The sequence below is a fragment of the Bufo gargarizans genome, chromosome 6 (genome assembly GCF_014858855.1).
Source record: "Bufo gargarizans isolate SCDJY-AF-19 chromosome 6, ASM1485885v1, whole genome shotgun sequence".
NCBI lineage: Eukaryota > Metazoa > Chordata > Amphibia > Anura > Bufonidae > Bufo > Bufo gargarizans.
In genome coordinates this window covers 328247760-328384075 of record NC_058085.1, presented here as the reverse complement: position 1 = coordinate 328384075, position 136316 = coordinate 328247760, and the positions used below count along the sequence as shown (strand labels likewise).

The window sequence follows — 136316 nt, the reverse complement described above, 5'->3', positions numbered from 1 at the left end:
GAGAAGTTGGGGAATGTGTTTTGGGGTGTCATTTTACATATACCCATGCTGGGTGAGATAAATATCTTGGCAAAAGACAACATTTCCCAGTTTTTTATACAAAGTTGGCATTTGACCAAGATATTTATCTCACCCAGCATGGGTATATGTAAAATGACACCCCAAAACACATTCCCCAACTTCTCCTGAGTACGGCGATACCACATGTGTGACACTTTTTTGCAGCAAAGGTGGGCAAAGGGGCACACATTCCAAAGAGCATCTTTCGGATTTCACAGGCCATTTTTTACACATTTTGATTGCAAACTACTTCTCACGCATATGGGCCCCTAAAATGCCAGGGCAGTATAACTACCCCACAAGTGACCCCATTTTGGAAAGAAGACACCCCAAGGTATTTCATGATGGGCATAGTGAGTTCATGGAAGTTTTTATTTTTTGTCACAAGTTAGTGGAATATGAGACTTTGTAAGGAAAAAAAATAATCATTTTCCGCTAACTTGTGACAAAAAATAAAAAATTCTAGGAACTCGCCATGCCCCTCACGGAATACCTTGGGGTGTCTTCTTTCCAAAATGGGGTCACTTGTGTGGTAGTTATACTGCCCTGGCATTTTAGGGGCCTATATGCGTGAGAAGTAGTTTGCAATCAAAAATCTGAAAAAAATGGCCTATGAAATCTGAAAGGTGCTCTTTGGAATGTGTGCCCCATTGCCCACCTTGGCTGCAAAAAAGTGTCACACATGTGGTATCGCCGTACTCAGGAGAAGTTGGGGAATGTGTTTTGGCATGTCATTTTACATATACCCATGCTGGGTGAGAGAAATATCTTGGCAAAAGACAACATTTCCAATTTTTTTATACAAAGTTGGCATTTGACCAAGATATTTATCTCACCCAGCATGGGTATATGTAAAATGACACCCCAAAACACATTCCCCAACTTCTCCTGAGTACGGCGATACCACATGTGTGACACTTTTTTGCAGCCTAGGGGCGCAAAGGGGCCCAAATTCCTTTTAGGAGGGCATTTTTAGACATTTGGATCCCAGACTTTTTCTCACGCTTTAGGGCCCCTAAAAAGGGCAGTATAAATACCCCACATGTGACCCCATTTTGGAAAGAAGACACCCCAAGGTATTCAATGAGGGGCCTGGCGAGTTCATAGAATTTTTTTTTTTTTGGCATAAGTTAGCGGAAATTGATTTTTTATTTTTTTTTCTCACAAAGTCTCACTTTACGCTAACTTGGGACAAAAATTTAAATCTTTCATGGACTCAATATGCCCCTCAGCGAATACCTTGGGGTGTCTTCTTTCCAAAATGGGGTCATTTGTGGGGTGTTCGTACTGCCCTGGCATTTGAGGGTCTCCGCAATCATTACATGTATGGCCAGCATTTGGAGTTTCTGCTATTCTCCTTAGATTGAGCATACAGGTAATGAGATTTTTTTTTCCGTTCAGCCTCTGGGCTGAAAGAAAAAAATGAACGGCACAGATTTCTTCATTCGCATCGATCAATGTGGATGAAAAAAATCTCTGCCAAAAAAAAAAGAAGGGGAAAGGCGTCTGCCAGGACATAGGAGCTCCGCCCAACATCCATACCCACTTAGCTCGTATGCCTGGCAAACCCGATTTCTCCATTCACATCAATCGATGTGGATGAATAACTCATTGCCGGGATTTTTTATATTTTTTTTATATACAAAGTATTTGCCAAAGCATATGAACACCGCCACCTCCTCAGCTCATATGCCTCGGCAAACGTATCTTTTACTGCAGAGGAGAATTCTCGTCTTGCAGCGCCGCATACACCGACTTGTGTGTAATCTGACAGCAGCGCAATGCTTCTGTCAGAATGCACATCAGTGCTGCAGCTAGTCGATCGGTTGGTCCACCTGGAAGGTAAAAAAAAAAAAAAAAAAAAGAAAAAACCAGGCCGCAATGCAATAAATTTTATTAACTTTATAATAACTTTAGAACAGAACATATAAACTTTATTTAACTTTTGAAACTGAACGTTAACTTTTTTGCTTACTGGTGTTTTTTTTTTGTTTTTGTTTTTGTTTTTTTACCTTTATAGGACAAACCTCTCCTTCCCCATGGGACAATGTGCAAAGCGCAAATCGCTCAAAGATGTGGCGAAGTACATTATGCACTTTATCCCAGGTGAAAGGAGAGGTTTGCAGCAGCTGTGTGTGAATGGGCCCTAATAGCCCTGTGTGCCTGTCCTCTGAGATGCAATCCCTATGCTAGGTGTACCTGTGTGTGGTACTTCCGGAAACACTCTCCAAAGCATAGGGCAGGGTGGTCAGGGCAGTCAGGACAGAAATAGCGGGTGTCACGCCTTATTCCACTCCTGCTACAGACACGACATCTTTTTCGGGGTGATGGTTGGGTTGAGGTACCAGCAACGACATTGGGGAAATTTTGCTCGTGTAGACGGCTAACTACACTGGTGGATGGGGCCACGGAACCTCCTGGGTACAGGAGGTTCTCGATCTCCTTCTGAAATTTGAGAAAGGATCCTGTTCTCCCAGCCTTACTGTAGAGAACAAAACTATTATACAGAGCCAATTGAATTAAATATACAGACACCTTCTTATACCAGCGTCTGGTGCGTCGGGAAACTAAATACGGAGACAACATCTGGTCATTGAAGTCCACCCCTCCCATGTGAAGGTTATAGTCGTGGACTGAGAGGAGCTTTTCAATGACACGGGTTGCTCGCTCAATTTGTATTGTCGTGTCTGCGTGAATGGAGGAGAGCATGTAAATGTCACGCTTGTCTCTCCATTTCACCGCAAGCAGTTCTTCGTTACACAAGGCAGCCCTCTACCCCCTTGCAAGACGGGTGGTAACGAGCCGTTGGGGGAAGCCGCGCGACTAGTTCGCGCGGTGCCACAGCAGCCAATCTGTTTTAGAAACAAATGCCTGAAGAGGGCCACACTTGTGTAGAAATTGTCCACATAAAGATGGTACTCCTTGCCAAATAAGGGTGACACCAAGTCCCAGACTGTCTTCCCACTGCTCCCCAGGTAGTCAGGGCAACCGACCGGCTCCAGGTCTGATCTTTTCCCTCGTAGATCCGAAATTTGGGGGTATAGCCTGTGGCCCTTTCACAGAGCTTATACAATTTGACCCCATACCGCGGGGTGCGGGGCGCTTGCTTGGGATGTATTGTTTGAAGCCAAGGCGCCCGGTAAAATGTATTAGGGACTCGTCTACGCAGATGTTTTGCTCTGGGGTATACAAATCTGCAAATTTCTGGTTGAAGTGGTCTATGAGGGGCCGAATTTTGTGGAGCCGGTCAAAAGCTGGGTGGCCTCTGGGACGGGAGGTGGTGTTGTCGCTAAAGTGCAGGAAACGCAGGATGGCCTCAAATCGTGCCCTGGACATAGCAGCAGAGAACATGGGCATGTGATGAATTGGGTTCGTGGACCAATATGACCGCAATTCATGCTTTTTGGTTAGACCCATGTTGAGGAGAAGGCCCAGAAAATTTTTAATTTCGGAAACTTGGACTGGTTTCCACCGGAAAGGCTGGGCATAATAGCTTCCCGGGTTGGCGGATATAAATTGTGTGGCATACCGGTTTGTTTCTGCCACAACTAAGTCCAAGAGCTCCGCAGTCAAGAACAGCAAAAAAAATCTGCGGGCCGAACCGATCTGAGCTGTCTCAACCCGAACTCCAGACTGGGCAGTGAAAGGGAAAACTACAGGTGCGGCTGAAGTTGGGGACTGCCAATCAGGATTTGCCAGCACCTCAGGGATTCTAGGGGGTCTATGGGCCCGTCTGTGCGGTGGCTGTGACGGGGTAACTAATGCACGTGCCACCGTACCAGCTTCAACTGCCCTTCTGGTGCTCGCCACTTCACCATGTTGTACAGCAGTGCTGGTACTAGGTCCCGGGAGGGCTGCGCTGCTGGTGTATGCCTCACCACGTAATCCGACAGCGCCAGCCCCACTCTGCTGCCCTTGAAGCGGATCCTGCGCAACCTGTGGTCTAGCGACACGGGGCCGGGTACGCCTGGTGGTATCAGGGACCTCAACCTCCTCGTCCGAACTTTGGGTCAGACTGCCACTGCTTTCTACAGGTTCCCATTCCTCATCCGACTGGGTCAGAAGCCTGAAGGCCTCTTCAGAAGAATACCCCTGTTTGACATTTGGGCAACTAAATTTAGGGGTATTCCCTGAGACTACCCAAGAAAAAAAGCAAGCCTGTCTTACAAATGGGAGGCTAGCAAAGTACCAGAGGCCGCTGCGGTTGCTAAAAAATATCAAAACTGATTTTTTTATCGCCGCAGCGCGTGTAAAGTGATTGTGCAGTGATAAAAAAATATATATTTTTTGTCACTGCGGCGGGGCGGGCGTGGGCGAACGCACGTGTGGGCAACCGATCAGGCCTGATCGGGCAAACACTGCGTTTTGGGTGGAGGGCGAGCTAAGGTGACACTAATACTATTATAGATCTGACTGTGATCAGTTTTGATCACTTACAGATACTATAAAAGTACAAATGCTGATTAGCGATATGCTAATCAGCGAATCAGTGACTGCGGTGCGGTGGGCTGGGCGCTAACCGATCGCTAAACTACCTAACCAAGGGGCCTAAACTATCCCTAAAACCTAACAGTCAATATGAGTAGAAAAAAAAAGTGACAGTTTCTGAATCCGGCCTAATTCAGTGGTATTATACAGGTGACCATAAATGATAGGCCATAACCATTCGCTTCTCCTTACCAAAAACTTGCAGTCTCCTAATTCCACACAGTCAAGGGTGGTCTTACATTTTAAGAACGCCTCCGCTAATTCCATCTCTAATAAAGTCAAACGACTGTGCAGCAAGAACTTCACTAGGACACAGGACATTCAGCGGGGTCATAGCGAAAACAGTGACTTCTAGTGAAAGTAAGGTAAGAGCACAATTCACAGCCTGTTTTAATATGTTCAGATATGTTGCAGCACGCTTGAAATGTAAATGATTGTCCTCTTAATATCTTTGGCTGATTAAACGGGTTTAACACCATTTAAATCTCATGTAATGTAATTATGGTAATTAGGTCTTAAGAAGAGTTAATTAGATTGGCGCTAACGATTTGTCAGTTGCTTAAGCATAATTAGGGTCACGTGGCAGATTTATTGCAGAAATTGCTGTCAATTCATCTGAATGGGACTTGCACAAATGCATGCACGTGCCGCAGAAATAACCTCATTAAGGCCTCATGCATACGAACGTTAGGGCTCCGTGCCCATGCTGCAAATTGTGGTCCGTAATGCACAGACTGTCGGGCATTTGCATGCGGATCGCGGACCAATTCACTTGAATGGGGTCTGCGATCTGCAGCCGACGGTACTTTTTTGGGGTGCGGAGGCACGGCCAGAAACACCACGGAAGCACTCCATAGTGCTTCCGCGGGGTTCCAATCCGTGCCTCCGTTCCACATCTCCATGATTGCGGACCCATTCAAGTGAATGGGTCCGCGATCCGTGATGCGGAATGCACGCGGCCGGTGCTCGTGTATGTGGGTCGCAATACGGCCACGGGGGGTACACGGTTGTGTGCATGTAGCCTAAGGTGTATAGAATAGATTTTCAGTCCCAGAAATATCTGCAACAAGTCTGATATGTGAGCAAATCCTTATAGTCAATGTCCCAGACAGTATATGAGGAATATAGAATTGTATGGTTATTCTACTATTTTCCCATTGTAGAGTAGATTTCAGCTTCAAGAGGTTATCCCACAAAATTGAGTTATCGCCTATCCGGAGGATACGTGATAGAAGTGAATACAGTGGATCAGGGATCCCTAGTTCTTAGGATACAATATTTATCACCTGACCTGTGCATAGGCAATAAATAATTTAATTTGCCCAAATAAAGGGCATATGGAGAGCGGTTATCCTGGTGGGCAGCTGAAGCAGACATGATGCTTTCTCAAGCATTACAGCGATTTTTTTCTTGAGATAGTGTAGGTCCTAAGCTCATGGCTACTTTCTCCAGTGCTATCAGATAACTAAGGGTGCGCCTACCTTTATGGATAATATATTTTATGATGATTAATATAGTTGTTAAAGACCATTTGAGATACAGATGACCTTAGACTGTTCTGATTATTAAACATGTTTTATCCCATAAGAAACACACATGAAAAGATGAACACAACTGTGATCTCCGGAGAAGGCACCACTTTCCAAGTTCAAGACGTCACCACTAGAGATACCACTTGCTCCCCAGATTCTCTTTTTTCCAGTATCAGCATCAGCAGCTCAGAAAACGAGAGAGAGACATGGCACCACTCTGCCAACCCAAGAACTACCATTCTCCTCTCATTACTTTACCTGGCCCTCCTGACTTTCTTTGGCAGTGCAGTCCTCTTGGCAGAGATGCGTCATCACAACCCTCAAACACACAATGTCCAGGGATTTCTCACGGTGCTCATGTTGTCCTCCTCAGCTTGGATGCTATGGTTTGCATGGACATCTGCCAAAAATAAAAAAATAAAAATGTATCAGGATTACCAGGCTGGGGCTAGCTGGCTGAAAGGTAGGTATTGCATTATTCTTATTCGCTGTAATAATTTATGACACGATGACAAGATGTTAGGAGGTTATTATCTTAACGTAGCAATGAAAAGTTCACAATTGTTAATGACAGAAACATTAGTTCTAAGTTAAACAGTTGGGGTTCCTCTATTAAGGACCTTCATCTATTAGCCAGAGCAGCTCCAAGGAGTGTCTCTCACTATGGAGGACCTGGCATGTCCATGCATTACGGTGACAGCTCATTGATTCTGCAGGGAACTGTGTAATTCCTTGTTTCCCCCATGGTGGCGCGGCGGGGGAACTGAGCACTTGCTTCCAGGTTCCTCCACAGATTATAGCTGATCATCGGGGATACTCATTGGTGATCCGCTAATCATTCAATTTAGGGATTCATATTAATAATAGCATAGACCAGGAAACACAACAGAAAGTGGATTAACAATGGATGATAACAGATCCTATTCATTTCTATGGGACTGAAGCTGATGCCAAGGTACATCAGTCATCAGTCCTCTCATTATCAGTTTTACAGTATCCACCTTCATCTGCTTGAATTAAAAGGGGACCTGTCACCACTAAATGCAGTGCAATCTGCAGGCAGCATGTTATAGAGCAGATTGATGTATGGTTTTATGGGACAAGATTCAGTAAAACTTGTAATTTATACATACATGTAATCTATCCTCTTTCAATGCTTAGCAGTCATGTGGGTGGTTCTACTCAGTAATTGACAGCTAACTATTAGTGACTAAGCAGCCGCCCACATGACTCCTAAGTAATAAAGGAAAAGGATTTAATTGAATAATAAAAATATATATATATATATATATACTGTGACACAGTGAGGGGAATGGTCTGGGAAAACAGGTATTTTCCTCCCAGCGTCTGCTGCTGGGCTGATTTGCAGCCAGGTGGGGTCAAATACCGGACTGGATTTTAATTGCCGGTCCGGGTTTTTGGCAGCACCTGGCTGTCCTTAAATAGGCAGCTGGGCTAAGCAGCCGGATCTCTGTGGGGATCTGAGGCTTGGTGCCAGGTTGGAGGGTTGAGACCCATGGGCCGAGGAAACAGGCCCCCTAAAGCCTGCCGTGGATTGCTGGAGGCAGAACTGACATCAAGGTGACTTGTCTTATATGAACTTTCAAATTAGTGTGAAGTAAACACCAAGACTGCAAAGTAACGCATTGTTTTGTGCATTTGCCTCAAGTGTGAATAAACACTGAAGTTTTGCGTTAAGAACTTGTCTTTTGCCTCTGTACTGCGTCCGCTTACCCCATCTACCAGAGCGAAACCCCACAATACATATATATATTTAAAATCTGCTCAGCTCCTCCTGCTCGATAACATGCTGCCCGCAAATTGCATTGTATTTTCATGGTAACAGGTACCATTCAATAGGCAACATATTGAAAATGACCATGTACAGCAATGTACTCTGATTTGATTTCCCCGTCAATTTTCACCCTATATACATCAATCGCAATTATCTAAATCTCCTCTTAACAATGGAATTGACCATGGACTCTAATGTCTACTGGGGTTTCCTAACTCCTTCCCGAGGGCAGATATTGGGGGGGGGGGGGATGATCAAACATGTTGGATTTCAAAGGTGCAATGGCTTTTTACCTTCGCCTTATTGAAAACAGCAAAGTGTACATGTACATGGGAGAGTCAGGGGTCATAGCTGCTGATCTGAACATCTCATCCTTAATAGGAAATGCATAAAACCTTCCACAGGTATAATATAACTGACACTTATATGTCTCTGCAGGTGGATTGTGCCTTTTTGCTCTGGCGACACTTGTCCTTGACTGTTTAACACTCGGGTATTACTATGAACTGCATCAATGTACCCCAGTATTGGTGACTTCATTCCCTATTGTCCAGGCTGTCTTCACAGTGATACAGGTGAGAGATAACAGGGATTATATTTTGGGACATTTATGGAATATCGCTAGGATTCAGTTCCCATCTCTAGGACCCACTCCTATCTCTCCCCAAAATGAACATAGATGTAGCCACGCATGTGCAGCCAAATTTCCTTCACCACTATGGGAGTTTTGAGTGCTGGCAGTCCCATAGTGGCATGGCTTGCTCTCCATCCACTACTATAGGACTTCCAAAAACAGCCGACTGCCCTCACTCAACTATTTGGGGAAATTCTCATAGCAGTGAATGGAGAAGATACTGTGAATGTGGGGTGTGCTCTCCTTTCCTACGATAGATGAGGGTCCCACAGTTATCTGAAGTTTATGATACATCATAACGATATACCATAAATGTCCCAGATGGAAAGTCATTAAAAATGATGAAATAGTTTTGAAGATATTAACCAAAATAATAATTAATTTTGCACTGTATATACTGTACATTAATTTCACTTTACCAAAATAAAATAATAATAATACAATAGTAAAATAAGTGCAATAAGGAGCCACTGGAGGAAACTGGGTTTAATGGTGGGAGACTAGAGGTCTCACACACAGCCTTCGTTCAGCACTTTTCTTCCTTTTCCTTTCAAGGTCTCTCTTCTTTCATTTTACGCCAAAATCTGCATACAGGAGAAGCAACAGTTAAACAGGTAACATTGCCCGTGTCACCATGCGCCCGTGTGCATGCTCCAAGTTTTCCTAATTTTTGTGTGCCTCACTGCTCTAAATCATATGAATGGAATGCGTTCCCACAGGATACGTCTCCTAATCTAAACTGATTAGCTGAAGGTGATTTCGACTTACGTTCGTCTGAAATGTTTCCAAGTTTCATACAGTACAGATTGGACTGAAAATCTTTAGTCTCCATTTGCGGCCCTAATAGGTCCTACTGTAGTAGCAATAGGTTAGCAGATTTTAGTCTACTGTCTAACAAGCTGGTTGTGCAGTCAGAACACAATGCTTATTTTTGCAATGCATTTTTTTAAAGGCGTTATCTGAAAGTTTAAAGGGGTTGTCCCATGTGGGGCATTTATGACATATTGATAGGATAGCGTTCATGTAAGAGCTGTATTCTGTATTCTCTAAGTCAATGAGAGTCCCTCTTTGATGCTTCTTCTTCATTCTCTCCCTACACTGCTTCATCCCGAGTGAGAAGCTGCAGCTGCATCCCCCTCCTCTCCTACCTTATTACTTCATTACTATCGATAGTACATTTACTTTATTTGTTAAAACCTATTATGATAGTCACAGGCTAGAATATGGCACAGAGCATTACGATAGCCCTAAAATTGCTGTTAAGATGCATTCCTTCTCTTTCTCATAGGTTCGGCCTTATGCATGCACTAGCGACAAATATATTAATGTGGATGAGTGTTGTCCTAGACGAGTCTATGAAGCACCTACAAGAAATTTATGATATTCAAAAAAAGAAGATGAACATCTTGGAACGTAAGACTTTTAGAACTGCCTACTGCCGGGATGTCAAACTCATTACCCTCCAGCTGTTGCAAAACGACAACTTCCATCATGTCCTGATAGCTGTAGGCTGTCCTGGCATGATGGAAGTTGTAGTTTTTCAACAGCTAGAGGGCCACAAGTTTGACATGCCTGGCCTACTGGAACGTTGTCTATGATGTTATAGCAGGCTTTGTACTATTCTAGCTTTATCTACGTTCCAGCATTTGCTTTTTGTTTTGCTTATTAAATGACTATCGTGTCCACGTTTCAGCAGCTGGCGTTCACGTAAACAGCTGTGTCTGCACCACAGACCTGTGCCACATCTTCTCTGAAGGAGCAGACTACTTACACCCTTTCAATATAGAGTTTAGTCTCTTCTCGTCTACCATGCTCTACGTCATCTGGAAGAACACAGGGAAGACGGGCTGTACTGCAGCAGTCTCGGGGCACAGCAAAGGCACTCTTCATATTAATGGAGCATTCGTAGGTCTGATCCTGGGAGCATTTGCCATCTCAGCCACTTTTGGAGTCATGATTAGCTTTGGCGTCCTTGCTAAGTCACCTGGGACTGTTCCTGAGGCGTTGCGTATCTATTACCTTTTCAACTCAGTCCTCCTGTCTGCAATGTTCATTGCCTCTGTCATTGGCATCATAACATGTAGGCTGCAGAAAGGTTTTCGCTTTGATGACGTGTCTAAGAGCGTGGTGAGAAGCCTGGACATAACTCTTCTTATGGGAAGTTCTTGTGGTCCGTTATTGGTATCCGTTTTCTCCTTAGTGGCCATATTCTTCCTACACATTGAAGGGAACCTATACATTCTGGATCTCTGTTTTTCTCTCTGTAAAACCGTTCAAGTCCTTGGCCAGAATCTTTTTATAACAGAAGCCCTTTACTCTGGGCCGGCGCAGAATACAACCACTGCATCCAATGCCTGGGTCTACTCCATATCCCAGGTTCCAGCCAAGGAGAGCATAAAAGGTGAAATAAGCAACTTGCCCGCTGAGTATGACCATGTAAGCTTAAACTCAGAGCATGCAGCAAGCGTAAAGATCTCCAAAACTTTGATGGACTTTTGTACAGATGTGCCAAAGAATCGACAATCTAGAACCAGTGTGGCAGAGATTACCCACAACAGGCACATTGTTAAGGAAGAGGACAAAGTACCATTTATTAGAACTAGAAGAAAGATTTTGCAGAACATATCCATCCTATTAATCTGCTACAACATATCGGTAAGTGCAGGGTGAAGAATCATGAACATGGCTCTGCGAAAGTTAAAGGGCATCTAAAGGGCTATGACACTGGCTGACCTGTTGCATGTGCGATTGGCAGCTGAAGGCATCTGTATTGGCCCCATGTTCATATGTGCCCGCATATGAAAATGATGAGCAAAATGATGTTTTAATATATGCAAATGAGCCTCTAGGAGCAACAGGGGCGTTGCCGTTACACCTAGAGGCTCTGCTCTCTGAGCACTTTGATTGACAGGGTGAGGTGTGAAGACGGTTTCACTGCCTGGACTTGTCAATCAAAGGAGAGAATGCCAGGATGAAAGCTGCTGCAGCTCAAAGTAAAAGTAAAGATAATTGTGGCGAGTTTGGTACAGAAACGCCACTTGTGACAAAATATGTCACAAGCACCACAAAAGTGGCACAGGGACATAATAAATCTCCCCCTCTGTGTTATGCCTTTCCAGTGCCAAACTATGAAAGGGAAATTTAAAGGGCTTCTGTCACCCCACTAAACTCATTTTTTTTTTTGTGTACTTATAATCCCTATCCTGCGATATTGCCATACATTATGTTATTAATAATTTTCGTTTAGTAGATTTAGCAAAAAACATACTTTTAAGATATGCTAATTACCTGTCTACCAGCAAGTAGGGCATCTACTTGCTGGTAGCAGCCGCAGAAAACCACCCCCTCGTCCTGTTTATTGACAGGGCCAGCCGCGATCTCCTCCTCCGGCCGGCCCTGTCAGTATTTCAAAAACCGCGCGCCTGTGTTGATTCGGCGCAGGCGCTCTGAGATAAGGAGGCTCGCCTCCTCAGCACTCCCTCAGTGCGCCTGCGTCGATGACGTCTTCTCTTTCGGTGACGTCATTGACGCAGGCGCACTGAGGGAGTGCTGAGGAGGCGAGCCTCCTTATATCAGAGCGCCTGCGCCGAATCAACACAGGCGCACGATTTTTGAAATGCTGACAGAGCCGGCCGAAGGAGAAGAACACGGCTGGCCCTGTCAATCAACAGAAGGAGGGGGCGGTTTTCTGCGGCTGCTACCAGCAAGTAGACACCCTACTTGCTGGTAGACAGGTAATTAGCATATCTTAAAAGTATGTTTTTTGCTAAATCTACTGAACGAAAATTATTAATAACATAATGTATGGCAATATGGCAGGATAGGGATTATAAGTACACACAAAAAACCCAAAATGAGTTTAGTGGGGTGACAGAAGCCCTTTAAGTGGGAAAATGGTAAAAGTCCTCTTTAAGGTTGCTACTACTTCTACCGTGAAAGTGAATGTCCATATTTTAACACTATGTTGTTTTTAGACCTAAACTGTGTGCTAAGGCTACTTTCACACTAGCGGCACGGACCTCCGGCAGGCTGTTCCGTCAGGTGAATAGCCTGTTGGATCCGTCCTGCCGCTAGTAAACGTGTGCCCCCGGACTGCCGCTTCCTTCCCCATTGACTATGATGGGGGCGGGGCGGAGTTTCGGCGGAGGCACAGCGAGAGGCTGCCAGAATAAATGTCGGACATGTCGTAGTTTCATTCCAGAAGCCTCTCGCTGTGCCTCCGCCGGAACGCCGCCCCGCCCCATTATAGTCAATAGGGACGGAGCGGCTGACCGGGGGCACATGTTCACTAGCGGAGGTCCGTGCCGCTAGTGTGAAAGTAGCCTTATTCATTTCTTAATACATCTTCATATCCCTTTTCTGACACAGAGCTCCAACTCACCTGTATACAGCAGAAATAGCTCCAAACCTGCTAAACTCCCTCTAGTTGTGACTGCGGGCAGTAAGCAGTGGGTTTGGAGCTCTCACTTGAAGGAGGCTGATTTGCAGCACTAGACGCAGGACCCCATGGTCATAGACTGCAGATCTGGCCTCATCGATTATGTTTTAGGCTTGTACATTTTAAACAAATTCTCCCTGCTGGTATACAGTACATGTGCCACATCTAGTTCTCCCTGAAGCCATTTTATTTCAAAACAAAATGAGCTCGCTCCCAAGTCTTCCCAAGGAACACATATTTTTTAAAGGCCCCATTCACATGGCCTAATTTTGGTCTGCATCACATTCAAATTTTTTTGCGGATCGAACACGGACCCATTCATTTCTATGGGTCTGCGGAAAAATTGACAGCACACTGCTTGCTCTCCGCATCTCTATGTCCGTTCTACAGTCCCTCAAAAATGATAGAACATGTCCTATTCTTGTCTGTTTTGTGGACAACAAGAGACATTGTTACAATGGGTCCACAAAAAAAAACTGATGCAACACGGACGTCACCCATATTTTTTGCAGATCCCCAAAAATATGGGTGACAAAGTGGTCACCGTGACTTTGTAGTAAAAAGATCACAGAGAGGCACGGAGCATTATCAGTCATGTTACTGCTCCGTGCTTCTTCTGTCCGCAGCGGGTCTTGGCTGTCATTCACGCAGCGGATGTCACGCACGGCTTCCGCTCGTGTTAAACAGCCCTTAGGGTACGACCACACGGTCAGTTTTCCTGATGTAGCTTTGGAAACCAAAACCAGGAATGAATTCCAAACAGAGAAGTATCTGTCCTTTATACGGTACTTTCTCTCCTTTTATGATCCACTCCTAAATTTTAGCTTCCAAACGTCAGGAAGTCTGGCCATGTGGCCGTGCCCTGAGACACATTTTCATAACAACAGGTTTATCTATAAAACTCCAGATGTAAATGTTGAAGCATAAAAGTGCCATAAACCTGGGCTTGTTTTCCCGTCTTGCTCAGTTTACTTAAACTCTGTAATTTTCTATGTTTATGACATTGTGGTTATGTCAACAGCAATAAGATCTCAATGTCATTCAGTCAAGTGTGCAGTAACAACAATTGCTTTGTGTGATCCACAGGTCTGGATTTTATACGCTTATGGCACCCGGCCACACTTGGTGAGCCAAATAGAGCAGTCCTTCTACGGCTTCACGCTCTGGGTCATCATTGTAAAAATTTCTCTTCCGCTGGGCATCTTCTATCGTATGCACTCTGTGGCCAGCTTGTTTGAAGCCTATTGTAACATATGTGAAGCAACCGCCTGATAAGACCCTTACAACGTCATTGTCGTCCAGCCATTCCAACTTTGTCTTATTGCAATTCCTCTTCCTGAACGCTGTGCCATACAACGCATTTATGAGATGACTACAAAAACCTTGAGAGAAGTACATTTTGATGCTGGAATTTTATCCTTTCCTCTGGAGTATTAAATTCCCACAAGGTTGATGTGAACATCATGGATGGCACAGCCACATTCACACATAATAACAATCTTCTTCTCTGTTTCGACACGAGAACTTGGATAGCCACAATGAGATCATCTATGGAGCAATCAAATGTATGGTTACTACTAAAGATGAATCTCTTGAGAACAAGCTCTGATCTTCTTCACTCTACATCTGAGATTACACTTACCAGAACATTTTATTGCCCCATTCACAAGACTATCATAGAGGCTGAAAATGCTGCTTCTATAGGGCTCCAGGAGGGGGACGAAGCTCAGCTTGGCTGAATTCCTAACTTTAATGGGTTGTATGGGATCTCCTCTCCCAAAGCTCTACAACATGCAAAAAATTAGCTCAAGGAGGATGCAGCTCAGGGAGGCACTGGTTCTCCTTGACAAGATCCAGAGGGTACATGGAGACTTATTATCTGGCAATGCTCCATAAGTAAAGAGTATGCAAAACATCTCATGTCAGCCAAGACAGAGAGAATACTCATTTGTCTACTCATGGATGATGGAAATGAGATGGTCTGTCCCATTTGGTGGGGTCTATGGCAGCAATATTTTCTGTCATCACCACTTATCCAATCTAATTGACTCTAATATTAAAGAGAACCTGTTACTGCAAAATGCAATGCAGGCAGCATGTTATAAAGCGGGAAGAGCTGAGCAGATTGATATATAGCTCTATGGGAAAGGATTCAGTATAAGGCAGGCATGTCCAAACTGCGGCCCTCCAGCTGTTGCAAAACTACAACTCCCAGCATGCCCTAATAGCTGTAAGCTACCCAGGCATGCTGGGAGTTGTAGTTTTGCAACAGCTGAAGGGCCGCAGTTTGGACATGCCTGGTATAAGGCCTCACGCACACATCTGTGTCTGTACTGTGGTCCGCAAACCATGGATCAGCAAAATACAGACACCTTCCGTGTACAATCCCCATTTTTCTCACTCCTATTACTAGAAATGACTATTTATGTCCGCAATACAGACAAGAATAGGGCATATTCTATACTTTGTGGAACGGACACGTGGATGCAGACAGCACACAGATGCTGTCCACATTTCTTCTGGAAAGTGAAACAGAAACAGATGCAAAATACAGTCGTGTTCATGAGGCCTAACTAATTTATTCATTTAAATATTTGCTCATCATAAGAGATTTAAAGTGTCACAGAACTTAAAAAAAAAAAACTGATTTGTGTTAGTGACATATCAACAATCACCGGTCTCGCTGCAGGAGACAGAAGCAAGACAGGCCCAAAGACTTTCCATTAAGTCCATCTTGCTTCCTCTCCTGGTCCATGACCATATAATGGATATAAATGATCAGAGAAACAGAAACAAATTGGCAATTAAAAAAGTAAAAAGAAGCACTCGTATATCATGCTTTATCTCCTCGATGCATAAAACAGAAGCAAAATGGGCCCTTAGACTTTCTTTTCGGTCCGTCCATCTTTTTCTCCTGCAGTGAAGAGAGAGAGTGATATGAGCGTGCTCCTCTCCCCTCGTTCTAGCAATTGGTGCGGACCCCCACCAATCAAAACTTTTGATATGTTTCTAGGATATATCAAATGTTTTTAGAAAACTCAGTAAGGTTACAAGGTAAAAATAAGTGGCTGTGCTACTAGATCGCAATGCAGTTTTTGGAGAAAAAGCAGATCACAAACAGGTTACTGTACAGCCCTTATATCACTGCAACCAGACTGCATAAATGATAATGTCAGAAATGTAAAATATCATGTCCTAGACTTACAGGTGAAACTCAAAAAATTAGAATATCGTACAAAAGTCCATTTATTTCAGTAATGCAAATGAAAAGGAATTGCATTAATGCAGCTTAAAATGAGAATTTTGTGAAAAGGTTCAATATTCTAGGCTCAAAGTGTCACACTCTGGTCAGCTAATTAACCCATACCCCCTGAGCAAAGGGTACCTCAAAATTAAGACTTTGGGGTTTCATAAGCCGTTAAGCCATAATCATCCAAATTATAACAAATAAAGGATTGAAATATCTCGCTTTGCATGTAATGATCTCATATGTTAGTTTCACCTTTTAAGTTGTATTACTGAAATAAATGAACTTTGCACGATATTCAAATTTTTCGAGTTTCACCTGTATATAATAGCACATTAATTGCACTTAAAATGTTAGGATTTATAATGTGCCAAATAATGTAGTTCTTACTGCATGTATCACATGGGAATAAATGAAACTTGTAAATCAGCTTATTGGGAGAAAATGTCATCTACCTTACAACTTTCGTCCATTTATGTATTTTCAGTTTCCGCACGGTTGGAATTAAATTTTTGGGGGAGATTGTTAAATGTAACTATGTGATTACGGAAGGTATAGCAGCAATCTACCTGTGTGTATTAAAGAGAAATTGAACGTCTAGCCTCAGTAGTCAATTTACGTATTTTCAGTTTTCACACAGTCGCAATTTAATTTGTTTTAAGGTGGTGCTTTCAGTTTTATTAAGCAGCATATATGCGTGATTACTGCAGCAATACCCATCATGTGGCAGCAATCTACCTGCTTGTGTTAAATTGAAATTGAGAGGTGAGCAGGCAGCAATTGCAGCAGTGAGCAGTGTAATTACATGTATGGAGTATATACTACAGAGTCATCCCATGGAAGTGAATGGGGACGCCATACTTGTAATTTCACCTGCTTGCAATTGCAGTGGCGAGCAGGTAAACAGAGCAGAGAAGGCAGCACTCGTACGAGCACTGCCTTCTCTTCAAACAGCTAATCGGCGGGGGTGTCGGGTGTCAGACCCCGCCGATCTGATATTGATGACCTATCTTGAGCATAGGTCATCAGTAGTAAAAAGCTTGGAAACTTGGAAAATATTGCATACAGCGCTACAGAATATACAGGGTAATACAGTGCCACATACTGTACCTCTTAAATCCAGTGACGTCTCCTCTGATGTAGATGTTCTCTTTCCTCATCTTCCCTTTTCAGAGCAGACCGCCATGATGATTTCTTTTAGCCATCTCATCTCTACAAAGTTTAACAAAAAGACATCTTAATTTTCTACTTTTTTAAATCATTTTCCCACCTTCTGAACACCCCAACCTGCCCCCCCCCCCCCCAATACTGTGTCCACTGTGCTCCCTAATACTACAGAAACAGTCCATCTGAAAATACTGGCAACACATAGGTAGTGCCCCCTTCAACAATTATTGGCACACAGTGCCCTAAAAAATAAATGGATCCGGCAAATAGTGTCCAATAATAGTGTAACCATAATGTCCTACAAAAATAATTGTGCTAAGCTATGCCAGGTGCCCCCACAGTAATAGTGCTCCCCAACGTCCCACTAATATAAATAATCTGCCAGAGCGCATAGTTTTAAAAGTGCCCCCAATGGTATTAATGTGCCCATTGAGCCCATCATATTCACCATAGCTCCCCAGAACTAATACTTCTCCTTATATTGTGTGCCAGTAGAAAAATACCCTCTAATGTGTGCCAGTACAAAAATGACCCCCCTATAATGTGCGTCAGTGCAAATACCACCTTATATTGTGCACCAGTACAAAAATACCCCTTGTATTGTGCACCAGTACAAAAAATACCCCTTTTTCTTTCAAATCAGACCTCAGATCTGACCCCCATATCAAACCTCAGATGAGACCCCCCCATTTCAGACCTCAGATCAGACCCCCTTTAGACTTCTGTGTCAGACCCCATATGAGACCCCAGTTTCAGACCTCAGATCAGACCCCCATTAGACCTCAATATCAGAAACCCCAATATCAGATCTCAGACCCCCCGCATATGAGAACTCAAACCAGACCCCCATTAGACTATAGCTACATCAGTGGTTTTACCCATAGCTATGTATGTCAGTGTCACTCAAACATGGGTGGGCTGGGAACTTAAAGTGGCTCTGGAAAATGAAACTAAAGTGGCCCTAATGTTGTAGGTAAGTCCAAATTGACGGAAGGCGGGACAACAAAAGTAGATGAGGCTAATACAAGTTGTCAGGGTCAGCAATACCATAGTGCATCACAAAATACTATCCCACAGGACCAAATACCACAGTGCAGCACAAAATACCCCCCTAGAAGCTTGTCCCTCTGTGATGGCCATTAATAACTTTGAAGAGATAAACAACAGCACTCAGTAAAAGAACTTTTGTTCTGGTTATTTATTTTATGGCAACATCAATTAAATTATATGTCCATTTCACCTAACACCATCAGATACTACTGAAACCTTACATACATAATACTAATCAAATACAGTTACAGAAAATTTCTGAAAAAAATCTGAAAAAAAATTATGATACAAAAAGTTCATGTGCATAGCTCAAGCTCTATATATACTTTGTTGTCTTCAACTTATTATCAAAAAGAAAGAAAAAAAATACAGCAGTCAAGTAAAAGATTATCAAAATTAGGGTTATTCACTTTAGAAAAAAGACGACTGAGGGTAGATCTAATAACTATGTATAAATATATCAGGGGTCAGTACAGAGATCTCTCCCATCATCTATTTATCCCCAGGACTGTGACTGTGACGAGGGGACATCCTCTGCGTCTGGAGGAAAGAAGGTTTGTACACACACATAGAAGAGGATTCTTTACAGTAAGAGCAGTGAGACTATGGAACTCTCTGCCTGAGGAGGTGCTGATGGTGAGTACAATAAAGGAATTCAGGAGGGGCCTGGATGTATTTCTGGAGTGTAATAATATTACAAGCTATAGCTACTAGAGAGAGATCGTTGATCCAGGTATTTATTCTGATTGCCTGATTGGAGTCGGGAAGGAATTTTTATTCCCCTAAAGTGAGGAAAATTGGCTTCTACCTCACAGGGTTTTTTTGCCTTCCTCTGGATCAACTTGCAGGATAACAGGCCGAACTAGATGGACAAATGTCTTTTTTCGGCCTTATGTACTATGTTACTATGTTACTGCTCCGCACACTCAGGGGGTTATATGTATGTCTCTATGTGTACTGGGAATCACAGGGGTATAGGGGACATATCTATGTATAGTTACAACTAAATCACAATAAGGAACGCAACCGGAAGTGCGTTCCAGCCGCGACCGGAAGTAGCCGATGCGTTCCAGCTTGGAACGCATCAGATCCGATCCTCCTATTCAGACTGGCCATAGTGGATTTTATGTAGTGAATTGGCTAGCAATATGAATCTAGGGACAATATTGAACAGATTACTATAAGGAAGATTAGGTCTACAGACAATAGGGATCAAAGGAAGAAAAGAGACCAACACCCAAAAGGATACAGAAAAAAGACGGCAAGCATGGTGGGGGTACGGTTCTTAGTGCATCTGAAAAAAATAAATGAATATTAGTAGTTAGTAATAGTTTATACTGTTTGACACATATACCAATTACATCACAGTAATTCAAATGAAAGAGGACAATTCGTAGTTGCCTTAAAATAAATAACCAGAACAAAAGTTATTTTACTGAGTGCTGTTGTTTATCTCTTCAATGTATGATTCTGGCTGGGAAGCCAGCACAACAAGCACCACGGTCTAAAATAGACAAGAGTGCAACGTCTTGCCTATAAAAAGGCCATTAATAACTGCCACATTCTGTCCTCCTCCAATTAAGATATAGAGCAGGGGGCTTACGAAGTGAGATGTGGGCCACTTCCTCTAATAATGACCACTACAGTGCTCCCAGTAGTATGTACCTAGCCAGCGGCAGTGAGGAGGGCTCAGGTGGTCCTGTGAGGCATCGGCCCACCGGAAAAAAAAACTTGCAGAGTCTATGGCAAGTCCGCCCATGCACTCAGACATAATTTACTATTGCTGTCATTTCATTCCAAAGCTTGGGGAGGGAAAACAAATCATAAAAAATGAATGAAAAGAGATAACAAGTTTTCCTAAAAATTGTGAGTCTGAGGAGGCCAGAGGCTATATACCAACTTTTAAGGCAATTGGAGCAACTTCTGTTAGGCCTGAATCGATTTGGGTCTGAATCAAACTTTTTAAAAAATTAGGTGAACCGGACTCGAAACAGATCTCTACTGGTTCGCTCATCTCTACATGGAAACATATCAGTCTGCATGGGAGCTGTATAGGCAGAACTGTAGTAAATTATAAAGTTTTCAAAGACTATGGTTGTCTGATATTTTATTTTAGACACATTAGGAGGCTCACACAACAACCCAACGTTGTTTTAAGCTCTCTGCATAGAGCATGTCAGATGACAATCTAACCGGCTGTGTCCCATCCAATAATCTTGGTTGACATTCCTCATAGGCCTGATGCACTCACACAGCAAACAGCGGACATGGAAAAGAGAAAGCAATATACTGTTTCTTGGACTTTATATTAAACCAGTGACTTCCCGAAGATCATTGTTTTGTGGGTTTGTGTCTGAGAATGCAAGCCACTTGAGATGTTAGTGGGAGTCAGATGATTAATTCATAAGACCTGAGTCACTCATCCAAGACGCTGTAATCCAACTAATGGATAGGAAAAGTCAGCTACTTTGTGCTTGTATTACCTTCAGGCCAACGATATGTTGTATGAGGAAATCTTTTACTTTGAATTGGAGATTTCATGCATTAACTAAACACACATTTATTAACCCCTTCCCGACCAACACTGTACATTTACGGCACTGGCCAGGACTTTAAAGATGGTGCCTGCTCGCGAGCACAATAGCTGCCAGTTGCCTGCTGTTTCATACAGCAGACACCCACGGCTAATGGCTACGACCAGCGGTGATGCTGTTTGTGGACTTTTAACCCTTCGGATGCCATGGTCAGACGTGACCATGACATCTGTACATGCTAAAACCCGGAAGGGCACGCTTACAGCTTACCCCGTCGGGGATCGGGGGAGCCAGAGTGTGTGTGCAGCAGCCCCTGCCCTCCTGTGTGACAAGAGGCTGCTGCACATTAGTTCTTATAGAGAGCCTGTCTGTGGCAGGGGTCCATAGGAACACAGTATTGGAGCTAATGCATTGGAGTCTTTAAAAGAAGTAATCATTGGGCTGGTTTCACACAAGCGGGTGTCACGCTCCGAACTTGCAGCGCAGCTCCCGTCCTGTCCTCCCAGCACTGCCAGGGTTGCATAGCATTATATTTATTTATGATGCTATGTAACCTTTAGAGGTCTGGAATGTATTGGATAACACCAACATAATGCTGTCCGTGTTATCCAATACATTCCAGAACTTTAAGGCCTCTTTCACACGGGCGTCATGTTTTGGCTCAGGATGCATCCCGGCTGCATTGTGGCAAACCCGCGCGAGTAGATACGCAATTGAAGTCAGTTTTGACTGCGATTGCTTTCCGTTGTTCAGTTTTTATCGCGCCGGTGCAATGCGTTTTGCACGCGCGTGATAAAGAACTGACTGTGGTACCCAGACCCGAACTTCTTCACTGAAGTTCAGGTTTGGGTTCAAGGTTGTGTAGCTGTAATTATTTTCCCTTATAATATGGTTATAAGGGAAAATAATAGCATTCTGAATACAGAATGCTAAGTAAAATAGGGCTGGAGGGGTTAAAAAAATTAATAAAAATTATTTAACTCACCTTAATCCACTTGTTTGCGCAGCCCGGCTTCTCTTCTTTCTTCTTTCTTCAGGACCTGGGTAAAGGACCTTTGATGACATCACTGCGCTCATCACATGATCCATCACCATTGTGATGGATCATGTGACGGACCATGTGATGAGCGCAGTGACGTCACCACAGGTCCTTTTCCTCAAAGATGAAGACAGAAGAGATGCCGGGCTGCGCGAACAAGTAGATTAAGGTGAGTTAAAATTTATTTATTTTTTTAAACCCCTCCAGCCCTATTGCACTATGCATTTTGTATTAAGAATGCTATTATTTTCCCATATAACCATGTTATAAGGGGAAATATTAATGATCGGGTCCCCATCACGATGGTCTCCTAGCAACCGTGCGTGAAAATCCCACCGCATCTGCACTTACTTGCGGATGCTTGCGATTTTTATGCAGCACCATTCACTTCTATGGGGCCTGCGTTGCGTGAAAAAGGCACAAAATAGAGCATGCTGCGATTATCACGCAACACACAAGTAATGCGTGAAAATCCCCGCTCATGTGCACAGCCCCATAGAAATGAATGGGTCCGGATTCAGTGCGGGTGCAATGTGTTCACCTCACGCATTGCACCCGCGCGGAAATCTCGCCCATGTGAAAGGGTTACTTAGCACCATAAATCAATGCAACCCCAGCTAGGGAGGTCAGGACAGGAGCTTTCAGATACTCACGCTGCGAGTCCGGAGCGTGACACTCTCTCATGTGAATGCAGCCTGATAATTGCTTGTTATAGTTCCCTATGTAAAAATAAATAAATGTTTTTAAAAATAAAAAAAATTTGAATTAAAATAACCCCCCTTTACCCAAAATGAAAAAAACAAAATAATAATAATAAAATAAAACATATCATTTCACCGAGTGTAAAAACACCCGTGCTATTAAAAATATCCCATACGGAAAAAAGGCGAATCAGAAAAAAATGTCAAAATGGCTGATTCACAGTTTTTTGGTCGCTTCTCCTTCCACAAAAAATTCTATAAACAGTGATCAAAAAGTCATATACACCTCAAAATGTTATCAGTGAAAAGTACAAATTGCCCCTCAAAAAATGAGCCCTCACACAGCTCCATACACACAGCTACAAAAAATGTTATATGGTTTTTATTTTATTTTTCAGTAAGAAAAACTCTACATATGTGGTACCGTCGTAATCATACTCACCTGGAGAATGAAAGTAACTGGTCGGTTTTACCATATAGAGAACGCCGTAAAAACAAAACCCATAAAACTGTTGTGGAATTGCATTAATTTTTTGGCCAGTTTCAACCCATTCGGATTTTTTTTTTAGCTCCCCACTATATCGTATGCAATATTACGGTAAATGGTGGAATTAGAAAGTGCAACTTGTCCCGCAAAAATCAAAGCCTAACAGAAAAAAAAAAAAAGGCAGGGAGCGAAAAACATAAACACAAAAATGAAAAAACTCCGGGTTGACAGGGTTAAATCTGGTGTGCACAATATTTATCAGTTTTGAGAGCTGCACCTCCTGGCGCCACTTTCAGAAGTGAAGTGAAAAGTGGGTTGGGTTTTCAGAGTAAATCACTTTTACATTACATTTATAAAGTGCTAGTTTTAAAAAGTCACTTAATAAGTACTTTCACTGAAATAGACTCATCTACATTGCACATGCTCCAAATTTATTAATTCCATGCACCATATACATACATTTCGCACAGGTGCACATAGCAACTCCAATCTAAAAACTAACCTCAAATACACCTACAATAATAACTAACACACACACAAATTGTCTTAACCCAAACTGCAGACTGATCCTACTGATCAAATAAGAAAGATTATTCTTGATACGCCCATATGTATCAGCCATCTTTGTTTCTACTGATCCATAGACAAAACGGTACAGGACATAAAGATGGGTAGGGGTATTTGGGCTCATGATGGTCATACACTCCAGGATATACAGACAGGGTTGGACTGGCCCATCACAGTACCAGACGATCCTCTGGTGGGCCCAGGCTCTGATACAATAGTGGGCCCCAAAGGTCCAGGAGAAGAATCCCATTTGGAGCTCCCTTTGGCTATAATTATTTGCCACTAGGGTCTATTTCTTTGATTCAATACCTATTAGACATTAATAATGATATAGGGGTTGGGACTAGGGACGAGCAAACCCAATGTTTTCAGGTTCGGGTTCGGCATTTGAGTTCTAGTGGAATTCTGTTATCACGGAACATAACGGAATTCTATGATGGAATGCACCACGGAAGCCGTTAAGAGGCATTCCGTTTTGAATTCCGTCATAATAGAAGTCTTGAAGTCAGACCAGTGCGACCAGGTGGTCGGTTGGACTGCAGCAGATAATGCTTCCAGTCGGATAAGCACTACCTTGTCTTCTACAAAGTCCAGTCTCAGTAGCCAAGAGCCTGGTCAACAGAATCCTCACCCTGATCCTCCTTCCTCCCACCATAGAGAGTCTTGACAAACAAGTGATACCACACTCGGATATTCTGAGGAGCTTTTTTCAGCGGAATTCCTTGATTTGGCCCTCTCGCTAAGCCCGCTTGAAGAGGGACATGAGGAGATCTTGTGCACTGATTCCCAAATTCTTGAGCATCCACAGTCACAAGAAGATGACGGTGGGGAACGGCAATTAGTGTTTCACGAGGTGGATGATGATGATGAGACACAGTTGCCAATAAGTCGACCGCAATTAGTGTCTCAAAAGGTTGATGATGAGGAAGAGACACAGTTGTCAATAACTGAGGTTGTTGTTAGGTCAACAAGTCAGGAGGATAACCAGAGGGAGAAAGTGGAAGAGGAGGTGGTGGACGACGAAGTCACTGACCCAACCTGGGAAGGTGGCAAGCCGAGCGAGTACAGGAGTGCATAGGGGGAGGGATCCGCAGCACCGCAACAGGATGGAAGAGGCAGTGGGGTGGCAAAAGGGAGAAGGCGGGCCACACCAAACAGGCCCGCAACTGTTCCCTGGAGCACCCTCTTGCGGCAATATCCCTTGCCAAGTGGTAGGTGTTCCGCAGTCTGGCGCTTTTTTGAGGAAAGTGCGGACGATAAAAGAATTGTCATTTGCAACCCGTGCCGTACCAAAATGAGCAGGGGAGTGGACACTAGCAGCCTCACCACCACCAGCATGATCCGCAACATGGCATCAAAGCACCCTAATAGGTGGGCCGAATGCCTGGGTCCACAATCAGTGTCTGCGGGTCACAGCACTGCCTCCTCTTCCCTTGTGTTACGTGATGGCCAATCCCCTGTCCAAGACGCAGGCCCGGATGCCTCCCACCCTGCACCTGGACCTTCGCAAGCACCATCAGCTAGCACATCCACCTCTGTGTCCCAGCGCAGCGTACAGTTGTCTACACCCCAGACCTTTGAACGAAAGCGCAAATACCCAGCCACCCACCCACAGGCCACAGCACTAAATGAGCACCTTTCCAAATTGCTGGCTCTGGAGTTGCCATTTAGGCATGTGGACACTGAGGCTTTCCGCAGCCTGATGGTGGTAGCCGTCCCACGTTACTCTGTCCCCAGCCGCCAATATTTTTCACGATGTGCAGTCCCAGCCTTACACCAACATGTGTCCCGTAACATCACCTGTACCCTGACCAACGCAGTTATCGGGAAGGTCCACTTAACGACTGACACATGGACAAGTGCTTTTGGCCAGGGACGCTACATTTCCCTGATGGCACACCGGGTGAACGTTGTGGAGGTGGGAGCGAGTCATACCCTGGGATGGCACAGGTGCTACCGATGCCAAGGATTGTGGGCCCTACTTCCATCAGGGTTTCCGCCACCCCCTTCTCCTCCTCCGCCTCCTCCTCCACCACCTCTGAATTATCATCTTGCAGCACCAGACATCAGTCAGTAGCTGTAAGCAGTGTAGCACTGCAGTGGGCAAGCGGCATTAGGCAGTGCTTAAACTGATCTGCTTAGGGGACAAACAGCACACCGCCGCAGGGGATAAGGGACCAGACTGAGTTGTGGCTCTCGCCACTCAACCTACAACCAGGCTAGGTTGTGTCTGATAATGGCCGTAACTTGGTGGCGGCTTTGGAGCTTGGCAAGATCATACACATACCATGCCTAGCCCACGTGTTCAACCTAGTGGTTCAGCAGTTTCTCAAAACCTTCCCCAATTTGTCTGAGCTATTAGTGAAGGTGCGCTTCGTATGTGCCCATTTCCACAAGTCATCGACAGCTTCCGCCGGTCTGGCAACGCTGCAGAAGCTCTTGCAATTGCCAGCTCACCGACTGTTGTGTGACATGAGCACGCGCTGGAACTCCACGTTCAACATGTTGGCCAGGCTTTGTGAGCAGCAGAGGGCAGTGGTGGAATACCAGCTGCAACATGGTCATCACCTTTCCAGTCAGCTTCTGCTCTTCTCAAGCGATGAGTGGGCATTGATGTCTGATCTCTGTGAGGTTTTACGCAACTTTGAGCAATCAACACAGATGGTACAGAGGGTATTACCCATGGAAGTTTTATTCCATCTGTTCAGCATGGATGGAAGAGGAGGAAGAGGATGAGGAGATTGAGAGTCATCCTCCTTATGAGGACACCAAAGTCTTGTCTGTTGGGACTCTGGCACACATGGCTGACTTTATGTTAGGCTGCCTTTCCCGTATGCATTTTGGCCAACACCAAATACTGGTTGTTCGCCCTTCTCGACCCCCGCTACAAAGAGAACTTCTCATCTCTCATTCCTGTTGTGGAGAGGATGAGCAAAATGGTGCAATACCAGAAGGTGGAAAAATAGCTCCAAAAATTTCCAGCTGACAATGCTGGCTGCAGAGTACGTAGTTCCTTGGCCAACCGCGGAGAGGAGACGAGGGGAACACATAGCAGTTCCAATAGATGCAGGGCAACACTCTCCAAGGCCTGGGACAGTTTATGACACCCCGCCAGCACCCTCAACCTGATGCACGGCCTAGTATCACAAGGAGGGAAACATTTTGGAAAATGGTGAAGGAGTGATCCCTCTGTGCCTTACAACTATTGGGTGTCCAAGCTGGACACTTGGCGCGAACTGGCGCTCTACGCCTTGGAGGTACTGGCCTTCCCCGCCGCCAGCGTTTTGTCATAGCGTGTATTTAGTGCTGCTGGGAGCATAATAACTGATAAGCGCATCCGACTGTCAACTGAAAATGCTCACTGGTTGAATCTTAGAAAAATGAATAAGGCCCGGATTGCCCCTGACTTCTCTACACGACCAGAAGAAAGCGGCTGAACATAAAGGCACTCTAAATGTGGCTTTTATAGTGTATTGAATACACTGTATTTCCATGCACCCCTTCCACCACAAAAAAGGGTATATGGTTCAATCTCCCTTTTCTCGTCCTTATCCTCCATCATATCAACATGCTTTTTAGGCTGTCCTCACTCCTAATGTTTTAAAGGGTCAGCTCAGAAGCAGGCCCTCACCCATAATGTTTTAGAAAGTCACCAGTAGGCCCTCGCCCATAATGTTTTTGAGGGTCTACAGCAGGCCCTCAATCATAATGTTTTTGAGGGTCACCAGCAGGCCCTCACCCATAATGTTTTAGAGGGTCACCAACAGGCCCTCGCCCATAATGTTTTTGAAGGTCCCCAGCAGGCCTATCATTCAATTATTTATTATTTTATCAACAAGACAGACATCTCTGAACACAAAACAGCACTATAAGTGCAATGAGCAATTCAATAACATACATAGGGGCATTATGCAGTTATAAATAAAGCACAGTCAGTACAAGCAATCAAAATATGATGACATAATTAAGCAATTCTCCCATAAAATTAAGACGGACTAGCAGATCGGAGTAAAAGACGACCCAAAGTCCCCTTCAGTTGACCCACAAGGTACCATTCCGTAAGTGTGAACGGTCTCACAATTAACTGTATTTCCTCGTCAGACATACAATGAACAATAAACGGTTTCCATTTCTGAAACAACCCCTTAGCTTGTCGTTCTTTTACAGCAAGAGAGTTTAATCTCTCCAAATGAAATATATTCTTTAGTTGTTCTATTATGAACTGTAACCCCGGAGCATCAGCTTGAAGCCATTTTTGCAGAATACTGCGCTTCACTACCATACACACAGTATGAAACAAACGGGGTAGCCCTCCTTGACCTACCACTCCTTCCTCATAATGAAATAAGTACAGTTGGGGGGGACAATGGAAACTCCCTTCCCCAGATCCTCCAGACCAAATTCCCCACTTCCTCCCACAACCTCTTACTCTGTGGGCACGTCCAAATCCCATGAAATAAGTCAGAGAAACCCACTCCACACTTCAGGCAGCTGGTTATCCTATCTTGTTTTGCTGGATGAGGGGGGATATTAAAGCCATAGATAGCCCTATACATAAGTAGAACCTGCATGTCTATCCATGACTCATTGACAACATGCCTCCTGACCACTTCCCAACCTTTCACTATCTTTTGTTCAATATCCCCATCAACTAACTGCTCAGCCCATTTCCCAAAACTGTTGCTCCTATCTCTAATCCCATCCTCCTTCCTCATGTCAGTGTAGATTGTGGAAATCGAGACCTTCCCACCTCCTAAATCTAGGATCCTATCCAGAATATTCCTACGAATCTCTTTCTGCACCAACACCAGCTGATTTATCACAGCCACCTTCACCTGAGACCATTGAATAATTTGGAAGGACGACAGAGAGAACTTTGCAATCAATTCTTCTCCCGTCAGCCATCTAGGTTCAGTGTCATGTCGAACGCATCTGCTTCTTACCTACCCACAAACCCTCAAACAAATCCTCAGAGTCCAGCCATCTTGACAATGGCTCTATCGCCAGGTCAAACAAGAGAGGAGATAGAGGGCAACCCTGCCTGGTTCCCCTTTGCAACGAGAAAGAATCAGACAGACAACCTCCTGTACATACCCTTGCTCTCTGACCTAGATACAACCCATCTAGGAGCGTGCGAAACATCCCATTAATACCTACCGAATCCAGGGTAAGACCCAGCCATTTCCAATTAATACTATCGAAAGCCCTTTCTGCATCTAAAGTGAGAATGGCTGGATCTTGCCCCTGGTACTCCGCATTCCCTGCCACTGAAAGGGCTAACAGTACCTTCCTTAAATTAGTGACAGCCGCCCTACCTTTAATGAAACCTACTTGCGCAGGAGAAATCAAAGTGGGGAGAATAACTGTCAACCTATTAGCAAGCAACTTCGATAGAATTTTAAGATCATGATTTATTAGGGATATTGGCCTATAAGATGTCAGGCTTTCCGGATCTTTTCCAGCCTTATGAAGTAATGTTATGTGGGCTGTATTCATTCACTCGGGAAACACATTCCCCTCAACTATAGAAGAATAAAGCGACGTCAAATACGGCACCACCTGAGCATCCATAGCTTTGTAAAAGTCAGACGTATACCCATCCGGGCCTGGGGCTTTACCAGAGGGAAAGGATTTAATAATTGCCTGCACCTCCGCTGCCGTTAATGGGGCGTTCAGAGCACTCAATTGTTTTGCTGTCAGAGTTGGCAAGGAAATTCGCTCTAAGAAAGCCTTCCCCTCTTCCACCCTATGCCCAGCATTTTTATAAAATGCCGCCATATAGTGTCCAAATAACTTATTGATCTGTTGCGGTCTGTGCTCCCTGGTCCCGTCACTTTTCCTCACCACCTGGATATGATTTAATGGACGCCTACCCTTGGCCAATGAGGCCAACAAATTCCCAGATTTGTTGCCAAATCTATGCAAACGAGCATCTAGCTGAGACCTTTTTGAAATCTCAAGTTTCTCCGCCCACGCATCGAAGTCTCTCTTAGCCGAGACCCAGCGTTCTTTGGCAATCTGGGTCTGGGCCAAGAGAAAGTTGCTGTAAGCATCCCTTAAGCATGCACTCGCTTTTTCATACTGCGTCCTAGCAACCTTCTTGATAGAAGAGACATAAGCCAACAGCCTACCTCTCAGAACAGCTTTAGCCGGTTCCCAAAACAATACCGGATCATTCGCATGCTCCCTGTTGTCATCAAGAAATTCCTTCCACCACCCCTTCAAAAGTTTCACGAACTCGTCATCCTTCACCAGATAATTGGGGAACCTCCAGATAAATTCACTTCCCCCAGTATACATTTCCCTAAAATCTATTAGAAGAGGAGAATGATCTGAAATTACCATATCACCTATGGCAATGTCCGCCACTCTATGTAAAATCGTTGATGACAGGAACAAATAATCGATTCTGGACCAACTCTTGTGCGCATGCGAATAGTGAGTGAATTCCCTCCCCTGAGGATTAGAGTACCTCCACACATCCCTGAGAGACAACGACTCAGCAAAGTCCCTCAGAGGGTATTGATGACTATGACCACCAGCTGACCGCCTATCCTCATTCTGGTTCATCACAGCATTGAAGTCCCCCCCACTACTTTTGCGCCATGCGTGTCCTGCAAAATTATAGAACCCAGCGAGTCAAAGAAGGCTTTTTGACCCTGATTCGGTGCATAAGTGTAAAGTAAAATACTAGTATTTTGCTGTATTTGTGAGAGGAGAGGCTGATTACATGGCTACTTACTTGCACCTGTGAGGCCAGGCTGGGTGGGTACTAGGCTATTTATAGGCTCCTGTAGGCCTAGGCTGACGACGGTTCAGCTGATTTCACCCACCCACCCACGCCATCTTACAGTCACTTCATATAGGGGTGGCCCCCTTTAGGCTGCCCTACAGCAGCAGTTACGGCACAACTCTACTGCTTGTTGAAGATAGGGTTAGATAGGTTAGGGACACCTTTCTGATAGCCGATCCGAACACAAATATTGTATAAACTGAAGTCCCCAAAAGGGCCCGAAATGTGAAGATGCATCACCCTCCCTGCATCATCTGCTTCCTCAGAATGAACTTTATGCGACAAGTGATGACCAATTAGGATTAAGACTCCTGCTTTCCTATCTACAGCTGCAGAACCGTACACCTCTCCCACCCATAGCTTCCTCATCCTATGAAAGTCCGCTGTCGACAGATGGGTCTCCTGCAACAAGGCAATATCTGCCTTCATCCTACGCAATTGTCTCAGAACCTTCATGCGCTTATTAGGAGATTTCAATCCTTTCACGTTCCATGAGATTATCTTCATAAATTTGTCATTAGCTTAAGACCCACCTGTCGACAGAAAACCCCTCCCCACCTCTCCGTCATAGCTTGAAAATTATCTATTGAAGCACTGCCTCCCAGCCCAACAGCACTCCATGGATCATTACAAATTGATTGCTCATACATTGCCCCAAAACAGAAAAAAAAAAGCCACTTTAGAACCGTGGCTAAGAGAAGTGAATAAAACTAAGAAAAGTAAATAACAGATATTAGACACCACAATTAGCTGAAGAACTCCCTTTTTTCTGGCATTAGACGCGGCACACCACCGCCAGCTAGTTGTTATAATCTAAAGTCCCCAGAAATTATTAAATATCCCTGTAAGCATTCCTGGAACAATAGAAAGGAGGGGGAAAAACAAAAACATAAGATTTAGCAGAAAAGGTCCAAGTAACCAGGACGTAACCTGACAACGAAATCACAGTCCCACGTCTTCCTCGCGAATTTTGCTCCCGAAGATTTCTGAAACTTAGACATCCTCTGTGGAAGAGATGAAGAAATCTGAGGCACCCGGTGCCATCCATTGCCTCCAGCCCGCATGTTGGTGTCTCAACGATCCACCTCCATGTTAGCAGATCCCTGCCTGCGATCCGCTTGAATCCGTATAAACTCCTCCGCCTCCATAGGATCTGTAAAATGCTTTGAGCCTCCATCAGACAGCTGTATCCGCAAAATAGCAGGGTAGGCCAGTTGAAATCTGGTCCCGGCCTTATAGAAGTTAGTGCAAACTGCCCCAAAGGCCCTCCGCTTTCGTGCCACTTCCGCTGAATAATCGGCAAAAAGCAGGACTTTAGTACCATTTAGAATCAATGGCTCCTTTCTCACTCGGTAAGCCCACAGAATGTCCTTATCGGAGTAGTCCAGGTACTTACAAATTCCCTGTCTTGGCCTCTGATCCGCTTTACCATTGGCAAACGACGTTTGATCTCTCCAGGGTCCCACTCTATGGGCCCTCTCCACCTTCCTTCTTCCTCCCTGGAGACCCAGAGCCTGCGGTAAGGCAACTTAAAAAACGTGGCGTAGTTCCGCTATTGGCACCGATTCAGGTATACCGACCAAGTGTAAGTTACTGCGCCTGGACCGGTTTTCAAGGTCCTCAACACGGTCATTTAGCTTTTCAGCCAGCTGGAATAAGTCCTGCATCTTCTGCGCAGTGTACGTAGCCTCCTCCTCAATACAAGCCACCCGCTGCTCCACCTCAGATACCCTGTGATCTTGTAATTCCACCTCCTCTTGTAATTTGTTAAGCGCCGCATGCAGGGTAGTAGATAAAGAGGCTATAATATCGGGGGCTAACTGTTTCGCCTCTTCAATGGCTAGCAACTTGACATCAACCGCTTTGCCAGAAGTTTCAAAAAGATCCAGCTGAGTATCAGTAACTTGGGCATCTTGATCATCTGCTGATGCATGCCTCGGCGAGGAGGGAGGAAACTGCACCATTTTAGGACAGGTCCCGTCTGTACTCACAGTGTCAGTTGCCGCCTGGGTAGTAGATTTCTGCCCACTTCTCAGCAGATATCGCTCCATACAATCGCCAAAGCCTCACTGTATCAGCGATGATGCTTCAGCTGCTCTCCGAGAAGCAGGACTAGCGGATATGTTCGGCGGTAGAGCGGAGCATCAGTCCCCAGCGTCTCTACATGCCCGCGCCGGAACCGGAAGTCCCCCCATAATGTTTTAGTAGGTCAGATCAGCAGTAGGCACTCGACCCTAATGTTTTGGAGGGTCAGCTCAGCAGCAGAACCTCACCCCTAATGTTTTAGATGGTCACATCAGCAGCAGGCCCTCGCCCCTAATGTTTTAGATGGTCAGCTCAGCAGCAGGCCCTCGTCCCTAATGTTTTAGAAGGTCAGATCAGGGGTGTATGATGCCCTCCTTTATGTGTAATAAAGAGTGTATTGGAGTGCCGGTTCCTTGTAATTATTTGAAGCCCTTTCACTTAGTGCATAGGCTTTATGAGTGTAGGAGTCCCATTACCTGAACAATTGTACCACAATGTGAATGAGGCCCTCATTTATGTGATATGCTGGTCATATCGGAGTGCCTCTTCCTCATAATTTTTGGCAACACTTGCACTTTATATACAAGTAAATATACAGGAACGAATGTTTCCTAACAATTTTTCCTCTAAAATCGGTTTTGTGCGTATTATTGTCAGTCTGTAAAATTGGCGTACTACTCGGACAACAGCAGCGACCTAGGAGTCCAAAATGCATCCAGACATCCTGCCCATGCTGTTCCCGAACCATTTCAGTGGTGTTTCCATCAATTTCTGACCTTTTTCTGTGAACCAGACACCCTCTCCTCTTCAGAGCAGGGGGTGCCTGGTTTAATGCTCTGGTTCTCCCATTGACTTCCATTGTGCTCGGTGTTCAGTAGAGCACCCGAGCATCCTGAGGTGTTCTACTCGAGCACCCGAGCACTTTGGTGCTCGACCAACACTAATTATTAGGCCACACAGGCAGAGGTCTTAACATTTGCTGTTAGAAACCAACCATTTATACAGTCCCTCTAGCTTTTACATTGGCTTGCTATGGGCTTTTCTCCATCTATGTTAAATAACTCATGTGTTTTTGTATTTTAACCTGTATTTTGAATTGCCGGAGCTCCTCTCCCCGCTCATACCGGTCCGTGGAGCGGCAGAGAGAGGAGCCCGGCTGTGCTGCGAGTTTTTTTTTATGCCATCAGGCACAAATCAGTGGTTTTTTTTGTGAGGTAGGGAGAGGTAGATTAGGCAGGGATAGTGAGGGAGAGTTAGGGGGGAATTTTTTATTTTTTTTATTGGGTTGTAGCACCAGATCGGGTGTCTGGGGTCCACACTCAGCTGTGTGACCCTAGACCCCCCAGAGGTGCTGCAGCTTGCAAACCCCCCCCCCCCCCGCCCCCACATACTTTTTTGTTTTTTGCATGCGCTGACTGTGGCCGGCACTCTTAGCGTCCGGCCACTGTTAGTGCATCGCCCACCCCACCACTGATCAGCTTCGTACCGCTGATCAGCACGTTTGAATCTTTTTTTTTTTTTTACACTTTTTGGGTTTAAAAAAAAAATTGTCAGTTTTTTTTTTTTTTTCTGTTAGGTGTAGGGCAAAGTCCGTGAACACCTGTCCCCCCCACACACACACACTGAATAAAGTTTTCCACGCACACACACTCCCCTATGGCCCTACGCCCTGCTTGCCTCCAACTCCGAGAGCCTCAGTGAGGACGAGGATGACCCCACTTTCCTTTTGTCATCTAGCGACGATGATGAGCCCCCAAGGCGGCGGAGACGTTGCCAGGCAGAGCAAGGGGACCGCCATGCTAGGGACCCTGTGGCCCACACTAGTACGAGCAGCTCTGGTGCTCGTACTAGTTTTCTGGCCCACCAGATAAGTCCACCTAAGCCCCCTACCGGGGAACTTGTCTGGTGTACCCCAGAGCATTTGAGCATTTTGAGCCTGTGATTCCTGATTTTGTTGGCTAAGCAGGAAGTAGAATTTTTTTTGGACATATTTAGGTTTTAAAAATAAAATAAAAACGGTGCAAAAAAAGGTATTTTTTTGTCACCTTATATCACAAAAAGTATAATATTAAGCGATCGAAAAGTCATATGCCCCCCAAAATAGTGCCAATAAAATCATCCTCTCATTCCGCAAAAAAATGAGCCCCTACCTAAGATAATCGGCTAAAAACGTTTAAAAAAACTGACTCTTAGACTATGGAGATACAAAAATGTTTTTTGGTTTTGTTTATAAAAGGATAATATAGTGTAAAACCTATATAAATAAAAAAAAAATACATATTAGGTATCGCCGCATCCATAAGAATCTGCTCTATAAAAATACCCCATGATCTAACCCCTCAGATGAACACAGTAAAAAAAGAAAAAAATTTTAACGGTGCCAAAACAGCTATTTTTTTGAAAGTTTTCCATTTTAAACCGTTTTTTCCAGTAACAAAGCAAGGGTTAACAGCCAAACAAAACTTATTATTTATTACCCTGATTCTGCAGTTTACGTAAACTGCTGTTTGACCAAACGGCAGGGCGCAGAAGGAAAGGAACGCTGCATGGTTTCTGGAAGGCAGATTTTTATGGCCTTTTTGTGGGCACCATGTCCCATTTGAAGAACCCCTGCTTCACCCCCAGAGTAGAAACTCTATAAAAGTGACCCCATCTAAGAAACTACACCCCTCAAGGTATTCAAAACTTATTTTACAAACTTTATTAACCCTTTAGGTGTTCCTCAACAGTTTATGGCAAATGGAGATAAAATTTTAGGTAACCTTGCCTCACAAAAATGTAATTTAGAGCAACCAAAAATCATATGTACCCTAAAAATAGTCCCAACAAAACTGCCACCTTATCCCGTAGTTTCCAAAATGGGGTCACTTTTTGGAGTTTCTACTCTAGGGGTGCATCAGTGGGACTTCAAATTGGACATGGTGTAAATAAACCAGTCCAGCAAAATCTGCTTCCCAAAAACCACGCGGCGCACCTTTCCCTCTACGCCCTACCGTGTGCCCATACAGTAGTTTACGGCCACATATGGGGTGTTTCTGCAAACTGCAGAATTCGGGCAATAAATATAGAGTTTTGTTTGGCTGTTAACCCTTGCTTTATTACTGGAAAAAATTTATTAAAATGGAAAATTTGCCAAAACATTTTAATTCTAAAATTTCATCTCCATTTGCCAATAACTCTTGTGGAACAGCTAAAGGGTTAACGACATTTGTAAAAATCAGTTTTGAATACCTTGAGGGATGTGGTTTCTAGAATGGGGTCATTTTTGGGTGGTTTCTATTATTTAAGCCTCACAAAGTGACTTCAGACCTAAACTGGTCCTTAAAAAGTGGGTTTTTGAAAATTTCAGAAAAATTTTAAGATTTGCTTCTAAACTTCTAAGCCTTGAAACGTCCCCAAAAAGTAAAATGTCATTCCCAAAATGATCCAAACATGAAATAGACATATGGGGTATGTAAAGTAATAAAAAAATTTGTGTAGGATAAAAGTGGCCACACCTGCCTGGAAAACAATGGTGTGGTGCTCACTCCGTGCGACTTTTTGTAGGTATTACTATGTATTATAGAAGTAGAGAAATTGAAACTTGGAAATTTGCAAATCTTTGCAAATTTTGGGTAAAATTTGTATTTTTTATAAATAAAAATGATTTTTTTTTTATTCCATTTTACCAGTGTCATGAAGTACAATATGTGACGAAAAAACAATCTCAGAATGGCCTGGATAAGTCAAAGCGTTTTAAAGTTATCACCACTTAAAGTGACACTGGTTAGATTTGCAAAAAAATGGCCTGGTCCTTAAGGTGAAAATGAGCCCGGTCCTAAAGGGGTTAAATATATGGAGGCAGAAATTATTGACTCTAAACCACCAGAGATCCACCTTCTTCATCTTTGCTGTTTGATCTGGTTGTGCATATTCTAAATACAAGTAACTTTGCTTGCAAAACGCCTGGCAGATTCTGTGCTGCTCCTCCTATTGGCTGCTAGTGGCCACTAGAGGGCGCTGGAGTGGACCTGTCATGTTACACATACACAGTGCAGGCTTGTGATGTAACACAGTATTCAGAGGAAGCAGCTCAGCATCAGAGGATCCATCTACAACCACAAATGTAAAGTAAGTCAATGTTGTGCATGGGATAACTTTGTCCTTTTCTACTAGTTGCACCATAGCCAAGAAACATGCTCTGTAGCTTGAAAGTTGCTTGTCTTGTGCTACAAGTTTACCTAATTCTGCAAAAGCCTGGCGTCAGAACTGTAACTGATAAGGTATATTATTCCTGAGCCTCCTAGTAAATGCATCTATGTGCACAGTAAAAGTGATAGTTTGCAACCGGCATGTAGTAGTGATGCTCCAGGGTGTAAACAGTTAACAGTTCTGCCTGTGTTATATTTCCTATTTAAGTAATGTTAATAATGTTCCATTTCTTTAATAATATTCCATTTATTGCATTGATACATTTATTGCTGTTCACAATGAGGATGGCTGCCTGACCTTAGAGCTCATTCATCAGCACAAAGAAAGTTCTGGCTCAGGATCTGGAAAATGAATCCAGGGAAAAAAACAATGATACGACTTATATGACTCTAGAAAATATACAGGAAGGAATGTAAAGAATAGGTAAAGAACGTTTTGTTAGATGCAAATTCTAAATGCAGACTTCGGGGGGGGTTCACACATAGGTTGTTCCTGGATTTTTTCTGCACTTCTACATTTTTTAGGAGCCTTTTTTGTTGCATTTTTGTGCCGTAAAAATGAAAAAATAAGAAACACAGAACTCACAAGGGTTTCTTCTACTGACATTTTTGTTCATTGACATTTTTCATCTTTTTTGCTTCTCTTCAAAAATGTATCATGCTGTAGCTCTTGGCGTTTTTACGTTACCTCCTCTTTAGGGAAAAAGTGCTATTTAAAAAGAAGTGGGCAAACACTCGTATCTGTCCTTTATACTTTTTTCTCATTTTATGATCCACCCCTGATTTTGGCTTCTAAAACTGCATGCAGAAACCTGACCGTGTGGCCAAACCCTTAGGTCAAGGGTAGGCAACCTCCAGCAGTCCAGCTGTTGTGAAACTACAACTCCCAGCATGCATACTTGCTCTTCTCTTCTCAGACCTCCCATAGAAATGAATATAGAATGCCGGGAATTGTAGTTTCACAACAGCTAGAAGGTTGCTGACCCCTGCTTTAGGTGAACAATGCAGATTGTAACACAATGTAAAGTTTATAGTCTGAAGTAGAAAACTGACATGTGCTTGGGACAGTGGAAAAAATATTTCTATGTATATTACAGCAACTCCTGCTGTGACGGTATAAAGACGTATGAGGTAGCCCAAGGCAATGTGTGCGTGAACTGGTCCTCCTGTTAGCAATTCTGCCTCCTATATCCAACTTCAACTTCTTTTGGCCTCTTTCACACTTGCGTTGTCCGGATCCGTCGAGTACTCCACTTGCCGGAAATTACACGCCGGATCCGGAAAAACGCAAGTGAACTGAAAGCATTTGAAGACGGATCTGTCTTCAAAATCCGTTCAGTGTTACTATGGCAGCCAGGACGCTATTAAAGTCCTGGTTGCCATAGTAGGAGCGGGGAGCGGGAGAGCGGTATACTTACAGTCCGCGCGGCTCCCGGGGCGCTCCAGAATGACGTCACTCTGGAGCGCCCCGGGAGCCGCACGGACGGTAAGTATACTGCTCCCCCGCTCCCCGCTACACTTTACCATGGCAAACAGGACTTTAGCGTCCCGGCAGCCATGGTAACCATTCAGAAAAAGCTAAACGTCGGGTCCGGCAATGCGCCGAAACAACGTTTAGCTTAAGGCAGGATCCGGATCAATGCCTTTCAATGGGCATTAATTCCGGATCCGGCCTTGCGGCAAGTGTTCAGGATTTTTGGCCGGAGCAAAAAGCGCAGCATGCTGCGGTATTTTCTCCGGCCAAAAAACTTTCCAGTCCGGAACTGAAGACATCCTGAACGGATTTCACTCCATTCAGAATGCATTAGGATAAAACTGATCAGGATTCTTCCGGCATAGAGCCCCGACGACAGAACTCTATGCCGGAAGACAATAACACAAGTGTGAAAGAGCCCTACGTATCATGTCTCATTTTGCCGTTACTAAGGTGAGATGAGACACTGTCCCGACCACCAGCTCCGGCACTCGCTGTTTCAGTAGCTCCCATTGTGTTGCATGAGAGCTACGGAAGCAGCATAGTACAGCAAGCTATACTGTGTCCCCAAGGGCTCATGCACAAGAACATACTTTTTGTCCGTGTCCATTCAGGTTTTTTGGCGGCCCTTATGCGGAACCATTCATTTCAATGGAGCTGCAAATTTTTTTTAAATTAATTAGTGTGCATTCCGCCCAAAAAATAGAACATGTCATATTCTTGTCCGTTTTGCAGACAAGGACATGCATTGTTACAATGGATGCACAAATAAAATGTATGTAACACAAATTTCACATGGACGTCATCCGTTTTTTTTTTTGCAGATCCATGTTTTGCAGACTACAAAATACATACGGTCGTGTGCATGAGCCCTAACTCAGAAAAAGTATAGCTTGCTGTGCTACGCTGTTTCCATAGCTCTCATTCACCTCGATGGGAGCTACTGAAAACAGCGAGTGCAGGAGCGCTCTGCTGTTCCCCAGCCGGCTGGTGGTCGGGACAGTGTCTCATCTCGCCTTAGAAACAGAGAGATAAAACGACCTCTTTAAGGAAGATCAAGTAACAAACATACTAAAAAACATATGCGCAGTAGTTATGCGCATTCACAGTTTAGTTTGGATATGCATTACTTATAAATGTGTGAATCGCCATTTATTATTACAGAGGTAGCAGAGCTGATTTTGTCCTTTAGGACTGCATCATTTGGGACTTTAGTTAACAAAGCGTTGTGCATCTACTACATCTCAGCCTCACTCCCTTGAATGACGCTGGGATAAAATTGCCAAAGAGTCTTTTCTGTGGTCAAAGACCTACCAGGTAGGTAGGTTTAGCGTTAGGTCCCGAGCTACTTGAGAAACCTTGGCACGGTGCTCGGGCTCAGACATGTCCTCCAAGCAGGATATGTTGGCTAATCTCTCAATTTTACACCAGTATGAGGGTTAGTAAGACCGCAGAGTGCACCTGTCTTTGTTATATTATTTTTACTGTTTTTCACATCCACACATTTGCTATCATGTGTAGGATGTCCATTGTGGTACTTGTGGTCCGCTGCAGGCATCTTCCATTGTATGCATTTTTGCTGGGGATTGCCATTAGCAGCTGACCACAAGTGCAGGATCTGCCCCCCCCCCCCCCCCCCGGTATAGATGCACCACTGCATATACCTGCTTTTTAATACCACGCCAATCTGTAGTTTGTACAAAGACCCACCAAGCAAGTGATAGCCTATCCTAGAGATCTTCCAGGCCTTACCTGCCTTCCTGATAAAGTATTGGAATACCATCCTTTAGGAAGGTCAGTGGGGGAGGATATTCTTATATGGGCTAAAATGGAGAGGAATAGGTTAAATAGCTTCCATCCTTTGTATTTGTTATAGAGTGCTATGAAGTGTAACAGCAACCTGTCATATGATCCCGGCCTGTCATCCTGTGGAGGTTGGGTTTGCAGTACACAAAGCAGTTAACTGCAACATATTGAGTTGTATTGAAGCATATATGTCACTTACATAGCAAAAAAAAATGCTGCAGAAATACTGATCATTACCGCATTTCAATTATATTATAGAAATTGTACTAGTTTTATGGATGGAGTAGGCTCGTAGCAGCCTTGTATGTTGCTTTTTATATTTGTATCTTTTTTATTAGAATCATTGCGGTGCAGACGTTCCATATGATGTTATGGTCCCCGTGAACCATAATGCACATTTTGGAACCAAATACTCCTCTGCTTCTCAGCTCTCGTTACTCACTTACGGTGCACAGGATGTCGGAATCTGCTGTAAATTATTCATGTAGCCAGGTATAGCTTCCAGAAGTGCTGCGTCTACAAGTGACCTGGTGCTCCTTTCAGGCCTGCACTCCACAGCACCTTGCATCGAATCTTTACCTACAGAGATTGGATGACAAAATATATGGAAGAGAGAATAAGTCGCAAATGAAATTTTATTAGATAAAGGGGCAGTTTGCTTCCATGTTCAGAGGTGTGGTCAGAGCAATCAGGACTCACATGCTTTTGCTATGTGTGGTCAAGGAAGCAGGCCTCACAGGCTTTCTCTAGGTGTAGTCATGGAAGCAGGACTCATAGGTTATATCTAGGTGTGGTCAGGGAAGCAGGACTCACAGGCTTTCTCTATAACTCCTGACAGCATTTAAAAACCTTTTTACTTGAAAATCATACTCAAATATCCCTGAGCTCAGCACCACCCCCATCTATCTTATACTGCCCTCATGCAGGGTAACCAGAAGACCTAACAGAGCCGACATTTAATTTATGAAATGCACAGAAGTTAAGACATGTCTAACAAAAGTTTTTTCTGTTCCTCCAGTTTAGGTCATGGTCATTTATTGAATGGTATTTACAATGGCAAACACAGAGTTTCATTTTATCGCCTGAAGACATGCTTCTTATCACTATGTTCAGCATATTTCTCTTCTGGTGGGAGATGACATGAGGCCGGAATTTCGTATTTGCAAGCACACAAACATTTCTTCACCCACGGCATTTATCAGACTCTAGGATCCCTATGACTTGCCCTCACGTTCCACCACCATGGCACATGCTATTGAAGTGGATGACAGTGAGATGACCAATGATGACTTCCCCAGCAGTTCCAGGAGAGACTCCTCAATTAGGGCTCGGCATTTATTTCGAAAGCTGAACCGACCAGGAAATGGTCACCCTAAAGGGCTGCGAGCCACCTCACCGATGGGAAGAGTGATTTTAATAAACTCTCCCTTAGAAGGTAAGTCCTTGTATGGTTTTCTCTACATCAGTTAGTATCCTGTTTGTGACTTGTTTATTTTTATGAATATTTTGCACATAACAAATATATTGCTTTAACTTAGTGACCAGGATGGTCATGGAGAGGAATGTAAGGAAAGAAAATCTGGTGGATGTGACCCCACCATGTATGGCCATTGGTCACCCATTCATTTGAATGGACTTCATTTACTATTCTGTTCTACTGCTCCCGGGAAAATGTGTTGTTTGAGGAAATTTCTGTCACCACCAGACATCTGAGAAGCTCTGACAGACGTTCTTCATAACCTCCTGCTTGAGGTTCTTTTGTTTTGCTTTCGTTTTGTCATCTCGTTAGCCTCTCTCAGCTGCCATGTAGTTGCACTGAGCGCAGAGCTCACAGCCCTGGAGGTTCTTTTCTCCCAGGTTGTGAGCTCTGGGCTGCGATTGGCCAGCGCTACAGCAGAACAAGGGCAGACTCCGCCTACCATAACTTAGTGACCGTCTACCATAACTTAGTGACCGAAGATACCGGAGGGCATAGCAGGAGAACGGAGCGGCGCCCAGGGATAATGGTAAGTGCAGTGAGATCCCCGGGCGCCGCTCTCCATGTCTGTATACTTAGTTCACAATGTCAGTATCGGTGAAAGGTCCTCTTTAAGCCATATATGATCTGTAGCTAGACATGGTTGGATTGGAATTTCAGGGGTTGACAGAAAGCTCCTGTCTATATGCTCTGTTGGGGCATGTAGATCTAACAGAATGGGGCATCTTTCAGACCCAGTACGTACAGTTCCCCTGCGGATATACACTATTCACAAAAAGTTAGGGATATTTGGTTTCGGGTTAAATTTATGGAAAACGTAAAAAGTTCAGTGATATTTTATCATGAAAGTAGGGCATTTCAGTAGAAGCATGCAATGGTGATTTCCTCATCTCAAACAATTTATTGAAACAAAAGCCAACAGCAGTGCTGGGTATACCCCCACAAAAAAAATTCTGTGTCTCAATAACTTGTCATGTGGCCTTCAGCATCTATTACAGCTTTAAAATGACGTCTCATGCTGTTCACAAGTTGACTTATTGTCTGCTGAAGCATGGCATCCCACTCTTCTTGAAGGGCGGCCCTCAGGTCATTGAGGTTCTGGGGTACAGAGTTATGAGCCTGTATACAGAGACTCAGTTGATCCCATAGGTTTGCAATGGGATTCAGGTCTGGAGAAAGTGCAGGCCAATTCATTTGAGGTACCCCAGTCTCCAGCAGCCATTCCCTAATAATGCGAACACTATTCCCTAATAATGCGAACACCATTTTGACTCGCGTGTGCTCGAGCGCGATGCTCTAGTCTCCTCCCTGCACATTTTTTAGCTGCTACGTAGCCAATATACGTGTGGGGAAGTACTGGCACTCGCTGTAATGCCGTAGCCATGTTGTTTACTGGCATTACAGTAATTGGCTGGTCGGAACGCTTCATCAGGAGCTATATAGCACCCGATAACATGTGGTTCGGCTCAGTCTTAGGCCTCATGCACACGATCATTAATTTTTTTTTGCTGTCCGCAAACTGCGGATCCGCAAAAAACGGAAGACGCCCGTGTGCCGTCCGCAATTTGCGGAACGGAACGGGCGGCCCATTGTAGAAATGCCTATTCTTGTCCACAAAGTAGACAAGAATAGGACATGTTCTATTTTTTTTGCGGGGCCACAGAACGGAGCAACAGATGCGGACAGAACACGGAGTGCTGTCCGCATCTTTTGCGGCCCCATTGAAGTGAATGGGTCCGCATCCGAGCCACCGATGCGGACCCAAACAACGGTCGCGTGCATGAGGCCTTAGTCATGGAGAGCTGCAGCAGAAGGGACAGATAGTGTAGGGATAGGAATTATTATTTAGGCAGGGTTTAGTGTTGAAAGGTGTTAAAGACCCAAAAGTCCTTTTAAGGACTATTGTTTTATTTGGCTGCAATATATATTATTAGCGCAACCTGCGCTAAATTGGGTGCAATTGTTTGGCCGCTGCTGACAGTGATACAACCTCTGCTACATCTGTTGTGTTACATTTGCACATCCTAAATATCTGACATTCAGCGCAATTGTTTGGCCGCTGCTGACAGCGACATTACCTGCGCTACATCTCCTGTATAACGTTTGCGCTTCCTAAATATCTGTGACATTCAGTGTGTAGGAAAGCGCAAGGGGGCATCATTGACGGAAGATATGTGTCACGGTGAGGTAAGAGGCGGTAATTCTAAGTGTCAGCGGCAGCTAGTGCTCACTGCAGGGTGGGTGACTGTTCCCCACGTTCCAGGCTGGGTTTTGGTTAGGGATATAAAACCCAGCCAGCAGTCTCAGCTGGGTGTGGAATATCCTCCATTTCACAGTGAATCTGTGAGTCTCTGTGGTTTGAGATCTGCATGATGTGTGCTGTACTAAAGGGCTGAGAGCCGCATTGCTGGAAAGCAGGCCCTAAAGCCTGTTGGGGACTGCTACTGCCAAAACCGCTGACAAGGTGAATGCTTTTTGTTCTGTGGGCTTGCCATGGTGTGAATGAACACCAAGACGACGAACTGTCATTTTTGTTTATGTGTGAATAAACACTGCACTGTTCAAGTCAAAGACTTTGTTATCCACTGGTGACAGTGACATTACCTGCGCTACATTTCCTGTATAACGTTTGCACATCCTAAATATCTGTGACATTTAATGTAATTTATTTGCGCATACACTTACAAAACCTGCCCTACTGTATGTGTAACATACTTGCAAGCATATATACTATTTCATATGCTCAAGGCGAGCAGTAAGGGATGGGGAGGTTGCTGTGCTGCTGATGGTGCATGCAGAGGCCGTGGCCCTGGGTGCAGTAACACTGTGCCTGCTGCCAGAGCACAAGAAACACACTTAGCCACGATACCTAACTTCATGTCCAAGTTTGCAGGGCAGCGCAGGACACCACTCTCAAAGTCAGACCAGTGCGACCAGGTGGTTGTTGGATTGCAGCAGATAATGCTTCCAGTCGGTTAAGCACCACCCTGTCTTCCACAAAGTCCGGTCTCAGTGGCCAAGAGTCTGGTCAACAGAATCCTCACCCTGATCCTCCTTCCTCCCATCATGGAGAGTCTTGGCAAACAAGTCATCCCAAACTTGTCCGAGGAGCACTTTTCATCGCAATTCCTTGATTTGGGCCTCTCGTAAAGCCCGCTTGAAGAAGGACATGAGGAGATCTTGTGCCCTGATTCCCCATCTCTTGAGCATCCACAATCAGAAGAAGATGATGGTGGGAAACGGAAAGTGTTTCACAAGGTGGATTATGATGATGAGACACAGTTGCCAATAAGTCAACATCAATTTGTGTCTCAAGAGGTTGATGATAAGGATGAGATACAGTTGTCATCAAGTGAGGTTCTTGTTAGGTCAACAAATCAGGAGGATGACCAGAGTGAGGAAGTGGAAGAGGAGGTCGTGAACGATGAAATCACTGACCGAACCTAGGAAGGTAACAAGCAGAGCGAGGACAGCAGTACAGAGGGGAAGGGATCCGCGGCACCACAACAGGCTTGAAGAGGCAGTGGGGTGGCAAAAGGGAGAAGGCGGCCTACACCAAACAGGATGCAACTGTTCCCCTGAGCACCTCCTTGCAGCAACCTCCCTTGCCAAGGGGTAGGTGTTCTGCAGTCTGGTGCTTTTTTGAGGAAAGTGCAGACGATAAAAGAATTGTCATTTGCAACCTGTTCTGTACCAAAATGAGCAGGGGCGTGAACACTAGCAACCTCACCACCACCAGCATGATACGCCACATGACATCAAAGCACCCTAGTAGGTAGGCTGAATGCCTGGGTCCACAATCAGTGTCTGCAGTCTGTGGTCACACCACTGCCTCCTCTTTCTCTGTGTTACATGCTGGCCAATCCCCTGTCCAAGACGCAGGCCCGGATGCCCACCCTGCACCTGGACCTTCGAAGCACCATCAGCTAGAACATCCACTTTTGTGTCCCAGTCAGCGTACAGATGTCCATACCCCAGGCCTTAAAACGAAAGCGCAAGTATCCAGCCACCCACCCACAGGCCATAGCACTAAATGCAGACCTTTCCAAATTGCTGGCCCTGGAAATGTTGCCATTTAGGCTTGGGGACACTGGGGCTTTCCGCAGCCTGATGGCGACGGCCATACCTTGTTACTCAGTCCCCAGCCGCCACTATTTTTCCCGGTGTACCGTCCCCGCCTTACACCAGCATGTGTCCCGTAACATCACCCGGGTCCTGACCAATGCAGTTATTGGGAAGGTCCACTTAACGACTGACACATGGACAAGTGCTTTTGGCCAGGGACGCTACATTTCCCTGACGGCACACTGGGTGAACGTTGTGGAGGCCTGGAGCGAGTCGTACCCTGGGATGGCACAGGTGCTACCAACGCCAAGGATTGCAGGCCCTAATTCCATCAGGATTTCTGCCAGCACCTACATTAGTAGCTGCAACCCCCCTTCTCCTCCACTTCCTGAATTCTCATCTTGCAGCACCAGTCAGCCATCAGTCAGTAGCTGGAAGCAGTGTAGCACTGCAGTGGGGAAGCGGCAACAGGCCGTGCTGAAACTAATTTGCCTAGATGACAAACAGCACACCGCTGCAGAGCTATAGCAGGGTATAAGGGACCAGACTGAGATGTGGCTCTCGCCACTCAACCTACAACCAGGCATGGTGGTGTCAGATAATGGCCATAGCTTGGTGGTGGCTTTGGAGCTCAGCAAGCTCACACACATACCATGCTTAGCCCACATTTTTAACTTAGTGGTTCAGCGGTTTCTCAAAACCTACCCCAATTAGCCTGAGCTACTGGTGAAGGTGCGCCATGTGTGTGCCCATTTTCGAAAGTCATCTACAGCTGCCGCTGGTCTGGCAACGCTGCAGCAGCTCTTGCAATTGCCAGTTCACCCACTGTTGTGTGACGTGAGCACGCGCTGAAACTCCACATTCCACATGTTGGCCAAGCTTTGTGAGCAGCAGAGGGCAGTAGTAGAATACCAGCTGCAACATGATCGTCGCCTTTCCAGTCAGCTTCCGCTCTTCACAAGCGACGAGTGGGCATGGATATCTGACCTCTGTGAGGTTTTACGCAACTTTTAGGAATCAACACAGATGGTGAGCGGCACTAACGCTATTATCAGCGTACCCATCCCACTTCTGTGTCTACTCAAATGCTCGCCGTTCACAATTAAGGCGGACACTTTGCATGTGGAAGAGGTGGAAATGGGGGAAGACAGTACACAGGGTGATAGCCAGATCACCCTCCATTCCTCTTCTCAGTGCGAATTGGATGATGAGTAGGAGGAGGAGGAGCAGGAGTCGGTTGCCTCCGCTACAGAGGGTAGTACCCATAGCAGGTTTATTCCATCTGTTCAGCATGGATGGGCCAAAGAGGAAGAAGAGGATGAGGAGATTGGGAGTCATCCTCCTGATGAGGACAGCGAAGTCTTGTCTGTTGAGACTCTGGCACACATGGCTGACTTTATGTTATACTGCCTTTCCCGTGACCCTCGCATTATACGCATTTTGGCCAACACCGATTACTGGTTGTTCACCCTTCTCGACCCCCGCTACAAAGAGAACTTCTCATCTCTCATTCCCGTTTTGTCAGAGGGGGTATTTAGTGCTGCTGGGGGCATAATAACTGATAAGCGCATCCACTTCATGTCAACAGAAAATGCTGACAGGTTGACTCTTATCAAAATGAACAAGGCCTGGATTACCCCTGACTTCTCTACTCCACCAGAGGAAAGCGGCTGAACATAAAGGCACTTTAAATGTGGCTTTAATGGTGTATTGAATACACTGTAGTCCCATGCACCCCTTTCACCACTAAAAAGGGTATATGGTTCAATATTCCTTTTCTCGTCCTCCTCCTCCATCATATCAACATGTTTATTAGGCTGCCCCCGCTCCTAATGTTTTAGAGGGTCAGCTCAGTAGCAGAGCCTCACCCATAAAGTTTTAGAGGGTCACCAGCAGGCCCTCGCCCATAATTTTTTAGATGGTCAGATTAGCAGCAGGCCCTCGTCCCTAAGGTTTTAGATGGTCAGATCATCAGCAGGCCCTCGCCCCTAATGTTTTAGAGGGTCAGCTCAACAGCAGACCCTCACCCCTAATACAGATATTTGAACGTTTACACATCCAGCTCACCTTATTCATAAATGCTCCACGTGCTTGGAATGAACAGGTAGTCCTTGGAACATTAAAAGAGGAAAGGTTTCCGGCACTGTAATATTTTTCAGGACAAATCTTCCTCTTTATTAACGTAACATAAATCCATATACAGACAAATCCATAAACCACGCGATAGTTTACGCGTTTCGGACACAGTGTCCTTAGTCATAACTTGGGTTGATGTTGAAATTGGGAAATTTAAAGTCCCACCAATAACCCAGCCCCCACAGGAAGTGGGGGGGTGGGGAGGTAAGATCAAATCAATATTAACCCCCATCACATCAAACCACCTATTATGCAGCTCACATGTGAGTTTTGAGGGCTAGTGTCAGGGCAGTGCAATCACAAAGCAGGACACAAGTCCACACCCACCACAACACAGCACCCACACCACCCAGCTCGTTGCTCTAGATGGAGCAACATATAATTGAAACAAAAAAAGAAAAAACGCACAATGTGAATAGACAGACATCATTTTGCAAAAATGAATTAAAATCAGATAACTACAACTGAGTCTTCAGATAAACAATGGCGTAGAACTAAACTGCTGTCTATCCTTGACCAGAAGGGTTTGATCACTGATAGAAGTACATACATTTTTTTTTTATCCAAACCTGTAGGCATCCTAGTGTTAAGTCTAAAGGTCCAATAAGCCTCTCTTAATTAAATAGCTTTTTTATGATCTCTTCCTCTAGGGGGAGCAGTGACTTTCTCAATGGCAAAAGCACGGAATGAATTAACCCTACGGCTGTGTACATGGATAAAATGTTTTCCCGCATTGGACACATTCAAAGCAGAAGGGTTCGAAATGTAATTCAAGTGTTCCAAGATTCTATTTTTAAATTTGCAAGAAGTGCTACCCACATACATGAGGTCGCAGGTAGTACTTGAATAACATAAATTACACCCGTGCTGTTGCAATTGATATAAGTTTTTATTGGAAAAGTTATCAAGTGGTCAGCATTTTAAAAAGTTTGGGTCACAAGCACAAAGCCGCAAGTTTTGCCCGGATGGCCTCCACACCTAGTGAAGCCATTGAATTTCATACATGTGTTACATGCGGCTTTGTTGGATGAAAACATGGAAGGAGAAAGGGAACTTTCAAGATTTGGTGCCCTCCTGGAAACAATTCTGCAGCCGTTTTTTAAGAGTGTTATACAATATGTCATCATCATATAATATGGGTAAGCAGTTTCTGATGACACTTTGTATTTGTATAAATTGCCTGCTGTATGTCAGGACCAGGGTGGGTAAATTCCTATTTTGTCCCTTCCTGTCATCATCCAATGTGCTGGTTAATTTGATAGGTCCACTTTGACTTTTATTTTCATTTGAAATACTCCCGTTTGATTGGAGCCCCACATTAAACAATAACTGAAACCTTGATTTATTCGATGCTATACTCATAGCTCGTTGTAACATCCACTGCGGATAGCCTCATATGCTCAATCTAGAGCTAATGATCTGACATTCTTATTGAAAGGCTGATTCCGTGCTACAGTTTCTATGTGCACACACAAATTCTCCCACAGGTATCCCTTTAATGGTATGGACAGGATGGTGACTATTAGCATGCAGGATAGTATTGCCTGAGATTTCCTTGCAATATGTTTTTGTTAGGACTGGTCTATTTTGAAGGTCGGTTAGTCTGAGGTCTAGAAAGCATATCTGCCATACCAGACTATATGTTGTGAAAATGGATTATCCAGACTATAGATGTACCGCTCCTCCCAGTAAGCCATAGTAAGATTAGCTAAAGAGGGCGAGAATTTTGCCCCCATGGACACACCCCTGATTTGCAAATAAAATTGAGTATCAAACAAAAAAGAATTATGTGTTAGGAGGAAACAAGTAACCTCCAACACATAATCTATGAAATCAGGGGAATGTCAGCTATATTTATGGAGGAGAAATTCCAAAGCCAATAATGCTATGCTATGGGGAATGGAGGGGTACAAGGACACGACGTCCGTGGTCATCCATGTGTACTGTATTCATGGGTTGGAGCAGAGAATACAGCCAGTCTCCTAATCGTTCCATAAGGGAACCAATACCTGAGACAATAGGATGTAATGGAGGGGGATAAATTTTTTGTGAACCTTAGGCAGAGCGTGCATGATTGGAGTGACAGGTGCCTCCACACACAAAAAGCTGTGCTGTTTATGGTAAAAAAACAACAACTCCTTTCCTTATAAAAGTTGATTATATTTATACTTTTATTTGACCAAAGGTTCACCACTCAGCCTTTTGTATGTGGAAGCATCTGATAAAATATGAAGCATTTGCCCTTGATACACGCTCTTATCCAGGATCACAACAGAACCGCCCTTATCAGCTATTTTTATGACAACTTAATCCAAGTTCTCCAATTCTACTAAAACTTTGTTTGGGGATTACTGAGGTTGCTGAGTTTTCAATATGATAGTTTTGTGTGTATAACGCAGTAAGCTCCTTTTCCAATATTTCCTGAAAACTATCCATACTCGGCGTGCGTGACACAATCGTGTAAAAATGTGGATTAGGAGTTTTGAAGTCACCGGTCAAATCAACATATTCACTCACTCCAGTCTCTAACCGGAGATCAGCAAGGCAAACAAGGGACATTTGTTCTTTAAAAAGCATCCAGAAAGTATCCAGAGTCAGTTTTTCATCTGAATTGGATCTTACTGATGACCCAGAGGTTTCACAGGAGTCTACACAAGATCTAACGGCTCTTACTCCGGGATACAAAGGAGGACAATTAAAGCTCTCTTATTACAAGAAAAATAGAAATAAAAATAAAGAGAAACCTTCTACGGGGGAGCTACAAAAAATGAATTAGAAGGGCAGGACGAAAGCACTGAAAACCCCCACGTGATGTACAGATGTCTCCAGAAGAAAAATATGTGAATGAGCCCCTCTACACATGACTTGATGCATTAAATCTCTCTAGAATAAGGTTAACTGAGGACCAGACTGAGCTCCTGTCTTTGGGATTGAACTTTGCACCTTCTGTCAATTTTGATTTATTTAAGACAATATTAGATGTGAATAAGTTCATTAGGAATCTTGTGGTCGCTAGACATTTCCATGATGTTCCAGACACAGCTGAGGGTATCAGCGGGACAAAGGGGACCGATATTAATGCCTATAAAAATATGCTTTTTAAAGAACAAATGTCCCTTGTTTGCTTTGCTGATCTCCGGTTAGAGTCTGGAGTGATTTCAAAACTCCTAATCCACATTTTTACCCGATTGTGTCACGCACGCCGAGTATGGATAGTTTTCAGGAAATATTGGAAAAGGAGCTTACTGGGTTATACACACAAAACTATCATATTAAAAAACTCAGCAACCTTAGTAATCCCCAAAACAAAGCTTTAGTAGAATTGGAGAACTTGGATCAAGTTGTCATAAAAATAGCCACGGACGTCGTGTCCTTGTACCCCTCCATTCCCCATAGCATAGCATTATTGGCTTTGGAATTTCACCTCCATAAATATAGCCGACATTCCCCTGATTTCATAGATTATGTGTTGGAGGTTACTTGTTTCCTCCTAACACATAATTATTTTTTGTTTGCTACTCAATTGTATTTGCAAATCAGGGGTGTGTCCATGGGGGGGAAATTCTCACCCTCTTTAGCTAATCTTACTATGGCTTACTGGGAGGAGTGGTACATCTCTGGTCTGGATAATCCATTTTCACAACATATAGTCTGGTATGGCAGATATATAGATCACTTGCTCTTTATTTGGGGCGGAGAGGTCTGCAATACCAGACTTTAAACAATATCTAAAAAATAACACGTACAACCTGCATTTTACATGCACAGTTGATTTGTATGATATATGCTTTCTAGACCTCAGACTAACCGGCCTTCAAAATAGACCAGTCCTAACAAAAACATATTGCAAGGAAATCGCAGGCAATACTATCCTGCATGCCAATAGTCACCATTAAAGGGATACCTGTGGGAGAATTTGTGCGTGCACATAGAAACTGTAGCACGGAATCAGCGTTTCAATAACAATGTCAGATCATTAGCTCTAGATTGAGCATATGAGGCTATCCGCAGTGGATGTTACAACGAGCTATGAGTTAGGGGTGGGCGATATAGGCGATATGCGATTTAAATTTGTGCCACGATATGGATTTTATGCATATCGCCTATATCGCCGGACCACGATATGACCACGGAGCGGTAGTGAATGATCGCGCTCTCTGCGCGCACCATGTTCTCCTGAGCCGGCACAGTGGAGAAGGAGGGAGTCCCTCCCTCCCCACTGTGCGCGGCTGCCGCTGGCCACCAATAAGAACAGAGTAGGAGGGGAGGGACTGTGGCCACTGCGCCAGGCACCAATGAATGCCTGAATATCAATGTAGCGTTCATGTGCCGGCTATATACCTGCCCCTATGACTGCACGCTGCAATCCACCGCCATTAACCCCTCAGTTTAGGGGTTAATCGCGCGGATCACAGCGTCCTGTCAGAGGTCGGGTGACGGGAATGTTCTTCAGTCTCTGCATTGGTGGCAGTGGGCAGTTCCGATCGGAGTCCCAGCAGTGCAATGCTGGGGCTCCGATCGGTTATTATGGCAGCCAGGACGTTACTGAAGTCCTGGCTGCCATGGTATGTTAGTGAGCAGCATTATACTCACGTGCGCCGTGGCCGCCGGTCGCTTCATTTTGGAATATAGTGCTGTGGACTAATGAAACTAAAATTGAGTTATTTGGCCATAACAAGGGGCGTTATGCATGGAGGAAAAAGAACACAGCATTCCAATAAAAACACCTGCTACCTACAGTAAAATATGGTGGTGGTTCCATCATGCTGTGGGGCTGTGTGGACAGTGCAGGGACTGGGAATCTTGTCAAAGTTGAGGTACACATGGATTCCACTCAGTATCAGCAGATTCTGGAGACCAATGTCCAGGAATCAGTGACAATGCTGAAGCTGCGTCGGGGCTGGATCTTTCAACAAGACAACGACCCTAAACACTGCTCAAAATCCACTAAGGCATTTATGCAGAGAAACAAGTACAACGTTCTGGAATGGCCATATCAGTCCCCAGACCTGAATATAATTAAAAATCTGTGATGTGACTTAAAGAGAGCTGTCCATGCTCAGAAGCCATCAAACCTGAATGAACTAAAGATTTTTTGTAAAGAGGAATGGTCCAAAATACCTTCAACCAGAATCCAGACTCTCATTGGAACCTACAGGAAGAGTTTAGAGGCTGTAATTTCTGCAAAAGGAGGATCTACTAAATATTGATTTAATTTATTTTTTGTGGTGCCCAAATTTATGCACCTGCCTAATTTTGTTTTAACAATTATAGCACACTTTCTGTAAATCCAATAAACTTAATTTCACTTCTCAAATATCACTGTGTGTGCCTCCTATACAATATATTTAACTGACATTTTATATCATAACAACCAACGATTTATACAGGAAAATCATGACGATTAACAAGGTTGCCCAAACTTTGGCATCCCACTGTATATATATAAGTTTTTAGCCATAATATATTTACACATATTATTATATATTTAGAATATATAATATATTATATTATATGTAAATATATTATGGCTAAAACATCAGTAGTATTTTCCCACATATTATGCATTCATATACAATGTTTATTAAATAAAGTCCCTTTTAGGAACCCTCGGGATATTATTAGTATGGATGAAATAGAGCAGTCAGTAGCACAAAAGTGTAGAGTGTTAAACCTAGAGACAAGTGAATTGAGCAGACTAGTGGCAGCTTCAAAAGTACACATAAACCTAGCAACATTGTTTCATTGTTGTTCAGCCTGAATATAAAGGCCGAACGATAAAGGGATCTTAATAGGAGCGCCCAATCTGCCATCACATTGGATAAATGCACAAACAAAGTATTAGCAGAGGCTTGTAAGTGCAGCTATGCCCCATATAAATGAATGGGAGGCACTGCACTCCATAGTGGCTACATGTGACAAAGGCAAATATATTCATACACTCCAATTGTACCCTCTATCAGACACTGATAATTTTAATAGTTTTCTATAGTTGTTTGGTTCATTTATTTTAAAATAATAACTAATAAAGAAATATTTTTATTTTCAGTTAGGGACCCCTACAGGGAATTTAGGGTCTGAATAGACCATAGATGTGTTATTACTTCATATACAATGGATATAAAAAAGTCTACACACCCCAGTTAAAATGTCAGGTTTCTGTGATGTAAAAAGATAAAGATAAATCATTTCAGAACTTTTTCCACCTTTAATGTGACCTATAAACTGCACAACTCAATTGAAAAACAAACTAAAATCTTTTAGGTAGAGGGAAGAGAAAATATAAAAATAAAATAATATGGTTGCATAAGTGTGCACACCCTTAAACTAATACTTTGTTGAAGCACCTTTTGATTTTATTACCGCACTCAGTCTTTTTGGGTATGAGTCTATCAGCATGGCACATTTTGACTTGGCAAGATTTGCCCACTCTTCTTTGCAAAAACACTCCAGATCTGTCAGATTGCGAGGGCATCTCCTGTGCACAGCCCTCTTCAGATCACCCCACAGATTTTCAATTGGCTTCAGGTCTGGGCTCTGGCTGGGCAATTCCAAAACTTTAATGTTCTTCTGGTGAAGCCATTCCTTTGTTGATTTGGATGTATGCTTTGGGTCGTTGTCATGCTGAAAGATTAAGTTCCTCTTCATGTTCAGCTTTCTAGCAGAAGCCTGAAGGTTTTGTGCCCATAATTGACTGGTATTTGGAACTGTTCATAATTCCCTCTAGCTTAACTAAGGCCCCAGTTCCAGCTGAAGTAAAACAGCCCCTTGGCATGATGCTGCCACCACCATTCTTCACTGTGGGTATGGTGTTCTTCTGGTGACGTGCAGTGTTGTTTTTGCGCCAAACATATCTTTTGGAATGGCCAAAAAGTTCAACCTTGGTTGCATCAGACCATAACACCTTTTCCTACATGCTTTTGGGAGACTTTAGATGTGTTTTTGCAAAATGTAGCCTGGCTATGATGTCTTTCTTCGTAAGAAAGGGATTTCGTCTTGCCACTCTACCCCATAACCCAGACATATGAAGAACACATCTGGGCCATGGGGTAGAGCCAGCACTTGCCAGACATTCCTGCAGCTCCTTTAATGTTGCTGGAGGCCTCTTGGTAGCCTACCAGACCAGTTTTATTCTCGCCTTTTGATCAATTTTGGAGGGACGTCCAGTTCTTGGTAATGTCACTGTTGTGCCATTTTTTCTCCACTTGATGATGACTGTCTTCACTGTGTTCCATGGTATATCTGAAGCCTTGTAAATTATTTTGTACACTTCTCCTGATTGATACCTTTTAATAATGAGATCCCTCTGATGCTTTGGAAGCTCTCTGTGGACCATGGCTTTTGCCATGAAAATTTCAGGAAAGACAAACTAGAGCAGCTGAACTTTATTTGGGGTTAATCAGAGGCACTTTAAATGATGGCCGGTGTATGCTGACTCCTATTTAACAGGATTTTGAATGTGATTGCTTAATTCTGAACACAGCTACATCCCCAGTTATAAGATGATGTGCACACTTATGCAACCACATTATTTAAGTTTTTTTTTTTGTTTTCTTCCCTCCACCTAAAAGATTTCAGTTTGTTTTTCAATTGAGTTGTAAAGTTTATAGGTCACATTAAAAAGTGGAAAAAGTTCTGAAATTATTTATCTTTGTCAAATTTTTTTACATCACAGAAACCTGACATTTTAACAGGGGTGTGTAGACTTTTTATATCCACTGTATATCAGTAATATGATTATATATGTATATATATATATATATATTTAAAAAATTCTACTAATTACACCTTTATTTTGTGCCATACATTTTTTACAATTACAAAAAAATACATAAAATATATAAATCGAATGTAACCTCTATTTCTGAAAGAGTTTCAGTAGGTCTCAGTAGAAGTCTCATATTATTATTATTATTATTATTATTATTATTATATACAGTACAGACCAAAAGTTTGGACACACTGTCTCATTCAAAGAGTTTTCTTTATTTTCATGACTATGAAAATTGTAGATTCACACTGAAGGCATCAAAACTATGACTTAACATATGTGGAATTATATACATAACAAAAAAGTGTGAAACAACTGAAAATATGTCATATTCTAGGTTCTTCAAAGTAGCCACCTTTTGCTTTGATTACTGCTTTGCACACTCTTGGCATTCTCTTGTTGAGCTTCAAGAGGTAGTCACCTGAAATGGTTTTCACTTCACAGGTGTGCCCTGTCAGGTTTAATAAGTGAGATTTCTTGCCTTATAAATGGGGTTGGGACCATCAGTTGCGTTGTGGAGAAGTCAGGTGGATACACAGCTGATAGTCCTACTGAATAGACTGCTAGAATTTGTATTATGGCAAGAAAAAAGCAGCTAAGTAAAGAAAAACGAGTGGCCATCATTACTTTAAGAAATGAAGGTCAGTCAGTCCAAAACATTAGGAAAACTTTGAAAGTGCAGTCACAAAAACCATCAAGCGCTACAAAGAAACTGGCTCACATGCGGACCGCCCCAGGACAGGAAGACCAAGAGTCACCTCTGCTACGGAGGATAAGTTCATCCGAGTCACCAGCCTCAGAAATCGCAGGTTAACAGCAGCTCAGATTAGAGACCAGGTCAATGCCACACAGAGTTCTAGCAGCAGACACATCTCTAGAACAACTGTTAAGAGGAGACTGTGTGAATCAGGCCTTCATGGTAGAATATCTGCTAGGAAACCACTGCTAAGGACAGGCAACAAGCAGAAGAGACTTGTTTGGGCTAAAGAACAGAAGGAATATACATTAGACCAGTGGAAATCTGTGCTTTGGTCTGATGAGTCCAAATTTGAGATCTTTGGTTCCAACCACCGTGTCTTTGTGCGACGCAGAAAAGGTGAACGGATGGACTCTACATGCCTGGTTCCCACCGTGAAGCATGGAGGAAGAGGTGTGATGGTGTGGGGGTGCTTTGCTGGTGACACTGTTGAGCATTTATTCAAAATTGAAGGCATACTGAACCAGCCTGGCTACCACAGCATCTTGCAGCAGCATGCTATTCCATTCCGGTTTGCGTTTAGTTGGACCATCATTTATTTTTCAACAGGACAATGACCCCAAACACACCTCCAGGCTGTGTAAGGGCTATTTGACCATGAAGGAGAGTGATGGGGTGCTGCGCCAGATGACCTGGCCTCCACAGTCACCGGACCTGAACCCAATCGAGATGGTTTGGGGTGAGCTGGACCGCAGAGTGAAGGCAAAAGGGCCAACAAGTGCTAAGCATCTCTGGGAACTCCTTCAAGACTGTTGGAAGACCATTTCAGGTGACTACCTCTTGAAGCTCATCAAGAGAATGCCAAGAGTGTGCAAAGCAGTAATCAAAGCAAAAGGTGGCTACTTTGAAGAACCTAGAATATTACATATTTTCAGTTGTTTCACACTTTTTTGTTATGTATATAATTCCACATGTGTTAATTCATAGTTTTGATGCCTTCAGTGTGAATCTACAATTTTCATAGTCAGACTTTTGATCTGTACTGTATATATATATATATATATATATTTTTTTTTTTTTTTTTTTTAAGTAACTCGCTATGCAGCTACTATAGCTGAGTGGTTAAGTGCCTTGCCTCTACTGCAAAAGGTTGTGAGTTTAAATCCCTGCAGAAACTTTTCTGAAATACAGGCTAAATTACATTTAAATACATTGGGGTGTCCCCAAGCACTGACTCCATATATCAGGGATGGCCAACCTGCGGCTCTCCAGCTGTTGTAAAACTAAAATTCCCACCATGCCCTGCTGTGGGCATGCTGGGAGTTGTAGTTTTGCAACAGCTGGAGAGCTTCAGGTTGGCCATCCCTGCAATATATGGACATAGCTATCTATGGAGTCAGAGCAGGGACTCCTAAGGCTACTCTCACACTTGCGCTGGGTGCGGATCTGTCATGGAGCTGCACAGACGGATCCATTCAGATAATACAAACGTCTGCATCCATAATGAACGGATCCATCTTGAACACTATTGAAAGTCAATGAAGGACGGATCCGTTTTTTGTTGTGCCAGATTGTGTCAGTGAAAACGGATCCGTCCCCATTGACTTACATTGTGTGTCAGGACGGATCCGTTTGCCTCCACATAGTAAGGCGGACACCAAAACGCTGCAAGCAGCATTTTGGTGTCCGCCTCCAGAGCGGAATGGAGGCAAACTGATGCATTCTGAGTGGATCCTTATCCATTCAGAATGCACTAGGGAAAAACTGATTCATTTTGGACCGCTTGTGAGAGCCCTGAACGGATCTCACAAACGTAAACCAAAATGCCAGTGTGAAAGTAGCCTAAGCCGTGGACTCACACTGAGGGATTCCCTCACTGTACAGCGATCTTCTGCATAGAAATAGAGGCTAAATTAGATTTAAATACACTGACTCGATCATCGCGCTCGAGCACGCGTGGTGTTCGACTGAGCATAGTGATTCTCGAGCCGAACTGGTGTTCGGCCGAGCATGCTCGCTCAACACTAGTGCTCGATCAACACTAGTTGGCAGACCACCGCCATGGCAGAGGGATCTTGCAGAGACTCCATGGGGGTAAACTCGATGGTGTCCCCCTTTTAAAGGCTATGGCAGGCTTGCAGGAGGTAAGGCAGCTTTACAGAGCTCCTATTCACATAGAGCTTCCGTCCGGTCTTGCTATCCTGGATGAATCCGGAGCCTCGTTTGACAGAGAACCAGACTACATAACCAGTCCTACTTAAATACCAGGTCACAAGGCTGAGGCTGGTCCCACACTTTGGTATCCCAATCTTCCACAGCCTTGAGGTACTCCCAACATGTTACAGGCACAGGCAGTAATCTCCATGGGGACCATGGGATTAAGTCCCTCGAATGAACCATGTTTTCAGGGCGGCGCAGTTAAAACTTCAACCGCCTTCACAGCGCCAGCTGGCATGGGGAACGCCCATGGTACCTCTGGAGGGGTTCGCTGCCACTGCGAAACGTAGACCTCCTCGGGTTCTGACTTTTAAATAGGAACTTTTCCTTTGCTGTGCTTAACTTTCTGTAGTCTGAATCTCTCTTTATCTTTATCCAGGGAACTTTTACTCCTGGCTCCTCAGGATTGTAGCTTGGGCCTCCAGGTCCAGCAGAGCTGATGGTGCTCTGCTGGCTTTAGCAGGGCCCGTCTAGCCGGGACGAGGGCCTGCTTCCTTCCCCTTAGAGGGGGTACTCTCAACTGAACTTCACTAACTAAAACTCCTCCCTCTCTAGAGAGGGCTAGAATGGAAAGAAAGGCTCCATTCCAGACAAAACAGCCTGCTGATGAATCAGGGACATTACATGTTAACAGTTACAAAATCAGGAATACAAATACACAATGTGCAGGACCTGGAATAAATATGCATGATGACATTAAATCAACCATAGAAGATAGTGGGAAAGGGGGGGGGTATAAAAGGTGGTAATGCACCTCTGGGGCGTTACAGTACTATACAGTATTCAGTACTAATGACCAAATTGTGCCTCCTTTACAGCAGAAATGCCCACATTGTTTCCCTTCACTGCAGTTTGCCCACATTATGTCCCCTCACAGTTGTTTTTATGCCCACCTTTGTGCCCCTTCATAGTAGTTATGCCCACCTTTGTGCCCCTTTACAGTAATTATGCCCACCTTTGTGCCCCTTCACAGTAGTTATGCCCACTTTTGTGCCTTTTCACAGTAGTTATGCAAACTTTTGTGCCCCTTAACAGTAGTTAGGTCCTCCTTGTGCCCCCTCACTGTGGTTATGTACTCCTTGTGCCCCCTCACTGTGGTTGTGTACTCCTTGTTCCCTCTCCAGCTCCATTAAAAAACACACACACAAATGCTTACCTGTTTCCCTGATGATCAGCACATCCTGCGTTCCCAGCAGCCGCAGCAGACACGCTCACACACACACATTGTACTGCCGGTTGTGTTGGAGGCTGGTTCCTGGGCTTTCACCTCTCCTCCCACACAGCCAGCAGCACGATGTGTGGCTGCTGGGGAGCGCCGATGTTCAGCTGAAAGGAGAAGCAGGGACCAGACAGTTCCCTGCTTCATTATGTAAATGAGCTGCCCAGCCGTGCGCCTCCCCCAGCTTCTGTGCCCGTGGCACGTGCCCCTGCTGCCCCCAATACTACGCCCCTGACTAAGCCCTGAGTAATAGGTCTGAATACTTATGCCAATGCAAGATTTTAGTTTTTCCTTTTTAGTAAATTAGCAAAGATTTCAAACATTCTGTTTTGAGGCCTCATGCACACGACCGTTCCGATTTTTGCGGGCGGCCCATTGTAGAAATGCCTATTCTTGTCCGCAAAACGGACCACGGACAAGAACGGGGCCACGGAACAGAGCAACTGATGCGGACAGCACACGTAGTGCTGTCCCCATCTATTGCGGCCCCATTGAAGTGAATGGGTCCGCATCCGAGCCGCCCAAATGGCGGCTCAGATGCGGACCCAAACAACGGCCGTGTGCATGAGGCCTTTGATTTTTTAGATTTTAGCAAAAGACCGTAACATTACAAAATGTGAACAAAGTGACAGGGTCTGAAGACTTTCCATATGTACTGTAGTCAATGGTCATGACTGCGTGCCTTGAGCTTGTCACCTTTCTGATCTTGTGTCCCTGTGATATATCCTGGCCTTCTTTGCCCTTCCATGTGTACTGTTAAACTCGTATCTAAAGTACAACTCATGAGCCACCTTTGCCTTGGAGAAGCAGTGACCTGTAAGTCCTTAACATCGAACATGTAGGATTTCAACATGACCAATCCTTTCTATCTGCAGGTGATAAGTCTCTGTGCGGTCTGTAATTACTTTATTCTCCACTCCTCATTTTATAGACTGCTGGTATCCAGGGAAACAGGGGAGGGGATACCACCTTTAACTCACCCTTGGCCCCTATACCCCCTTGACCCATAACAAAAGACACCGACAACTGTATCACTTTATTGCTGGATGGTGATCGGCCACAGCTTCTTTATTAAAGCGGCAAATTTTAATAAACCATAATATCGGAACGGTATGCCAAAGGCTGGACTCCCAGCGGGCAAGTTAAACCGTAATCATCAGAGCTGTCTGCCAACCGCTGGACTCCCAGCGGGCAGTTACTCCATCTGATACCACCATATCTCCGCTGTACTCAAATGCCGCCAGCTGTGACTTCATAAACTCGACCAAAATTCGCAGCTCTCCAAAGCCGTAATCATCGGAGCAATATCCAAAACTGCTGGACTCCCAACAGGGTCTCTTAAGAATAGAAAAAACAAAACAGAATAACCAAGTATCCATAACTGACCAGAACCGTGCACTTCGACCCACCTCACAAGAATAACCGCAAAGGGAGGGAGGGAGGGCCAATCTGCTTCCACTTGCAAGAGGAAGTGACCATGACAGAGAAGAGGTATATGTGACCTTCAGGATTTCCTGCACCGCCCCCATTCTGTCTAAGGAGGATCCCCAGGGATTAACCCTCAATGACCCTAATCTGCAACCTACTTAACCATTACTGAGACGGGGCCAGATTCCTGAATGCCCCTAAGGGGAAAAGGGGGGTAGGGAGGACCATCAGTCCCTAAGCACCCTCCCTATACAGTCAGGCGCTTTCCAGACTGCTGGTATCCAGGGAAACAGGGGAGGGGATACCACCTTTAACTCACCCTTGGCCCCTATACCCCCTTGACCCATAACAAAAGACACCGACAACTTATCACTTTATTGCTGGATGGTGATCGGCCACAGCTTCTTTATTAAAGCGGCAAATTTTAATAAACCATAATATCGGAACGGTATGCCAAAGGCTGGACTCCCAGCGGGCAAGTTAAACCGTAATCATCAGAGCTGTCTGCCAACCGCTGGACTCCCAGCGGGCAGTTACTCCATCTGCTACCACCATATCTCCGCTGTACTCAAATGCCGCCACGGAGGAGGCCCGTTCTCCCAACGGGGCTCCGACCACCACCCAGCAGAACCGAGTCTGTTTTAGCTCACGTACAGGCCAGAAAAGGAATTGTCCAAATTAACACCCAAAAGAAAGACCCAAATCACTAGGCAGACCACACATGGAGTACTATGTACAGTTCTGTTTCCTAGCAGAACTAGAGAGGGTCCAGAACTAGAGAGGGTCCAGAGGAGGGCAACTAAAGTAATGACTGGAATGGGGAAACCACAGGACCCTGACAGATTGGCAAAATAAGGGTTATCCACTGTAGAAAAATACGACAGAGGGGAGATCCAACAACTGTGTATAAATATAACAGGGGTCAGTACAGAGATCACTCCCACCATCTGTTCATCCCCAGGACTGTGACTGTGACAAGGGGAACATTCTCTGCGTCCGGAGGTAAGAATGTATTTCCACAACATAGAAGAGGATTATTTACAGCAAGAGCAGTGAGACTATGGACTCTCTGCCTGAGGAGGTGGATGAGAAAGGGATAACCATATGTCAGGACACATGAGGTCCTGAGCTCTGGAATGGACAAAGGCGCTTTACCACAGCGCGGGTCACCAGCATCACCGCGCCTCCAGCGGAACTGTATACCAACCACCTCCAGAAGGAGTTAAGACCACCTGAATTCCAGGATCCCTGTCCAAAAGACTTCCACCTCTCGAAAAACCAAAGAGCGTCCACCAGCCTCCGTTCCTCTCACCGCACCGCACAGAAGGTATACGAAAGCCAGCCATCAAACCGCCAAACGCCACAAATCTGAAAGAAAAAACAATTAGCCCGAGCCACAACACGCAAAAGAGGATAGCACAACTAGACACAGAATAGTTATATTTCATCCAAAAGTATTTTCTTTTTTGTTATCATTTATTATTTTCTTCTTTTTTTTTTTTTTTTTTTTAAAACCAAGGTAAATTGTCAAACCATAGTGCATTTGGAAAGAGTAAACTGATGGCTCACTGTGAGTGATCACGCTAGGTGCTCTGGACGAAGAGAGCCACCCCTTGCTCTGGAGAAGGTAAGATGCATGCATAAAATTAAAAAGCAACTAACAAAACAATATCCTTAACTGATAAATACTCGATTTTTCTGGAGACCTAGATGTTTCACACAATTAAAGCCCCAGTGTAATAAGCCCATATCATATGGGTGAGTCCCAGTGGAGATGAAAAAAGCTGTGTCCCAGTAGGAGTAATCAGAATTGTAGCCTCAAAGCTCTATAAAGAGAACAGGGATGTGCCTATTCAGGCTAGCATAGATAATAAATGCAACCAGATTTATTTCATTTTACCGTACCCAAACAAACTAGTCCGGAACCCCACCCCCCCCCCGGGCGCCCCGAGCGCCGGCCCGAATCACCCACAAATTGTCAAACCGCCTGGGGGAAACCTAACCTAAAGGGAAAAACAATTGGAGCCCCACCATGTGTGAAGTCATTACAGAATACCAAACGAACTGACCAGCTGGACCGAAACCAGGAAGAGGGGAGGTACCCACCCCTTTATATTAACTGGATCGACATGTATAGACGGACCCCAATCCCAAGTACTATTACCCCATATAAAAATTCTGGAATAACAACCCCCCGCGCAGTGCGGCCTTGAATGAAGAGACAAACACTTTGGAGAAAATATCACTCAGCCAGAACAGAAGGCTGAATGAGGCGAGACATGGCTATCCAAACTAAATACTCCCTAACTATACCCGTATCGCCTACCGTACAATGAAAATAATGCTTGGAGGGTCACCATGCCGACCTGTGAAGTCCTGTCAAGAGGACCCGTCAGTGGGTCTAATGCGCATCAAAACTTAGATCAAGGCTGCAGTTTAACTGTGTAACTCCATGAATGGTGTTGTATCAAGGCTCTACCCTGAGCGATGTCTACGAACGGACCTGGTTATCCGCTCCTGGCTTACCATTTAGTTATACCTGCGATTACTGATCCCACAATACCCACTCAACAAGGGGCAGCCCTGCATCGTACAAACCATGTGGCACCAGTTACTAATACCGCCCTCACGGCAACCAACCCAGCTGGACTAGGTATCAACCAAACCAACGGAACCTTGGACCGCCGGGCCAGTACCATAGACTGCAGAAAGAGAAAACCGTAATTGCGGCTGTGATGATATGAACTCACAACCATTAACATTAAAGGAAGGTCCATAACCACGGGCTATAGAGCTGAATGCTAGAGGGATTGCTACTAGTGATGAGCTGCAGGGGCAATATTCGAATTCGCGATATTTTGGACGAATATTCGCCATGTATTCGAGAATTCGCGAATTCATGATCTCCAGGCATTATTCCTTGATTGCGAAAATTCGCATAAAATTCGCATACAATTTTTCGCATAAAAATTCGCATGAACTAGCATTTTCGCAAAAAACGAACATTCGCAATTACGAATATATTTTGCGATATTCGAAATATTCACGAATTCTCGAAGTGCCAATATTCCCGATTAAAATTCGCAATTCGAATATTCGTGCTCAACACTAATTACTACTACTGCATCTCGCCTCCGTATATACGTACTAACCATATTTTATTTTTATTTTTTATATACACACGGCCTAGTGCCCACAGATAGGAGCATAACAGACAGTACTACTTTATTATTATTATTATTATTTTTTTTTAAACTACTACACTCCATGCTGAAAGGGAAATTGGGAGAACACCCGGCAGGACTGATCTATCCTGAACAACATCCGCAAAAAAGGCTAGCCAATAAACAAGACACAAGATAGAAGCAAGGCTTCTCATGCAGGAGAATATAAACATACATAATAAATATATACATTGATCAAACCTGATTATGTATTTACATATGTATTTATTCATTCTTTTTATTATATATTTTTTTTTTTTGTAATACATCGTAATATATATTCCATTTTTTTTTTTTTTTATATCCATAAAATTACATTGTTAAATCATTTATTATTAGTATCATTCCATTCTTTTTAATCCCGTTTTATTTTAATTTTTTAATGTTCTTTTTTTTTTTTTAATACCTAGATATATACATATATACTCAGTTCCATTTATTTATCATTATTTTTTTATTTATTTTTTTATAATACCCTTTGTATATTTTAATGCCTATAATATATTAATTCGGTTAGTAATTTTCTTTTTTATTCTTTATTTTATCGTATAAACAGAGAAAACCTCCATATATGCTAATGATATCCTGCCTGTTGTTCAGGGCTGCACCAGAGTTGCCCAATCTCCAGGAAAATATGTGCGGGTAACCTACAGGCTCTGTAAACCCACCCTGAAGCCATTGAGCGGCCATTGAGATTTTAATTTTTTTTTTTTTTTTTTCCTTTCTTATTTTTTTTTTTTTTTATTTGTATTAAGGCAGGGACACCGCCTCTACCAGTGATTCTAACTCTGCACAAGAACCATCCTCCCCGCAGTACTCACCAGTCACGGAGAGGGACGGAAACTCCAAAGGAGCGGGTACGGGCTGCAGCGACCAGGCCGAGCCCTGGAGTGACGGTCAGGCAACAGCCTCGATACGGTGATTGTATAACCAGACTCCTCCGATGCGCCTGACATCCGTCCTAAAGACGATGAAAAGGGCGCCACCTGAGGATCTGGAGCGCCCACTTCTCCCTAAAACCCAGGAACGGCGACGGGACTGGCGCATGTGGAATCCATTATGGCCATGCCTCCAGGCAACCTAAGGGAAGAAAAAACCGCACCTGTGCCTGCGTGAAAGGGAGGAAGGAGGGGGGGTCGCCATAATGGACTACAAATAAGACCCAGAGAGTCTCATAGTACGGAAGGGGCTCTGATCGCAAAGCTGGGACCGTAGGAATACCCCTGAGAAGCCATAGGCACAGGTGCACCACAATCGGACATGGCAAGCGCGAGGGGTTAATCTATAATACTGGACAGGAGACTGGGGGGAAGCTAAAACAAGCACCACATATAAAAAACTCGCCTGCCCAGAGGTGCCCAGTACGGGACCCGGTAAACGCTGCAGGGGAAGGGGGCTGGGCTAGGCGAAGCGACCTAGCTTGCGCCATGGGAGCTAAAGAAGGCCGTCCAAAGCAGCAGGGGGGGAGGTGAGGACCCCATACTGCCCTACATTACCAGGGAGACAAACAATCCCGCCCGTCATGCTTAGCCCTAACGCCATGGAACAGAAGCTGGGAAAGGGGGGGGCGGAGACACAGCGCAGCGCCACAGACATCACAGGATGGGCCGAAAGAAACGGCACACACACGCGGGAAGCTGGGGGATAATAAGAGTCGGGGGGAAGGGGGGGAGGAGGAACGGCGAGCAGACCGCCGGACCTTTGCTGAAGCGCTGGAGCCGCATGCATACCGCAGCAGCAGCTCCACAAAGCCCCAGAAGCAGGCACAGGGGAGGAGGATGGCAGGGTAGAGCTCAGGCTGCTCTAACAGAGCACAGCTAACCCTCCCCTCCTCATGTAACTCACCAGGAAGCAGCCAAAAGGGCAGAACCACCTGTGGACTCTTGGTGTGGACAGAGCAAAGGGGTATGTACATACCAATCTGCTTCCACTTGCAAGAGGAAGTGACCAGGACAGAGAAGAGGTATATGTGACCTTCAGGATTTCCTGCACCGCCCCCATCCTGTCTAAGGAGGATCCCCAGGGATTAACCCTCAATGACCCTAATCTGCAACCTACTTAACCATTACTGAGACGGGGCCAGATTCCTGAATGCCCCTAAGGGGAAAGGGGGGGGGGGGAGGACCATCAGTCCCTAAGCACCCTCCCTATACAGTCAGGCGCTTTCCAGAACGCACACTCCACCGAAACAGTCATGCATTTTAACAGTAAAGACAGGAGGAACTGCTGTTGGCTGACAACTATAGCTAATGTGTAATTGCCAACTTTTGACTTTTCCGGGATTTAAATATTGACCTACAGCATCCTCAGTATAGTATAATATTGGAAGACAGTACCAATGTCCCAATTAGATACAGGTCCTTCTAAAAAAATTAGCACATTGTGATAAAGTTCATTATTTTCTGTAATGTACTGATAAACATTAGACTTTCATATGTTTTAGATTCATTACACACCAACTGAAGTAGTTCAAGCCTTTTATTGTTTTAATATTGATGATTTTGGCATACAGCTCATAAAAACCCAAAATTCCTATCGAAAAAAATTAGCATATCATGAAAAGGTTCTCTAAACGAGCTATTAACCTAATCATCTGAATCAACTAATTAACTCTAAACACCTGCAAAAGATTCCTGAGGCTTTTAAAAACTCCCAGCCTGGTTCATTACTCAAAACCACAATCATGGGTAAGACTGCCGACCTAACTGCTGTCCAGAAGGCCATCATTGACACCCTCAAGCAAGAGGGTAAGACACAGAAAGAAATTTCTGAACGAATAGGCTGTTCCCAGAGTGCTGTATCAAGGCACCTCAGTGGGAAGTCTGTGGGAAGGAAAAAGTGTGGCAGAAAACGCTGCACAACGAGAAGAGGTGACCGGACCCTGAGAAAGATTGTGGAGAAGGACCGATTCCAGACCTTGGGGGACCTGCGGAAGCAGTGGACTGAGTCTGGAGTAGAAACATCCAGATCCACCGTGTACAGGCGTGTGCAGGAAATGGGCTACAGGTGCCGCATTCCCCAGGTCAAGCCACTTTTGAACCAGAAACAGCGGCAGAAGCGCCTGACCTGGGCTACAGAGAAGCAGCACTGGACTGTTGCTCAGTGGTCCAAAGTACTTTTTTCGGATGAAAGCAAATTTTGCATGTCATTCGGAAATCAAGGTGCCAGAGTCTGGAGGAAGACTGGGGAGAGGGAAATGCCAAAATGCCTGAAGTCCAGTGTCAAGTACCCACAGTCAGTGATGGTCGGGGGTCCCATGTCAGCTGCTGGTGTTGGTCCACTGTGTTTTATCAAGGGCAGGGTCAATGCAGCTAGCTATCAGGAGATTTTGGAGCACTTCATGCTTCCATCTGCTGAAAAGCTTTATGGAGATGAAGATTTCATTTTTCAGCACGACCTGGCACCTGCTCACAGTGCCAAAACCACTGGTAAATGGTTTACTGACCATGGTATTACTGTGCTCAATTGGCCTGCCAATTCTCCTGACCTGAACCCCATAGAGAATCTGTGGGATATTGGGAAGAGAAAGTTGAGAGACGCAAGACCCAACACTCTGGATGAGCTTAAGGCCGCTATCGAAGCATCCTGGGCCTCCATAACACCTCAGCAGTGCCACAGGCTGATTGCCTCCATGCCACGCCGCATTGAAGCAGTCATTTCTGCAAAAGGATTCCCGGAGTATTGAGTGCATAACTGAACATAATTATTTGAAGGTTGACTTTTTTTGTATTAAAAACACTTTTCTTTTATTGGTCGGATGAAATATGCTAATTTTTTGAGATAGGAAATTTGGGTTTTCATAAGCTGTATGCCAAAATCATCAATATTAAAACAATAAAAGGCTTGAACTACTTCAGTTGGTGTGTAATGAATCTAAAATATATGAAAGTCTAATGTTTATCAGTACATTACAGAAAATAATGAACTTTATCACAATATGCTAATTTTTTTAGAAGGACCTGTATAACAGGGATGGCCAACCTGTGGCTCTCCAACTGTTGCAAAACTATAACTCCCAACATGCCCAGACTGTCTACAACTATCAGCCTACAGCAGGGCATGGTGGGAATTGTAGTTTTACAACAGCTAGAGAGCCGCAGGTTGGCCATCCCTCATATATAAGATGCACGGTTACCAGTGGTCAGGCTCATCTCTGCTTCAAACGGCAAAATATAAAAAGATTGTAACCAGCGTCTTCTCTTTTGAAAGTTTATTCCAGTCCACACCCCCTCCCACCGCCGAACAGCTGGTCGAAGAAGCGAGCGCAGCCTTCTCTTCATTGTTTACCTGTTCACATCGCAGCAGTGAGCAGGTGTAATTACAAGAAGTCATACTAAAAATAAAAAATAAAGTTTCAAAAAATATAAAAAAATAAATAAAAATGTATCCCATATGGTAAACTCCAGAACAGGAAAAAAAATCAAAAAGGCAGAATCACCATTTTTTTGTTGCTTCATTTCTAAATGTAATAAAAAGTGCTAAAAAAATCCTACATACTCCCAAATTGTATCAATAAAAACTATGAATACTACTAAAAAAAGAGCGTTTAGACAGCTCTGTAGACGGAAATGTAAAAAAGTTGTACGTGTTAGAATACTGTGATGCAAATACATTATTTTTTTTTTAAAGACTTTCTTTTTCCATTTTCACAGAAATAAACTAACTTTAAATAGGGGAACAACCCCCTCAACAAGGTATAACCTTGAACATCACATTCAATTGACAGGCAAAATAATAGGATTACATATAGACAACATGTCTACAAATGCAAATGTTATAATGTAATTCACATCAGTCGTCGAATTGTTCCATTAAGACCTGTCTCGATCCACGCACACATTCATACTGGCAGTGACCTGGACATCTCAAAAACCCCTCCAGCCCCATCACACAGTGACCGAGTTTGCACCAAATATCCCAGATTTTCCAAAATTTTTCCGGTATGCCCCTAGCTTCGTAAGTTAGCTTGTATACTGATAATGTGGCATTGATAAGCTGGAGACAATGTTGGTTTCTTGGGGGGCTTCCAGTTTAGCAGAATTGACTTTCTCGCATAAAACATCAGCAACCTATAAAGGATTTTGGTATGTTTAGTTGGAATAATATCGTTGACAAGACCCAGCAGACTAACTTCAGGTGCCACAACTGCCGGGAGCACCAGACAAGCATCAAGATAGTCATGTATCTGCGTCCAGAATTCAGCAATGACCGGACACTCCCACATCATGTGCAGTAGGGTCCCCCTGCCATTATCACACCTTGTACATGTATCTGAAGCAAGATTATGCATGCGTACCAGTCTCACTGGGGTATAGTAGACTCTATGTAACCATTTCGTCTGAATCAGCTGATCCCGTGCACAAATCACCGTCCCCCTCCAAGAGGCCGACAGCTCCTTCTCATGACAATCCTCCAATGCAGGAATATCAGCCTTCCACTTAAGAAAAGCCCTTGCCATCGGTGAAGGTCGGGAGGATAGAAGGAAAGCATAAAAAGACGACACCATTTTAGTATGGTTTGCCCGTCTGGCAATTTTCTCTACTGCATTATATTCCAGCCTCAAAGGACCAGCCCCAAATTGGGATTCGCAAGCAGGTTGTATTCCGTTTGCAAGGTTGAGAAGGTCTTAAAAACCCAGTCTTCATACACTTGAGTCAGGTACTTGACGCCTTTTCGCGGCCAGAACTCAAAATCAAGCAGATAATTTAGTTCCACCAGCTTGGGATTTCCCCACAAGGGCATCACTGGGGATAGTATATTACTTTCCTCTCCATCCCCCCTCACCCCCGCAAAAGTATTCCACACAATAATCACCCCCACCATCAATGTAGTAAGATGTTTTACCGGGATGCACATACATTTTTACTTTTTTTTTTGTCATACACACAAGACCAGCTGTTTGAGGAGGCACCAGGGATTGCATTAGCACTGCAGCCTTCTCTCAGATCAGTGTACAGCGCTGTGCTTGGTATTGCCACTCAGCCCCATCAAGGGTCTGACCAATGAGAGAAAGCTGTGGCGGTGCATTCTCAAACAGCTCATTGGGGGGCTCATCAATTAAATAATCAGAAGCTACTGTATATAAATTTGGTATCCCTGTAATCAAATTGACCCACAGAATAAAGATAATGTGTAATTTTTGCAGCATAGTGGTAAAAGCGAAGCCTATAAAACCATGGCGCAATTGCAATTTGTTTTCCAATTCTATCTCATTTAGAATTTTTTTCCAACTTCCCAGTACAAGGTATGGATTACCAAACTGTCCAACAAAAAAAAAAAAAACTACGTCAACGGATAAACTTAAATGTTATAGCTTTTGGAAGGCAGGGTGTAAAAATATTTAAAAAAAAATAAAAATGAATTAAATCTGTTTACGATGGGAAGGGCTTATAGGGTAACTGTCATGTTTTCATTAAAAAAATCTATTTTAGCATATGTTACTGCTGCAGCAGCATTATACATAAAGCAATCTTTAGTTTCTTCACATACCACTGTTTTCTTTGAGTTTTTCCCTTAGTTACGGCTGTTTAAACATTTACAATATGAGGACCTTTTCAAGATGGCTCCTCTGCCAGTTCTCTGAGGCCAAAACTGCTTTCCCTCACTTCCCATACACACTTGCTGTAGCCAGCAGCTCCCTGCCAGCCAATCAGATTGGATTACTGAGAGACACGCCTCCTCACTCTGAAGCATAATGCAGGCATGCAGTGTGAAGGGCCGCCCCTCTGTCTTCTGTTTATACAAGCCCTAGCAATGGTCTTTTAAGGGAGCAGTGGAAAGGGATAGAGGACATTAATAAAAGCTGTTATTATAAGGTAATTACAGATCTTTTGCAATCATTGACAGACTAACTCCAGTATACATGCGTAGCACTAATAAACTAGCAAATAAAAAAAATATGACAGTTACGCTTTAATGTATATGAATATTCAACTTTTTATTTTTTCATTATTTTGTATGTTTTGCTGCACTTTTCTTGGCTGTTGTGTAACCATATGTATAAAAAAAAATGGAAATTCATATAAAAAGCAAAAACAAATTGACAGTATGGATCACTTTGCAGCCAACAGTGATGAAAGTGATGCGATCCTCGCTATCACAGTGGATAAGACTTCTGATGGAAGATTGGGCTTCAGCGTTCGAGGCGGTTCAGAACATGGGCTGGGGATATTTGTCAGTAAAGTGGAAGAAGGAAGCAGTGCTGGTAAGATACATGTGAACCTTATGTACATAACTTGTGTGTCTTCGTATAGATTTCATATGCTACTGTATATATGTTCTGTATCAGTACAGTATATGTAGTGTCTGATACCTGTAAAAGTAACTTGAGCTTTTGACAGAAATAGCCATTTGTAAGAACAGCAGTATAGCAAATGTATGGATTTTATGCACATACAGTAGCCAATTTTACTCAGGCTTCAGTTTTTTATACTTTTAAAATAAGATTGCATCTATCATTTAGATAGCTTTTTTTGGGGGAGTTGCCAACTTAAAGGGGTTGTCTCATCATAGACAATGGTGGCATATCGCTAGGATATGACCCTATTGTCTTATAAGTGAGGGTCCCACTGGTCCTATATAGGACCTGCACCTATATTGAGAACGGAGTCCCGCAAGGAAGTGGCTGGAGGACTCCGGTCCGGCCACCACCAAGCCGGCTCCCCATAAAAGTGGATGGGAGCGCACTACGCATGACCGGCCACCGCTCCCATTTACTTCTATGGGCTCAACAGAAAAAGCCGAGCCAGTGTTCAGCTATTTTCGGCAGCCCCATAGAAATTGAATGGAGGGCGGCTGCGCAGTGCACCCTTCTTCACTTTCGGGGCTCCGTTCTCAATATAGGTGCTAGTCCCAGCAGCCTATAAGGCCCTGGACCCGCAGCTATAAAACAATGGGGGCATATCCTAGCGATATGCCCCCATTGTCTGTCATGAGACAACCACTTAAAGTTGGCAACTCCCAAAAAAAAGCTATCTAAATGATAGATGCCATCTTATTTTAAAAAGTATAAAAAACTGAAGCCTGAAGAGAGTTTTGTTAGAAGACTCAGATCACAGTTGGAGAGCGTCTAGTAAGTATAATAATAGCCCAGGCTGTGCTCCTCTTGGATAAATATATGAAAATGAGCTTTCCTTCCAAAAAGAAAATAAAGCTGAGCCTCTGATGCCACCAGATATAAGGTAGCTATCCTATACATCAAAGCTCAACCTTTTAAACAGAAAGTAGCTAAGCGAGGAACTCATCTGCAGACAGCTATATCAAGGCAATTACACCTAATCAGTGCAGAGCAGACAGAACTGGCTTAACTGGGTGAGAGGCCTTTGTCCCATTTCAGTGGGTACTATATCTCTATTTGGAGAGCAAATAGAAAGTGTAAAGAATCTTATAGGCCAGGTAGTGTTCCTCAGGGAAAAGGTATGCAAATTAGCTTTCTTTACAAAAAGAAAAGAAAGTCTGAGCCTCTGATGCCATCAAATGTATGATATTGAGCATTGGATTATAGGATAGCTCCTTACATCTGGTGGCACCAGAGGTTCAGCTTTCTGTCATGGTAGCAATTATTTTAAGGCTATGTACACCATCGGAGGCAATTTTTGTTTATGATTGCATTTTACTCATTTTTGGCGGAAAATCATATTTTCAGTTGGCCTTTATTAAAAATATTGAGCCATTCTGTCACAAAGGGTTAACTGTTTTGCTGTGACTGGTACTTTCACTTTCACTTTGTGCTGGTCATCTAATAAGCCTTATCTACTTAAACTACTAAGAGGTCATAAACACTTATATAATATAAGCCACATTCTTATCAGTAAGAACTGAGCTTTAATGAGTGTTTATAATGTCAGAGATCAGAGATAAAGAGTCTGTCTGCTCCTGGTCTGACAGAAAAGACAAAAAATACACAGCATGTCAGCTCTGTACACAACTAAAAGGAATCCATATTTTTTTATAAAGACGACAGCTGTTCTTCCAGCCCCTTCCCAGACACATGCATACTTGGCTCGGCAGAACAAGTGCAGATCTTTATTTGTCTAGAAAATAAAAATGAATTTAGGTTAAAATTTTAAAGTGCAATGAGTCATACAGCAGTGGCCCAGAAATTTAAAGTGGCTCTGGAAAAAAACTGAAAGTGGCCCTAAGTTGTCGGCAGGTCCAAATTGACAGAAGGTGGGGCTAACACAAGTAGGCAGGGCCAGCTATATTACAGTGCAGCACAAAGTACTGCCCCAGTGGAAACAAATACTACAGTCTCCTGTATTGCCCCTAGTAATGTCCACTATGGTCAGAAAAAACAACTAATACTCATCTGTTCTCCACCGCCGTCTGTGATCCAGGCCATAGGCCTATGGCCTATGGTCTGAAATGTCTGCGTCCCAATGACATCATCGTCCTGCACTCTGGTCTAGTAGGCATCATACCTCTGAGACTGAATGGTGGGCAGGGGACTGTCGTCTCTCATGCCCTGCACCAGTATTCAACTGCATCCTGATGATAGCAATACAGTTGAATACAAGAGGGGGACCTGCAGCCGCCTACTGGGTATAAAAGTACCTGGCACTCCCACATTAATTAACACCATGAGGATGGCTCAGGTGGTGCCCTGGGCATTGGTCCACTAGGAGAATTCCTGATAAGGAGCCGTAGTGTGTCCTAGCAGTGTACAGGGTATAACATGCTTTTAAACTATACTTGCAGATCTCGCTGGGCTCTGTGTTGGAGATAAGATTGCAGAGGTGAATGGCATCAGTTTAGAAAGTATAACCATGGGAAGCGCCGTCAAAGTCCTGACCGGGAACAACCGTCTACGTATGATGGTGAGACGGATGGGAAAAGTGCCAGGGATTAAGTTCTCCAGAGAAAAGACCACATGGTAAGCAGAGCCGGACTCTTTACTCACATCCTCCTAAGTCATTGTCAGCCGTTCTGGGTAACCAAAAATTACAATGTATCACCTCTATAGACCGAAGAGAGCGTGTCAAGTTCATCAGAGGATCACAGTATCTGGTTTCACCACAGCAGAAGGGCTTGTGCGAGCATGAACTTTGACCAGAGAAAAATGGGTCTCATACGCTCCGTTTAGTCTTTGGAAATCTTCAGGATGTGTAGGAACGTACCTAGAGCTCTAAATTACCTGCGTAGACATAGATTTAAAAGAGATGTCCAGAGGGATCATATAGACCCTCAGCACCCCCGTCTATCAGCTGTTTGAGGAGGCCACAGTGCTCCGGTGAGCTCCTCACAGCATACCAAGCACAGCACCATATATTGTATATATTGCATACATTGTATATATTTTCAGAACTCCCATAGCAGTGGATGCAGGGAGGTCACGCCTGTGCAGTGCACTCTCCTTCACTTTAGGGGGAGCGTTCTGGATATCCTAGCAGTATGCCTCCAATGTCTAAGATGAGACAACCTCTTTAATATCCCCTTAAGATTTGCATTTCAGTGTTATGAGGGTTCTGTCACCCTTTCACAAATCTGCATTGGTTCTTCTCAGGGCCGGTGCAAGGATTTTTGCCAACACAAGCGAAGCTACATTTTGGCGCCCCCCCCCATGCTTATCCTCTGTGTGGTCCTGGTATCTTCTCTCTGCTTCAGACAATGGCTGGTTTAAGGACCATATTTTTCGCCCTCTAGGACACACCTAGGTTTTAGAGGAGGATAGTAAGAAAAAAATATTTTCCATTACACCTCAGGTCAGACCAGCAATCAGACCCCCAATGTTAATCAGACCTCAGATCAGAACCCCATGTGAGACATCATCCCCCAGCCATCAGCCCCCAATGTCAGCCATCAGACCCCCATGTCACATTTCTCCCCCTCCATGTCACATTTTTCCGCCCTCCCCAGGGTGCGCCCTAAAGCGGCCGCTTGGTCTGCCTTATGGTAGCACCGGCCCTGACTTCTTCTGAACCTGTCTTATTCCCTTAGATCTCATGGGCATTTTGCATATTGTGCAGAGTATGAATATGTATTTTGGTCTGTTCTGTTTCATACTGGGTAAATATTGTGCAGTATATGACATACAATGTGTTCTTTTTTTCAGGCAGACTCAACATAAACCGATAGATAGATAGATAGATAGATAGATAGATAGATAGATAGATAGATAGAAAGATATTGATATATTACATATTGTCTTATATTCTGTGCAAATACAGAATGCCTCCATTAAATTACATGAAGGTCATACTGTTATTCGATGGAATACTAAACCTGAATATGCTGTGTGCATCAGAGCCGTCTTTATTATGTATTATCTGCTTGGAAATTTGCAAAGTGATTAAATACTATGAGGCACATTTATTAAGACCGGCGTTTTAGATGCCAGTCTTGATAAAGCCCTAAGCTGGTGGTGGATCCGCCGAAGTTATGAAACAGTCATAGAAAATGGTAAATGAGACGGGTCTGCTGTCCCGCTCCCTTCCCCACTCATGCCGCGCCCACAGTTTTAGACCTGGCATGAGTGGGGCGAAGTCACTATCTGCGCCTGAAATACGCCTAATTTAGGCGTATTTCAGATTAGTAAATTAACCCTTTTTTCTGACTAAAAGTAATCGCTGCCTGAGACTTGACAGCTGTATGCACTGGGGATAAGAACATTTACAACTCCTAAATCATTACATAAACATTAGTAATATTTCACATGTGACTTTCTGTATCCTTAATATCCCCCGAAAAATCTGAATAATTGTGTGGAGCAGAGTTGAAAACCTATGGTAGCCTAAACTGTTCTAAAGTGAGATCATAGTCAAACATCCCCAAACTATCGATATTATTGTACTAAAATATAAGGAGTTGGATATCAATCGGAAACAAGTGAATGAACTGAATGTTCAGAACTTTTTCCATCATCAGTATTGAATGGTCTGCTTGCTCCTAAATTTATGAATGGCATTATATTGTCCGATATGGTATAGGAAAATAAATAAATGATTGATAAGAAGAAAAATCACAAACAATGAGGCAAGCAGCCGCACACATACAGCAGAAGGGGATCACAGCAAAACTAAAAATGGGGCTGCTGACAGTGCTTGTTCACACTGTGTCCTTCTCCACCAGCTTCTAATCCCTAGCAGCATTGCAGTACCATACCTCCCAAATTTTTTAAATCACAAAGAGGGACAATAGCAGCTGCGCATGTTGCGTGCTGTGGCAAATAGTTTAATACTAATGTTGATCGAGCATGCTTGGCCAAACACCAGTTCGGCTCGAGCATCGCGATGCTCGGCACATGGCAGTGTTCGGCCGAATACCTTGTGTGCTCGAGCGCAATGTTTGAGTCTCCTCCACGCACGTTTGTTGGCTGGGTGCTGGCATTACAGTGATTGGCTTGCCGGAACGCGTCATCGGGTGCTATAAAGCACCCAATGACACGTGGTTTGGCCAATCTTAGTCAGGGAGAGCTGTGCTGTAGAAGGGATAGATAGTGTAGGAAATTGAATTACATTTTTTTGTTAGGCAGGGTTGATGTTAGAGACCCAAAAGTCCTTTTAAGGACTGTTGTTGTGTCTGGCAGCAATTTTTTATTTTTAGCGCAAATTGTACTAAATTACGTGCGATTAGAGACTCAAAAATCCTTTTAAGGACTATTGTTGTATCTGGCAGCAATATATATTTTTAGCGCAACCTGCACTAAATAGCTTGCAATTGTTTGGCCGCTGCAGACAGCGACATTATCTGCGCTACATCTCCTGTATAACGTTTGCGCATCTTAAAAATATCTGTGACATCCAGTGTACTTTTTTCATAGACGCTGCGGACAGCGACATTATCTGCGCTACATCTCCTGTTTAACGTGTGAGCATACTAAAAATATCTGTGACATCCAGTGTACTTTTTCCGTAGACGCTGCGGACAGGGACATTATCTGCGCTACATCTCTTGTTTAACGTGTGCGCATGCTAAAAATATTTGTGACATCCCTGGACGCGGTGAAACTGTGCCTGCTGCCAGAGCAAAAGAAGCACACTCATCCACGATACCTAGCTTCATGTCCCAGTTTGCAGGGTGGCACAGGACACCACTCTTGAAGTCAGCCCAGTGCGACCAGATGGTCGGTTGGATTGCAGCAGATAATGCTTCCACCATGTCTTCCACAAAGTCCAGTCTCAGTAGCCAACAGTCTGGTAAACAGAGTCCTCACCCTGATCGTCCTTCCTCCCACCATGGAGCATCTTGGCAAACAAGTGATCACACACTCGGATGTTCCGAGGAGGTTTTTTTATCACCATTCCTTGATTTAGGCCTCTCGCTAAGCCTGCTTGAAGAGGGATATGAGGAGACCATGTGCACCGATGCCCAAACTCTTGAGCATCCACAGCCAGAAGAAGATGACGGTGGGGAACAGCAATTAGTGTTTCACGAGATGGATGATGATGATGAGACACAGTTGCCAATAAGTTAACGGCAATTAGTGTCTCAAGAGGTTGATGATAAGGATGAGACACAGTTGTCAATAAGTGAGGTTGTTGTTAGGTCAACAAGTTAGGAGGATGACCAGAGTGAGGAAGTGAAAGAGGAGGTGGAGGACGATTAAATTCATGACCCAACCTGGAAAGGTGGCAAGCCGAGCAAGGACATCAGTACAGAGGGGAGGGATCCGAAGCACCGCAACAGGCTTAAGGAGGCGGGCCACACTAAACAGGCCCGCAACGGTTCCCCGGAGCACCCCCTTGCAGCAATCTCCCTCGTCAAGAGGTAGGTGTTTCGCAGTCTGGCGCTTTTTTGAGGAAAGTGCAGACGATAAAATAATTGTCATTTGCAACCTTTACCGTACCAAAATGAGCAGGGGTGTGAGCACTAGCAACCTCACCACCACCAGAATGGTCCACCACATGGCATCAAAGCACCCTAGTAGGTAGGCCGAACACCTGGGTCCACAATCAGTGTCTGCAGGTCACACCACTGCCTCCTCTTCCCCTGTGCTACGTGCTGGCCAATCCCCTGTCCAAGACGCAGGCCCTGGTGCCTCTCGCCCTGAACCTGGACCTTCGCAAGCACCATCAGCTAGCACATCCACTTCTGTGTCCCAGCGCAGCATACAGATGTCCATACCCCAGGCCTTAGAATGAAAGTGCAAATACCCACCCACCCACAGGCCTCAGCACTAAATGCGCATCTTTCCAAATTGCTGGCCCTGGAAATGTTGCCATTTAGGCTTGTGGACACTGAGGCTTTCCGCAGCCTGATGGTGGTGGCCGTCCCTCGTTACTCGGTCCCCAGCCACCACTATTTTTCCCCGTGTGCCATCACCGCCTTACACCAGCATGTGTCCCGTAACATCACCGCCCTGACCAACGTAGTTATTGGGAAAGTCCACTTAACAACTGACACATGGATAAGTGCTTTTGGCCAGGGACGCCACATTACCCTGATGGCAGACTGGTCGAATGTTGTGGAGGCCGGGGGCGAGTCGTACCCTCGGATGGCACAGGTGCTACCGATGGATTGCGGACCCTACTTCCATCAGGATTTCTACCACCACCTACATTAATGGCTGCAACCCCCCTTCTCCTCCTCCACCTCCTCCTCCACTTTCACCTCTGAATTCTCATCTTGTAGCACCAGTCAGTAACTGGAATCAGTGTAGCACTGCAGTGGGGAAGCGGCCACAGGCCGGGCTGAAACTAATATGTTTAAGTGATAAACAGCACACAGATTTATTCCATCTGTTCAGCATGGATGGGACGAAGAGGAAGAAGAGGATGAGGAGATTGAGAGTCTTTCTCCTGATGAGGACAGCGAAGTCTTGTCTGTTGGGACTCTGGCACACATGGTTGACTTTATGTTATGCTGCCTTTCCCGTGACCCTCGCGTTATACGCATTTTGGCCAACACCGATTACTGGTTGTTCACCCTTCTCAACCCCCGCCACAAAGAGAACTTCTCATCTCTCATTCCTGCGGTGGAGAGGACTAGCAAAATGGTGCAATACCAGAAGGTCCTTGTGGAAAAATTGCGCCAAAAATGTCCAGCTGACAACGCTGGCAGCAGAGTACATAGTTCCTTGGGCAACCAAGGAGGGGAGACGAGGGGAACACAAGGCAGTTCTAACAGAGGCAAGGCAATACTCTCCAAGGCCTGGGACAGTTTCATGACACCCCGCCAGCAACCTCACCCTGATGTGCGGCCTAGTGTCACAAGGAGAGAAACGTTTTGGAAGATGGTGAAGGAGTACATAGCAGACCGTGTCAGCCTCCTCAATGATGCCTCTGTGCCTTACAACTATTGGGTGTCCAAGCTGGACACGTGGCACGAACATCATTTTTTTGATGGTCAGATCATCAGCAGGCACTTGCCCCTAATGTTTTAGAGAGTCAGCTCAGCAGCAGACCCTCAACCATAATTTTTTCGATGGTCAGCTCAGCAGAAGGCCCTCGAGCATAATGTTTTAGATGGTCAGATCAGCAGCAGGCACTCACCCCTAATGTTTTAGAGGGTCACCAGCAGGCCCTTTCTCCTAATGTTTTTGCGAGGTCACCAGCAGGCCATAAATCATAATTTTTCAAGGGTGTGTATGATGCCCTCCTTTATGTGTAATAAAGGGTGTTTTGTAGTGCCTTGTAATTTTTACCAGCCCTTTCACTTAGTGCATAGACTTTATGAGTGTAGTCCCACTACCTTAACAATTGTACCACATTGTGAATGAGGCCCTCCTTTATGTGATATACAGGTTGTATCGAAGTGCCTCTTCCTTGTAATTTTTGGCAGCACTTGCACTTTATATACAAGTAAATATACAGGAAAGAATGTTTCCAAACAATTTTTTCTCTAAAATCGGTTTTGTACATATTATTGTCAGTCTGTAAAATTGGCGTACTACTCGGACAACAGCAGCGATCTGGGAGTCCAAGATGCATCCAGACATCCTCCCCATGCTGTTCACAAATCTTTTTAGTGGGGTTTCCATCAATTTCTGACCTTTTCATGTGAACCAGATACCCTCCCCTCTTCAGAGCAGGGGGTGCCTGGTTTAATGTTCGGGTTCTTCCATTGACTTCCACATCCCGAAGTGTTCTACACCAGCACCCGAGCACTTTGGTGCTCAATCAACACTATTTAATACTAAACCACCTCGCAATCTATACACACCCAATCCAATCTAGTTTCTTTAGTGCCTCCACATGGTAATTATTCCCCTATGTGCTCCCACACAGTAGTTATGCCCCCTTAGGGCCCCCACAGAGATGTTATGCTCACATTGAAGCAATGCCCATATTTTGATTCCTCACAGTAGTTATGCCCACATTGTGCCTCTTCACAATAGTTATGTCCACATTGTGCCCCCTTCACACAAGTTATGCTAACATTGTGCCTACTTCACAGTAGTTATGCTCACATTGTGCCCCTTTCAAAATAGTTATGCCCCCCATTCAGTAGTGCCCCTTCACAGTAATTATACCCCTCTTTCAGTAGTGTCCCACTACCGTTGATAAAATACAAAAAGACTGTAAATACTCACCTAGGCCATTCCCCCAAAGATCGGAGCACATCCTGCTATCACACATTGCGCCTGCTGTGCTGTCTAGGAGGAGCGCACATACCAATTCCTGGACCTGCACGCCTTGGGGCTCCCTGCTTCATCATTGCAATTAACTGTCTCTGCTTCCTTAGGATTCAGAGCTGGACATACCTCTGACATCCTGGGACCGCGAGAAATCTGAAATCCAGGACGGTTGTTAGGTATGCAATTGCAGTGCTGCAACTTTTGATAAACCTTCTACTTTTTTGCATACAGTTCCCATGTAGACCTTCGTGACAAGTCGTTTGTACATTTGGCAGGTTAGCTAAAAGTAGGGGGCAGATGGAAGGAAGTATGACTGCATGGTCAGACTACACAGGGTTAATTTGTAGCCTGTTACCATGGAGAAACACAGGTCTGTATATAGAAGCTTTAAAAACAAAATGTAAGATATTTTTGATGAAGACTGGTTGTCAGGTTGCTTTATTTTTATTTTTACATGCACTAAAGCAATAAAAAGTTAACATTGCATGTTCATTAGCTTATAAATTTCCCTATTTATTATTCTAGGGTAGATGTTCTGAACAAGAGGCTTATAGTAGAGAAGGGTAGTTCAACACCATCGGACAGCAGCTCTGAAGATGGGATGAGAAGGATTGTCCATCTCTACACGTGCTCCGATGACAGCTGCTGGGGGTTTAACATCAGAGGGGGGAAAGAATTTGGCCTTGGGATATTTGTATCGAAGTAAGTATAAATTCCACAGAATTAGGCCTCATGCACGCGGACGTTGTTTTGGTCCGCATCCGAGCCGCAGTTTTGGCGGCTCGGATGCAGACCCATTCACTTCAATGGGGCCGCAAAAGAGTGCTGTCCGCATCCGTTGCTCCGTTCCGTGCCCCGCAAAAAAAATATAACCTGTCCTATTCTTGTCCGCGCTTTGCGGACAAGAATAGGCAGTTATATCAAAGCAGGGATGCTCAACCTGCGGCCCTCCAGCTGTTGTAAAACTACAACTCCCACCATGCCCTGCTGTAGGCTGCCAATAGCTGTAGGCTGTTCAGACATGCTGGGAGTTGTAGTTTTGCAACAGCTGGAGGGCCGCAGGTTGAGCATGCCTGCATTAAAGGCTGTCCGTGCCGTTCCGCAAATTTTGGAACACACACGGACGCCATACGTATTTTGCGGATACGCGATTTGCGGACCGCAAAACACACAACGGTCGTGTGCAGAAGGCCTTACTTGTTTTAATTCATAGATTAGCTTCTTCAATACCTGTAAGGGATGTATCTTGGATGTATCATTACATATATAGTGAATATGAATGTACAGGGCGGGCCATGGAAATAGCCACTTTTTCCCTTGTGCAATTTGTTCAGAATAATGCTGAGGGCCTGTTTACACCACATTTTGAGCCTTGCATCAGAAATGTAAGTCTAGAAGACTTATAATGCATACCCCTGACAGAAGGCTCAAACATATCCCACTGTATGTCCCCCCACAGTCTGGCTGTATATCGTTGTAGTGCATTCATTAGTATTCCATGTTGGGTTTTTCCCCTGTATAGTGACATGTTCCAGTCAGATAGAGGTCAAAAGGGTTCTCTTTTGGCCTCTGTCTGACTGTTGGAGCCTTATGCACACGTTTAGCGTCTACGTCAGGATGTTTTTTTACGTACATGCTAGATGTAGAGCAAAAATTTGATATGAACAGGCTCTTTTTTGGGGCTCATTTACCAGAGAAGTATGAGAAATGAATGAGACCCATCATGTCCTTCCCTGCAGAGGGCATTAGTGCTGTAAGTACTGTATGTCTAGCATGTCATATTTGACCCTACAGAGAATTATGATGGTGGAGGCCTATGTTCACACAGACTGGTTTGCCGGTCAATTCCTGGATCTTCCCATTCCAAGAAAAATAATTATGTATGGTTGGGTGTTGAAGTGGTGTATCACAGAATCCGTGAGCAATGCCTCAAAGATTGACAACCACATCCTCAGACAGTGGCTTTTGCAGACATCTAGGAAGAGGATTATGAGAAGCCTCAGGAAACTGGCACAAAACGATTCGAGCAAGCACATGTCAGCAGAACAACATGGCAACGTGAACTGAATATTGTTTATTGCAATATATCCTGTTTATTTACACTATTATCACACTATATCTGCACTGCACTGTAGAAAGGGTTACTGCACAGCCAGCTAATACTGAGAGACTTTATGACTATCTACCTATGCAAAGTTTTGGAGGAAAAAACAACTACTGTCTGGTTTAGCTCTGTTTTTATGTCTGAAGGCTTATGTCTGGAAAAACTGCTTATTCATTCCCTTAGACTTTCGTTGAAGCTCTATACAAGTCCATGACAGACAGAAATTGTAACTGTGTTTCTGTTTAGGCTGTGTGCCTCCACTCCACCCCTCCCACTAGAAGGTCCTAGTTCAGCTGCAAATTGTATATAAGGAGAACAGTCAGAGCCCCAAGTTGTCTGCATATAGGGGAAACTGCTTAGTAGAAGAGACTCTGCCAGTCTGCAGATAAGGACCAGTGCTTAGTAGGAGACACTCTGCCAGACTGCAGCTGGACAACTGAGCCACAAATCCTGGGCCACCAGCCCTCGGCCATAGAGCCAGCTTTTTGAGAGACAGAAGGACAGCTAGCTCAGGCCTTTCTTCAGCACAAAACCTTCTTCTGCCGGAGAGAAGAAGATAGCTCAGTGCCTTGCCTGTATTGTTTTGCACTTGAGTTACTCCAGTAAAGAATCACACTGGTTAACTGCAGACCCTGACTCTAGACTTATTTCCCATTGGCATGTAACACGCCTTACCATTCCTTCTAGAGAGCAGCAACACGTGCTGACACCTCGACAGTGTCCAGAGGACCCAGTGTAGCATTGGGACCACCCCAAAACTGTTCACTGCATTGGATCTAGAGAATAATTTCCTCTGGTGGACCCCAGGAACCCTAGTCTGACACTGTGTAATGGTGTGCAACTTTATCTGTGGGAATAACTGAAGGGTAGAGTTTATAAAATGAAGCCCCAGACAGTGTTAACTGTTACAAAGCAGCAAATAGAAATTTGTGTCTAGAATATTGAACTTATGATGTTGCAGAAGATGATCCTGAACACGATAAGTCGGGCACTATGCATAGCCAATGGTGTAAACCCCTTCAGGCATCTCCATTATCCTGAACAAACCACACAAGGGAAACAGTTCTGTTTTTAATAGCCCACCATATATTTTATCCATCTTTTGTTCTATTTGATCATATACCTGTATTACAGCTCTGTCCGCATTTGTGCAGCACTATTTTTTGTCTGATTGCTGCCTTTAAAGGGGTTGTCCCACTGGAAAAGATATCTTATTATCATGTGTATAAACTAGGCAATCTCTGGCAGTCTCATAGAGTTGAATGGAGCACCAACGCAAATGTTTGTCCATCACTCTGTTCAAACAATGGAACATGGTCATCAGTTCTAGTGATCAGTGAGGCCCCAGCACTCTGCTGATCAGACATGTATCCCCTATCTTGTGGACAGAGGAGAAGTAGTTATAATGGGACAACCCCTTGAAGCACATGTCCAGTTCTGTGTGAGAAGGAGGCTGGAGGCCCGGCTTAAGTGTTAAGCCTCCTCTCTGTCTCTGCACTTTCTGTGCTGAGAAGAGGCCCAGTCATCCAGCCTCCTTCGTACACAACACCAGATATGAGCCAGCACAGGAGACTTTTTACTATGTCAATGCCAAATTGAAGTTGAGGATCCAAGACATGGGCCTGGTACTGATTTCTTGAGATCACGGCAACTTTGTTAATTCAGGTACATTAGTAAGTAGTACAGGTATATCCGCTTTTTTTCTAGCTGGGCAATCTCTTTGTTTGGTTTCAGGCTCCATTGACTTTTGAGAAAACATAGGCCCAAATGAAAGGACATTCCACATATGGAATAATATGAAATTTTGACAAGGACTTAAAGATTCTAATCCTAAAAAATATTATTTATATATTTATTTCTCATTACTTATTCCGTGAAACTTCTCTGAGGCAACCACCCAAAATTGCATTGAATACGGATCTTTTAGAGGGGTGGTCTTCTGGAGGAAGATAATCAGTATACATATGATATAATGGAAGTTAAAATCCGCTGTAGAAAATCTGGTCTCCATATACAGTAGAAGCCGTCTTTTCAAAGAAGTGGTCTTGTAGCTGATTAGTGGGTACTATTCTCATGCTCTGATATTCAGATATCTATAAGATAATGTAAAGTAATGAGAGCTGTCGTCTCAAATCCCATATGTCAGAATAGGTTTGATACATCTCAGTTCTCATTTATTTTTTCATATTTTTTTAATTCTGTCTTGTCCGCAGAGTTGATCCAGGGGGACTAGCTGAAGAAAGAGGCATAAAAGTTGGAGATCAAGTTCTTGTAGCCAATGGAATTAACTTTGAAGACATAAGCCATAGTAAAGCGGTTGAAGTGCTAAAGGGGTTAACTCACATCATGCTCACAATTCGGGTAAGTTGGTAATAATTTGGTTAAAAATTATAACTTGGATCCCACTAGATATCCGATACATTGTATCTTCAGCAGTTTGATTCCACTTGGAAAACATCCTGTTTTATACCACTTATCAGTTGGATTACTTTAGTTCAGAACTTTGGACTAAAATTGCAGCACATTAGATTTAAACACATTGAGGGACATTTATCAAGACTGGCGTTTGCATGCTCCAGTCTTGATCTCCCTGTGCTGGAGTGAGATGCATCTTAATAAATTTGGTGCATCTTTGTCTTGCTGTGCACCAGAAACTGAAGTCTACTCCATGTGGCCTAGGCCACATTCCCATTGAAGTGAATGGGATTATGGGGCTGCGCTACAATACCAAACACAGTCGCTATCAAAGGGACAGTGCGGTGGCCTTCTCAATTAAGAATCGTAGCCTCCTCGTAAAGCTGATCAGCGGGAGTGCAGGGTGTCGGATCCCTGATCTCTAACCAAAATCTTGGAAAACCCCTTTAAAACTGTCTCTGAACAACAAAAAAATGACTGAAAAACTTTAAGTAACTCATCTGAGAGAGTCATCAGTGAAAACCCGTGCCTGTTTCTGGGTAAGTGACTTACCACTAATTACCTTCACAATAAAGGGAAGCTTATAATCAAGCATCATGCAGGCTGCGTCTCAAGGCACTGCAAGGTCACTTACTTAAGGTTCTCTGTATACTGTTTCATCTGTGAAGAGTAATGTATTATTCATCAAGTAGATCAGGTTTTACTTTCTGCAGCTCATCTCATATTTGCAGATCTGGGGGTATTTTACTATGTTTTCAGTTCATTTTGTCCACCTGTATCTTACAGGAGACGGGGATGTACCCTGCGTACAAGGAGATGATTGCAGAGTATTGTTGGTTTAATCGATGTAAGTACTGAATAATAAAACAGGTTTGTAGCATTTGAAGGGGATCCAGGTGCAAGGAACTCCATCACAGAATGAATACTGCTGTTATATAAGGTTTCCTGATATGTTAGAAAGGTACAGATGGAATATTCAACCACTTTCTTAAATATTCACTGTACCTTTACTCAGTTTAATAGAGAATGTTGTAATTAGCAAATTTCTAAATCACTTAAAAAATCTGCCTTCATTCACCTGAAAAAAGCTATAAATTCATGGCCACTAGGGTCTCCCTTTCACCTGTTGTCTGCCAAGATCCGCTCCTAGTAACAGAGAAGATGGCTTAGAGCAAATGAGGGAGTGTCAGAGCTAGCTGAGATCCTAAGCTTCATAAAAGAACTGCTTCTACACTGCTTCTGAAGAGCAGAGAAGCTCCTGTGTGTCTGTAAGTGTAATCATTCCCTCCTTATCAGCTTTCTGAGCTCCCTAGAAGCAAAGAAAGATAGTGGAAAGTAATGGATAGTGGAATGGAAGGCCACTGCATACTGGCACATTCTACAAAAGGGTGACATCCCCCGCTTGTGAGAGAAATGCATTTAGCTATGCTAGTGAAACAGAATAATATGGCTGAGGTAGACATTAAGGAAGCCCAAAAATTACCTGCTCCTTCACAATTATGATTCTACAATGAAGCTGTCACAGACGTACCGAGACATACGGACATCCCGGTGACAGTGAGTGGCAGGAGATCTGTGAGACTGGCAACACGTGGTTTGATCTGACAGGTTTTCCTTGTGGTTTAATAGGTGTCTGTGTTGTTTCTGGTAATGGCCGCACCCCTTGCCTCCAGGTGTTGCTTATATGGTCATTTAACCTTCCTTATTCCCACTATGCTGTGCGGTTTATAGTTTCTGTGCCTGTGGCTAGTTTGTGGTTGGATCTCAGCTGAGTTCCTGGTGCTTTCATAGCCTCTTTCAAGTTAAGTCTTTCCTTTCCCTTTTGTATTTAGTTTGGGTTCTGTGTGTTGCATTTCCCTATTGTTTGTATTAGGCCTGAAGTAGACTCCTGTTCGTCCTTCCTTTTGGAGGAACAGTTAGTCTCGTCCCTGCCATTAGTACCAGGGTCCTATAGGGCTAGATAGGACTCTATGAATTCCTGCGTATGAACTCCCCTACCTTTGAGGTCTGTTCATACTGGTAGTCAGTCAGGATTTTGGTTAGTGTTTTAACTAGGAGGTGTCCATCTTCCTTCTCTAGTTCTCAGGCCTGATTCCCTGTTTTCCCCTTCCCTCCTATGCTCGGTGTGGTGTTTCCCTCCCACACCGAAGTGCAACAAAAGCTCAGCCATTATGCAAACTTTTTTTGAATTTTTCTTTAACATTAATTTCTTCTTAAATGCTTCTTGTTCAAAAAAGATTGTGCATTTTACCTAAAAGGATTGGTAGTTTAAAAAAAACTATTTTCAAAAACTATTTTAGGGAATACTGAGTCACCAAGATTGACACTCATCACCTATTTACAGGATTGGTAGTCTCACAGTGGTTGAATGGAGTGGCAATGTGCATGCTCGACCGCTGCTCCTTGCAGACAAGGGAGACGGGACGTCTATGATCCTGTGAATAGGTAAAAAGTGTCAATCTTGGTACAACCCTTTTTCTTCCAGGACTTTATTATTGATGGCCTATCATTTGCCGAGTTCTGTCTCCAGGTACCCCAACTGGTCAGCTAAATGTAGGGACTGTGGCTCCCCAGTTCCCTTCATTGTTTACCTAGGCACACTAGCATTCATACAGATGGGGCTTAGTACTGCAGCTCAGATCCATCCACTGGAATAAGAACTGAGCTGCAGTACCAGGCACATCCACAATGATATGTATGGTGCTGGTGTGGGGAAATAGTGGAGGGTGCACACAGCGCCCTTTTCCATTCAGCCAATCAACGGGGGTGCTAGAAGCTAGAATGCACAATGGAAGATTGTTGTCCTCTCCTAAGGATAGGTCAGCAGTATTAAAGTCCTATAGATTCCATGTTAAGGACTGGCATCTATTAACCAGAGCAGTGAGCGTCTCTTACTCTGAAGGTCAGCATACCTAGTATTTGAATTTGATCTCTACTCTTGGGTGTTCTGGTCGAAGTCTGATGATATTGGACATCTAACAGAAAAAATGGTGTGGTGTTAAACAGGCAGGAAGTGCTCAAGCCCATATGCAGTTGTGCATGTGTATACAGGGGAGCAAATCCTGCACTTGTAGCCCATTGCTAATGGTGATCCCCAGCAAAAATACATACAGTGGAGAATGCCAGCAGTGGACCACAAGTACCACAATAGACATCCTACACAAGATAGCAATTATGTGGATGTGATAACCAATATAACAATATAATAACATTTGCAAAGACAGGTGCACTCTGCGGTCTTACTAAACCCTCATACTGATGTTAAAATTGAGAGATTAGCCAACATATCCTACTGTGGAGGACATGTCTGAGCCCGAGCACCGCACCAAGGTTTCTCAAGTAGCTCGGGACCTAACACTCACCTACCTGTGCCATATGGGCAATACCAGGAGCCAGTGGGCGAACTACAGGAGCGTAAGGTCTGACTCATAGCCAACTCCTGGTATTGCCCATATGGCACAGGTAGGTGAGTGTTAGGTTCAGAGCTACTTGAGAAACCTTGGCGAGGTGCTCGGGCTCAGACATGTCCTCCACAGTAGGATATGATATTGGACATCTCCCATCCTGTTTTTATCATATTTTTGTGTGACTTAGAGGGGCGCTGTCTTGCTCTTTGATTGTCTTTATTTTTGTTCTTACTCTGGAGGATCCATCATATCCCTACGCAGACATACCAATGAGTTCAATGTGAACTATGTAACCTTTCATTTTCCCCGTGTTGGCATTGTAGAGAAATTAAACATTTTCTGCCAAGTTTAACCACAGATTACAGCTGATTGCTTAGGGTCCCAACTATGGGGCCTTCTGTGATCAGCTTATCATCGAAAGGGCCTTTCTAACAAAAAGGTATTATCCAACACCAAAAAATAAGACAAGGAATTTTTCTCCTGCACAGATGCCATCTTTCATAACATTTGGTCCCCTAAATCAACATCAGTACAATTGTGCACCATTAGTTTCCAGAGAAGTCCTTAGTTGACCAAAAGGGTGCCTCATTATATTAAAAGAGAACTTTACTGCTTGTGTGAGCATGTGTTAATTATCCGTTCAAAGTCAAGGAGGTAGAGACGCTGCTGATAAAAATCAGGATGTCCGTGTCCCAATCCCACCAAGCCAGGCTTGATTGATGTTCCTAAAGATATGGAAAGTTGTCACAAAGCCAGCCAAAATCTTGTGCGTGAGCTGTTGTGGTCTACCTTCTGCGCATGCACACTAAAGCAGAAAGTACTTGCCCTGACTTGTTATGATAATGTTCTCAGTCCTCAGAGACATCAATCAAGACTGACTTGGTGATATTAGGGGTTGGACAACCTAAATTCTTTCGGCAGTGTCTCTATCTCCTCGACTTTAAACAGCTAAGTAGCATAGGGTGAAATGCCAGCTATAAAGTTTCTTTTCATCATAATAAAGCTCCACTTTGTCCAACTAAGGACAACTTTGAAGACTACTGGAGCACAAACATCAGGTACTGGTAGCAGTTAGGGGGTCAAAAATATTGACATCTCCTCTGTCTATATAATCTATTAAGGTATGTGGACATCATTTAGGTTTAATGTCCCACTGCAGTCCTCCTTCCGTGAGCTAGTATGCAGAGCTGTTTTGTAAGAGCAGATGCCTCCCTGGTGGACCCAGCCTGTCCATGTATTACGTGGCTAACCTCTAATTTGAGTGGGCACCATGTAACGTTACATGTTTCTTGAAGTGGAGGCAAAAACAGCTGATTGCCAGGGTTAGATAAGCCAACTTCTTTTAGTCCCTATAGTACATTCAGGTATTGATTTTTTTTTCCTTTCTCAGTAACCAATGGCCAATTGCAGCAACTATCTCAAGCATCAGAAACCAGCTCTTCTATCTCTTCCTATTCCTCCGGACCTCCTTCAGGGTCTATTAATGGATACCATCAAGCAATAATTTCCAGCCCAGCCATGTATGAACAAGGAATGATAGATGTTGGCATTTCTACTGAAGCTTCACTTGAGACTGGTTACTTGGACCGGACAGAGACTGCCATACAAACAGATGCCCACATGTCTTCCTCAGGGATCCTGGATCCAGAAGGATCTCACAAAAAAGGGATCGTCGGAAGTGAAATCAAGAGGACTGTGCATCCCACTGTTCGCCTTAAAGATACTGCCATAAGATCAGAGAGTTTTCTTGAATCCCAGTTTAAGAAAAAGCAGAGGAAACAATCAGGAGATTTTCCCAGCTCAGAATCTCCAAAAACAGCCTTGTTATTAGCACTTAGCAAACCTCGAAAGCCCATCAAAAGATCTCAGAGTTATATAACTCTGTGGGGTGAGTTTATTTTTGCTTTTTACTGTATATATTTTATATCAGTTCAATTCATATTATATATATACAGTGCCGCCCATAATTATTCATACCCCTGGCAAATTTTGACTTAAAGTTACTTTTATTCAACCAGCAAGTAATTTTTTGACGGGAAATGACATAGGTGTCTCCCAAAAGATAATAAGACGATGTACAAGAGGCATTATTGTGGGAAAAAAACATTTTTCAGCTTTTATTTACATTTGAGCAAAAAGTGCCCAGTCCAAACTTATTCATACCCTTCACAAACTGTCACAGTCTGTGTGAAAATCAAAAGTTCTATACCATTCCAAATAGTCCAAGCTGTTCTAAAGCATCCTAATTACCCTGATTAATTGGTAACAGCTGTTTTAATCAACTCAACAGGTGAAAAACAGCAGCTCTCTGCAGTTGGTTTGTGGACAGTCATTGCTAAGACAAAGGAGCTCAGTGAGGATCTGCGGATGTGCATTGTGGCTGCTCACAAGTCAGGAAAGGGCTACAAGGCCATTTCTAAATGTTTTCAAGTTCCAGTGGCTACAGTGCAAAGTATTATAAAAAAAATACAAGATGTTCCGCACTGTGGAAAATCTCAGAGGACGTGGTCGGAGGCCAAAAGTGACACCTGTGCTGGCCAGGAGGATAGTTAGAGAGGTGAAAAAGAATCCAAGGATCACCACCAAGGCCATCCTGGTGAATCTGGGCTCTGCTGGTGGCAATGTCTCAAGGCAGACAATCCAAGGGACACTGCACACTGCTGGGTTCCACGGATGCAGACCAAGGAGGACGCCACTTCTCCAGATAAGGCACACAAAAGCTCGCTTGGCCTTTGCAAAATCTTATCTGGACAATGAAGAAGACTTCTGGTCTTCTGTGTTTTGGTCAGATGAAACAAAAATTGAATTGTTTGGTCACAATGATGTTTCCTTCATTTGGCGTAAAAAAGAAGCTTTCAACCCAAAGAACACCATCCTCACTGTCAAACATGGTGGTGGGAACCTAATGCTTTGGGGGTGTTTTTCAGCCAATGGACCAGGGAACCTAATCACAGTAAACGGCACCATGAAAAAAGAGCAATACATGAGGATTCTCAACAACAACATCAGGCAGTCTGCAGAGAAACTTGGCCTTGGGCACCAGTGGACATTTCAGCATGACCATGACCCAGAACACACAGCAAAAGTGGTGAAGAAATGGTTAGCAGACAACAACATTAATGTTTTGGAGTGGCCCAGCCAGAGTCCAGACTTGAATCCAATTGAGAATCTGTGGAGGGAGCTAAAGATCAGGGTGATGGCAAGAAGACCCTCCAACCTGAATGATTTGGAGCTCATTGCTAAAGATGAATGGGCAAAAATACCTGTGGAGACCTGCAAAAAGCTGGTCTGCAATTATAGGAAGCGTTTGATTGCTGTAATAGCCAATAAAGGCTTTTCTATTGATTATTGAGAAGGGTATGAATAATTTTGGACTGGACACTTTTTGCTCAAATGTAAATAAAAGCTGAGAAATGTTTTTTTTTCACAATAATGCCTCTTGTACATAGTCTTATTATCTTTTGGGAGACACCTATGTAATTTCCCGTAAAAAAATTACTTGCTGGTTGAACAAAAGTAACTTTAAGTCAAAATTTGCCAGGGGTATGAATAATTATGGGCAGCACTGTATATATTTATATATATAATTTATATTTACGAGTCTGGGGCTGAGAGTTGTGTGTGCCCCAAGGCAATAAACCGCATTCGAGCAGTGTCCAAATGCCCAAATTGCCAGTCCTCCCTGCCTTGTCAATTTAAAAGTGCCTCCAGTCCGGAAGCACAATACATAGTGCACATGCTGGTGTCTGTATTAGTAGTGTCAGCCTAGTAGCTGGTCAGCTGCTGCAAGGAACATTTGAGATGAAGACGTGCAGCCCTTGCTCTCTTATGAATATACTGTTAGGCTCTGTTCACATCACATTCTCCAGCTATGTTGCCTGTCATTGATGTGTTATTAGCAATGAGTGAATTTAGTGTCCAATTTGGTCGAATTGGCCTTCAGAATTGAAAGTGCTCCAGTTGCCCAGAAAAGTTGTGTATGGCGCTCTGAACTCTCCTAGAACTATATCAACCCTATTCAAGGTCTTTAACACCAAGGCAGAATTAGTCATGTCAAAGTGACCGTGACATACATAGCTACTGATAAATGGAGGGTATCAGGTGGTAGCTAATGGCCTGCTTAAAAACTTACTGCCCTTTTGGATTTTTTTTTCTAATTAATTATTGGGTGAAGGACTTGTGACCATGTAACCGTGATGCCATCATGGGTTCTTCAGCCCTTCTGACCTTGATAAATGCACTGATACTCCATGGTTTGCATTATCAGTGCAGTGTTTCAATAGACATGTCAGGAGGCCCCTTAACCAGGAGCGTAGCTATAGGGGAAGCAGGGAAAGTCGCTGCTTTCGGGCTAAAACTCAGAAGGGGCCCATCTAGGGTGGCCACTGGCTTCACCCAAGAAAGCCATGCCCCCAAACCGATACACCACACCCATTGCGAAGCCTCACCCTACCTTAGTTAAGCCACGCCCCCATTGTCAGACAGGGGGGAAAAACGGGGGGAGGAGAGGGAAGACGTTCCTGAGGAGAAGGTGAGCTGGGGGTAGTCTGGGTTCTTCTCTCTACCTCAGTCAGCTGCAGGGAGCCATGTCTGCGGCTCTAGTGACTGAATGGGGGTGATAGAAGCCTCACTCAGTTGCTGCAGCTCACGCTCAGACAGCGCAGTGCTGCTGTCTGAGCGTGAGCTACTGAAAGGGTGGATATCCCTGTGCGTGTCCAGACAGAGGACAGGGAGACAGAAAACCGGACTGTCCGGCCTAAAACCGGACTACTGGCTACCCTAGGCCCATCTAGGAGGAGGACTAAAAGATTTTATTATCAGGGCCCCCTCAACAGTATTATACATTATATACAGTGACACTGTAGGAAATCTACTGAGCCGCTGCCGGGGCTTGGCTAAGAGAGAGTGATCTTGACTAGCCACAGGAGTGGGGGTTGCATGGGAGGAGAGGTTTGCGAAGAATTTGCCAGAGTGGGGGGGGGGCCCCATTCAAATATTTGCTGTGGGGCCCATCCATTTCTAGTTACGCTACTGCCCCTAACCAATAGGTCCACTCGGAATTTGCTAGGTACCATGATGCAAACCAGTTATACTGGGTTTCAACATGTTTTTAATAGTCAATTTTATTAGATATTTTCCAAGAGTCAAGAAAAAATACAAAAACACAACACAACCCATCTGAACACAGTTTGCGCTTTCCACAAAAGAAGGGATTTCAACATGTTTGATCATTTTTTGCTCCAATACATATTCCAGTCTGAGTATGCATCTTATTGAAGTAGTCAGGAGAGATAGCATGAGGAATAGCTAAGGTGACTGTTGGGACGAATGCTCTGTGGTGCCAAGCACGTACTCTAACCTGTCCATCTGTTTCATTAGAAGGCTAATGTAGTCAACTGAATCTGTGAACCGGGCAACGGAAAGCTTAACTATAACTCTGGAGTCTGGCCAACAGTTGTTAAATATATGTGGTTAGCATTAGGGTAGAAATTTTAAAAAGTAAAAATTTTGACAAAGTCATATGCTAAAATGATCTAATGATATAAGAGTAAGGATGAAGTCCTCATTTTCTTTTTGAATTACTGGATTTTTTATAGAAGCCAGAAAGAAAAAGAAGAAAGAGAAGCCCTCCACTCCCGAGCTTTCAGGACTACAACGCTCCAAGACGTTCATGAATTTATTTTTTAAGGGCCATGGAAAACAAAATGGAACCAACAGTAAGGAGACCGTGACTCCAGATTCTAAGAGAAGGAGAAAGTCCTCCTCACAGAGTGATGGAGACAAAGGTACGGCTAATTTTTCTATTTAGTTGTCCCCAAGTCTGCCTCCCTAAAATATGATTGACACTAGGGCTGAAACGAAGGGAGGAGGAGGGAGGAGGAGGGAGTCTCTCCCTCCCCACTGTGCGCGGCTGCCGCTGAACACCAATGAGGACAGAGTAGGAGGAGGAGGGGAGGGACTGTGGCCACTGCGCCACCAATGAATGTGCCGGCCATATCCCACAGGGTCCCCCTCCTCCCCCCCATCATTGGTGGCAGTTTGCAGTTCCGATCGGAGCCCCAGCAGTGTAATGCTGGGGCTCCGATCGGTTACCATGGCAGCCAGGAGTCACGCTACTGAAGTCCTGGCTGCCATGGTATGTTAGTGAGCAGAGAGCAGCGCATTATACTCACGTGCGCTGTGGCCGCCGGTCGCTCCTTCTTCTGTCTGTGCGGCGGATTGCTAATGCTTACAGCATTAGCAATGCGCCGCACAGACCTATGAGAAGGTCTGTGCGGCGGATTGCTTCTGTGTGTGCGGCGGATTGCTAATGCTTACAGCATTAGCAATGTGCCGCACAGACCTATGAGAAGGAGCGACCGGCGGCCACAGCGCACGTGAGTATAATGCGCTGCTCTCTGCTCGCTAACATACCATGGCAGCCAGGACTTCAGTAGCGTGACTCCTGGCTGCCATGGTAACCGATCGGAGCCCCAGCATTACACTGCTGGGGCTCCGATCGGAACTGCAAACTGCCACCAATGATGGGGGGGGAAGGGGGACCCTGTGGCCACTGCCACCAATGATTAATACTAGGGAGGGAGGGGGGGGTTTGCGTTACCAGAGGGGGCAGATCAGAGGCTGGGGGGGGGGGGGCAGATCAGAGGCTGGGGGGGGGCAGATCAGAGGCTGGGGGGGGCAGATCAGAGGCTGGGGGGGGCAGATCAGAGGCTGGGGGGAGGCAGATCAGAGGCTGGGGGAGGCAGATGGAGAGAGAGTGGTTAATGGAGGCTGCAGGCACCACCTTGGCATGTATAAAGTTATTGGTTTAGAGAGGGGTTAATGAAGGCACCTCCAAGGTGCTTTCATTAACCTCTTTAAACCAATAACTTTATACATGCCCATTGGGTTTGGAGGGGTTAATGGAAGCACCTTGGCATTAGGCATGTATAAAGTTATTAACCCCTTCAAACCAATAACTTTATACATGCCTAATGCCAAGGTGCTTCCATTAACCCCTCCAAACCCAATGGGCATGTATAAAGTTATTGGTTTGGAGGGGTTAATGGAAGCACCTTGGCATTAGGCATGTATAAAGTTATTAACCCCTTCAAACCAATCCCCCCACATGCCTAATTACGTATGTTATTTTAAGTAGCTTTTTCTTATTAGATTACTCGATGAATCGAGAAATATAATCGATAGAATACTCGATTACAAAAATATTCGTTTACTGCAGCCCTAATTGACACAAAGCAAGTATCATTCTGACCAGAGCGACTTTGAGTCTTGATAGTGATAATTGTCTCATGTAAATGTCCTTAGAGAGGTTTGGACAATATCTTTTTGTAAGAAGGATCCCCCACTCCCGTTGATGGGACTGCCTGCAATCAGCTGTAATCTATGGGGTACACTGATGGCAAGTAGACATTATACCTGCATTAACTGATGGCAATGAAATTAGTGGACCTTTGGTGTAATATATGGCTGTTCTAGGTCCTCCAGAGCAAGATCTAAGACTAATAGATGAAGGTTCTGCACAAAGGACTTTCTTCTGTTAACTCAGATTTCCTTAATAAGTTATGTTAAAATTTCCTTTCTAAACCAGAAAACCCCTTTAAAGGGGTTCTCCAAGTCTGGGAATCCCATTTCATATGTGTAGGCAGGTGCAAGGATTCATAAAAAAATAAAATAAAGACTTACCTGCCACCAGCAGCAAACTCCCTTTTCCAATGCTTCCCCACAGCATGCACGTCACCATTCCAGGCTAATCAATGGCCTCAGTCTTGTGCCGTATGTACACGCAGGGGCAGATTGGCCATAGACCTTACAGGGAAATTTCCCGGTGGGCCAATGCCCAGTGGGCTGTCTGGGCCCTCCTCAAGGCTGGCCAGTGGAGGTTTTTGGGATGTATTTTGTGCTGCTGGCGGCAGTATTTTGTGATGGACTGTGGTATTTGGCTCTGTTGGGGTGGTATAATGTGCCACAATATGGTATTGCTGGGCCTGCCTTCCATCAATTTGGACCCAACTACAAAACGGGGCCACTTTTAGTATTTTTTCTAGGTCCACTTTAAGTTCCCAGTCTGCCCCTGCCTACATGTGTAACTGACCATTGATTGGCCGGTAATGGTGATATGAGTGTAGACAGGACATCAGACTTTTGGACTGGAAGAGGAGGAGGAGGGAGCTCACGACAGCTCAGGACTGTCATTTTTTAATCCCTGCACCCAGGCTGGCAATATCAATAGGGGGTCCCAATCTCAGAGAAACTGTTTTACTATAATTCTATAGCATTGATTGAGGTTCACAATCCAGGAAATTATGTCACAACAGTGGAAAAACCCAGCACCAAAAAGAGAAATGTTGAATTCAGCCCTGCTACATCTACGACACATTGTGAATACAATTAGTTATGTCTGCCCGAGGAATATATTTATTGGCCCAGTTTGGCTTCCACATGTTGTTTTCCAGTAGCAGTCTTGATATCCAGCACATTATTTTCACGGCAACACCTTACTCAGTGGAAAGCCTGTCACTGCTAAGAAGGATTTAGTGACCAATCCAATTTATTCCTCTTGTAATCTGAGCCTATATTTGAATGGTCACCAAATCCTGTTTGGATTACCTTTAGTGAACTTGAGCCAGTAAAAAAAAAAAAATCTAAGCCAAAATTTATAGCTTTAGCTTTTTATGTATAACACTTGATTTATAAAAGAAAAAAAAAACGAAACCTCAGAATGAAATTATAAGGCTTTTTTATGAGTGAACATTGGTAGGCCATCAATGCGTGATCTGTGGGGGTCCGACACATACCCATAATGCCGCAACACCACAGTAACTGACACAATTCTGCCTTGTGGTTGTGTCTGAATTGCAGCTTTGCCCCTGCTCATTGTATGTGCAATGTGTGCGTCCTATGCGTAGGTTAAGGCTGTGTTCACATTTTGTTTTATGCTTCCATCAGAGGTATACATCAGGAGTATTCCCCAATACATACAGACATAAAAGGTATACAGAGGCATATGTTGGCCATTTGTAATAAAAGAAAAATGTATACCAAGCTAAATGCTTTTTTTTACTGCACTCCTCTGTATAGGAAAAAGTAGCACTGTTAAATGGGTTATCTGGGGAAAGATATTGATGACCTTTCCTCAGAATAGGCAATCAATATCAGAACTGAGGGGGAGCGACACCCGGGACCCTCACCCATCAGCTGGTAGAAGGGGGGAGGCTCTCAGTGAGCGCCATGGCCTCTTCCAAGGCCAGTGACACCTAGGTGCAGTTCAGTCCCATTCAAGTCGGTGGGGCTGAGCTGCAATACCAAGCACAGCCGCAATCTGATGTACGGTGTGGGGCTTGGAAAGCTGCCGGGAGCAGCGGCTCTCTGAAACAGATGATGGTCGTGGTGCTGGGACTCAGACTCCCGCCAATGTGATATTGATGACCTATCCCGAGGTTTCATCATTATCATTCCCAAGATAACCCTTTAACAATTAATCTTTAATAAATAATGTTAAAATTGAATAAATCCAAAGCTGAACGACATGACCGAGTGACTATAGTGAATGAACAGCACTAGTAGGGAACCTGTACCAATGTACACAAGTGATATACTGTAGGTACACTCACCCAGCCCACTTGTATAGTCCTCAAATGGTATCACAGTCCAATTTGCTCTGAAGATTCTTTCAATCTTGGCAGTGAGTTCTCACGGCAAGAAGATAAAGACACCTTCAAGCCCCTAGTATAGCCTACTGTGCCCCTCATAGAGCAGCCACCCTTAAAAAGAGCAACCCTACAAAACTTAACCTGAAGAACCCTACTACCTAATGGTCAGTCCTGCTGGATTGATTCGCTGGTCATTTCCACTTCATATTCTGCACAGATTTCTTTATACAGTGCATGGATCAGATTTGGTAAAATCTCATCCACTTTGCTTCTACTATAATATTTTCCACATGCAGGTCCACAGCAGAAAATCCATAGCTTATTTGTCCTCTGTGGGTTCCATCAAGTAAGCCGACAACATCACTATAGATGCTCAGTGCCATCTGGAGATGGATTGTTCAACCCTAATTACATGATGACAATATTGGACGATTTTGGCCATTCACAGCCCCCTCTATTAACCACAGCCACTAAAAAGTAATACAGCGTGCTCTGGTGGACCTGGCCATCCATACATCACATGGTCAGCCATTCATTTGAATTTATAGCCAGATACCTGTTCCCAGGTCAGTAACAGCTCAATATCAAGAATTTCTAAAGCCAAACCCATGGAGATCAGCGGAACTCTGCGCTGGCTTTGTTTTTAAAAGGGGTTGCATTCATGAATGGCAGACCTTTCAATGAATGTCTGGATGTTGAAATGATTCCTCCATGATAACTCTAGACCTTCCTTATCAATAGATTCCAGTAAATGTTTTTTTGTTTTGCATGGCTGTAATATTGTTTCTATTTCTTCTAGTTAATATTGTTCAGAAATTTATGATCAGAAGCGTAAAGAAGGGTAAGTCAATCAATCATACAATGTGTGCGGAAGGTTTGTGGTGTTCCTGCAACAATCATACAGAGATGCAGATATGGTGCCCTACTAAAATCTTCCATTACGTTCATGTACTGTATTTACTAAAATGTAAAAGTTTGAGCTTCAGTGAATCGAGTCCCCCTGTGTATTCTATGGGCCAGCAATCAGAGTATCAATTTTGGGGGCGGAGTCAAGCAGCCGAGCCGGATGCAGCGCATGTGAAGAGCTCTGCTGCTGACCGTGCCTTCTGAGCTTATCAAAGCTTTTATTTCTTGAAAAAAAATGGGCAAAACGGGCAAGGACAAGCCTAGGGACACCCCGAGTAGGCTCAAAGCTTCTGCTAGCCAGAGCGATCTGGACAAATTCGTAAGACGAGCCGAGCCCAGGGGTGAATCCAAGATGGCGCCTGTGCGCCGCTCCAGCCCAGAGGAAAAGAAAGACCTTGACTCTGAGAGAGATGGAGATAGCGATCAGGAGGAGAATTTGCAGTCGGAAGACTTACCTATCTCTCGGGACTTCATGAGAGACCTCCTGCAAGATGCTCTAGAACCAGTACGCCGTGATCTGTCTGAAATAAAAAAAGACATGCGCCAGATGAATTCCAAAATGGAGGCGCTGGAGGCGACACAGCAGGTTCTTATAGCTTTCAACGAACAAGTCTCACACAGCCTGGATGAAACGCAGGCACATGTGAATTATTTATACTCCCTGATAGAAGATCAGGATAACAGGGGGAGACGGAACAATATCCGTTTAAAAGGGATCCCTGAATCGGTGTCGCAAGAAATCCTGAAACAGGAGGTGGTCCAATTATTTGGCCGCCTGGTGACCGACCGACAACCGGAGGACTTTGAAATGGATAGAATCCACAGGGCGCTACGCCCGGTACCGAAACCGCAAGACCCTCCGAGAGATGTTATCTGTCGACTTAGTAAATTTGCTGTTAAGGAGGACATTTTGTCTGCGGCCCGCAACAATAGAAATGTCGAGATAGAGGGAGCCACAGTGTCCTTATTTCATGATTTGTCGCCGATGACCCTCAGGAAACGGAGGCACCTAAAACCCTTTTTGGACATTCTTGTTCAGAAAAAGTTGTCCTATCGATGGCTCCATCCGTTTGGCCTATTGATTAATACGCCGCTGCGCAAACAAGTTATAAGGAGCCATGCCGATTTTGTGAGAGTTTGTGAAGTTCTGGACATACAAGGATTGGACATCCCCGACTGGTGCCCGGCGCAGATTATGTCGAACTTACCTGACCTGCCGGTACAGGATTCATGGCAAGCCGTCGTGCCGAAGAAGCAGCGTCCCCAGAGATCCAGAAGACTTCCCACCTGAAGGAGAACATAATAGTCATGGACTTTGCGTAAACTACGAACGAGTAATATGATGTTCCTCTTCATTAGTAGTAATGTCCAATACTCACCCTGCGTTAAGTGCTTTTCCTTTCTCTTTTTCTTTTTCTTTTTCTTCTTCTGTTTCTGGATCCTCTTCTCATATTTCTGGTAGCACCTCCATTAAGTATACATCAGGGATTTGTGGTGGTGATACGCCACCTAGTGGGTATATTAATTAATGACCATTAATTTTATTATTACAAGTGTTTCTGGTATACTGTTGTATGGGGGACCAGTTTCTCTGAGATTACTGACGTAGTAGTGTCGAATAGATGTCCCTCCGTGCGGAGTTCTCCCCCTCTAAACTGCACTTATTCTTTATAACCATTTTTTACGTTAGATGATTTTACGATTTTCTGATCTATTTGCCAATAACTCCTCTTCTTTCCATTTCCCTCTTTTCTCCCGACTCCCCTCTTTCTCTTTTTCTATGTTTCTTATGTCCAAGATTGCCTCTATAATATTCTCAAAAGTTGACACAGCCCAACAGCATTGAGCTCAGAGGGTCTACTGGTCATATTTGGTAGACCCTCCTCCTTTGGTTTATACATGTTAAATCTCTGGAGTCTGTCCACTCTATTTCCGTGGATATACATCCTGAGAAGGTGTTCATTTATTGTCTATTTTGTTTCCCTTGTAGTTTGTTACTCTTCCCACCCCTTTTTTCCTGGTCTTTCCCCTATACCTTCAAAAAAGAAGCAGCCTACTTTGTTGGGACAGGTCCTTCACTTAGCTGGATTGGTAAGTCTTATTCCTTATGACTGAATTACAGGTATGCTCATTTAATGTAAGAGGCCTGAACGTTCCCAGTAAAAGAACTCAAATATGCCACTATCTGCACAAATTGAAAGTACATATAGCGCTATTGCAAGAGACACATTTTCGTAAACAACATGTGCCGAGATTATCACACATGCTGTTTAACCAGTGGTTCCATGGTCCATCTATGTCGTCTGCGTCTAGAGGGGTCAGCATCGCAATACATAAAAGCATACCCTTTATTTGTCAAGATTCTTTAGTAGACGATGATGGTAGATACATCTTTATAAAGGGTTTGATTGGGTCCCATGCATTTACGTTTGGGAATGTCTACGCTCCTAACTCAGCTCAGGCAGACTGGTTGGTGGAGACTATTGCAAAATTTAGCAACTATGCAGATGGTACTGTTTTTCTGGGGGGCGACTTTAATGTTGCGTTATCTCCTACCTTGGACTCCTCCTCTGGTCTGTCTGCGCTTACTAGGTTGTCTCTGAACAGGATTAAGTCAGCGATTTCTTCACTGGAGAATGATGCACGCTGTAGAGAAAGATTACACCTATTATTCAGCTGCTCATAAGTCCTACCAGCGTTTAGATTATATATTCCTCGATATAAGATCATTGCAGTATTGTGTCACGTCCACAATTGGAAGTATTCTTTTATCTGATCATGCACCTGTTTTCCTTACTTACAAACTGACGGACCTTCCTAAGGGAGAATTTAGATGGAGACTGAATGAAACGCTGTTGAATAGTCACACTATTCCCAAAATGGTGGAGAGGTTGGAAGAATACTTTCAATTGAATGACAAGGAAGATATCTCCCCAGTAATCCTTTGGGATGCCCACAAATCAGTGATACGGGGTCAACTAATAGCACTGGGCTCTCATGTCAAAAAGCAGAAACAGTGTAAGATTGAGGAACTCACAGCAGAGATCGCCAAACTGGAAAAACAACATAAATCACACTTAAAGGGGGACGTCTTGGCACACCTGGACACCTTGCGTTCAGAGCTAAAGAATATACTGAATACCAAAACGGCCAAATTATTTTTATCCACTCAGAGTAAATACTACGCTCATGGCAACAAAGTGTCAAAATTACTACTATCTCAAGTGAAGAAAAAGAAAGTGAAGTCTTTCATATCTCATATCAAAACTACGACTGCACAGATGGTTAGTAAAACGGACCTGATTGCTGAACAATTTTGTAAGTTTTACAGTAAACTTTACAATCTGCGGGAGGATCAGTCTCCTACACAACGTTCGGACAGAAGTCGTTTGATAGACGATTGGTTAAATAACATACAACTACCGTCCCTCAATGTAGAGCAAGCCGCTGGCTTGAATGCTAGTTTTACTCTGGAAGAATTACAAAAAGCACTTAAAGAATCCCCCCTCCATAAGAGCCCTGGACCGGATGGCTTACCAGTGAGCTATTATGTAAATTGTAAGGATACTCTGCTACCATATCTGTTGAGAGTCTGCAACGCGGTGAGAGACGGGGCTGACTTTACAAGGGATATGTTATCAGCCCAAGTGACTATTATACCCAAACCTGAAAAGGACCACTCGTTATGTGCCAGTTATAGGCCAATCTCTTTACTCAACAATGATTTAAAATTGTACGCCAAACTACTAGCTAATAGGCTGAAAAAGTTTTTACCAGAACTTATATCCCCCGAACAGGTAGGATTCATACCCACTAGGGAAGGAAGGAGCAATGTTATTCGGATTGTTCACCTTATGCAATGGGCGAAAACGCAAAACATCCCCTTAGCGATTCTTAGTATGGATGCGGAAAAGGCATTCGATAGGGTGGACTGGTTGTTTATGACCAAAGCCTTGACGAAATTTGGCATACCGGATTCCTTTATAGCAGCTGTCATGGCAATGTATAACTCGCCCACTGCAAGGATCCTGGTTAATGGTACGCTATCTCCTGTGTTTAGAATATCCAATGGTACGAGACAAGGTTGCCCTCTCTCTCCATTGTTGTTTGTGCTGGTCATTGAGACTCTTCTGCAATCTTTTCGACAACATGAGGAGATAGCTGGACTATCAGTGGGATCATTGGTCCATCAGACGGCGGCCTTTGCTGATGACGTACTGCTGTTGGTATCCAACCCTATAATTGCCTTTCCAGCCATCATGTCGACACTTAAAACTTTTTCTGACTTGTCAAATTTTTCAGTAAACCTGGCCAAGTCAGTGGTACTATATATGTCAGTAGCGCCTGGAGATTTGGAGGTTCTTAAGTCGACCACACCATTTGTATGGATAACAACTCATATTACTTTTTTAGGGATAAAACTCACGCCGGATTTCTCCAGGTTATATCACGAAAACTTTGTACCCCTCCCGAAACGTTTAGAAGACATTATTAGATCATGGGATATTCCATATGTTTCCTGGTTCGGGCGCAGGACTCTAATCAAAACTATTCTTTTGCCTACTATCTTGTATTATATTCAGACTCTCCCGATACCTATCCCCAAATCATTTTTCAAAAAAATACAAGATATTATGTTGAGATTCCTTTGGGGTGGAGGAAGGGCACGCTTACCTTTTAAACAGATTACACGACACCCTATCCACGGTGGTTTGGGTATTCCAGATGTGTATCACTATCACAAGGCGGTGTTGTGCCTTAGGTGTTTAGAGTGGCTAAGGCCTCTTTCAGATCGGTTGGATCTGATGGTGGAACAAGCCATGTCGTCTGTCCCATTGAGAGCATTCTTATTTATGGATGGTCCCCAAGCTTCCAAAAATATTAGAACCCAAAGTTCAATTACTAAATACGTACTGAACGTGTGGGTGAAGTCTCACTGGAGATCTGCTTTGATGCCTAATTTCCTGATACTGATGCAAATTAGAGACGTCTTTTTTCAAGCATCTGCAGATTTTCTGCACACTCTTCCAGACAGTGTGAAGCAAGGGGTATCTCCGTTGTTGGCTATTTGCCCGGATAATGATATCCCTTCAGCATTCGATCTTTATAAACACCCGCTGATGAAAGATTGTTCCCCGTTTCATATCAACTATTGTATCAGATATTTAAAACAGTATCTAACGCGTCTACCTACGGTAACAGTCCACTCCTCATTCGAGAAGTTAGTTACGCAGATTAAAGATCCCACAGGGAAATTATCTAAACTATATGAGATTTTAATGTCCGCGTCTAAAATAGATAGCCCAACCTTTCTTCAACAATGGGAGTCAGACTTACAAATCAAATTTTCAACTGCTGAGAGGAAACTCGCTTTGCTCTCCCCGACTAGGGTGTCCAGGTGTGTCAAGGTACAAGAAAACAGTTATAAAGTCCTAACTAGGTGGTATTTTACACCCCACAGACTCCATCGTATGTTTCCTACTACTACAAGCCCGTTGTGTTGGAGGTGTAATAGGGAGGTGGGTACTCATGCACACATCTGGTGGTCTTGTGACCAAATAGCGCCCTTTTGGGAAGCAGTATGTGGAGTATTATCAAAAATGAGTGGGACACTTGTCCCTGTGACTCCAAAACTTTGCCTGTTCGGTTTGTATAATGATATAAAGGGTCCAAAGAATATAAGAATTTTGTGTACGGCTCTGCTGGCCTCTGCTAGACTTCTTATTGCGACATGCTGGAAACAACAGGAAATACCTCCAATCCAGAAATGGTTTGTCAAATGTGATCAGATATGTAGACTTGAGCAGATAGTACACTGGGACCTTGGATCCCCACTCAAATTTGAGGCTATTTGGAACCCCTGGAGAGCATATAGGCGCTTTACTCTACAGTGAGTGCCTTGGATTGGACATCACTAGATATACTTGAATGTCTAGCCCTTGCATGAAGGTGAGCAGTCCAGAGTTCATGTGGATAAGACTTACGAGGTACGAGTTTATACCATCTGATTGTCCTTAATATGACAAGGTCCCAAAGTTATTGGGAATTTCTCAGGTATCAACTACTGGTTCTACCTTTCACCCTCCCCCCCCCCCCCCCCGCTACTTTTTCCCCTTATTCTACCCCACCCTGCTTACCTGTGTTTGTCCACTACTGCTTGTTATGTATGTGGATGTTATCCGAATGTTCGGTATTTCCGTGCTTATACTTGGATATGTTACTGGAATGTGGTATATGTCCATTATGTTTATTATCTCTGATACGCATCACGACATATGGTACCCGTGTCTCAGTTTTATGTCATGTACATCCGAGTGTCAATGAGTGTGTTCTTATTGATGATAAAATAATAAAAAAAGTTTTAAAACAAACAGAGTATCAATTTTGCCGATTGCTAATAAACTTGATGTACCCTCTGGCAACCTTGTTCAGGATCTGCATTATAGGCGTTAAGTTGATCGCTTACTATGTTTTAGTTGGCCGACATATTTCCTGTAAAAATCTAATTTAGCAGTGAATCCCAACTTAAAGAGAACCTTTCACCTGGATAAGCCTAATCTAATTATTATCCTACCTTATAGTGCGGCCCCCACTGATGTCTTGGCACTTTTTTTTTTTTCTAAACCCCCCCCCCCCCCATTCGTCTGCTGTGGTCCCCGTATCTTTTCTCATATGCTAATGAGGCGACTCGGTTATACTAGGCGTGGAATTGTATTTCTCCTGGGCGCGGTTATCTTCTTCCTGGCTGCGAGCGCATCCAATCAGAGCGCCCGCTCTTAGCCAGGGAGAAGGAGCTCAAGTTCTCGTGAGAATCGCAGCCCAGGAGAAATACAAGTCCACGCCTAGTATAACCGAGTCGCGTTATTAGCATATGAGGCGCCAAAAGATACGGGGACCACAGCGGAGGAACAGGGGGTTCTTTAGAAAAAAAAAAGTGCCAAGACATCAGTGGGGGCCGCACTATAAGGTATGATAATAATTAGATTAAGGATATCCAGGTGAAAGGTCCTCTTTAAGTACGGTGGTCAGAACATTTTCTAGCTAAAGATGGGAACCGAGTTCCCAAGAATGTCTACTTACATTTCTTGACATCATAATACAAAAATGCTGTTTTTACACAGTCATGCATCTTTGTATGGGTTGGGGAAATTGTGAGCATGCTTTGACATATTCTTCACCCAAAATGTAAATCTGTTCTAGGAGGGTACAGTAAATATCCTTTAATCCAGCATTAGGGTACTTTCACACTTGCGTTAAACTTTTCCGGTATTGAGTTCCGTCCTAGGGGCTCAATAGGGGAAAAGAACTGATCAGTTTTATCCTAATGCATTCTGAATAGAGAGCAATCCGTTCAGTATGCGTCAGGATGTCTTCAGTTCAGTCACTGTATGGTTTTTGGACGGAGAAAATACCGCAGCATGCTGCGGCATTTTCTCCATCCAAAATTCCGGAACACTCGCCGCATTATTTTCTATTGAAATGCATTAATGCCGGATCCAGCTCCAAGTGTTCCGGAAAAACGGATCCGGTTTTGCGGTCTGCACATGCGCAGACCTTTAAAAATGTAAAAAAAGATAAATACCGGATCCGTTTTTTCGGATGACAACTGAAGAGATGGATCCGGTATTGCAATGCATTTGTGAGACGGATCTGCATCTGGATCCGTGTACAAATGGTATCCGCTTGCATACAGATTGCCGGATCTGGCAACGCAAATGTGAAAGTACCCTTAAAAGGTTAAAAGTAAAAAAAAAAAAAGTTAAAAAAAAGTTATGTAATGTAATTCCCCAGTGACAATTAGTGAGGAGGCCAGCTGTAGCAGTGGACTCCATAGCATGCTGGGACTTTGAGGTTGCACATATTGTACCTACTTCCAGACCCAAGAAATTTCAGACTATTAAGCCAGTTCTGTGATAAAGGGGTTGTGCCACTAATATAAATGTACCCCGCCCAACAGATATCGCTGTTATATCACTTTCCCCAAATACCACCATTTATCACAACTGCCTTATTCTAAAGTTATCAGCCTACCATCGCACCCTGTGGCAAATCCATTTCAGTATCCAGTTGCTGCTGGTTACGTCCTGTAGTGGAGCCTTGTAATGTATGACGTAGGAGGCGTCATTGGTCAGAACAAAGGGTGTGGTTAGTGTCACATGATGCTGATGTCAGGACACATCTCACTGCCCTAAGGCATCATGGGATAGCAGTCACATGACAAACCAGGAAGTAGGATTCAAGCATGGGGGGGATAAGAGAAAACTGTAAATGAGGTAAATTTGGAGAAAAAAAAATCTAAAACTATCCAAAGAGTAATGGGAGCTAGAGTAACTGATGAAAATACACTTTACAGTGAAAAGTGGTTTATGGCATAACCCCTTTAAGTTCCTCAGTTGCTGGATTACAGATGTGTTACTATATATCATATTTCCATAATGTTTTGTGATTCAGTGTCTAATTGAGGATGATTAAAGGGAAAAGAAAGGATAGAAGAGAGCCTCTGTCATGTACTACCCATATAGTCGAGACAGAACACAGAGCAGCTATGACTACATGGCGATCTTGGAGTAGCAGTCCATAGAAATGAATTGGGTTGCAGCACATCTTGCACGTTTGCTGCCCCAGAATTGCATTATGTGATCCTATTCATTTTTATGGCTGCCCTGTTACACTGTGATCCTTGGTTGTGTGACACCTGTTGCGCCCAAGATCACTGTGTAGCCACAGACGTAAAGGGGTTATCCAACCCCTATAATGACTCCCCAATGCCCGGGCCCTTTATATAGATTATACTTACCTTGCTCCCTGGCACCTGCGTCGCACCTGTTCCTCGCACAGCCGCCGCTGCATCTCCCTGTCACAAGGATCAAAACATGGGGTGATGGGAGGAGCATCCCTAGCGTCACCCACGATGCAGGGGCTGCCATGTCGGGATCAGGAGAGACCCGGGTGCCAGGGAGAAGGTTATTATAATCTATATGAGGGGCCCGGGCATTGGGGGGGGGTCATTATAAGGGTTGGATAACCCCTTTAAAGACCACTGGCACATCTTGGATGCAGACTTTTTGGATGGATCGCCACTTTTTATAATTTGAGGCAGATTTCAAAGAATTTATACTCACAAAATTGCGGCTTTAAAATGAGATGAATTTTAAAGTGAATATATACCACTGAATATCATTTTTTTAAATTATAAATAGGTTGAAAATTCTGAGCTGATTAATTGTTTGAGGGAACCACCAAAATTGCATTTAAAAATGGTCTTCTACAAGGAGTGAGCTTCTGAAAGATATGGTGGAACTGAAAATCTGTGGCTGGAAATCTGATCTGGATAAGTGGGTGGTCTTCTCATAGAGGTGGTCTCAACTGTATTAAGAAATTAATCAGCATAGAATTTAGGATTTAAAAATAAAAAATGATAAAATGTGGAGCTTCACTCTGATCGGTGTGTAGATGATGGGTGCTGCTTCTCTTTCAATTCCTCTGACGCTAATTATAGTCAATAAAAGTAATTTACTGTGTTCTAGGTAAGAATCGGACTCGTCCATTTTTCTTTGGTGCCCAGCGGGATCTGAATGCTCTGTACAATGGAGATATGTCTATGGAGGATCGATTGGCGATTACCGAAGACATGGCCCGGAAACTGCTAAATGAGGATGAGGTAGCGGCAGTGCTGCGTCATTGTAAAAGGGTGAGTATGGGATCTGTCATCTCTACATCAGTGTTAAAGTTAAGGCCCCTTCACACTGCACGATGGAGCAGATGGTCGGGAAGGAAGCATTGCTCATCATTGAAGTATGGAGAGGAGTGATTACTAAGACCATCTCTCGTCCCCATACAGAATCATTGTTTGCCGGCAAACAATGATATAGGTTACCACACCAATGATCCTATTACGTTTATATTTATAATGTCATTTTCTAATACTGTTGAGGGGGCCCTGACAATAAAATCTTTTAGTCCTCCTCCTGGGGGGGCCCCTCTTGAGTTCAGGCCCCCAAAGCAGCCACTTCCGCTGCTTCCCCTATAGCTACACCCCTGGTGTCTGGCAGTGGCTTCAAGCCCTCTCCCAATTCAATACATATGTATACCCCACCGAGCATGCGTATTTCTAGGAGGATCCAGAGATAGCTGTTGGACAGAGAGATGTTATGTGTATGGCCACCTTAACACATTAGCTCATTAATAGTAGATTGGGATGTTCATCAGAACTGGATTCCTGGAGAGCTGTTCTCCAATACTAAGGCTGTCTGGCTTGTTCATGGTAGGGGTTCTCATGAAGAATGCTAGAATTTAGTTATTGGCTTTACTACTTTACTATTTCTAAACTGGAAGCCTCCTTAGGATTGAGAAGATCCACACCATTAAGAGAGCCACAGGCTGGCACCATGTATATAGATGGAGGGTAGGTGATAGTAGTTTATTATTGGAGCCACACTGGATGATGGAAACTATGGAAAGTTACCCTGCCACCAGTAGGCTGGTGATGACTCTTCTGCTCTTATTTATTCAGAAGGCACCATCTATTAAATAAATAGGTAGGGTAGAAACCTCCTCAGGGTAAAATTGTGCCAACAGGAGATTAGTTTTCATAGTACTGTAGATTTCTGAATATATATAAAAATTGTTATTTAGCCGTTTAGGTAATTGAATACAGCATTCTTGTTTTTTACCTAAAGGTGGCGCCAAAGATCAGGAATTGGTTTTAGGTGGCATTTAATCCGCAGAAGTTTGCTTTTTAAAAGTATAAAAAATCTTGTATTAGACTTTTAATCTTTATACAGTATGTACAAAAATACTAACGCCCTAAATGATGGTATTAAATAAAAAAAAATACATAAAAGTACAAGAAAATGGAAATGGGTCACGTTAGAATCAATTATCAAACTCTAAACAATTTTTATTTTGTATTATTTTATCTGTGCGTCTGTGTGTGGTAAGATGGAAAGGGAGGACAGTATTTTGTAAATGTAAAGCCGACCATACACATTAGGCATATGTCGACTGAACCTGCTGGATCATCCAACTATGTAAGGTGTATAGGAGGCCTCCTGACGCTCCCCCAAAGATATCTGGAGAGCAAAAGGCCAGGCATTTCTATGTCTCATTTTTTGGTTCTCACGTAAAAAAGCCACAGACAGAGGAGCCTGCTTTCATTTTCTGAGCATGCATGTGTATGTTGGTTGGCTGACAGTTATCTGAGGTGTACAGCCAGCTTAAGGGTCCATTCAGACGTCCGTAGAATGGGTCCGGATCCATTCCGCAATTATGCGGAACAGGTGCGGACCCATTCATTTTCAATGGGGCTGGAAAAGATGTGGACAGCACACAACACACTACGGACGTCTGAATGGACCCTAAAGGGCATCTGTCAGCAGATTTGTACCTACAGGGAGTGCAGAATTATTAGGCAAATGAGTATTTTGACCACATCATCCTCTTTATGCATGTTGTGTTACTCCAAGCTGTATAGGCTCGAAAGCCTACTACCAATTAAGCATATTAGGTGATGTGCATCTCTGTAATGAGAAGGGGTGTGGTCTAATGACATCAACACCCTATATCAGGTGTGCATAATTATTTGGCAAAATGGGTCAAAAGAAGGACTTGACAGGCTCAGAAAAGTCAAAAATAGTGCGATATCTTGCAGAGGGATGCAGCACTCTTAAAATTGCAACGCTTCTGAAGCGTGATCATCGAACAATCAAGCGTTTCATTCAAAATAGTCAACAGGGTCGCAAGAAGCGTGTGGAAAAACCAAGGCGCAAAATAACTGCCCATGAACTGAGAAAAGTCAAGCGTGCAGCTGCCAAGATGCCACTTGCCACCAGTTTGGCCATATTTCAGAGCTGCAACATCACTGGAGTGCCCAAAAGCACAAGGTGTGCAATACTCAGAGACATGGCCAAGGTAAGAAAGGCTGAAAGACCACCACCACTGAACAAGACACACAAGCTGAAACGTCAAGACTGGGCCAAGAAATATCTCAAGACTGATTTTTCTAAGGTTTTATGGACTGATGAAATGAGAGTCAGTCTTGATGGGCCAGATGGATGGGCCCGTGGCTGGATTGGTAAAGGGCAGAGAGCTCCAGTCCGACTCAGGCGCCAGCAAGTTGGAGGTGGAGTACTGGTTTGGGATGGTATCATCAAAGATAAGCTTGTGGGGCCTTTTCGGGTTGAGGATGGAGTCAAGCTCAACTCCCAGTCCTACTGCCAGTTTCTGGAAGACACCTTCTTCAAGCAGTGGTACAGGAAGAAGTCTGCATCCTTCAAGAAAAACATGATTTTCATGCAGGACAATGCTCCATCACACGTGTCCAAGTGCTCCACAGCGTGGCTGGCAAGAAAGGGTATAAAAGAAGAAAATCTAATGACATGGCCTCCTTGTTCACCTGATCTGAACCCCATTGAGAACCTGTGGTCCATCATCAAATGTGAGATTTACAAGGAGGGAAAACAGTACACCTCTCTGAACAGTGTCTGGGAGGCTGTGGTTGCTGCTGCACGCAATGTTGATGGTGAACAGATCAAAACACTGACAGAATCCATGGATGGCAGGCTTTTGAGTGTCCTTGCAAAGAAAGGTGGCTATATTGGTCACTGATTTGTTTTTGTTTTGTTTTTGAATGTCAGAAATGTATATTTGTGAATGTTGAGATGTTATATTGGTTTCACTGGTAAAAATAAATAATTGAAATGGGTATATATTTGTTTTTTGTTAAGTTGCCTAATAATTATATACAGTAATAGTCACCTGCACACACAGATATCCCCCTAAAATAGCTAAAACTAAAAACAAACTAAAAACTACTTCCAAAAATATTCAGCTTTGATATTAATGAGTTTTTTGGGTTCATTGAGAACATGGTGGTTGTTCAATAATAAAATTAATCCTCAAAAATACAACTTGCCTAATAATTCTGCACTCCCTGTATGACACTGGCTGACCTGTTACTTGTACAGGCAGTGGAAACATGATCACACCTCACCCTGTCAATCAAAGTGGAGAGAGCGCAGCAGTTGCAGAGAGAGCAGAACCTCTAGGTGTAATGGTAACGCCCCCATTGCTCCTAGAGGCTCATTTGCATATATTAAAACATCATTTTTCTCAGTAATGCGGACATATATGAACATGGGACCAACACAGATGTCTTCAGCTGCCAAGTGCACATGTAACAGGTCAGTCATTTGCATAGGTACAAAACTGCTGATAGATGCCCTTTTTAAGACTCCTAAACCACTATGGTCCTACAAACCACTGGATTATCAGGTGTACATGCATTTTTAACAGTGATCTATTCACATTTCTCCATGATGAAACAACATTGGCCACAAGTCAATGGTAACCATTCTGGCTGATAGAGGGGGGTCCTGACCGCCGGACCCTCCTTTATGACATCTATATTCCCTAATAGGGCAATCTCTTTATACTTCACCAATGCCATTCTAGTGTTGTGACTTGATAAGAAACCATGACCCTAACATCACTTCTCCTTACAGTATATCCAGGAAGGAGGAATTGAAGACCTGGTTAGGCCATTGCTTGCAATTCTGGACCGTCCCGAGAAGCTTCTCCTTTTACGAGATGTCAGGTAGGGTAAGCAAGTACTCTGCTGCAGAACGAAGAACCCTTAGAAAGAAGTATATTTCCTTCTAGCTCAGACTTCCTTATGTGATGGACGTCTGTTCCTCTGCTAGCTGTTGTTTCTTCCAATTATTTTCTTTCCTCACTTGTTTATCTATCTGAAAGTTCCTCTATTCCTTTCTTAGTGCCGAGGAGATAAATGAGTGACTCCTCATAGAGTGAGAAACAGGGAGGTCTCTGTACCTACATCATTTCCACAAGACATTACTGCCTGGACATATACCACTTAGATGGTGTCCACCTCGCTGTCATATACTCTATTGCTTCTTAGCATTTACGAGTTCTGGAAAACTTTGGTGTTTTATCAAGTTGAAGCCTTGGTCCAGGGTGTCTGACCTCCAGATTTTCACCTGCTTTAATGACCAAAGTTTCCATTCTTGTTAAAAGGTGGTGGGCTCTGTGTAAGCAAGAATCAATACCTCCAGCAGGTCAGGAGGTCCTGAGTATTGATGGGAAAACAGTCCACAGTCACCGATCCTCTTTAAAGAGGTTTTCAGGACTAAAACATTAGACAGGCCATCCGTGTGAGATTGGTGGGAGTCCAGCACCCATGATGTCCACCAGTCATCGCGGCAGTACTAGATGCAGCCATATGTATGGACCATCGATGTGCTTGGATAGAAACTGAAGAAGCTATAGTACTCACTGATGATTGGTGAGGGTCTCATAGGTTCACCCAGACTATAAAAAAAAACCTGCATGAAAATCAATAGCTGAACTGCATGAACCTGCAACCTTTCCACTAATGTTAGTTTACAGAATCTAGTGCTGAATCCTGAACGTGCATTCATCAGATTTTATTTTATACACTACAGGGGTTTAATTGCACTCACAGATCTTGGACGCTTTGACAGTATGGTTATCTCTCTGGAGATGGAAGCTTATGATGCCCTCAAGAGCCGATCAGGTAGATTATTTTAAACGATGGAGATAGTTTCCAATTACAAGTAACTTCAAAGAGTTGGTTGGGATTAGAAAGAAGGGCCTTTTTTTAACCAGAAACAGCACCACTCTTGTCTATGGGTTGTATTTGGTATTGCAGCACATCCTCATTCTCATGTGTGTGAAGCAATCAGGTGTGAAGCTGCAATACCAGACATGGACAAGAGTGGAAAATGTAGACCCTTCTTTCTCATCCTGAACTACCTCTTTATTACGTGTGCATTTAATATGGACAATGCACAGGGTAAAATTACATTGTAGTGCACCAATCTGTTGATAGACCTGACTTATACTATATGTATATTTTTAAACATGGCCACCTTTCAGACACCTTGGGGAACATTTATGAAATTATTTTTAGAAAAATTGCCATTATTGCCAATAGCAGCCCATTATAGCGCAGCTTCCATTTTTCAAAAGCACTATAAAAATTGAAAGCTGCCCTAGGCAACAAAGACAGTTTTTCTTAAGACAGTTTGAGTAAATGAAAAAAAGTGTTCATTGCTTGATTTTCAAGTAAATGTACCTTGATTTTGGGGCTAGTATCAGTTCCTTTCATTATATTGTGCTTTGTATCTATATTACCTCATGTGTCCACCAGAGGGCATCTGTGCTAAAAACTTTAAGCTGACATGTGCGTAGATTGTTTGCAATGATCGTAAGGCTTTTTTTAACTTAGTATCTTGATATTGATGGCTTGTCCTCCAGAATAGGGCGTCAATATCAGATGAAAAAGGGTCTGACACCCTGCACCAACTTTAGCGGCACTGGAAAAACAAGGTAACAGTTGATCGGCCCAGTCTGAGGATAGGACATAAATCTTGTATAAGCCTTTATGATTGTTTGACGGTATTTGATTTATGCTGCAAAACATAAAAATACAGCTGAAGGTGTTTCATATCTATTAATAGTGTACATGATGCTTCCCCTTTCTGCAAAAAAGAGGATATGCAGCAGCTGAGAAATAATGTGCACAATTATTAAAGATATTAGGAGTCACCTTGGAGTCCTGTGATCTGCTTATATGGCCTGCGGCCTCTTGTTTACTTGCGGTCTTGAACCTCATTGGTGGCTTCTCAGAATTTACAGAAGGGCGTATTTTATCCCTTGTATTATATCATTTATAAAAAGAAAATCCAACAAATTCTCAATTTTCATGTGATGCCTAAAATAGAGATAAAAATTACTTCTAAATAAATGTCTTCAATAATCTCTGTCACACGCACTTCTAGCAACAGGTATTTCTGATCGTTTCCATCTGTCCAGTGCTTTTTCTTGCTTGCTTACAGACTCAATATAATCTCCAGCTGAAAAAGCGGAGAAGGTGGGGAGGTCAGTGTTTCTAATTGTAAAAACTACAAGTCTCCTTGTCGACCTTGATGATGATGACTTCCACCCTCGGTGACTTGTCACTTGGTCTCTGTGATCAGATAAAAACCAGGTGGTTTACTGTAAAGCTGGATTTACATAGGGCAGTTGTCACACTCGTTCTCAAAAATCGGCCCATGTAAAGTTGCCGCAGATCACCCAATGAACAAGCGAAACCATTGCTTTTTGGGTAAATTCATTGTTTGTTGTCTGGACACCTCAATGATCATTTCTGGGCAGCAGATAGAGCTGTGTAACCAGTGATCTGTTGCCCAGAAATAACGAATCTGCATGAGGAAGAGTGATGGCAGTAGCCATCGCTCATCCCCATACAGTGGAGGCAATTGCTGCATGCAAATGCAGACATTTTCTCCACTGCTGAGCAGGCAATTATTGGGAAGAAATGGTTCCTTCCTGATAATTGCCTGGTCAGTCAGCGCATGTAAATGTGCATTAAGGACTAGCAGCTAATTATCCTATGTTGTAAAGATTCTTTGCATGAATACATATACTTCCTGCAACATATAAAACCATAATTAAAAATCATTACCTTCGAAGGCGATCCCAAGTGTCTATACCCATGATGGACCCTACCTTCATGTTGTGGAAAACCTTAGAGACCAAATTTTCCCACTTACTCACTAGGCTGTTTTTGTTGAGTAAATCAGCGTTTTTAGCTGGGGCTGGCCAACAGTCTAATGTGTATGGCCAGCTATGACTCTCCCCAACAGATGATGTTCGGGGTGGGGAGAAGGATTGGGTGCATTTAATTTCGATCCTAGACTACTAGAGGTGTCCGGCAGCAGCTTTCTACTCTGTTTTCCCATTGACAACACATAAATGATCAGCCAGGCTGAGCGCGTATCTGTATTGGAGAGATAGCTGTTGGCCAACAGCTGTTGAAGGTGTATGGGAACCTTTAGAGACTGAAAGCCAAATTCTGTGGAGGTCAATGAGAGTAAACAGAGGAATGCTTGACTAGACATGACTGTTCCAACCGATCAAACAGTTTATTCACAAGGCTTACAAAGTACCTGTCCTGGGAGACCATGGTTCAGTCCTATGTATAGACATACATTACAATAAACAGCTATGGAAAACAGCTGGTTTGGGTAATAGGTATCATAGCCAGCAGGATGAAGAACTAGGGGTCAGGCAAGAGTCTAGATTCTAAACTTTAAAAAACAAATAAAGATTATGGTCAACCCAGAAGTAATATACAACTCCAATTCCAAAAAAGTTGGGGTGCCGAGTAAAATGTAAATAAATGCAATGCAATGACCCATATTTTCCAACACATAAGAGATATTGAAATTGAGATTTTACCAGTTCATGAAAAAATTTACTGATTTTGAACTTGATGGCAGCAACACATCTCAAAAAACTTGGGACAGGTCCATGTCTACCATTGTGCAGCATCCATTTTTAACAACAATCTGTAAAAGCTTTGGGAGAGGAATGTTGTCCCATTATTGTCTGATGTAGGATTCTAGCTGCTCAACAGTCCTGGGTCTTCTTTGGCAGATTTTTTGTTTTATGATGCGCTAAATGTTTTCTATTGGTGAGAGGTCGAGACTGCAGGCAGACCATTTCAGCACCAGGACTCTTCTTTTGTGAAGCCATGCTGTTGTGATGGATGCAGGATAGAGTTTAGCATTGTCTTGCTGAGATATGCAAGGCCTTTTCTGAAAGAGACGTGGTCTGGATGGGAGCATATTTTGTTCTAAAACCTCTATATACTGTTCAATTTTGATAGTGCTTTTCCAGATGTGTAAGCCGTCCACGCCATAGGTATTAATGCAACTCCATATGCAGATGCAGGCTTTTGAACTGTGCGCTGATAAGAAGCTGGATGGTCCCTCTCCTCCTAAGTCTTCAGAACAGCGTCTCAATCCATTTTAAATGATCCTTGGCTGAGAGACAGTGGCGTTTCTTTATCACGTTGACGTATGGCTTTTCCTTTGCTTTAACTTGTATTTGTGGATTGCACCGCGAACTGTGTTCACAGACAATGATTCCGGGAAGTGTTCCTGAGCCCATGCAGTAATTTTCAGTGCAGTATCATGCCTGTTTTTAATGCAGTGCTGCCTGAGGACCCATAGATCATGAGCATCCAATATTGATTGTTGCCTTGTCCCTTGCGCACATGGATTTTTCCAGAGGCTCTGAATCTTTTGATGATATTATGCACCGTAGATGGTGGGGTATTCACAGTATTTGCAATTTTACATTGAGGAACAATTTTCTGAAATTATTTCACCATTTTTAGATGCAGTTTTTTACAGATTGGTGAACCTCTGACAATTTTTCCTTTTTTCCTTTTGTTGCCCTTGTCCCAACTTTTTCGAGGTACGTTGCTGCCACCAAGTTCTAAATGAGTTCATTTTTTTCATGAAATGGTAAAATGTCTCTTTTTCAGCATCTGATATATGTTCTATATTCTATTGTGAATAAAATATGGGTCTAAAAATTATAAAATTATTGCATTATGTTTTTATTTACATTTCACACAGCGACCAAACTTTTGGGGATTGGGGGTGGATATCCAAATATAAATAGATTCTCCAGAGCAGATAATGGTCATTCCTGAGTGTACTCACATAGAGATTATCTGGCAGTACCAATTAGTACAGTATTTTTAGCCCAACTAAATACCTAATAAGACACACTTAAAGTGTGAATGGATAGGAATGAAGAACACCCACAAGACATTCCAGAACTAATGCTTCGTATTAAATTCAGAGCTGGTGCTGGAACATCCATGGCCTCCAACTGTGACCTTCACACAGCTGTCACTGGACCATTACATTCAGGTTGTTCTGAGTATATTCTGTCAGTGTCATGAAAATGCCCATGCACCAGTGTGTTTTTACAGATTCAAATAAAGCTTTTCTATAATTCCAGTGTTTTAACATATTTTATTTTGCCTGTTTATTCAAGTTACATCTCCTGCACTCAGACCAACCATGTCCAGCACGCTTCCCAAGAAACATCTTGTTACACCAGTTCCGGGTCAGTAATGGTTTAGCTATTGCAATGAATGTGACTGTTGTTCTTCAATTGTTCATTGACTGGTGTTACTACACTGCATATCCAAAAAAAAGTCGCCACCAACAAAAAAGGGTCACACACTCTAATATTTCATTGGACCGCCTTTAGCTTTGATTACGGCACGCATTCGCTATGGCATTGTTTTGATAAGCTTCTGCAATGTCACAAGATTTATTTCCATCCAGTGATGCGTTAATTTTTCACCAAGATCTTGCATTGATGATGGTAGAGTCTGACTGTTGAGCAAAGCCTTCTCCAGCACATCCCAAAGATTCTGAATGGGATTAAGGTCTGGACTCTGTGGTGGCCAATCCATGTGTGAAAATGAAGTCTCATGCTCCCTTAACCACTCTTTCACAATTTGAGCCCGATGAATCCTGACATTGTCATCTTGGAATATGCCTGTGCCATCAGGAAAGAAAACATCCATTGATGGACTAACCTGGTCATTCAGTATGTTCAAGTAGCCAGCTAACCTCATTCTTGGAGCACATACTGTTGCTGAACCTAGACCTGACCAACTGCAGCAACCCCAGATCATAGCACTGCCCCCACAGGTTTGTACAGTAGGCACTAGGCATGATGGGTGCATCACTTCATCTGCGTCTCTTCTTACCCTTATGCGCCCATCACTCTGGAACAGGGTAAATCTGGACTCATCAGACCACATGACATTCTTCCATTGCTCCAGAGTCCAATCTTTATGCTCCCTAGCAAATGTAAGCCTTTTTTTCTGGTTTGCCTCACTGATTATTGGTTTTCATACAGCTACACAGCTGTTCAGTCCCAATCCTTTGAGTTCCCTTCGCATTGTGAGTGTGGACTGTTGTTTTTCTTCGATTTAATTACACCAAACATTTAAGTGATCGCCGATCACGATCATTCAGGATTTTTTTCCCGACACATTTCTTCCTCGAATACGATGGGTCCCCACTATCCTTCCAGTTTTTAATAATGCGTCGGACAGTTCTTAACCCAATTTTAGTAGTTTCTGCAATCTCCTTAGATGTTTTCTCTGCTTGATGCATGCCAATGATTTGATCCTTCTCAAACAGACTAACATCTTTTCCACGACCACGAGATGTGTCTTTCGACATGGTTGTTTAAGAAATGAGAAGCAACTCATTGCACCAGTTGAGGTTAAATAACTTGTTGCCAGCTGAAAGATAATCGCCCATGCAGTGATTATCCAATAGGAGGCTCATAACTATTTGCTTAGTTAAATCCATGTGACGACTTTTTTTTGTACAGGTAGTGTATAATAAGGAAAGTGGTATTTCCATGTCATAAGGCGATATTTCTACGGTATGTATACCCTCACTTTATTTTTGGTGGGGGTCCAGCCTTGTTTTTTCCTGCACGGGGCACTCCCAGGCACCAAACTGTGTTGGGAGCTACAGCCAACTCCTACCTATTAGAAAAGATCAACCCTTAAACGGGATCCCCGTAAATTAAGAAAATGAAAATGCTTAAATATTACTTGATTATAAATATATTCCCAAATACCTTTCATTAGCTATTATGGCATGTTTTGTCTGAAGATCATTCATCAGAGGAAATAAAATGGCCGCCATCCTAGTAGTACACACAAAACCTGTCCTAATCACGCAGCAGGACAAGTTACTTCACAACACTGAGCTAAAGAGCTGCCTCATCCTCCTCTCTGCTCTGCTCTGCTTGTCAGGGATTATTATCCTGAATACAGTTTAATATGATCTTCAGCTGAATCTCTGTAGGAATGGCATTCATGAGGGGACATGAAGAACAGAGAGAACGGACAGGACAGGCTGTGGTAATGGAGACTGCATACAAGTGCTGCTGCTCATTAACACACCCCCACCCCCCTCTCTGTACTTTATGTCTCGTCTTATTAGCTGTATTCTGGATCATAAATAATCCCTGACAAGTAGAAGAGGAGGATAAGGCAACTCTTTAGCTTAGTGTTGTGAAGTAACTTGTCCTCCTGTGTGATAAGGAAAGTTTTTGTCTTGTGTGTACTTATAGGACGGCGGCCATTTTATTTCTCCTAATGATTGCTCCCCAGACAAAACGAGCCATTTTAACTAACGAAAGGTATTTGGGAATTTACTTATTATAAAGTAATACTTAAGTATTTTCAGTAATTTTATTTTCTTAATTCACGGAAAACCCCTTTAACTTGATTTGATGGATTTTCAGTTCCAATTCCTCTTTCTTTGTGTATATTGGCATTTCCATTTGGGTGGTCATTTCTGAAAGGTTTAACAGTATATGAACAGCTCTTTCTACAAGATGCACCTTTATAAACTGTTAGGTTTAGCGCTACTTTAAAAAAAACTCTTCCATCAGAAACTTAATATTCTCAGAAAACAATTTTTTTTAAAGAACTTTTTATGGTTTTTCATTTCAGCTGTTCTGTCATTAAAAATTGAATACAAAATCTTTCTGTAGAAATTAACACAGAGAAATAAAACTACTATATAAATAGATAGCCCATTGTTAGTTTACTGCTGTTCGAAGGGAAAGATTTTAACTGTTAGTAAAATAATACATTATTTGGGATAACAGTACAAAAGCTTAGATGCTCTCTTGATAGACCTAGATAAAGTGTCTACAGAAGAGAATTGTACTTATCAGTGTATTGTGTGATTCTCTAATTGAGTGACTCATACCCCTTCTGTTTCTGGTCGCAGTGAATGGTCTGACTGAGAAAGTTGAACGAGACTGATTTCCATGGTTCTTTTCATGGAGAGAAACGAAGAAGAAAAATCGCGGCACTCACCGGAGTTGAAATAATGTTGCAGCTTTATTGGAAATCTTCCTGAGAAGGTAGTGCATGTAGGATCCTAGAACGGACACACTGTGGCAAGCGTCGATGGCCATTTCGCGCGCGGGATCGCGCTTCCATATCGGTCAGAAGAAGCGTGATACCCCGCGCGAAACGGCCGTCGCCGCTTGCTACAGTGTGTCCGCCCCAGGATCCTACATGCACTACCTTCTCAGGAAGATTTCCAATAAAGCTGCAACATTATTTCAACTCCGGTGAGTGCCGCGATTTTTCTTCTTCGTTTCTCTCCATGAAAATAACTATTGATCTGACTTTTTTTTCGCTGAGCACCACATAGCGGAGTACATATAACCACAGTACCGGCTCCCTCTATTCTGAGGCTGTATCAGTGAAGGCAGTGCCACCTTGTTTTCACTATTCTACACGTTTTACTTGAGACTGATTTCCATGTTAATAGTCCAAGCAAAGGAGGAAGTTAAATGGCCAGGACAGGAAGTAGAATACAAATAAGTTTAGTAATTTATTTTATTCCTTTAATCTCAGATCACAGAGGAACCTTCCAGCTTAAGCTAGTAGAAGACATAAGCAATCGTCAAACACTGATAGGAGAAATGGAGAGGTTACAGGTTTCAGATGCTCCAAATGTAAAACGTACACAAAAAAACTTTACCCCACTTGAAGATGTGCCAGTTGATTCATGTGATGCCCAAAATATGACTTTAAGTAAGTCTTCCTCTAGGCCCCCAAGGCCAAATTGGCTTCTTACTGAACCTACAAAGTCCTCTTCTGATTTATCTCAAGCGACCTCATCTCTGCTCAGTGACAAGTCTTTGCCTACGAGGAGTAAAAAAGATCAAAAAGACCTAAGTGACAACTCAAAAGCATCAAGAACTACTCGGAGCAGATCTAGAGAAAGAAAAGATAATGCTTATACTGTGCTCAACAAACCCAAGAAATCCAGGCCAATCTTATCTCAGATATTTGGTGGTGTGTCTCTGAGTCCTTCGAATCTTGACATCAAGCTGAGGACTGTCAAATTACCGGTGGAGACCAATCATGTAGAAGCAGATCAGCAGTCCCATAATGGCTTCAGTGAACAGAATGAGGAAGAATATGAGCTTGTAACTGTGATGGTTTCCAAAATGAAGCAGTCTTTGGGTAAGTTGCATATCCATCATATCTCCATTGTCCTCAAGTAGGATTTCCTGGTTTAAATAGGATACAACTACATTAAGACTTATGTAACTTGAGCATCAATATCAATCAGGCAGTGGTGAGGGGGTGACAGGTCTCTGTTAGGGCTCACACACACTGCCGTTGCAATTTTTGCAGTCTGCAAACTGCAGATCCGCAAAACACAGATACTGCCCGTGTGTGTTTCACATTTTGCGGAACATCCTGCCCTCTATAGAACTGTCCTAAGACACGTGGTATTTTTGCAGGCACCCCGGAAATAACACCTGTAGTCTGGAGATGAGTTATTGAGATTTTTGTGTGCCTGATCTGTAGCTTGTGAAAAGGTGCAGAAAGGGGGAGGAGAGGAGCTGTAATGAATTGTGTCATCAGTGGTGAATCCTGTGTTATCTGCCCCCAGCTTTATAAGAGATATTACCCATTATTGTAATCCTGCAAACAGATTGAAAGGTTTTCTCTACTGTGCATGTGAATAAATTGGGGTGTTTTTATATCTGGAGAGTTGAGATTAGTTTTTTTTCATTCTGCTGTATTGTGGTTTGGCAAACCAAACAACATTCCGCTTTGTGGAAATAGAAGAGTATAGTAAAAACCGGCACTCTACATCTAGCAGTAATACTAAAGGAGCAATGTACACAGGTATGGTAGTAAAAATGCGTATTTATTTTTATGAGAATACGATAAAAATGAAGGATAAAGGATAAAAGATATAAAAATGAAAATTGCAATTTGCAGAGGTGGGGATGCACAGTAAAAAAATGTGCAAAGGTGGATGCGGGAGTGGGACAATGCGGTGGGTGTCCGATGGTGGTTTCCACCTTCAGTAGGTTCAATGGTTCAATAGTTCATTGTGTCCATTTGTATACAGTTCACAAAAATAGTCTTGTATAATATGGAATATATGAAAGTATATGAAAAATATATTGCAGGGGAGAAGGTGCGGTATTTCCCTGTTTGGGGCTTGCTGGCCGGACACTGATGTTGGTCACAGTAGAGAAAAATATATAATAACAAAAAGATAAAAAGATAAAAAAGATATAGGTAATGTGTCAGTCGGATGCTGCACCTGGTGTGGCGTCCCACACACTAAGGAGGGCTGCACCCTGACTGTTTACCTTCTTTGTGAAGTGTAGGTGTCCCGGCTATTGGAGCGTCCTTGCTGCGCTCTATGATATGTTTCCCGGTCTTTGGCGTTCCACGTGGGTGTGACGTCACTTATCTGGCGTCTCACGTGTCTTTGCCGAACTCAGTTTGTACATTTTCGCGGGGCGGTCTTTTCGATCCAGAAGATTCGGATGTTACCGATTATTTGGGAGCGCTTTCAGGGTAAGATGTCTTGCAGGTTTAGAGGGGAGTCACCAGACGCGTTTCGAAGGTCTTAGCTGCCTTCTTCATCAGTGGTAGCCCTCTGACTGCCATTGTATTGCCTTTTATGCTGCTTGTGGATCTTTCAAAGACCTGGACTGGATCCGATTTTTTGTGATCCGAACTTTTAGGTATAATGGTTCCATCGAAAATCTGGATGTGTCCGAATTTTTGGATCTGTTTTTTTCAGGAGTTGGTTTAGTTTATAAAAAAATCCGGTGGAATCCAAATTTTTTGTTTATAAAAATCGTGTGGGATCCGAATTTTTTAGGTGGAATCCGAATTTTTTGTGTTTGCCTGCTGTACTAATTGGATGGCTTTCTTTATTTGTACTTGTTCTAGTATAGACGGTGTAGTGTTGTGCCGGTTTGGTCCTTTATTAGCTTATGGTTTCTAATTTAATCAAGGTTCTGTAGTTTTTGTATTTCCTGCGGTACCGCTGCGTTTTTGCCAATGGTACGTTTTTTAGATTGATTTTGATTTTGGGCATATTTAATATCTAGGGACCTTAATTTGGGTTCTGTAGTTTTTGTATTTTTTGTATTTGTATTTCCTGCGGTACCGCTGCGTTTTTGCCAATGGTGCGGTTTTTTAGGTTGATTTTGATTTTGGGCATATTCAATGTCTAGGGAGTGTTATGTGTGGTGGTGGTGGTGTCTTTTTGGGGTTATGCGTTTTGTTGTGTGTGTTGGCAGGAGGTGTGTCTAGTGGTGACATTGGTGACGGGCAGTGTGAATGGTTGGGGTAGTGCATTCCGTGATGTGTGCTAGTGGGGGAACCTCAATCTTTTTTGGTGGTGTGTGTGTTGTCCTCTGTGGTTTTTGTGCTCATTTTTGATTTTAGAGTTTTTGGAACCCATTTTTGGATTCAATTTTTGGGTCCAAGGCTTGGATCCGGTTTTGGGATCCAATTTTGGGTTATGTGATTCTTATTGTTGTTAGGTGTTTTTCAATGTGTGATGGTGAGTTTCTGAATCTTTTTGGTGGTTTGGTATCTTGTATGGACCAACACTTGAATTGGTTGTTATAGGATCACAAGATGAAAATAGGGTTAATTGTAATTTTCACATACTTCTGTCCACCTCTATGTAAATGATAAGTAATACATTTATATTTCTTATAGGAATTAGCATTTCTGGGGGTATCGAATCTAAAATCCAACCAATGGTTAAAATAGAGAAGATCTTTCCTGGAGGAGCAGCTTTTGTCTCTGGTGAACTGCAGGTAATAGTGTCACCTTGATTTTGTGATCTTCTCTCCGTATCCTGCAGTTACTGTATTATTTCACCTTTGTCCTGAACATCACCAATTAAACTTAAATGGATTTTGGCAAAGTCATAAAGAAGCAGTTCAGGATATTTGTTTTATCTATATAGTGCAGGATAAGCCATTATTATTAAAGAATAAGATATGTATGCCTAGTGTAAACCTGTTTTATTTCATGTGTAATTTGTGGGTTGTCAGCCATCTTGATTCTTTCTTCCCCTCAAATATGGTTCTCCTAAATCCTACATTTCTCATCGTGCCTTGCTTTGCAGAGACAGAGGGGGCACAGTCTCACCATACTGCACTGCTCTGAGTCTTGTGTAATGGCAGCAAGTAACAGATCAGTGACACAGAACTGCTATCCCCTCACACTGCAGAGTCTCCATGTTCTCCTATGTGATGCAGCTTCAGTCTGTCTCCCACCTCTCCTGTCATCTCTCTCTTCCCTGTCAGCTTTTATATGCAGGAGGTAGGGAGACCAGTGTGAAGCTACATGTCATAGAACTACACTGGGGAGTCAGCACACACAGATGGCATAGACAGGCAGTGTCAGGAGGGTCAGCACACACTGATGGCATAGACCAACAGTGTCAGGAGGGTTATATAACTGCAGCTAATCACTGCATACACTCATCTACTATACACTCCTGGACCTTTAGATAAAGAACACATTGTATCTTCTAAAGAATACTGGAGATACAAAAAACATGAAGGGAGGGGCCTGAGAGCTGCCAAGAGGGTTTTGATTGGTGATGATGTTATCCTGTAGTTCACAGGAAGTCATTCACAAGGAGAGACCAAGATTACACATTAGAGCAAGGAGTCAGACTAGAGTTCACATGACCAAGTTCCCATGAATAAAGGTTCAAAATGTATAATGTATGGATGCAACTTAGGGTGTAAAAAATTACACTAATAGAATACTGGCAGGAGGTTAGCAATACATGTATAAAATAAAAAATACAAAAACTGGAGTGCTTTTGTAAGAGCTGAGACCATGATGCTTTGCACCACAGTTCCATATTAAAGCTACTTGTGAGTCCAGGAGAATAAAATACTGTAGTGGGGACAATCTCTTAGAGCATGTTTCAAACTCAAAGAAGAAGTTGTCACAGCTACAGTATTCATCTAAAGATAATATGTACACTCCGCGGCCTGTAGTATGTGAACACCCCAGTAGTCCACTGCCAAAAAAAATCTAAAATATCATGTTTTATTCTAGGGGTTACAATCACATTACATAAGTCATATCCAAAAACACTCATATTGTATATTTTTTTTTACAATGCTGCACGTTGAAGCTTTTGGCATAGGCATTTTCTCATTCCATGTCTATAGAAAATAAATGCCTGAATAACACCATCCACACATTTGTTTTGCAGAAAACATCATCATAAAATGCCATAAGATAAATGCAGTATGGACAAAAATGCAAACGGTTTCTGTGCCATTTTTTTAGGGATGGAAAAATGCCAGGACAAATTCATGTAGTTAGGGGCAATATCAGGAGGCTGATGCTGCTAAATCAGTAATTTGGGATTAACACCAAATGAATGCAAATACTTTTTGAAAAAGACATTTACTAGGGTCCAATAATTGAGTGCTCAGATATTTTTGGCCTTGGATAGTTGCAAGATAAAGTAAGTGCCCCCTTTGAAATTACCTGAGCTCTGGTTGTTATTTAAGTCACAATTATAGACAAATACAATCTAACTAAACTAATAACTCAGGTTGTACTGCTCATGTATTTTACTGAGCACACTGAGTAAATATTCAAAATGCAGAGAGAAAAAGTAACTTAACCCTTGAGTTTATTAACCTGTACATCCCCTTTTGAGCAGCAATCACCTCCCCAAATGTTTTTTTAACTGAAGATAAGATTTACACAATGTTAAGGAGGAATTTTGGACCATTCCTCCTTGCAAATGTGTTTCAGTTCATCAGTATTTCTGGGATATCTTGCATACATGACCTTTGTCAGTTCATCTTGAAAATGGTCAGTACTCTGATTTAGTCATTCCAAGACATAAATATTATTTTTCAGTCATTCTTTAATTGATTTGTTTGAATTTTTTGGCTTGGCATTGGCTAGAAAATGTTCATTGAAAACCAGGGGAAAAAAGTGGTCTTTTTCCAAAGAATTCTCTGTGTGAAGCCACCATTACAGGGTTGTCTGTTTAATATTGATGATCTGTCTTCAGGATAGCTCATCAGTATGTAATCGGTAGGGTTCCGATGTGAGGCACCCCCATGAGCAGCTGTTTGAAGTGGCTGCAGCACCCCAGTGTAGCTTAGAAAACACAGAACTCCATTGCAGCTTAGCCTCATTCACTTGAAAGGGACTAAGCTGCGTCTAGGCCATGTGACCGTTAAACGTGACGTCACATAGCCTAGGAGGCTTCAGCACTTACCTGAGCACCAAGGCCTCTTTAAACGGCTGATTGGTGGGGGTGGCGGGAGTCAAACCCCCACCGATCTGATGCCCTATCCTGAAGATAGTGAAGAAAAGCAGATTGACGGCAGAATCTCCAGAAACGTAAGTTATTCAAAGTGGGTCCATGACACGTGTGCAAAATAAGCCAATAAAGTGCTGCAATGTTTTGGCTAGCAAGTAGCCTTTGTCAAGCACACATACAAAGTAAAATACACTAATATAAATACTATACACAGTACCGCCCCTAGGCGGCTTCAACCAATAGTGATCGCATATTATAAAGACAAATACCTGTTACTTAACATCTACCAATAAGGTGTATTATTCACATGTATGTCCCCTCCATAACCCAATTAAAGAAGACCACTGTTGATTACCTAACAGGGGGTGACAGCATCCCAAAAGCTCGCATCATGCATACTGCCATTAGCGTCCCTGAATTCCAACTGCGCATGTTCAGAACTTCATCCTACCAGCATAGTGATACCTAGCTGTCACGTGTTCAGTCAGTGGTCACCTGACCTGCCGCATCATAGAAGAAGTGATCACCTGACTGGACACATGACCGCATCACCTAACTTCTTGACCCACATGCCTACAAAGAGCGTCTAAGTTACAATGGAGACCAGGTCACATGCTGTTTTCCACAATCATGTGGCCACAAAATGCGTCTCCATTGCCATGGAAACTAACTAGTATATCAACAAGGGATCTATACTGAAATCATCGGTAGATCAACCATGTACTGTATATTCAAATGTCATGAAAGATATGGTTGAGAGGTTTACTAACAGAGGATATCCACGTAGATTGCTATGTAGAGCTATGGATAGGGCAAAAGGGCTAGATAGAGAAGACAGGTTACAGACAAACCGCAAGAAGAGTAATATAAATAGAATTCCATTTGTGTCCAGGTATGGTCGGCATAGTGGTAGAATAGGGATGATACTTAAAGGGAACCTGTCACCGGGATTTTGTGTATAGAGCTGAGGACATGGGTTGCTAGATGGCCGCTAGCACATCCGCAATACCCAGTCCCCATAGCTCTGTGTGCTTTTATTGTGTCAAAAAAACGATTTGATACATATGCAAATTAACCTGAGATGAGTCCTGTCCCTGACTCATCTCACATACAGGACTCATCTCAGGTTAATTTGCATATGTATCAAATCTTGACACATTAAAAGCACACAGAGCTATGGGGACTAGGTATTGCGGATGTGCTGGCGGCCATCTAGCAGCCCATGTCCTCAGCTCTATACACAAAATCCCGGTGACAGGTTCCCTTTAAGAAAAAATGGCGTATTCTACAGAAAGGTTTACCCTCTATTACTGATGTTGCTCAGGAGGAACAGCAACTTAAGAGATAGACTCGTGAAGACTGACATTGGGAGTGTACGAGATGAGGGACAGACGTTTCCAGCTCCGCAAAAAAAGGGCAATTTCCCATGCTTGGGATGCTGCAATTGTGGGAATATGATCAAAGGTGATACTTTTTCACACCCATACACAGTATCTACTGTATATACAGAGTTAATGGATACTATACATGTAGATCTACGGATATGATCTACATGATACAGTGTCCATGTAGTTTGACGTACATTGGAGAGACAACTATGGAAATCAGAGAAAGAATCAACAAACATAAAAGTACGATTCGGAAAAGGATGCTTGACAAACCAGTGGCTAGACATTTTGTGGAGACAGGCCACTCAGCCAACCAGTTGAGAATTCGGGTGATTGACTCAGTGGGTAAATTGAGAAGAGGGGGCGATAGAGAGATGATTTTAAGAAAGAAGGAATTTAAGAGGATCTATACTTTGAAGACATTACAACCCCATGGTTTAAATATTGAATTTAATGTGAGTGGTATAGATTAATTTGTCATTACCAGTATATAGCCAATTTACTAACTTTAAGTTGTTTTTAATAGTTTTGTATTTTTCTTCTTTTAGATTGGGGGAGAGGCACTCGGATGGCCAGTCATGCATACAGAAAAGTTTTTAGCGCGGATCTTTTTGGCATGTTTATTCATATTGCCAAATACTCGCAGATACATGCCCTTTAATCATGACATTTGAATATACAGTTGCAAGAAAAACTATATGAACCCTATGGAATTATATGGATTTCTGCACAAATTGGTCATAAAATGTGATCTGATCTTCATCTAAGTGACAACAATAGACAATCACAGTCTGCTTAAACTAATAACACACAAAAAATTAAATGTTACCATGTTTTTATTGAACACACCATGTAAACATTCACAGTGCAGGTGGAAAAAGTATGTGAACCCCTAGACTAATGACATCTCCAAGAGCTAATTGGAGTGATGTGTCAGCCAACTGGAGTCCAATTAATGAAATGAGATTGGAGGTGTTGGTTACAGCTGCACTGCCCTATAAAAAAAACACACACCAGTTCTGGGTTTTGGTTTTCACAAGAAGCATTGCCTGATGTGAATGATGCCTCGCACAAAAGAGCTCTCAGAAGACCTACGATTAAGAATTGTTGACTTGCATAAGGCTGGAAAGGGTTATAAAAGTATCCGCAAAAGCCTTGCTGTTCATCAGTCCACTGTAAAACAAATTGTCTATAAATGGAGAAAGTACAGCAATGCTGCTACTCTCCCTAGGAGTGTCTGTCCTGTAAAGATGACTGCAACAGCACAGCGCAGACTGCTAAATGAGGTGAAGAAGAATCCTAGAGTGTCAGCTAAAGACTTACAAAAGTCTCTGGCATATGCTAACATCCGTGTTAGTGAATCTACGATACGTAAAACACTAAGGCTACTTACACACTAGCGTTTTTCTTTTCCGGCGCTGAGTTCCGTCCTAGGGACTCAAATCCGGAAAAGAACTGATCAGTTTTATCCTAATGCATTCTGAATGGACAGTCCGTCCCTCAGGATGCATCAGGATGTCTTCTGTTCAGTCTTTTTGACTGATCAGGCTTTTCAGAAAAACGTAGCATGCAGTATTTTTACCTCCGGCCAAAAATCCTGAACACTTTGACTGAACGCCTGATCAGGCTTTTTTCCCATTGACTTGCATTAACGCCGGATCCGGCGCCGTGTGTTCAGTCAAAACGGATCCGGCTTTTGCATGTTAAACCCGAAAAATAGGAAAAAAAAGTTAAAGTCCATAAATGGCGGATCCGTTTTTTCCAATGCATTTTTCCATTGTGATCGAAAGCCTGATCAGGATTCAAGTGTAATCAGTTTTCACATGTTTTTCCGGATCCGGCGAGCAGTTCCAGTGTCGGAATTGAACGCCGGATTCAAACAACGCTAGTGTGAAAGTAGCCTAAACAAGAATGAATTTCATGGAAGGATACCACAGAGGAAGCCACTGCTGTCCAAAAAAAATATTGCTGCACGTTTACAGTTTGCACAAGAGCACCTGGATGTTCCACAGCAGTACTGGCAAAATATTCTGTGGACAGATAAGACCAAAGTTGAGTTGTTTGGAAGAAACACACAACACTATGTGTGGAGAAAAAGAGGCACAGCACACCAACATCAAAACCTCATCCCAACTGTGAAGTATGCTGGTGGGGGCATCATGGTTTGGGGCTGCTTTGCTGCATCAGGGCATGGACAGATTGCTATCATCGAAGAAAAAATGAATTCCTAAGTTTATCAAGACATTTTGCAGGAGAACTTAAGGCCATCTGTCCACCAGCTGAAGCTCAACAGAAGATGGGTGTTGCAACAGGACAACAACCCAAAGCATAGAAGTAAATCAACAACAGAATGGCTTAAACAGAAGAAAATACGCCTTCTGGAGTGGCCCAGTCAGAGTCCTGACCTCAACCCGATTGAGATACTGTTGCATGACCTCAAGAAAGCGATTCACCCCAAAAATATTGCTGAACTGAAACAGTTCTGTAAAGAGGAATGGTCAAGAATTACTCCTGACCGTTGTGCACATCTGATCTGCAACTACAGGAAACGTTTGGTTGAAGTTATTGCTGCCAAGGAGGTTCAACCAGTTATTAAATCCAAGGGTTCACATACTTTTTCCACCTGCATTGTGAATGTTTACATGGTGTGTTCAGTAAAAACATGGTAACATTTAATTCTTTGTGTGTTATTAGTTTAAGCAGACTGTGATTGTCTATTGTTGTGACTTAGATGAAGATCAGATCACATTTTATGACCAATTTCTGCAGAAATCCATATAATTCCAAAGGGTTCACATATTTTTTCTTGCAACTGAACATGGTTGATCTACCGATGATTTTGGTATAGATCCCTTGTTGATATACTAGTTAGTTTCCATGGCAATGGTGACGCTTTTTGTGGCCACATGATTGTGGATAACAGCACGTGACCTGGTCCCCATGGTAACTTAGACGCACTTTGTTGGCATGTGGGCGGAGAAGTTAGGTGATGCGGTCATGTGTCCAGTCAGGTTATCGCTTCTTCTATGACGCGGCAGGTCAGGTGACCACTGACTGAACACGGGACATCTAGGTATCACTATGCTGATAGGATGAAGTTCTGGCGGTATGCATGATGCGGGCGTTCCAGATGCTGTCACCCCCTGTTAGGTAATCAACAGTGGTCTTCTTTCATTGGGTTATGGAGGGGACATACACGTGAATTATACACCTTATTGGTAGATGTTAAGTAACAGGTGTTTGTCTTTATAATATGCGATCACTATTGGTTGAAGCCCCCTAGGGGCGGTACTGTGTATAGTATTTATATTAGTGTATTTTACTTTGTATGTATTGTAGGGGATTAGCTCTTTTCCAGGGGTTGCAAACACACACTTCTTCACAGAAACCAGGATTTTGGGGCCAAACTGTGCTTTATTGTGGCACACGGCATAAAGCAAAAACACACAAAGCCAAAATAAAATACCTTGCCCGTCTGGGCCCTAACTAAACACATAGGTTTCCCTGACTCACCTAAAGCATAGCACAGTTCACACCTGTGATGAGATGCGGCTTTCCCAGCCCAACCTTCAGCAGCCTCCAGGCTGCTCCCACACCAGGGTCTCTTGGGGAATCGTGGTCTCTCAGCCCTTCTGGCTCAGACCACACAGAGCCACTCCAGCCTTCTGTGTGCAAGTCCCCCAAAGTCCAGGCTATTGCATAGCCTCGTGGCCCCTCAGCCTGGCTTATCTGAGACCACACTGACAGAGCCTCACCAGGCCTCTGTCTGCACACTCTCCAGAGTGAGACACACCCAAGAACAAGTAGCAGGATTAAATAGGATCCCTGGACATGAGCATGCCCTAAGTCCCGGACCGGAGCCTGGGGAAAACACTTCAATGTTCACATTGCTACATATCCCCCCCCTCTGTTCAAACCTGTGGGGGTGAACACATGTACCAACTGGATGCTCGTAACAGGGCATCCACATTTTCTTGCCATCGCCTGGCTCAACCTTCCCCCTGGAAGATGTGGTCCGCGTCAGAGGCTTCCCTTTATTTTGCCAGACCCATGCCATCAGTGCTTGGTTTGTCACACTCATGAGTTTATTACAGAGCTGACAAGGCCTCTGGGATTTTCTTGCCCCTCTCATGAGCAGGTACTGTCTTTTTATATTTCCTGGCTTCTGCACAGGCCCCTCACGTCCTTTCTTGGACTGCGGCAACTCTTGACTGAACTGGTCCCAGTCATGGTCGTGTCCAGACCCCTTCTCTTTAGCCTTGTGGGGCTCCTTCTGCAGAGCAGGTTTCTTATGTCTCGCTCCTTTTCCACATATCTGGACCCCTTTACCATTATTCTCAGTAGGGGTTTCTTCAGGTTTGGAGCCAACTTCAGAGTCTTCTGTGTCTTCAGTGGCCTCTCGCTCCTCAAGCACTTCTTCAAGGGATCGAGCCAAGTAGAGTGTCTCCTGTACCAGATGCTCTTCACTTGGCTCTGCTGCAGCCGATGTAGGAATATCACCATTCTCTTTTGGCCACCCTGTGGGGGTTCCACGCAGGGTCTCTTTAAGCACTTTGTTTGTATCTACTGCAGTCTTCTTCGGTGACTCTGTGAAGACATCTAGTCCCTTCTCTATCATATCTAGGGACTGTGTGGAGAGAGAAAATTCTTCAGGATTGCAGCTGTACTGACGCGTCAGGTCATCTACCCCTGCCTGGGTATGGGTCTCAGACACTAGGCTGCCATCTCTCCACTCAGATCTCGTCACGTCAGGTATAACTGTCGTCTGGTCTCTACTAGTGACTACCTGAATTTTGCAATACCTTGACTTGGTAGCTTCCTTCTCGGAGTTGCTAATGGCCACAGCGCATATATCGCCTATGTCACTGGTGTCATTATAAATGCTGACTTCTGGGGGCATTGCCGAGTTAATCCCTACCTGGGACATTACTTTATGGACCATAAAACACTGTGGAGACTGCATGTCCACCTCTGGTACTTGTGATACTGCCTCTAGGACTGCTACCCTTTCTTGCATGTTCACCAGAGTAGGATTGCTCCACTCGGTGCTCACAACATTTATCTGCACTTCTGCATCATTCACATGTTTCTTATCAGCACCATGGTTTTCAATAGGCAATATTCTTTCCCCATGGCAGTCAATGTGCAGCTCCCTTAGGCCTTCATTTACACGGGCAAGTACAGGTTCTGCAGGAGTTTCGTCACTATCTGCAGAAGTTTCTACCTTGCCCCATAACAACGAAACGTTATCACAACCCAACATCACATCATATAAGAACTTATTTGTAACATCAGGTCCACAATACCCAGTTCTCACTGGAGACTCCCCCTCAGTGAGAACCACCCGCACTTGCTCAGGCTCTCTTTCAGGTGCCTGGTTCACATTACTTATATGCAATTCTTCAAACCTCCTGATCAAGTCATAAAGTTCTTCATGAATAATAGCAGATGAAGAAAATAAAGCTTCATCATCATTTACATTTTTACCACCAGGGGGCGCTTCTCCCCTGACCACAGCCTGCAACGGAAAAGGTATGTTATCAACATCAGATATTTCACATGACATCCCACTTTCATTATGCATTTCCGCCAACCTGGCACAATCACCTTGCACCTTATCGGCACCATTGTCTCTAATGGTCACTTCACTTAAAGGATTAGGTACCAGTTCTGCAGGAGTTTCATCACTGACTGCATAAGTGTTTCCACTTCCCCACAAGTCACGGAACAACGGGAAACCATGGCCCAACAGTCCTTCATGCGTGAGGGTAGTTCTCCCAGCAAGTCCATAAGTCCCAGTTCTCACGGCAGTCTCACCCTCAGTGAGAACCATCGGACAGTTCTTATTGCCCGCATCCTCCACCAAATGTAGGGGATTAGCTCTTTTCCAGGGGTTGCAAACACACACTTCTTCACAGAAACCAGGATTTTGGGGCCAAACTGTGCTTTATTGTGGCACACGGCATAAAGCAAAAACACACAAAGCCAAAATAAAATACCTTGCCCGTCTGGGCCCTAACTAAACACATAGGTTTCCCTGACTCACCTAAAGCATAGCACAGTTCACACCTGTGATGAGATGCGGCTTTCCCAGCCCAACCTTCAGCAGCCTCCAGGCTGCTCCCACACCAGGGTCTCTTGGGGAATCGTGGTCTCTCAGCCCTTCTGGCTCAGACCACACAGAGCCACTCCAGCCTTCTGTGTGCAAGTCCCCCAAAGTCCAGGCTATTGCATAGCCTCGTGGCCCCTCAGCCTGGCTTATCTGAGACCACACTGACAGAGCCTCACCAGGCCTCTGTCTGCACACTCTCCAGAGTGAGACACACCCAAGAACAAGTAGCAGGATTAAATAGGATCCCTGGACATGAGCATGCCCTAAGTCCCGGACCGGAGCCTGGGGAAAACACTTCAATGTTCACATTGCTACAGTATGCTTGACAAAGGCTCCTTGCTAGCCGAAACGTTGCAGCACTTTATTGGCTTATTTTGCACATGTGTCATATGGACCCACTTTTAATAAATCACATTTCTTTTCTTCACTATTCGGATGACCAATGTGGATCTGATGTCGTGATGGGCTGATGCATTCCGGATTATGTCTTCACGGTAGTGAGTGCTGCTCTGAACACTATTATCACTATCCTCAGGATAGGTCATCAGTATTAAAGAGTCGGACAAACCCTTTGAGCATACTGTAGCGAAAGCCTAACTACATTTAAAGTATGGCTAGCAGAGTCATAAATCAGATCCTCTACACACAAAAGATCTGATTTGTCTTCTGAGCCTCTGGACCTCACAGCAGCTGGCTGGAGTTACATGCATGACCCATAACATTACAGGGGCATTATTTCTTTTTTGATGTGTTAGGTTTTAATAATTAGTATAAGACACTTGAAAATAAATTAGAACATTGAATTATTAGATAATAAATTGTTAATTGACGCATGTTTTACGATATTTCTAGGCTGGTTACGAACTGGTGTCAGTTGACGGGGAGACTCTGCAGAATGTGACTCACCAGCGGGCAGTGAATGTTATTCGCCAGTCCTACAGCAACAAGCAAAAGGAGCCCATGGAGATAGTTGTTAAAATTCCAACGAAAACTGAACAATAACAATAGGTTACCCCTCAGTTTGTTATCCGTGCAGTTTCCCTCTGGTACAGTACAGAAACAACAGAGGGAAACCAATGCCAGAACTGATCTCATGGTCTTCTGTCAGATCATTCCTGGCATCTAGTGCATCAGTTTTAGGGCTCATGCACACTAAAGTATTTTCTTTCCGTGTCCGTTCCGTGTTTTTTTTTTGCAGACCGTATATGAAACCATTCATTTCAATGGGTTCGCAAAAAAAAAGAAAGGTACTCCATGTGCATTCCATTTTCGTATGTCCGTATTTCCGTTCCTTTTATTGTCCGCATTACGAACAAGGATAGGACTGTTTTACTAGGGGCCAGCTGTTCCGTTCTTCAAAATACGGAATGCACACGGACTTCATCCGCATTTCCTGCGGATCAGTTTTTTGCAGACCGCAAAATACATACGGTCGTGTGAACAAGCCCTTAATGTCAGGTTTTGCCTCAGTGGACAGGAAAACTTAGTGTAGAATTTGTCCTGTC

At 43.6% G+C, this 136316-nt stretch overlaps 2 protein-coding genes across 2 annotated transcripts; both read left to right on the top strand.

Annotated features, from left to right (window-relative positions):
* The first annotated feature begins 6152 nt into the window (after positions 1–6152).
* Positions 6153–14219, top strand: LOC122942193 (proton channel OTOP2-like). Its single transcript, XM_044299694.1, has 7 exons — positions 6153–6543; positions 8314–8450; positions 9065–9123; positions 9798–9922; positions 10203–11164; positions 12878–12950; positions 13969–14219. Exons 1-7 carry the CDS (start codon positions 6153–6155, stop codon positions 14217–14219), a joined length of 1998 nt encoding a protein of 665 aa, XP_044155629.1.
* A 22405-nt stretch (positions 14220–36624) lies between these two features.
* PDZD7 (PDZ domain containing 7) lies at positions 36625–136037 on the top strand. The gene is made up of 17 exons (XM_044299943.1): positions 36625–36667; positions 41046–41462; positions 71325–71465; positions 73958–74132; positions 81300–81476; positions 85092–85239; positions 86080–86140; positions 90091–90588; positions 94298–94486; positions 99150–99191; positions 108784–108947; positions 112759–112850; positions 113719–113810; positions 118154–118225; positions 121575–122189; positions 124713–124813; positions 135664–136037. The coding sequence occupies exons 2-17, from the start codon at positions 41270–41272 to the stop codon at positions 135811–135813; spliced, it is 2910 nt and encodes a 969-aa protein (XP_044155878.1). The 5' UTR covers positions 36625–36667; positions 41046–41269; the 3' UTR covers positions 135814–136037.
* Positions 136038–136316: the final 279 nt, after the last annotated feature.

What these genes read in the sequence shown, in the direction of transcription:
- LOC122942193 (XM_044299694.1), top strand. Translation starts at nt 6,153, where the DNA reads ATGAACACAACTGTGATCTCCGGAGAAGGCACCACTTTCCAAGTTCAA. An exon ending in CTGTCTTCACAGTGATACAG is followed by an intron (nt 8,451 to 9,064) that starts GTGAGAGATAAC and finishes TTTCCTTTCAAG; the next exon opens with GTCTCTCTTCTTTCATTTTA. An exon ending in TCTAGTTGTGACTGCGGGCA is followed by an intron (nt 12,951 to 13,968) that starts GTAAGCAGTGGG and finishes TTATGTCAACAG; the next exon opens with CAATAAGATCTCAATGTCAT.
- PDZD7 (XM_044299943.1), top strand. Translation starts at nt 41,270, where the DNA reads ATGGCACATGCTATTGAAGTGGATGACAGTGAGATGACCAATGATGAC. An exon ending in AATAAACTCTCCCTTAGAAG is followed by an intron (nt 41,463 to 71,324) that starts GTAAGTCCTTGT and finishes ATCACTTTGCAG; the next exon opens with CCAACAGTGATGAAAGTGAT. An exon ending in CTCCTTTTACGAGATGTCAG is followed by an intron (nt 112,851 to 113,718) that starts GTAGGGTAAGCA and finishes TATACACTACAG; the next exon opens with GGGTTTAATTGCACTCACAG.